Source organism: Mesocricetus auratus, unplaced genomic scaffold (genome assembly GCF_017639785.1).
Source record: "Mesocricetus auratus isolate SY011 unplaced genomic scaffold, BCM_Maur_2.0 Super-Scaffold_100013, whole genome shotgun sequence".
Taxonomy (NCBI): domain Eukaryota; kingdom Metazoa; phylum Chordata; class Mammalia; order Rodentia; family Cricetidae; genus Mesocricetus; species Mesocricetus auratus.
In genome coordinates, this window is record NW_024429196.1 from 65,004,924 (window position 1) to 65,149,102 (window position 144,179).

The 144,179-nt window shown below is 45.0% G+C and overlaps 1 long non-coding RNA gene across 1 annotated transcript; it reads right to left on the minus strand.

Annotated features, from left to right (window-relative positions):
- Positions 1-16,267: 16,267 nt before the first annotated feature.
- On the minus strand, positions 16,268-54,532 carry LOC110340221. The gene is made up of 5 exons (XR_005880907.1): positions 54,255-54,532; positions 31,015-31,152; positions 22,133-22,365; positions 17,058-17,174; positions 16,268-16,319 (listed from the first exon to the last, which is right to left on the minus strand). It is a non-coding gene; the product is annotated as an uncharacterized LOC110340221 (long non-coding RNA).
- Between the last annotated feature and the right edge of the window lie 89,647 nt (positions 54,533-144,179).

Below are 144,179 nucleotides of genomic sequence, written 5' to 3' on the forward strand. Positions count from 1 at the left end.
TGACTAAGGTCTCTTGTCTTTCCAGACCCGTCTTGTAGATTCTGTTACTTTGTCTACTCTAGTAAGTCTATATGGTATTTAGAAAAGGAGATATTTCATCATGGATTGTAGCATTTAATGTATTTATCTATGTCCAATAAGAGTGCACAAATTGTTTTTAAGCATGAGATTAAAAGTAAGTTGGAACTCTATAATCTATCTCCCCATAACATCTTGTGAAGTTTACTTTGGAGACCTTTGTCTTAAATGTGTTATCTACCTCTTTGGTGGTACTTGGCAGCAGGCCATGTTATAGAATTCCCTCCTGTATCTCTGTACACTTCCATCTACACAGGAAGGAGGAATCTCTGTAGAAGGAAAAGTGGGATGATCTAGAATTCCCATGTGTTTCTGGACTATAGAAGTACATATGATAATAGAATAGATCTCAGGAAGCCTAGATGGGGGCAGTTTTATAGCAGTGAGCTCATTATCAAAGCAAAGAAAGATTTGATCATCTGCACTAAGGGACAGCCAGGGGAAGCTAGTTAGAAAGAGCAGAGGACCTCTTGTTAGAGATGAGAGTAGGGCTTTAAATAGAAGTTAGTAGAAGCAGTATGCTACAACTTTCTCTGTGAAACTTCTGCCAATAGAATTTGAGGCTATAGGCAGAAATATACTCCCTCTTCCTGTGGAGATGCTTAGGCAGATGACCAAGACCTACTGTGAGTGAGTTGATATGACCACTTGATGGGAACCTCATTTCTGAGGGACTATGAAGAATCCAAGTTCAGCCTTAGCAGGGGAAAAGGTAAGTTAGGAAGCAAAACAGTTCAAGAACCCCATTCTCAAGTGTCCAGGACCAGAGCTTGTCTCTCACCTCGTAAGGGTGACAGGTGTGAGGTCCAGGGACAAAGCCCTAGGTTCTCTGATCTGAAGATATGAAAACTGTTCTCATGGGTAGAAGTACTATAATAGCACTGGCCCCAGGAAGACCAGTGTGTTTCCATGCTGGAAATTCTCAGTTCAGGGCTATTGTGTGGTCTGGACTTAGCAAGCAGTGAATTCCTAAGTGACCAGAACTGATTACTGGATAGATAGAAATATCCCTAGCAATTTTTAGAAGGGAAAATGTGGGAAAACAATCCTGGAAGCAATTCAGTATTTTGCAGCCAAGAAAATCATATTTATAACCATGGCTTTGTTTGGAGGAGCAAGCAAAAGTGACTGAGGAGCCCCTATTCAACACCCTGACTCTCCTGGTAAAGTTTAAAGACAACACAATGAAAGCATAATGGCATCTGGCCACTTCAGCAAACAGTCCACTGCATGATAACCTAAGTCACATCCTGCAATAGCTTCCATTTTTTAAACCCCATGAGAACATCCATCGAAATAATGATGGATCCCATATTTTTGGTATAAGGGCCTGACTAAGTATTCACACAGAGCTGTTGACACACACATTGTGTTCTTTTCCATTCAGAAATGTCACTGAAACACAAGCAAGCACTAAAAAAGAGGTTTAAGCTGACACGGATCTTGATGAATATATGCTCACATGCAATTGATATTAAGAAGAATTGAGAGCTACTGGGTCAGCATACGACAGATAACTATAAGAACTGAAAACTGAAGAGCAAAGAACTACAGGCAATGAGGCATCCAGGGAGAGTGGAACTAAGGAAGTCACAGAAAACAACTCCCCAGAAGGCATCCTGATAAAACCTAGATGTGAGGCTATAGGTCCCTCAGGAGTAGAGAAAACAGAAGTGGTTGAGCACTTAGTTCCCCAGGTTCTTTCCCTTACTTCCTGTAACCAAACAATGGTTCTTCCCATCACCTGTGGGGACAGGAAGTTGAACAATAGACTCTGCACTCCAGATACCTTGGGCAGAATGAGACTCTTCCTGCAAAATGGAAGGTTAGGTTGGACTGGTAGAAAAATTCTGGTAGGCTTTGCTGGGGTCCTTCAGGACTAGTGACTCAGCCAGCTGTGACCCCATCTACCTCAGGCTGCTTGCCTGAGCCTTGCAGAACCAATTAGTGATGAATTCAAGGTTTATCTTGTCCCCTTCTGTCTATCTGTAGATATGAAACCTGCTGTATGCAACCTGATGGGCACTGGTGTCCTACCTCACCAGACCCAGAGAAGCTGGTAAGCAATGTATAGTAGCCTAAGGAAGGAATGGCAGGAAGCTGAGTTCTGGTGTCAGAAATGCAGGAAGTGTTCATGTGTCTACCAAGCCACCAGCCTGCAGAGAGTGGGCTGGAGAACAAGTACTCTTATTCTTTTCCTCCCTTCTCCCACCAATTTCCATGTTTCCCCATTGACCAGGTCAACTGAAAGCCAGAGAGCAGGAAGACCACTAACGCAGTCAGTCTTCTTAAACATCATACCCCATGGTACAGAGCTAGCATGTGCTTGTCAGCTAGTTACCTGACAAAGGATTTATATCCAAGAGTATACAAGGTGCTTAAAAAGCTTAGCAATGATAGCAACAACAATCACAAAGCCACAAATAATTGAATATTAAAATGTCCATGGGATCTCAACAGACATATCTCAAATGAAGAAATGCAGACTGGCCAACAATTATGTTTTTAAATACTACATATCATGCTATCAGAGAAATGAAAATCAAAGCTGCCATCAAGTATCATTTCATTCCAGTTGGAGTTGTTGTTAGCAAAAGGTTAGAAAGTAAATGCTGGTGAAGATGAGGAAGAAGATGAAGTCTCAAATACTGCTGGCAGAAACGCAAGTTGGTCTAGGTCTAGTCATTATAGAAATCTCTGTGATCCAGCTTTCTCACTTCTGGTTACATATCCAAAGAAAAGAAATTTACACCAGGTACCTGGATGCCTATGAAATACCTTTTTACAATAGCTAAGCTATGGAACAACTTGACTGGCCAGGAACTGATGAATACGTAAGTAGTATAGTGTGTGTGTGTGTGTGTGTGTGTGTGTGTGTGTGTGTGTAAAATTGAGTATTACATAGCCATAAAGGATGAATTCCTTTGACACAATGGATGGAAGAGGAAAGCATGCTGTCACATAAAATAAGCCCAACTGTGAAACACAAATACCGCATCTTCTCTTTCATATGTAGAAACTTTTTAAAAGTCAAGGTAGAATAGTGATTTATAGATAGCTGGGGTGGATAGAAGGGGAAGAAGGATGAAGACAGGCTGGATTTGATGATGTGTGTTGTATGTATGTGCTGAAACATCCCATTGGACCCCATTAGTATGTGAAATTTGTACCCATTAATCAAAAATACAATAAAATGTAAAATAGAAATTTTAGAAACATAAAACCCTAGAATAAGAGTGATGGGAAGTCCTAAGACAGTGTCTATGCTATAAGCCCATGGAGACAAATTCAAATGGGAAGAAGAGAAACTTGAGAAACAGTTAGGTTAGGGAGGCGATGGAATGGAAATAACAGCTGGTACATTTAGGGAAGAATGCTGGCTTTGTTCACAGTTCAGGGAAGGATTGATAAGTATCCCTAAAAATAAGCAAATGGGAGACAGACAAGTTTAGCACCGAAGAGAATAAAAAAAGCTGTAGAGAAAGGAACTATGACTTTGATTAGCTACACACTTATTGTAGGACAAGGCTGTGAGCAGGAGTTACCCAGTCATAGTAGACAGAGTAATGAGAACATGCGAATGTTCCTTACATGGCAAAAGGGTTTGCAGATGCCACTAAGGATTCTTGGTTGACTTCAAGTTCATGAAGGACTTTGAGCCAGAACCACTCAGCTAAGATACCCCATGTTCCTGTCCCACAACAATGATTCAATAGCAAATGTCCATTTCTTCATGGCACTCACTTCTTCAGTTACTGGTGTTCAGGAACAGAGATGTCTGATACACAGTTAGCTCTGGGGGGCGGTGAGAGAAGGGAGTGTGTGCATATGTACCTTATAATGAATGTAAAGTCAGGAGATAAGAAATTATATTTCAGAAAAGAGAGTCAGAACATTGTGTAGGAAACTGAACATTGGAAAATAGAAATACAAACATATTTCCCAAGAGGCAGAAGGCATATTTGAAAGACTAGACAATGTTTTTCTTGAGGTCCAGGAACCAAGTGTGCAGAGATGAGTGTACAGAGTTGGACTGGCTCTTATTAATGACACTAGGAGATGAATTAGACATTTAAATCCTATCCACAAAGTGATTAGAAAATAAAACTATTAAAAAGCCATTTCCATGAACCTCCTAACACAGCCAAGTATCAGAGACCATCTTGCTTAGGTACAAGCAAAATTCTACCCCTTTGATTCAGCAAAAAGGATGTGAAAAGGGAAGGTTCTAAAATAAAGGCAGGCACTATGCTGGATCTCCTCTTAGGTCAGAGAGTCTGACAGCTTTTTAGAGCTAGACGATTCATCTAAACCAGGCAGTGAGGGCCACGAGACCTACAGCAGCATGGAAAGGAATCCAGAGTTGAATTAAAGAATAGGCTCATTATGCTGAAAAGAAAACTGGTCACAGAAAGGACGAGCTGTTAGGCCAAGTATTAGTCACTCTGGGGCTCTGGGAAAATGTTCATCCATCAGAAACAGACTAGCGTCTGTAAGCTATCTTCAGAAGTGCTCTATAGACATCCTTAGCTGCTTTTAACATACTGACTGGGAGAGTGACAGGCAGGTACTGAAAGGTCCTTATAGATTGTTTTCTATTCATCAGGTGGTGTCAATCTACTTCCTTGCAGACCACATTTCTAGAAGAAATCCACACTCCAATGACAACAGCTAACATTATTATTCTTACTATAAAATTCACTATAGCTTTGACATATTGTATTACAGTGGGCATGCAATTGTTGAAATTACAGTCCTGGCTGCTAAATACCCAGAAGTCTGTTTTGAACTGATGCCAGAGTCCCATGAGATGAATCACCAACACTTAAAGACTCTATCATGGGGAATGTATGAGTCTGGGACTGCCAAATGATGATGACTATGACAATGATGATGATGAAGATGATTATTATGATTATGACAGTTGTGATGCTGGTGATGATGACAATGGTGGTGATGATGATAGTAATAATGATGATGGTGATGGTGGTCATGATGATGGTGACACTGGTGGAGGTTATGATGATGCTTATAATGATGATAATGACAGTGATGATTGGTCATATTTGTAAATCTTGTGTCTTTCTAGAGAAGCAGTTCCTACTGTCTACCCCAATCTATGAAAAAATCATCTTAGCACAAAAAAGTAATAACAACATGAAAATCCTGAAGACTGATCACATCCAGTGGGTGGCCTCCTCATTCTCCATTGTCAGAAGATGTGCAGACGAGGAAGTGCCTTGAGACCACCCCTACAGAAGGTAGAGGAAAACTTCTGGTTGATATTTTTGGATTGCTTCACTAGCTCTTGGTTCTCTCTTACTACACTGAATGATCACACACATACACTTGCCTCATTGAACCCTGATTTCCCTATCCAAGTGTAAGGCAAAGTGTCCAGGTAACCTGTAGAGACTGGCAGTCTATCCAAATCCTCTGATCCTGCTTCCTTCCTCCCTGTGCCTTCCTCGTTCTCTCCTTCTCTTACTGTCCCCTCCTTGCTTTTTCTGGTTCCAGACAAAGAACATCACACCGTGTAAGTGCAGTCACAACAAATGGAAGCCCTTTTCTTGCAACTCAAGTTCAACCAGGTCTCCTGTGTCTCCAAGGATTGTTTTATTATTTATGTTTACCTATCTTAGCAAGCCATGCCCATGTTCACACATCCCAAAGAGAGGTTGATAATTGTACAATAGCTTCAACATGCATGTACATACATACACACACACACACACACACACAGAGAGAGAGACAGAGAGAGAGACAGAGAGAGTTTTCTCTTGCAAATATCCATCTGCATGTGAGTTTCGTTGGTAAATGCCAATTTCCTAGGTACAATCTAGATATTCGGATTTGCTAACTAGGCACAGACGGGTCGCCCCAGGTCTGAGTCGGTTATAGACTATGATGGTCATTGTAATTATTCTCAGTAGATATGTGTGCCATTCACCAACAATGGTGTATGATTTGGTCTCTCCATCTCTCTGCAACCCCATCTCCCACTCACACCTTTTATCAGAATAGCCAGGCATGGCTTGCTTAGCCAAACTCCACATCACCACCCCAACAGTCAAGATAAGAAGCCCAGATGTGCATGACATCTGCAGTGTGTGTCACATTTTTAGCATCTTCTGTATTTAGAGCTAGGAAAAAGAGACTCATTAGAGAGAGGAAGTCCACAATGAAATTAGGAAACATTTGATCAGACCATTATCCCTGCACAATGTAGGCAATGAGAGAAATGCTGGAGTTGGCTGCAAACCCCAAATGTGTGCTGCAGCCCCCATGGCTTGCTCATCACTCATTTCCCAAGTGCTGACCCCAGGGAGAGGAGTCTGACAGCAAACCACAGAGAAGCTGAACATCATTAGGACACACACGTCTCTTTTCCCTTGTGGCTTTATTCTGGTTTTTGAAGTCTATGGCAATTACAACATTTTAGGCCTTTGCCTACCTCAGCTCTTCTTTGTTGCCTTCATAGAAGCATTTGTGAGAACCCATGGATGAATAATAATCCCCCTCACAGCATCGATTTCTGGACAACAGGCCTCCTCTTGAGCTTCCTGCCACACAAAAGACAGAGGTTTGCTACCTGGAACCTACACCTAGGACTCCATGTCATTCTTGAACTCCAAGTCTATCTCTCTTTTTTCTTGTATCTCAGCTCCTTTATCCAGTAGAGGCAAAGGTCAGAAATAGATATGCTCCCTAACCAGATTGCAAATAATATGTGTTAAGTCCCAGGAGAGCATTTGGCTAAAAACAACAACAACAACAACAAACAATTTCCAGTTATGTCCTAAAATATGTGATCTCAATGACATAGAACTTGGTACCATACTAGACAAGCAGAAATGAAACACAAAATGATGGTGTCTAGAAACTGAATTTAAGAGTGAAAAGAATGTGTTTTGCAGACTTAAAAAAACTCCAGTCCTGACTTGGTCACTGGCTGTGAGCAATTCGGACACTTAATCTCACTTGTAACAGGTTTCAGAATGATTGTTTTACCCCCTCAAAAGGCTGTTGCAAAGGATAATATGAAGGTAACTATTAAAGCAACCTGGAAAATTAAAGCATTGTATAAAAGTAAAGTATGAGTTTTATTACTATCTGGTCCCGCAGAAAATTCACTGCCATTTGTGGGGTTAGAATTCATTCCCCATCTGGCATCAAATGCACACTCCTTCATCTGCTTAAATGGCATTAGAGACTTGCTGTTTCTGAAAAGACATGGAAAAACTATCTCTCAGTCCAGGTTTAAAACAACCTTTAGCACTGAGCACATGAACTTAAGAAACTAAAGTCCACTACACCAGCATTAATGGCTACAAGCTCAGCATCATCTGCACAAGGTAGGCACTCCTCACCATCAGCACTTAGCATCATTTGCACAGGTGGACACTCAGCGTCATCTGCACAGGTGGACACTCAGCACCATCTGCACAGGTGGACACTCCACATCATCTGCACAGGTGGACACTCAGCGTCATCTGCACAGGTGGACACTCAGCGTCATCTGCACAGGTGGACACTCAGCGTCATCTGCACAGGTGGACACTCAGCGTCATCTGCACAGGTGGACACTCAGCGTCATATGCACAGGTGGACACTCAGCGTCATCTGCACAGGTGGACACTCAGCGTCATATGCACAGGTGGACACTCAGCGTCATATGCACAGGTGGACACTCAGCGTCATATGCACAGGTGGACACTCAGTGTTATCTGCACAGGTGGACACTCAGCGTCATCTGCACAGGTGGACACTCAGCGCCATCTGCACAGGTGGACACTCAGTGTTATCTGCACAGGTGGACACTCAGCGTCATCTGCACAGGTGGACACTCAGCACCATCTGCACAGGTGGACACTCAGCGTCATCTGCACAGGTGGACACTCAGCACCATCTGCACAGGTGGACACTCAGCGTCATATGCACAGGTGGACACTCCGCATTCTCTGCACAGGTGGACACTCAGCGTCATCTGCACAGGTGGACACTCAGCGCCATCTGCACAGGTGGACACTCAGCGTCATCTGCACAGGTGGACACTCAGCGTCATCTGCACAGGTGGACACTCAGCACCATCTGCACAGGTGGACACTCCGCATTCTCTGCACAGGTGGACACTCCGCATCCTCTGCACATGCACAGGTGGACACTCAGCGTCATCTGCACAGGTGGACACTCAGTGTTATCTGAACAGGAGGTGGACACAGCACCCTCTGTTCACCGGTTGAATTAACTAAGGAAATGTCACGGGAAAATTCTGTTAAAAAAAAGAAAGTGGGGCCTAGAGAGGTGGCTTGTCAGTTAAGAGCACCAGATGCTTTCCCAGAGGACTGGCATTCAATTCCCAGCATCCACATGGTGGCTCACACACCTCTGCAACTCTAGTTCCAGGGAATCTGACACCCTCTTCTGGCCTGGGTAAGCACGGGGTATGCACATGTTGAAAAGACAAATGTGTAGATAAAACACTAACACGCATTAAAAATAAAGAAAAGGAAAGAAACCAAATGTAACCAGCAGATGCGGTATCATTGGATGCCCAGTGTGCTCATGCCTGTGGTTTTATACCCAACTGAGGAGTTGAGTCAGAATTCTTTTACCTACACATCAGTCACCTAAAGCCTTTCTTTATGGAGAGGTTTGGTGAACAAATGAAGAAAAGCAATAAAAGCGTCCTAACTAAACTCACCTAAGTCAGTACCAACAAGTTTATTCCCACCTCTCCACTCTCAACTGAAAGAAAAAATGCAGGGAGTATAAAGAAGCAGAAAGAAATGAGTAGCAATGGCAAAAGGCAACACAGCAACCAAATGGAGTAGCGGGGAAATTGAGAGTTGCTTATAAGAATGGCGAGCTTCAGGCTGGCAAGATTGCTCAGAAGGTAAAAGCATGTGCATAACTAACTACATGAGTTTGACTCCCAGAACCCAGGAAGAGAGATGAAACTCCATAGAGTTGTCCTTTGACCTCCACACAGCACGGCACACATGCACTAATATTCTATGTACACATACAATAATAATAAATAATATGTTTTAAATGAATGGTGAGTCTGAGATGAAAAAGAACCCATACATATCCATAATTTGGGAACATTATTATTTTAGGTTTCTTTGAGACTGATGTGGTAAAAAAAAGTTTTTCCTTTCATTTTTGCATTTGTCATGATGCCACTGAGAATAACTTTTGATGAACCACTCACTAGATTTTCTTTAAAAGGTAGAAAATGTTTATTTTTAGTATAATCAAATGTTAGATGGAGAGGTCTGCATACGGGGCAGCTAACTATGCTTCTTTGTGTTTAATTTCTGCCATTCTTTTAAGTCCATTTTGTGGGTATATTGGACAATTTTCCATTACTGTCACAAAAGACCTGAGTAAGTCAACTTAATAAGAGAAGCCATTGGTTTGTTGACCCACCTTTGTGGAAGTTTCAGTCCATCACCAACTGGCTTTGGGCTTGGAGCAAAAAACATCACAGTGGAGAAAAGCAACTCAGCTTATGCCTCAGATGCCAAAAAGAGAGGAAGAGAGCTGGGTGTGCTAGTCAGTCTCAAGGGGCACCGCCATGATTGAATCCTTCCTGAAAGGCCAGTTCTTAGATTCTGGTTCCACCCCTATAGTATCTGGGGAGCAAGCTTTTACCACATGGACTATCTGGGGGACATTTCATAGTAGCAAGTGCTACTATGGTAGCATTATCAGAGAAGTCTCTGTGAATTTATCTGCTCCTCCTCTGCCCAGCCTCAGGGTCATAAACTGGGAACCAATTCTTCTGCCTGCAGAGTATGCTAACCAAAGTATCAAATATACCCCCCACACATACACACACACACTTTCTCACCATCCTGGTGCTCCAAAAATCTACCTTATGTCACCTGCCTGACTATACTTCAGTCTGAGGAAGAGGAATTGGGAAAAGGAACACAAATGCTTGTGTAATATACATCCAGATATTTTCTTACAAAACATGTGTCCTCGTGCCCTGTCTCACATCTTGCTTTGCTCTCTGACAGCTATTACTCGTGTTGCCTCAGTCCAAACTTCCAATTTAACCCTTGATTACCCTGGAGAACTCCCTCGTGGAATAATATTAATGGAGAGGTGGGGGTAGGTTTTCAATGGGGTGACCACTCAGCATGCTCAGTTACCTACCCAACATGAGGGTACCTTTAACAGTTCTTACTTGGAAATATTTGGGTTTTTGATGAGATGTTTCCAATTTAAATCCAGATGTTTGAGATCCTGGATGAAGCCAAGAACTGGAAAAATAAATTATAGGAGAGCAAATGAGCCCTGGTTTTGATGTCTCTATTTAGACGCAATCTGACAGCACATGGAATTGAATATCAAAATTCTGGATCTAGGTCTAGATGTAGACACTGAAATTTTCTGTGGCTGGAAGAAGCTATTTATCCCTCTGAACTCATTTTCTCCACAAGCAAAAAGAGGTTTATATATTGCATTCTGAGAAACCAATAAGGTAAGTAGCTAGTCCTATTGTGGAAAAGCTCATATTTTGTTCGGCATACAAACAACAGAAAAAAAATGCAATTTCTACCAAGGAACTGTGTTGCTTTTATAACATGTCCAAATGTTATTTGATACTTCATTTGAAAATGGAATCTATAGAGCCAGGCATGGTGACTCACCCTTATCACCCTAGCACTCAGGAGGTAGATACTGGTGGATCAGAAGGTCAAGGCCAGCCTTAAGTACTTCAAGTCTTCAATGTAAACCTGAACTACATTTGACCCTGTCTCAAAAGAATTTTTTTTTGGTTGATAGCACATGGGAGCCTGAGGCAAGAAAAGTCTTGAGTTTAAGGTCAGCTTTGGAAATTCAGTAATACCCTGAATCTCATGGACAAACAGACAAGTGAGGTCTAGGCTGGGGATGCAACTCAGTAGTAACGTTCTTTCAAAGTCTAATTCCACTTCAGGCTTTCCTTAGTAAGTTGAGTCCAGTAAATACATGCAGAAGAAATAATCATGTTCATTTGACTCTACAACTGAGACATAAAGGAAAAACAGCGGCTTCCTCCTTGCTCTCCCAAATCACTCCACTGAATAAGCTAAGCTAGCTGCTATGTTGTGAGGGCACTCAAACAGGACTAGGGAGAAGCCTGCAACATGATGTTCTGGGTCCACCTGCCCATAGCTAGCTCAAAACTGAAGCTACCTGCAGAGCACCGTCCAGTAGTGAGCTATCCCTGAAGCAGAATCTTCACTACCAGTCAGACATGAAAATCTTTAACACTGATGGTCCCGGTATGTCTGCCACATCAGAAGAGACTTGGAGCCAGAAATCCCAGCTAAACATCACCTACACATGGTCCATGGCAATGGTAACTTAACAACTGCCTGTTGCGCGGACACAGTAAATTATAGTATCCAAGACAATACAGAATTGGGTTGATCCCTTACTCTTTTATAATAATCACTGATAATAATGAAATCAGTGTGTGTGTGTGTGTGTGTGTGTGTGTGTGTGTGTGTGTGTAAAGACCTCACATTTGAATAAAAAGAGTGGTGTTTCCTGATTTTTCACCATTGAAACCCTACTTAAAAACAACTCCAAAATTCCTTTAAAACCCCAGATCACTGAAGTTACCACATGTCACGTCTGCTGCGCGGCCTGTGTCCGAGAACGTGCGGAGGGTGTCGGGTATTGAAAACATAGAGACTCGTTCAATGATATAAAGAAAACTTTAAACAGGCTCCAAAAAGGTTCAAGAAAAACTTCCTAAGAAAAGCTCCCACCAGAGAAGCTTCTGCTCCCTCCTCTACCCTGGCTGGTTCTGCTCTGACACCAGAGGTGGATGTGTGTGGGTTTTTGAAGGTGCGGTTAGTCTTTGGACAAGGTCGAGGTCAGGGCGGTTTTTGTGGGAAGGCCTTTCCCAGGAACTTATTGTATCATTTTTAGTAAACATGTTTTTACTAAACATTGTCTTACAGCTGCCTACTCCCAGGCAGAAGGGGAAGTGGCCAGGAACTTATTGTATCGTTTTTAGTAAACATGTTTTTACTAAACATTGTCTTACAGCTGCCTACTCCCAGGCAGAAGGGGAAGTGGGTCTCTGCTCAAGGTCTGGTGTTCCCACAATTCACCCCTTTTTATTTTTAAATGAGGCACTCCTGGCTTAGGTCAAGTAGGTCACCCTCCCTTTCCCGTCTTTGGGGGACCTTGAACCCCTGTTTTAGGTGGGAGGGGTCTTCCCCACAGGTTGCCCGTCATCGGAGATACCCCAACCTTAAATCATCTGTAACCAACCTTCATGGCTATCGGGATTGCCATGGGCTAAGCTAAGCAATACTTGGTTACGGATCTCTTGTCTCTGGAACAAGGCACGTTTGAGCTTGGCATAAAGCCAGAATGCCTACCGCCACTGCCACCATTTCCAGGACCCCCATTGACATAGCGCCTCTCCATCACCATACCCATCACCAGATCTGGGCCATAACATTCTACCAGCCTTCATCTGTTACAAGGGTAACCCGCATGTGATTTACATTTACAATTTGATAAAGTTTCCAATCGTTTCAAGATCTGCTCAGGAAAGCATTTAGAAAGTGCACTTGCACAGATACATTAGGTATAATCATTGATGTTACACATGTAGCATTACGAAAAATATGAACAATAGTTGTCGCATTAGGACAAGTTGTATTTCTCCAGAAAAATACACTGGCCTAGTCGTGATTCCAGAAACAGGAACCATCAAGTGACCATGTCCTGTTCAAATACTGAAAAGAGGCTTTTGCCACTCATCATAGTCCATACCAATGTCCAAATGCTTTAAATGGGTCCTTTTTTCTCTGTTAGCTTCATGATGAAAACTCATGGGTCCGGAAGGTTGATGTAGCAGGTCTGTTGAGAAACTGGAAATCTCGAACCGACTGTTTTCTTTCTTTTTTTGGGCTGTAGATTCGATGACATCAAGGGTCAGGAACACTGATTTAGGAGATCTCACTCAAACTGGCTTAGGTAGGCTCCCATGGTCTCAGGTCCAGTTTTTTTCTGCTCCATGTCGAAGCTTTTATTCTTTTCCTATAAGAAAACACAAACATGCCCTCGACCCCAAATTAGGGTCTTCTCCACTGTCTAGTGTATGGATGTCTCCATTTGACCTGAGCAATGATAGCTCAGGTTCCGTCATGCCAGAATCTGTCTGAAGCTCACTGGCATTTACATTATAAAATTTTTAAATGAGGAGTGTATTATTTGATGAGTCATGTGGGGACTGGGGGCATTATTCCCCCTTTTTTATTTTCTAAAAAAAAGGTTTTTTTTGAACTGTTGAAGCTGGACCATAACAGTAGAAGGATTTGTCTACCCTCCTTGGTTAACTATCTAGGTAAATTGGGATTACTACTTAGATTATTTGTAGATGCCCATTAAACAGGACATATCCATTAAATATTTCCCAAAAACTTCTGAAAATCACTCAAAGATTGTAAACTATACTGTGTCCAAATAACTTTTGAAAATTATTTGAAGTCTGTGAGCAGTCTTTCCCAATCTAACCTGCAGAGCTCTCACTAGCTGACAAGGCCTCATTTGCATCTTAAAATTTTTTTTTAAAACATTAACAGACTGGCTGGATGTTCCTTTTGGCTATATTTAAAGCAATCTAGGTAGCTTCTTAACTATTTTTGAAGGGATTTAAGTATCCTTTTAATCATATAAGCAGTTTACACTCACGCATTCACAATCACATTTCATACATACCGGTGTGGCCACACCATACATTCAGAACATACATGCATCTTTTAGTCATCCTTTTTCCCTAGGTCATGATTAGTCTGTTGTAATGAAGCTCCCTTAATTGATATCTATGTAAAAGAACAACTCCAGCCAATCCTTGAACTAAAAGGGTTAAAAAGTCCTGTATGTTTTTTATCATTCCTCCATTTGAGCTATAGTCATGGGGTACAGCGGTACCTACTCCTTGTAACTCTGTAGATGCAAGGTGGAGAGGCCAGGCTTTTGGCCAAAAGTTTTTAGAGATGACTCACAAAGTAGAATTTAAATGTAAACAAAATTTTTTATTCCATGTATCTTTGTCCTTTTTTTTTTCTTTACTTAATACCAGTACCTCTTTACTGTTACCAAAAAAATTTTTTTTGAGTCAGGGTTTCTCTGTATTGTTTGAGGCTGTCAGTCCAGCCTGGCCTCGAAGAATAGTACTGGACCGTCCCAAGAGTAGTCCGACCGTGCCTGGGGGCAATGGCCCATGCACCCCAGTAGGGAGGGCCTGGATCCCCATTTCTGGTGTTAGGATTGCCCGGGCGGAGGGAGCGAGGTCCAATCCTGCACTCCCGAGGTGGCTCTAAGGAGGTCTGAGATATGAAGGGGTTGCTCTGGGGGAGAAAATGAGTCCTGCCACTGCCCAGAGCAGGGGTCATTGCCCCGTACACATTGGTTTTGGGGCCCTGGGGCGGGGCCCTCCTCCCGTTTCCCTGATTATTATTAGCAGAAAGGAAATTTCCCTCCCTGTCAGTTTTAGAGTAGCAGTTATTGGCCCAATGATATCCCCTTCGACAACGGGGGCATAAACCAGGTCTCTTGAGACCCGTAGTACTATTTTGAGGGCGCTCTCTACGGAAGTGTCCCTCTCTACCACAGCTGAAACATGTTTTTCTCCCTCCCAGAGTAGGTCTTTCTTTCCCCACTTGGGGCCGAATGGCAGCAGCTAACACTTGGCCCTGGATGAAGTTCCCATCAATGTCCCTACAGATCCGGATATAGTCATTTAGACTTTTATTGCGATAGGGGCGAAGGGCTTCCTTACAATATTTATTTGCATTTTCAAATGCCATCTGCTTTATGACTGGCATCGCAGGCCCAATGCCCCCAAATATTCTTTCTGCTACCTGACTGAGACGGTCTACGAAGTCTTGAAAAGGTTCGGAAGGTCCTTGAAGGACTTTGGACAGATGATCCCCTCCTCCCTTGGAAGGCAATGCTTTCCAAGCCCCTTGGGCCGCTGCTGCCACTTGGGCATAGACTGCGATGTCATATTGCATTTGCTGCTGAATGGTGGCGTATTGACCACTTCCGGTAAGCATCTCCACATTTCTCTGGGGCTGTCCGGCCTGTGCATTTCTTTGGGCTGTCTGGCTGCATCTTTCCTGAAACTCACCTCTCCAAATCAAATAATCTCCCCCCGACAGAGCTGCTCTGCAAAGCTGCTGCCAATCGCCAGGTGTCAAATTAAGAGACGCAAAAGATTCCATTAAGGAAAGTGTAAAGGGAGCCTGTGCGCCATAATTTAAAGTTGCCTCTTTAAGTTGTTTTATATCCTTAAAATTTAAAGGGTTATGACGCCTAATGACCTGTCCAGAATTGTTCAGATCTGGAACTTCCATTACTGGGGCCACCACCGGGCAGCATTGGACCCCTCCTCTGGGTCTTCCCTCCAGGTCTGAGAAGGACTGGGTTATCTCATAGGAGGAGTCCCTTTTTTCAGAGTATGGGGAAGGGTTTCTCTCCCTGTCCTGTCTTTCCTTAATTAGAATCTTTTTTAGTTCTTTTTTAAGGGCCGTGATCTCAGCAAGTAATCGTTCCTTTTCAGACTGTGACGAGTCTGAGTCTGAGCTACTTCCATTTTCTAGGTCTGATAGAGAAGGATATAACCGATTCTGACCGGAGTCCTTCTTTTTGGGTCGTGCCCGGAGATGTCTACCCGTTTTTTTGTTGTTACTAAGAGACTCCTCCTCATCCTCACTAACAATGGAGCCTCTAGTTTCAATCACGGTCTCTTCATCATCACTCTCTGCCCCTGAACTCAAGGAGGCTTGAGTCTCAGTCTCTTGTAACTCTAAAAAAGCCTCTTTTGTGTCCTGAACTACCTGGCGGTGACGAACCTTATCTGTCAAAAGTGCTCCCCTCACTAATCTCCATAAGGAGAATGTCGTAGGGGGCAAGGACTCAGATCCCTCTTTTCGTAAAAGTCTATGAAGATCACGGCGAACCTCCTCCCAATCTGGAATATTTAAGCTTCCCCAGTAATGAACCATGGACTGGCTCGTTCGATCGATTTTAGAAAGCCTTCTAGGGTTTTAGACTTGACTGCAGTCCCATGTTCTTTAAGTAACTTTTTTAGTTGATACTGCAATGATTCTAGCTTCCCGGAACTATTCCCCATAGTTTCTTAACCCCGTCCACTTACCTCGCTTTCACGATCTCAGTGGGACCTCCAATTGTCACGTCTGCTGCGCGGCCTGTGTCCGAGAACGTGCGGAGGGTGTCGGGTATTGAAAACATAGAGACTCGTTCAATGATATAAAGAAAACTTTAAACAGGCTCCAAAAAGGTTCAAGAAAAACTTCCTAAGAAAAGCTCCCACCAGAGAAGCTTCTGCTCCCTCCTCTACCCTGGCTGGTTCTGCTCTGACACCAGAGGTGGATGTGTGTGGGTTTTTGAAGGTGCGGTTAGTCTTTGGACAAGGTCGAGGTCAGGGCGGTTTTTGTGGGAAGGCCTTTCCCAGGAACTTATTGTATCATTTTTAGTAAACATGTTTTTACTAAACATTGTCTTACAGCTGCCTACTCCCAGGCAGAAGGGGAAGTGGCCAGGAACTTATTGTATCGTTTTTAGTAAACATGTTTTTACTAAACATTGTCTTACAGCTGCCTACTCCCAGGCAGAAGGGGAAGTGGGTCTCTGCTCAAGGTCTGGTGTTCCCACAACCACAGAGACATATATGCTAACAATTTGAAATGCATGGTCTAAGCACAGATTCTTATAACTCCACACTGACAGCCACTAATAAACTTAACAATGCATCCGGGGTTACTTCTGGGTGCTTCCTGCATTAGCCCCCCTTTTATAAGCTCATCAATTCATTTTTATTTGTTTAGGAACTTATGTTTTAAAGGAAAGCAGCTGCATATTTATAATGAAGATAAAACACATCTTTCATGAGAATGACATAAAAGAAATTGCACGTAGGATATTACCTAATGCTCACACAACAGAGGCTGTGATGATTCCATACATCTGCTGAAAGTTACCAGCTACCTGAGTGGATCCCATTTAACCCCCACAACGGATGTTTTCCTGTTTTGAATGTGATGCTAAAAAACAAGCAAACAAAAAACTGTTAATGTGAGAAACTTCTAGAACTCAACCCCCTCTTTGGGTCGCCAAAGATAATACTCTTGCCGCATACAGAGTCTCCCTACTTCCCTTTCCTGCTAATGATGGAAAACGGCTTTGAGCAAGGACACAGAGGGAAGGCAAATTGGGGTGAAATTCTCACCAGCTGCATTTAGAAAGGTGCTCAGGAGAGGGGAGCATGAGAGCACTCTGGGGTATGAAGGAGAAGGTAGTTAGGAGTGTTTGTGTGCACACAAGTGTGTGTGTATGTGTATGTGTGTGTGCGCACGCATGTGTAATCCGAAGGGTGATTCAGGTCTCTTCCTGAGTGACTCTCCACCTTGTGAAAAATATTCTATTATTCTTTGGGAGTTTCATAGAATACATTTTGACCATGTTACTATCCACCTTGTTTCTCGGGACAGGGGGTCTCTCTCACTGACCCTGGAGTTCACTGATTGGAACACACTAGCTCTCCAGTCCTCAGCACTGGGGTTGCAGGTGCACACCGCTGTCACTTTCTGTGGTCCTGAGGGTCCCAAATCAGGTCCTCACACTCACTGACTGAGCCATTGCTCCAGCACAGGAAGGAGGGGTGTATTTGATTTCCTTTGACGCCACTGGGGAAGTGAGACATAGGGAGAAGCCATGTTCTTTTTTCTGACTTTTGAACTGTCCTTTTCTAGCATGCCGTTCTTAAATGTCTGAGTCCAGGTTCAGACAGCAAAAATGGTCTTCAAAGAGTCCAGATCTCCTAATTAAATCTGTCTCTTCAGTTTACCTGACTTCACCCTTATTCCTTCATTCATACAAGCACATAGCAACTATCATGCAGCTGAGTGGGAGCCTGGGGAAAGCACTTGGCTTGAAAGTGTGAAAACTGCTGTTCTCATCCTCAGCCGAAGAGTTCAAGACCTGACTTCAGTCTCCTCTCAGTCGAACTGCTGCAGGTTTGAAACAAGCAGGCTGATGGAGTTTCTAATGACTCAGACACAAAGCCAACATTGTTCTGAGCTAGCCCCGTGAAACCAGAGGAAAGGCTCAGGATGGAAATGAAAGCCATCTCTAATTGTACATTTTTGCCTAGGGTTGAGCCAAAGGCTTTGCTTTGCTTTCCCTCTGTCACTATTCCCTTGTATTAGGAATACAGCTTTTTCCATATGGATCTAGACAGCCTGTGCCAGAAAGCCTCTGTACCTCTTGAGGAGAGAAGGACATTCAAGCAAGATCCCAACATCAGGGGCAGAGAGCTGTGAGCAGGGCTCCTGGTGCTCCAGGCTGTGTTGCACTGTGGGTGTGCGGCGCAGTGTGTCTCTTCATACAAAGTGAAACACACCTTGGGGAATTCGTTAACCTTAGGAGACTTTGTTCTCAGCTGCTCACATTGTTAGAGCTGTTCCCATTGACTTCAAATAGTGAATAATACTGAAACAGGAAGTAGGACTCTCTCCCTTCTTCTTTCTAACTCTCTCTCCCCCACCCACTACATGGTGTGTGTGTGTGTGTGTGTGTGTAGCCCAGGATATCCTCAAACTCATGATGCTGTTATCAAAGTCGTTAGTGTCAGAGCCCAGGCCTGGCAGCCCTAACAAGCTATTCTGGGCCACCCATCCTCAACAGGCCAATTAAACAGACAACTAATAGTGAAGAACAGAGAAAGGAGATTTGAATAATGCGGCTACATTGGGGAGAAGAACAAATAAAGCATCCAATGATACTGACTCCTGACCACCAATTCTATCTTCAATGTCCTGAGATGAGGTTTAGGTTTAAATAAAGGGCAACAGCTCAACATCCCTGGTCAAGGGATGGTCCTGCCCCTCACTGACTCATCATTGTCTCAGCTCCAGTCACTCCTACAAAGAGGTCTGAAAAACTGACAAAGGGAAGGGTAAAGCAACTCTTTAGAATACCTTCATTTCTTTCTGGATGGTCACAATTCCACATTCCACACAATGGGACAGCATCAGGCAAGCATTTCTCTGGTTTCAGCTGCCCAAATCCCACTAGACTCCTCCCTGTGCTTTAACATCCTAAGATGTCACTCCTCCCTGGTTTTCTTCATTGGAGACCCTTGCTCAGATTCCTTTGCTGACTCTCTGCATTCAAGTTCAACCACCCCAGGACTTGGTTGAGGGTGATCATCTATGACTATGCTCTGCTACCTGTCTCTGGGGTGTCATCCAACCACCACCTGTATTTAATAATGCCAGAATTTGTATATATAATTCTCAGTTTTCATTGAGCTTGATACTTGCATATCCAGGTGCCTCCTAAGAGGAAAGCCACTTGGCTACCCGGGGACATAGCACAAATGATACATCCAAGAAACACCCTTGATTTGGTCCCCAAAGCTGCTCCTCCATCACTATTGCCCTCCTAAGAAAATGCTTCCTTTGCATACTCCAGTGCTACAGATAGGAAGTCAAATGAGTTAATCCTTCTCTTCTATCATTCATTTCTATCACTTTCCATCTCAGCCTCCAATACAACCCTACAGGTCACCATCATACCATATGATCTAATTGCCTGGGTTAACCTCCTACTAGTACCTCTGTGTATTATATGACTATATCAGGCTTTTTCTTTTGAGTCACCTACCAGCTCCCAAATCATGGCACAGAGAATTATGGTTAGTTTTTAATGCAAGGCCTAGCTTAGACACATTCTGGCTAGCTCTTTTAACTTGAATTAACTCATGTCTCTTTATCTTTTGCCTCGGGGATGTTTGCCTTCTTTCTATATACCTTACTTTCCCTGCTTCTTGTGTCTGCTGGCTGGCATCTCCCTGGCTTCTACCCTGGACATCTCCCCCACTTCTTCTCTCATTCCTCTTCTTTCTTTTCTCCTCAGTCTAGATTTCCCTTCCTATTTGTTCTCTCTCGGACAGTCCCACCTTTCCTTTCTCTGCCCAGCTATTGGCCATTCAGCCCTTTATTAGCTCAATCAGGTGCCTTAGGCAGGCAAGGTGAAATAAATGCAACATATCTTTCCTTGAGTAAACACACATATTTACATTGTTAAACAAATGCATCATGAACAAATGTAGCATACCTTCACACACATTTCACAACATATGATACTGTTTTCTTGGCAGTGAGAGTTATGTTTTAACTACAAGTTATTAAATTATAGTCCTGCTTTATCATTATCTCCCGCTACATTTTGGCTAAAAACCAAACTCCTTACCACATCCACAAGCTCCTAAACAATCTACCTTCCACCTGACTTCCAACTTCATTTTCCTTTTGTGACTCTTCCCATTCTCCACTTCTGCCACAATGTCTTCTTGTGAGTCAAGGGAAGTTATAACACCGCATACCCCACGCAGAGCAATGGAAACAGCTCTGTCCTAGGGAATGCGGGTCATGAACCTACTGAGAGACCACAGGAGGAATCCGGTGCAGATGCTGTGAAGGGGACACAGAGCCAGGACACAGACTCAGGCTCAGGCGAGCACCAATAAGTGAGTCATCAGGAGATGCTGTGGCAGCCATGAAGAGGCCCAGGGACCTGGGGTGGATCCAGGCTGCTACCAATGGCATCAGGCTTCTACCTATGGTGATATTAAAAGCATCAGTGGAGACGTGACCTCGTTTCTCAAAGACAAGCACTTAGGACATATCACTTGTTGTGCCAGTGAGTGAGATATAGCCTCTGTCTTCAGCCATTATTCAGCCTAATGACAGACAGACAGACAGACAGATAGAAAATTGCCAGCCCGTTTGAAAAGAGCTACCAGAAGAACACATGTGGGAAGAAGTGTGTCACAAGCCCATCAGTGAGCAATGTCTTCTAGGTGGTGTCACAAAGCAGAGAGGGCAGTCATAGGACTGTGTCTCTAACTGTCTCTGTCTTAGTCACTGTTCTGTTGCTATAAGGAGACACCATGGTCAAGGCAACCCATGAAAGAAAGCATCTGTTGGAGGCTTGCTTACAGTTTCAGGGGGTTCGTCTATTATCACCATGGTGGGGGACACGGTGGCACACGTGGCACTGGAGCAGTAGCTGAGAGTTCTACATCCTGATCCACAGGCAACAGACAGAGAGAAACACTGGGCCTGGATTAGCTTTTGACACTCAAAGCCCATTCCCAGGGACACACCACCTCCAACAAAACCATACCTGCTCCAACAAAGCTACACCTTCTTTATCCTTCTAATCCTTCTCAAACCCAGAGCCACTTGCAGGGCAGTGAAGGAGGCCGCCCTTGCTGGATAATTCACGTTCTGAATTTCAAAGTGGCATAGAAAACATGCATTCGCAAAGAGAAGAAAGAACTAAAACCCTAACCACTTACATTGTATTTTCAGAGTGTCATGCCAACATCATATACATATATATATGTATGTATATATGTGTATGTATATATATGTATATATATGATGAAATAAAGCCACAAATTGAGCAGTTGGGATGCCTTCATTATTATAGCATAAATGCCACCATTTGAATGTGGCAGGGAGCTAGGCACCGATCGACTAAGTACAGGAGATGCCATTATGCATTTCTACTTTCTCCCTCTGGTTCAAGAGACACATTTGACTCCTATTCCTTTCCCTTCTTCTGAAAACTTAGGAAGAAACTCCTCAATTTGGGGGGAATCAAAGCAGCACCCAAGAGGTAGATGTGGGCATTTGCCTAACTAATACCTGTCCCTTCTGCCCCATCCCAAAGCCCTTCGTGGGGCAAACTTTCCAACATGCAAGCAGTCACCCCTGCACAGCAAGCACTTGCTAATGTAAAGAGTGCAATTGGATTAGTTCTCTGGAGGCAGGAATCAATAGCCCAGAGTATGTGGAGCCGATTAGACATTGCTAATTAGAGCTCTCAGACATTAATCAAGCACCACGTATGGGGCTAATCAACCAGCATAGGAAGCAGAAAAAGTCAATAGCGTCCCAAGTCTCTCCTTGAATTTTCCAACCTGGTTCACCTTGAAATTCAGCCTAAAGATGGCAATCCCTGAAGTGTGTCTGCAGATAGTAGGTAGGCTGGGACACTGTGCTCCTGGGCCTTCTGAAACAAGAGGCACAGTGATGTCATCAGGCTCCTTCTTAAATCAGTACAGGCTCCAGCCTTGTCACTTTTCATTGATGGGGGCAGCAGGGCTATGGGGCAGCTACAAGCTGGTCCCAAAGAGGTTGGCCAATGTTCATAAGGCAGGAACTATAAATAAAAACAAATATTTGCTGATGAATATATAACTCATGAGTAGCACAGCATGTAATGTAAACAATTGCTCCAATACAAGAAAGTAATAAGTGTTAGGCTTGTGTTTACTAACATGAGTGGAGAATGAATCCAGAGTCAGTCACACAGTGCTTTATGAACTCTAGATGGTCTACTAGATTGCTCTGCCCACCTCCGTTTAGAGAGCTTCGGTGACTGCAAATCTAAGGTGTGACATTAAGTCCTTTAATATGACAAAATGTCTAAATTGGCCTTTAATAGATTCTGTTTCTAATACTGAGCAAATCCAGACACACTTGGAAATGAGTAGCATATAGCAAAACTACTTCCAAGACATCTGAGTGTTACCCTGAATGGAGTTATCTCTTGTCCAGCATGTTCTTTTTACCTCATCAGAACCTCCTTTTAAAAGATATTTTTGTTGAAAGTCACATTGTGTGTTTGTGTGTGTGTGTGTGTGTGTGTGTGTGTGTGTGTGTGCCAGCATTAAAATTTTGTTTCTTCCTGGGCAGTGGCGGTGCACACCTCTAATCCCAGCACTCAGGAGGTGGAGGCAGAGACTGGCAGATCTCTGTGGAATTGAGGTCAGCCTGGTCTACATAGCTAGTTTCAGGACAGCAAGGATAATACAAAGAAACCCGTCTCAAAAATAAATAAATAAACAAATAAATAAATAACTTCATTCCTTCAGAAATAGAAAGTCAGTTTGAAACAGACTCAGATGTCCAAAGATTCATAGTTAAGATTTGCACGCCGTAGGGACTGACGAGTTTTTAGGTTCTTAGAAAGCATGTTCTTCTAACCCCTCTCAGCGCTATCAGTTTTCAACTTAAGCAGGGAGAATGAAATAGAATCCCAGAGCTTAATTATGGGATACAGAGCGGTGCTGGGGGAAGGAAAAACACAGTATAGGAAAATTAAAACTGAAATCAAATTTCTGGAACCCCGGGTCACAACATATTGATGGTGTGTGCTAGGCAAATAAATAATGTCTCAGAGCCTCTGAGATGAAGACAGGCATGTCCAAGGTCATCATGTGATCTAAGACAATACACATGAACACCTAAGTGTGCTTGGAATTAGAAGACAATGGATGCTTGGCCAAGTCCCCTTGGCTTCTCCCATTGATGCTGGATATTGACTATTACATTACAGAAAGCAATAATTGTATTTTCCACATCTTTGTACCCTTAGTGCCTGGCACCATAGTGGTACATAGCTGACTTAAGAAATTGTTCTTGAGACAAAATGAATTGACTAAAGGACATGAAAAAAATTAATGGGGGAATGCAAGAATATGTCTTTCTCTCCTGCCTACAAGTCAACACCGAGCAAGATCTCCAGGGATGTAATATCTGGGAATTAGAGGAAATAGTTCAGAAGAGTCAAGATGTATCCTTCCAGTAATTTCCACCATTGAAAAGAATAGTTATAGGTGGAAATTATGTTTTATTTTATCTTTAAATTAAAATATAATTAATTCATTTCCTTCCTTTTCCTCTCTCAAACTCCTCCCATATCCTCTCCCTTCAACTCCTCCTTTCTCTTTTTCTTTGATTGTTATTGTTACATATTGTCTTGGTTAAGTTTCTATTGTGATACAGACCCTGACCTAAACAGCGTGGGGAGGAAAGGGTTTAATTTTACCTTACAGACCTCCATGAAGGGAAGTCGGGTTAAGAACTCAGCGAAGGGAACTGGAGGCAGAAACTAAAGAAGGGATGATGGAGGAATGCAGCCTCTTGGCTTGCTCTTCCTGGCTTGCTCAGTTTGCTCTCTTATACAACCCAAGACAACCTGCCCAGGCACCACCCACAGTAGGCCTACCCTTCCACATCAATCGCCAAACAAGAAAATATGCTATACATATTCCTACAGGTCATCAGATAGAGGCTCCTCTTCCCAGAAAACACTAGTTTGTCTCAATTTAACAAAACACACACACACACACACACACACACACACACGCACAAAGAGAGAGAGAGAGAGAGAGAGAGAGAGAGAGAGAGAGAGAGAGAGAGAGAGAGAGAGAGAGAGAGAGAGAACCTGCCAAATCTGTTTAATATTGTTTGAACATATATGACTTCAGGGCTGACCACTTGGTATTGGATAACCAATTAGAAAACTAATCCCTAGGGAAAACTAATTCTCCCTTTCTCAGCTGTAGTTCTTTGTCATGGGGTGGGGTCCCTTGAGAGACCCCCCACCCCCCCACCCCCCCCCACCCCTGTCTACGTTTTGTCTATTGGCACTGGTATTGTTCAAGTCTTGTTCAGGCAGTCAAATTGTTGCAACATCATGGGTGTTGCTTTCCTATCCTTTTTAGGAAACACAGCCCCACAGACGAGTCTTGTCCTCTGGCTCTTACTATCTTTCTGCCCCCTCTCTCATGATGTTCCCTTGAGCCTTAGTTACAGGAGTTGTGTTGTAGATGTATCCACCGAGGCAGGACACTCCTAATCAGTTATTCATCTACATTTTGGCCAGTTGCATTTGTCTGTAATGGTTTTTGTCTGCTGATGAAAGAGGAGTTACACTTTTCTGTAGGTATAAGGATAAATATTCAGAATGTGATTAGGAATTAGGCTGTTCTAGGAAAGCGGTGGTAATAGATTCTCTTCTAAGATTCATTACCTTACTAGTTGTTGACCAGATTTCCAGAACCAGCCGTAACTTCCCTACTGTAGAACAGCTGAAGTCCAATTAGAGAATTACTGGTTACTGCCTGCCAAGAGACAAGTGTCATTGCTACACTTTTAGGGATATCTTGCCGCGCTGGCCATTTTTGTGGTTCATAAACATCACAGCTGGATAGAAGAAGTGATTGCTTTCCTTCGTTGGCAACTGGCAAAGCACCTTCCAGGACCATGAAATCTAGTTTTCAAGGAGGAGGCTTTCAGGTCAGATCCAGCTTGAACCCTCTGAGTTCTATGTTGGAAGTGCATGGTGTCTTTACCATTAACCGCTGGTAGACAGCCAAGAGCAACAGCAATTGCCTATATTATTTGGGCAGTCTCTTGGACTACCCTTCCCAGCAACTGGAAAGGAGATTTCTCATGCCTGATGCCAAGGTTTTTGTTTGATGGTCTATGGCTCATGGTGAGGGGGATTGTCAGCCCAAGCAGCATAACTTTCTTTGAAAAAAAATGACAGAAAAATCAACAAATACACAGATAAATTACACATAATTTTAGATAAATACAAAATACTCTTTCCTAAAGGCTTTTCAAACATTTTGGTGTTATTTATCCTTGCTTCTTCCTTCTTCTTCTGTATTCTTCCCCCCAGTTAAAGTCCTTCTCCCCATCTTTCCCACTTAACCCTTCATATCATGTGTATCTTGATAGTCCCATCTCTAGGGCTTCTCTCACCGTGGTCCTTTTGGACTTTCCTGGTTTCGGTGGCTGGTCTTCTCTAATTTGGGGAATATTCACACGTATAAAATACAAGGTAAAACATGAAGCAGTGGCTCAGTTGGTCGAGTGCTTGTTTACTGTGCATGCATCCTGAGTTTGATTCCCTATACCACATGAACAGGGAGTGGTGGCAGACGCCTGTGATCTCAGCACTCAGAGGCTGATATCAGAGGATCAGAAGTTCAAGGTCATCCTCAACCACAGAGAAAGTCTGAAGTGAAAATGGGCTATATGAGAACTACCAAAATTTTTTCTAAATATGTGTGCATGTGTATATATGTATGTATGTATATACATATATGTATGTATATATATGTGTGTTTCTGTGTGCGCATATGCACATATACACATATAACAGATACCACAAATATTTCTTTTATGAACTGTATTGATGACTGGCCAAAATGGGTAGAATACAGAACCTAGTTATTGGAGACAGAACATGACTTAATAGGGTTTTAAGCAGGGGATAGTCGTAATATCCTCAAAGAAAGCATCATAGGAAATTCAGCAGTCAGATCCCTTCAGCTTGGACTATGAACACACCAGAACAGAGGAAACACTGTGTCCATGAAGAGCTTTAGCCAGAAGGGCCCACCAGTAGAGTCCGTACCAACCACCCGAAGCTGACCAGAGTCCAGCCCTAGACTGAAGGCCTGGAAATGCAACTAAAGGCATCTTTCTAATTAGACATCTTATCTCCATTCCCTCAAAAAAGGCAACATCTGTACAACATGATTGTTTTAAGTTGACAACTCATGTTTATGTTGTTGGGATGATAATAACATAATAGTCACGATAATTAACTTTGAAAAACCTAACAGAAGTTACAAATTAGTTGCCTTATTCTGTGTTGGTGATTTGTTCGCTCATGTCCAATGAAGCCCCAGTGATGGACTTTCTGCAGGTGGGCTGAGAAGGTTATCTCACCAAAGGGGCCTCTCTCCTTCTTCCTGTGTTCTGCATTCCTGCTGGTTTCAGTGAACTGTCTTCCTCACCCCCACCCCCACACCAATAGTCTTAATTTAGTAAATCAAGTCTTTATTCGTAACCTAAGACTACCACACTTGCATCCCTCCTTTGCATGCTTTCAAATTAGACCTTCGTCATTTGGAGCCAAATTCCCAATTTCAAAAGTATTGGGAGAATCCAGAGGAGCCAAGGTCTGGACACAGGGACATGGAGTGGACGGCATGCAGCCTCTTCACATGGAACACATCTGGAAAGAAAAGCCCTTGCTGCAGAGTTTGCTCAGTTTTTAGTAAACGGGTCTGGGCTCTGTGAGCCACTGTGTTCCAAGAAAAACAAAACCAGCGGAGCCTGGCAGGGAGAAGAGGATCGAGTGTTTCCTTCCAAATACGAGCCTCTGAATTTCATTTAGAGACCTTTATTCCTGAGCCACCCTTGTCCTGCCCTGATTCATTAGACTCCATCATCCGAGTCACTTCCTACGTACAACCCAAATTTCCTGTAATGAGGGGAAGCTGAGACACACACGCGCCACAGCTGCATTAAGTCTCCAGTTATTGAATTAGGTTGGCATAATTTTAAATATTAAGCAATCTTCCCAGCCCCTGGTTATTGTCACTCAATACGGAGACATATGTCATATTATCTGCCCGACATTGTTTCCCCTTGTCTGACAACGGCACCCCCCTTTCTTTTTGGATAATTATCCTCTGACAATGCAGGTAGCACTGAGTATCATCTTGGGGGAAAAACGGTTCCCAAGAAAGAGCATCGGAGACCCTATCCCGGGTTTTCTATGCAAACACAACAGGAGAGCAACCTCTTTAGTACATCATCACTCTCTGGCCTCGGGAAACTTGGAGCATTCTCTGCAGATCCCTCAACCAAAATGAACTGACCGCATCATCCTAAAAATCCTGGATCTAGGAAGTTTCAAATTCTTTAAGCCAGCCCTTGACCTTAGGTAATGTAAAGAGCCCTCCCTGAAACGTACACTATTCAAACTGCAGCTCCAACCATTATGAGACTGCCATTTGTCCATTCCATGTGTTGTTCAAGTTTTCTTCCCACAAACCTAAATCCCTACACAGACCACTCATTTGTTGGCTATAGATCCTCCTCATTCTATTTCACAACAGTGCTTTTCTCAGTTAGTTAACTGCTATTCCCTAGGCTCTGTGTCCTCAGAAAGTTCCAGAAATGTCTTGTCCTGGCACTAAGTACTAACTGGTTCCCTTGACCTCACAGTCTGCACACTGCCCCCTCCCTTTATACCCCTCACCCTGCTAATGTTTCCTTCCCTTTTACTGGGCTTCATATTAAGGACAATTATTAGATCCACAGCCTGGGAATTATTAGCTCTGGAGATATCTCAAAGTCTCGTGAAATTTACACATAAGTTTTACATGAATACTCATATTTACAAGCATTAGTCACCAATGCTATATAACAAGTTACTCCAGGTTTTAACACTTTAAAACAGTAAACATTTATTGTTTCACAATTTCTGTGGGTCAAAAATTCAGATGTGGCCCGGTTAGGTACCTCTCCCTCTTATAAGGCAATCAATGAGGAGCACAAATTCAAGATTGTGATGGGCATTTTTGTCAATGGGCAAGGCTATGGTAAAGGAAAATCCATTCTTAGCTCACAGTCATGGTTGCTGTCAGGGAGTGGTCTTTCATGGGTTGGGGCTCACAGAGCAGCAGAAGCAATACAGGGCCAGTGGGAGACACGCTGGCCTTGCTGTAATCTAGATGTGATATTTGATCACCAGGCTATAGTACAGATGAGGCACCAGCCACTCTGCCCAGATTATACTCAAGGTGAGAGGCTTACACGGGGCCTGAATGCCAAGAGACAGAAGCCACGGGGCCTCTGAGAGGTTTGCTCAACAGTGCACTCTAAAAGGAGATGTAGAGCATCTTATTTTAAGTCACCACCAATATTTGTACTCTCTCTTGATGTCTGCTTCAGTCAGCAGTTTTATCCAAAGTATTTTTTTCACAGAAAAAGTTGCCAGAGACTTCTGTGTAATACACTAGGATCAGCTTCATCTTTGGGACAGTCCTTATACCCCACGCCATTAAAAGTTTTGTAACAACAAAGATCCTGTTATCACCTCCCCCAATGGTGCCCCCCCACTATACATGGCCACATGATGAGAAGAAGAATGGCCCTTTAAAAAAACATTTTAAATGTTTTAAAATCAGCATGTGATAGATCATTAGGATTTATTTTCTAAGGCAAATTCTCATATAGCCCAAGATAGCCTTGAATGTGTTATGTAGCCAAGGTTGGTCTCATAAAATAAAACAAAGTTGTCCCATTGGGTAAAGAATGTGGCTAGCAGCCGGGCAGTGGTGGCGCACGCCTTTAATCCCAGCACTCGGGAGGCAGAGGCAGGCGGATCTCTGTGAGTTCCAGGCCAGGCTAGACCGACAGCCTCCAAAACAATACAGAGAAACCCTGTCTCGTAAAACCAAAAAAAAAAAAAAAAAAAAAAAAGAATGTGGCTAGCATTTTTCCATGAATCAACCACCCACACTGCCTGCTACACTGAAGAAATATTGGCCCATGATTGCCATTTGATCACACAGAATATCCCAAAGATATAAAAGGGTGAAATTTAGTATAGCTCACAGCTTATACTTCTTTTCTGTCTACAGGTGACACTGGCTTTTCTTTCCATTGTGAGTGTGATATATATAGTCAGTGTTCCTTCTTGCAGCCAGGCACCACTGCCTAGGACCCTCCCCCACAAGACACTGAGTTTCATCCAACATCATTTTTGCATCAACAATGCAAAGGTCAACATCTGTGAGAAAAGGCAAGCAACACCTTAGCATTCCTATAAAATTAGTTTTTTATTTCATAGACACATTTAAAGTGACTTAGGGACCCCTGGAAATACAGGGCATCCCTTGGAAGCCGCTATTACAGACTTCTACACACACACACACACACACACACACACACACACATATGTGTTTACATGGTGGTTTGATAGATTATGTACTTGGTTCTGCTTTTCAAGGTCTGCTGGGAAAAGAGGCCTCATAAAATGTTTGGAATTAATGAGCAGAAACAATCAGATATTTCCCAAACATCACTAATTCACAAGTTTTTCCAGAGAAGCACAATCACTCAAGCCTAAATGAATATTTTAAAAGACCTTTTCTCAATCTGGAAACAAGCGCATCTTTCCACAAATAGTAAAAAAACATAGTATTTTTTTAAAAAAATAATTTATTTAGCGTTTATTTTATGTACATTGGTGTGAAGATGTCAGGTACCCTGAAACTGGAGTTACAGACAGTTGCATACTGCCTGAAGGTGCTGGAAATTGAACCTGGGTCTTCTGGAAGAGCAGCCAGTGCTCTTAGCTACTGAGCCATCTCTCCAGTACCCATAGCATTATTCTTCAATTGCATATATAACTATAAGACTTTCTTAAATGGTTTTCATCAGGTGTGCTGCCTGAAGATCCCATCATTGAAGACTCATTTGTAAAGAGAGTGTAATAGTCCAAAATTTCCCTCCCCCTCACATACTTCTGATCTCATCCCATTGGTAAATTCCATTGACTGAAAATTCACTTGCTTGTATCTTTTAGATCTTTCTACCTACAGATTGCGAGTCACTTCTGTTGGGGATAATTAGAGAGAAGGAAGCTGGGGATTGAGTAAGAGGAGAGGGAGGTGAAGCAGATGGCAAGGAAGAAATACAGCTTTGGGCATGAAGTGCTGGGAGAAATAAAGGAGACAGCAGATGAAGAAATCTCTATGTTTAACGGTCCTGTGGGGTGAGGTGGGTGTGGAAGGAGCTAGCAAAGTGTTTCTCTGCGGGAAAAGGGATGGGCTTCAGCACTAGAAACTAAACATGTCTAACCAGCTGTGTTAAATAAAACTTTCTGCAAAATATTTCCATAAAAAAAAACAGAAAAACCTTGACGTGTTCTTACATCTTTGAGATCAGGGCAGGATGTTGTTCAGCATTTGAACAAACGGCACATGCCAGTATCCTTGAGCACACAGGCATCACACATTCAAGTGTGTGATCTCGTGGTGTGTGCATTTTCTTTGGTGAATCAAACAACTTGAAAGCACGGTGCAATCCTGGAGAATGTCATGAGAAGTCTCTACTGAGAAAGAAAGCATATGTGGACCTGAGAGTCTGACTTGCCCTACGGTCACTTTGCAGCTGATGTTTGCAGGGTACCTGCTGGTTCACTTGTTACCTTGTTCGTCAACACCGCCTTTGCACAGACAGTCGACTCAAGGCTTGAACGAAGCGGTCAAGGGTCTTTATCCATCCCACTACTGAGTCTTCTGTAGTCTCCGTCACAAGTTTGAGCTCTCCTTCTCTCAAACTTCATCTGAAGAAAAGGAAAGAATTCAAATTTAAGTAAGAAAGCAACATTCCCAGGCCTAAAGTTCTACCGGAATTTGAAATTTTTCTTTCAACTTTCAAAAAACCAAAAGAAAAACATTGAATGCCATTATTATATGCAAAAAGTCTCAGCGACACATGGTTGGCAACATCATAAAAGAGGGTGCCAAATAGCTATAGAATTTTAAAATATATTCTACCCTGTATAAGGAAAACCACTTCAAGACTGTTGTGTAGCCATTGGAATGGCTAACTTAAAATGATGACATCAAGTTTCTGGGTAGAAAATGGGGAGATTGGCAGTTTCACTGAAAATGGGAGAAGCTAACATTACACCACCAATTGGAATGCTGGCAATATCCACCGTGGTGGTTTAAATAGGCATGACCCCTATACACTCATCTGTCTGAATCCTTGGCTCACGGAGAATGGCACTATTAGGAGGTATGACCTTGCTGGAATAGGCGTGGCCTTGTTGGAAGAAGTATGCCACTGTGGAGACCAGCTTTGAGGTTTTATATACACTCAAGCCACACCCAGTGTGGCAGATTCCTTCTGCTGCTGCAGATCAAGATGTAGAACTCTCAGCTCCTTCTCCAGCTGCCTTGTCTCACCGTGATGATAATGGACTAAGCCTCTGACACTGTAAACCAATTTTTAAATGTTTTCCTTTGTAAGAATTACCATGGTTATGTTGTCTCCTGACACCAATAGAAACCCTAACTAATGTAGAAGGTGGTACCAGGGACCACGGTATTGCTGTGATAGGTCTGACCATACTTTTGTTTGGAGGAATATGGACTTTGGGAGTTTGGATTAGAAAAGCAGTTGAGCACTTTGAGTGGGATTTAGTGGGCCATATTAGAAGGAGCATGGAATACAGTGGAGCTGAGGGTGATTTGAACTGTGGGGACTGGCTCAAGACATTTTAGAGAAGAGTCTTAGTGTGTTGGTGAAGAATGTGGCTGCTTTTTGCCCTTGTCGGAAAAGTCTGCCAAAGGGAAGGGTTTTGGATTAATTTCATTGGCAAAGGAAATCTCAAAACAGCCTAGTATAGACTCTGTTGTGTTAACTCTCATGAAGATACATAATGAAAAGGAGCAAACTGAGAAAAGAAAAATACGGAATGTATAATTTGAGGAGAGAAAGGGGCACCAGGAAGTGAAATGGAGCTCTAAGTTCAAGATCTTGTCCTGGTGACCTCAGGACAAGACCCCACCCAGCTAAGCTTTCAACTTGTAAAAAGGAATTAAAAAACAGCTTAGGTCCAGGCTGCGGTTATGGTGTCTCTCCACAGCTATAGAAACCCTAACTAAGACATCCACTAAACACTGACTGTAACCATTATGTTCCTAGGTATATACTTTGTCTACATACATACAAAGGAACTCAAAAGGCTCCAAAAACAGACATCAGTGTAGAAGAGGGACTTGTTGGGAGAAACTGCTTCAATGGATTCAGGGATTTTTAAAAAAGGTAGTGGGTTGATGGGTGTGAAAATGACCAAAACTCTTTATAAACATGAATGGAGTTGTTGAAGAATCAAACAAAATAACAAAAGAAAATTCCTCTTAATTAAAAAAACCGTGGTTATAGTGGTAAATGTTCTATTATATGATTTTTCCTATAATAAAAAAGAACCTGAGACAAAATGAGAAGAATGTTCACAGAATCTCGCGACATGCAAATATTTCAGAGGAAGCAGAGAAAGCCAAATTCATTCTTTGAAAATTTTTGACACTTATTTAGTCATCTACTTATTTTATATGCATACATATGTGTGTAGGCACATACATGACAGATCATGCGTGTGGAGTTGAGAGGACAACTTGCAGGAGCTGGTTCTCTCCTGCTGTGTGCCGCTCCAGGGATCAAACTCAGGTCCTCAGGCTTGGTGGCAAGCACACCCACCTGCTAAGTCCTAGCAGTCCCAGTTTAACGGATCATTACTCTGCAACACAAAACAATCCACCCTCCCCATTCTAAAAAGATAAATAAACAAGTCCAGTAGATATGCTGCCAGCATCCACTTAGGCCAGGCACAGTACTTAACTTTGGAACTGTGCAGGCAGAATAGGCCAGCAGAGCTTTGAATTGGAAAGTGTCTAGAGAAATCACAGTTGACTGCTGTGGTGAGACAGTGTGCTTAGCACCATGAAGGGTCAAAGGTCAGGACATGAGAGTATCATGAAGCAAGATGACAGCTCCTTCTACAGTTTCTGTGACCATGTTTCCCTCCCTTGTTTCCAAAAGCCAGGTCAACTTACTGTCCTGTTTCCCACTGATCACTTGTCATCATCAGATGACAATAGAGAACATCCTCAATACAGAGAACTGCACTGATTTGGAGTACCCTATCATGCTGACTTCTGAGCAAAAATTATGCTCCTCGAAAGCATAGAACACCCAACAAGATAAGGAAAGAGGAAACCAAGCAGTGTAGCTATAAAGTGAGAATCTGAATCCTGAAACACAAGGAGCAGGAGGTATCTGGCTAAAGGCTCATCCATGGATAGTCTCAAAAATAACCAGTCCAAACCAACAAAACTGAGAATAACATTACCCGGATTTAACTTCTCTACTATGGAACCCAGAACATTTGGGGATAGAAGACAGTCGCTGTAGAAAACGGACATACAGTTTCAGAAACATCCTTGATGGCTCACTTTGCTCCAGCTAATGTTGGGAGGCAACAAAAACCACACCAAGCGTGCTGCTCTGACATGCCGAGTTCTTAAACCAAAGGAACCAGAAGGCTTGGGCTGGGTCTCTCCAGCCTTCCCTTGTTCTCCTCTCAGACATTCCTTTATCACATAAAAGACTTCCAACCGAAAAGACAAACCGCCTTCAGTCTCTTTACTGGGACTTCCTTGGTCAGAAAGGATTAAACTCCTATCATAGGAGCGTAGGCGTCATCATAAGCCATTGTGTGTTCTACTGCTAGTCAACTCCCTGAAAGAATCATTTACAAACCGCTTCCTTGGGGCCACTCAGCTCTCTAAAGAGTCACGCACTACCCCACAATTTGCCTCCATTCCCACACTTCTTTGCCATGAAGAAGGAATGTGAGTTCCTGAGTCTGACTGGATTATCAAGCGGCCAGCTTTCTGCTGTGTACCTTATACAGATTTCTTTTCTAACAATACATTGTGGGTTCATGACCTTCATAGGGCCTGTGCAAATTTCCTCGCCCTGCGTGAATGTACTGAAGGTCCTTCCACCAAGAAGATGTAACAGATGTACCCTTAACACGGATGTGGAACTTTTGCAATGCTGGATGCCCAGCCCCAAAGATGCTAGCAGCTCAGGCTGAAAGACACATCACAATGGGGACAAGGGAAGAAGGAGGGAGACACACACAGAAAGATTGTCTGCCATGGCTAGACTCCATCAGGATGCTGAGAGACCAAGGAAAGAGAAGCTGAGAGGACAGACAAAGAATGGTACTGAGTCCAAACCCAATGCTGCCTTCCTTTCTAATTACAGTTCTCCTCCCGGGAACATTCTAGAACCAGCAGGGATTGTTGTGGTTATTACTATTGCTTATTGCATGTTGATATCCAAGTATGTAAATTACACAACCAATCCTTTCACCTGCTGCATTCTAAATGAGTGTTTTCCAGAATAAGATAGCTGATAGTTTATCAATGAATTAAATGATATGCAGGCCTAAGGCTTTGTCATAAAATGCATCTGTTCCCCTCTCTCTGTCCCTCAGTGTAGGTGTTACAGGATGTGTAGCCATGCCTGGCTCTTTCTATAGGTGCTGGGGATTCGAACTTATGTCCTCATGGTTGCCCACCAACACTCTTACTCAATTCCTTTCTTTCAAACCCCCAAGACTAAACTCTTGACATTCTATGTTTTGATTTTCTACTTACATAAATAAGTAAATTCCCCTGAAGATGTGTAGAGTTGTGGTCCTGCCCTGACATTGACCCTCTCTCAGGAAAAGCATGGATGTTGGTCCCTCAAAAGCATTAAAAGGGCACTTTGCACGGGCTCCCGAGTTACACATTAACTCCACTCTGCTGTTCCGGAGGCTGCAGCCTCCAGACCCCTTCCCCAGCCCGGGCATTCATGCTTCCCTTAACCTCTTACAGCAGGATCTGTATGTATAATTCATGGTCTCTGTTGGTTTCCTTTCCAGGTCTCTCTGGGCTGGTGCTTAAACAAAATCTCTACCCACACTGAGTACATGTCAGTCCTTCCTCAATTAATAATTGATAGTAATGACAATAATGACGTGCAAATGTTTGGGTATTTATCTTTTGTCTTTCATCTGAAGGTCACTTCTTTCCTTGCTACAAGGGGTACTATGGAGACATAGATAAACTCAGGCAATCTGAAACATCACTGACTGATTTTATGTAATAGTTAACAACAGACAAACCTTGGAGACATAATATACTATATTTACCATCATAATTTAAACTGTCTCCCTAAGTGGTTACAACAGTATTTCCCTTAAGAGAACACTCTCCCCCTCTACCTACTCCAACTCGGAGCTCTTGTCAATGCTCAGTTGAAGCTAAGGTCACCATTAGGATGCAGGGGTGGGTAGTGGTTGCCTAGATGAGGTCTGTCTTCATACCAGCAAGATCTGCATTGTTTGGGAGCTTGTGGGAAACGCAGTCTCAGGTCACTTGAGTCAGAACCTGCCATTCATCCTGACTGCTAGACAAGCCCCAGTGTCTACTGTCAAACAAAACTCCAGGGCGAGTCTTAGGCATATTGTGTTGCTAATGGCCCCTGCATAGCCATGAGGATTACATAGCCTGAGGATTACACAGTAGCACCATAGCACCAAGAGGTTCTGAGCCTCCGTTAGTGGTTGGAAAGTAGATTCTGACCATGACGAGGTAGGGGTGGGTGTGTGCATGTGTGTGTACATGGGTGCATATTTCCATCTCCAAGCTCATCATTGCTGAGACTACAAATCTGTGCCACTCTGCCTGGCTTTTTACATCAATTCTGGGAACCAGGCTCAGGTCCACACGCTCGCAAGGCAAGCACTCTGCTGAATCTTTCCCACCATAGACTTGAACTTTGAAGTCTGTATTCCCAGTAGCTGGCAGCCTTCAGGCAAACAGGAAGGAGACAAAGCAAGTGTGGAAATCAGTTCACACGGGAAGAGAAAGAGACCAACTAAGTTTTCAATCATCACTGCACCTCCTTTCCCAGCTGTGCCTAAAACTACATCCATCGGCAGTGAGGCAGTTCAAACACCTGACATGCACTCCACTCCCTTTCTTAATGGGGAAACATCAACTTGAATTTCTGTTACTAGAAACCAGGCAAATCCTAAAGGAACAGAACACAACCCTGAAAGAGGACACCTCCAGCCCGAGCACCAGCATTGACCTCCTTGCCACCCCCAAGGCAGATCTGGGCTACACATTTTTTGAATAACAAAACATCTACTAGCGAAGGCTTTTTCAATATGCACTACCCCAGTGAGGAGAAACCCACGGGTCTCAGGGTCCTATATTGCCTAAGGTCTCCTTTCTGCTGCTGTGACCTCAGCTCCCCTATTCCTCTCAGGGATGAAAAGCCATCTCAGAAATGCAAGGCACACTGCTGTCCTTTGGAAAGAACAGGCAGCCTAGGAAAGGTTAATGCTCACATCACAAATGCCGGGCTTCTAAGTTGATTAATGGGTCTTCCTAGTTTGCCTGACTGTTTGCTCCTTTACCAGAGAGTTCAACAACTCCCTGGAATGTCCCTGTAATGAAGCTGCCTTGCCCAAATGCTGGAAGCATCTAGGTTTGTCCCCAAGCTCCTGGTTTAACAAAACACATCTGTGTCAAAGCTGCCATCAGAAGAATTTGGCTTGTTTTCTACTTCTGTGGGAAAAGCGGGATCGGGACAGTAGGGTATCTTTCCTACACGGTGTGTTTCAAATACAGAAGGCTTTACATGCTTGCTTCCTTCCATTGACCCAGCACCACTCTGCCAACGTGTCTCAAGGACTAGCTCATGAGTCTTACGGCTCTGCACTCATTCCTGGGGATGTGTATTCTACCCAGGGTCTCTCGTCCTTGTCTCTCCTCCTCTGGACTGCCTTAGCCCCACGTTAACTATTTCCCTAGGGTGGGAATGGATGAGCTTCATAAAGGTCCTTTTTAGCCCTGGAATTGTGCTGTCCTTTCAAGAGCGTAGCATCACTTTCAACTGGGCTGGAGTTGACCTTCACCAACTGTCAGAGAGCTCCATGAGATTAGGCCTCTCACATGGATGGAGAAGACGGGTCAGGAGGCTCATGAAGCTTCATGAGAGTCTCATGAAGTGCCTCCATCCATTAGAGTATCTAAGAGGCGAACAACCGACCAAGATGGAACTCTTCTATGGCATGGTTGCCCATCAGTTCCCTGGTAGTCAACTGCCTGTGAGTTACCCACTCTTCTTAAATAGCCCCCAACAAGCTCAGCGGATCACCAAGATGGACTTGGCAAGAATCCTCTCTTTGAGAAGAATGGACACTTCTCTCTGTCTCCCCAGAAAATGTCAGTTAATGGAGGACTACAGCCTTCAGAGAGGTAAATGTTAAAGGTAAAAGCTAAGAGGATGAGAGAGAAGATTTTTGAGGATGGGAAGGAATGTGGGGGCTTGATCCTGCCTCAGCAAGTTGATGGCTTTGGCCAGTGGTGCTGGCCTTCTGTTAAATGAAAAACAGAACGGGGGGTGGTCAGTGAGATTTGGGGGAATGAGTGTGAAAGTGGAGAGTCAGCAAAAAGTCACTGCACAAGGAGAGGGAGACATCTTGGCAACTCCAAACCCAAGCATCCTCCTACACAAGTTAGCTGAGCTAATGAAGCACTTCAGGTTTTGTTGTCGATGAAGGGACCAGACCCTCACCCTGCTTTAGCAGCCATGACAGGCTGCAGAAAAGACCCAGCAACATGTGTTGCTTGACCTTGCCCCTCCTCCCAGTCACTAGGAGGTCAGACACCCTCCATGTGGCAAAGAACCAATCAGAAGTTAGCTGGGGCTTTGGGTGTGCTTTACTGTGCTTTAGGGTGCTTTAGGGTAAAAATGGTGTAACAGTGAGGTGCAGAGCATAGCAACCGCCCTGGGAGGGCCTATGGGCCATAACAACCAGGTGACCAATCAACACAGGACAGGTTGCCCAAGCCCCGAAGCACACCAGTCCCAAGACTGTTGCATACCCCTAAACACTCCCATTGCTCTGCCCAATAAATTCCACACCTTGCTGCCCCTTGGGGTCCTTCTCATGCCAGCAGCTGTGTTTGACTGACAAGGGCCTGAGTTAACTCTTTGCTTTTGCATTGGTGGCACACACCTTTAATCCCAGTACTCAGGAGGCAGAGGCAGGTGGATCTCTGTGAGTTAGAGGCCAGCCTGGTCTACAGGGAAAGTGCCAGGATAGGTTCCAAAGCTACATAGAAACCCTGTCTCAAAAAATCAAAAAACCAAACAGAACAAAACAAAAAAAGGAATGAGTTTCTTGGTGATTTTGGGGTTCAGAATTTGGGCATAACATTCTAAAACTTTTTTCTTTGTCCATTTTTTTTTCTTTTAAGGCAGGATCTTGTGTAGAACAGATTGATCTCAAACTCACTATGTAACTTAGAATGACCTCGAACTTCTGATCCTCTTGCATCTACTTCCCAAGTGTTGGGATCACACTGACAGGCTATCTAAAACATGGTTTTGTATCTTGGTCATGAAGAGCTCCTGAAAGTATTAAATTGAAAAGTTAGATTTGTTTCTGAGGTATGCTTGAACAACTTAATTTTTCACTCAGATCACAACATGGGTGATGCTAAAAGTCAATGCTAAAAGAAAGATTGTCATATGCTCAATTGTGCTGTCACTCTGAGAAGTGGCTTTTGTTACTGATCAAAACTAGCTGTGCTGACTCCTCGAAGACAGAAGCATTATGCAATGGAAGACAGGGCTAGTAAACCAAAAGAGACAAGGTCTCTCAGTCATTAAACACTGTTAAAGTGAATTTGTTTCTCAAAGAAAATCACTGGCTTCACAGTGTAAGAGCTAGACGTAGGTAAGGAATACCATGGAGCTGAAATCAACATTTTCATAGACAGAAAATCTTCAGGAGGTTTTGCTGGCTGCCAGCATTCCTTGGTTTATGGCCACACAATGTTGACTTCTCTTCTGTGGCCAAGTGTCCCTATACCTCTTCTTTACAAGGACATATGTAGTCGACTTAAGAATCTAACCAGATAACTCAGGATAATCCCCCTGCTATGGTTTGCATAGTGTGTGTTCCCTAGCTCCAGTGTTGAAGTTTAATCCCTCCCCACTGTGAGGAATTAAGAAACTGGAAACTTTATCCAACCTTAGAAGGTGATTAAGATTAAGTAAAGTCACAGGGCTCTGTAGAGACCCCATGATTACATATTGGTTGCCTTAAAAGTAAAAGGAGAGTTATCAAGACCTATACGAATGTTCTCCATTTCCTGATATGTGCTTCCCCGAACCATGTCAGGACTCTGAAGCAAGAAGGTAGTTACTAGATGCAGACCCTTGAGCCTTCAGAATTGTTATATGAATATTAACCTCTTAATAAAGATTTTAAGCCTCAGGGTTTTTCTTTATTACAGTAACAAAAAAGTAGACTGATACATTCCATGCTCAAGATCCTTCATGTACTCACTTTCTCAAACCTTCTTTCTGCCTACAAGCATTTACAGACTCCTCAGATAGGATGAGGGTATCATTGGGTACCATTGCTGTAGTCAGTCACAACAGATGTGAGAGAGGAGCTATTGGAAGAAAGATTGTTAGTGTAGGGAAAATGTACTGCCATTAACTTCCAGGAAGCAACCAGTAAGGAAGAGCTTGCCCAATGTCACTTATTGGAAAAGCACACTCAGACAGTTAGCTGACTGGACTCATGTCACAGATCCAGCATCTTTAAAACTTTCATAGTTGAATGTATAAAGACAGTGTTGTTTGCAGGTTAAACTTCCCCACTTCTCCTCTCCCCCAGATCCACTTCCCAATGCCCCCATCTCACCACCCCCAGAAATGAAAAGGCCTTCCAGAGACAGCAACATTGCCAACAAGATGCAATAAGACGAAATACAAACCCTCTCATCAAGGCTGGGCAAGGCAACCCAACAGGAGAAAAAGGATCCCAAGAGCAGGCAAAAGAGTAAGAGACTCCCCCACTCCTGATGGGGGAAGTCCTGTGTATATGTAAATAAAGCACTGTTAGCCAATAGGGAAGCAAGATAAGTAGGACTTGGAGTCTAGGAGGATTCTGGGACTTGAACTGAGAAGAGCTCTTACTATGTGATATCCCAGGAGGAACGGACGTGACAGGAGCGTGTCCTTGTAAAGATAAGTCCTTATAAAATATATATTAGTAATTATGGGTTAATAATCAAGTCAGAGCTAGCCCATAAGAAACCAAGCAAATGGCCAACAGCTTCATACTTAATATAATGTCTTGTGTGTTATCTGGGGGCTGAAAGAAGCAACAGGAACCAGGTGGGAAGACTACACGTTATACACTCCCACTGTCAGGAGATCCCCCCAAACACTAAGCTGTAACAACAACAAATATAACATATAAGCAGGGGACCTAGTGCAGACCCATGAAGTCTCTAAAATGTCTGCTTCAGTCTCTAAGAACCTCCAACAATCCCTGCTTTGTTGATTCAGCAGGTACATCCTCTCCTAGCGTCTTCAATTCCTCTGGCTCCCATAATTCCTCTACCACTGTCTGTAGGTTCCCCAATCAAGACCTCCAACCTGGGTCTTCTCTCCATCTAATGTTTGACTGTGGGTCTCAGCATCTGTTTGCATCAGCTGCTGGAAGCCTCTTTGATGACAACTGTACTAGTCTAGCAGAACATTAGGAGTCATTTCACTGTCTTTTTTTTGGGGGGGGCAGTTGTGTTTAGTTCTACCCTAGATCTCTGGACTATACAGCCTCTTGTTCCTGGTCATCCAGGCAGGGTCAGGCATGGGCTTCCTCTCATGACACAGACCTCAAATTAGACTAGTCATTGGTTGGCCACTACCACAAGTTCTGTACCACCATTGCCCCAGCACATCCTGCAGACAGGGCAGGTTGTAGGTGTAAGGTTTTGTGACTGGATTGGTATCCCAGTCCCACCTCTAGAAGCCTTCCCTGGTTACAAAAGATGGACAGTTCAGGCTCCATATCCTCCATTACTATGAGTCTTTGCTGGGGTCACCCTTGGAGATTCCAGTAAGTTTCTACTGCACTAGGTTTCCACATTGCCCCCCACAAATGTCCTTCAATTCCAGTTGTCTCTCCCTCCATCCCTCAAAACCTGATCCCTTCTCACCCGCCCCCAGTCTACCCACAAAATCTATTCTATTTCCCCTTCCCAGAGAGACCCATGTGTCCCCCGCCATAGTGGCACCCCCACCAGCAATGGAAGAGTGTTCCCCTTGCTCCATATCCGTACCAGCATGAGCTGTCACTTGTATTATTGATCTTAGCCATTCTGACAGGCATGAGATGGAATCTCAAAGTAGTTTTGATTTGCATCTCCCTGTTGGCTAAGGATGTTGAACATTTCTTTAAGTGTTTTTCAGTTGTTTGAGATTCCTCTACTGAGAATTCTCTGTTCAGATCCCAGTTTTTTAATTGGATTGTTTTGTTTACTGATGTCTAGTTTCTTGAGTCCTTTTATATTTTGGATATTAGCCCTCTCTCAGATGAGACATCTACATATTTCAAGGCATGATTTCAAAGCTGACTTTCCCCAGTAAGAGAAGTAATAACTACATGGGGTTTGAATTCAGTGAAATCCCATTGGAGGGTCTGAATTGTTGCTATCATCACGTAAGGCGGCTCAGTCTCCATAGGTCTGCTCAAAGAGAAGCCTGCTTGGGTCTCCATGGTTCACAAGTGGAGACCTGGGTCCTATTGGATGCCAGTGAAAACATGTGACTTGGTCTCTCTGTTTATAGCTACACTAGGTACCCAGTCCTCAATTTCATGCATGGCACAGAAAGCAGGCATGTTTACAGTATCCTGTGAGTCTGGGTGATTATAATCATCCCCATTTTACAGACATGGGCTTGAGGCCCCTCGGAGCTCAGGACACTAATCAATCTCTTGTGGATGGTGGCTAGCACTGGGGTTTGAGCCATGACCTTCTGGTACTTCCCTTGCAAACTCCTAAGAAGGGTTCACAGTGTGTGTTCACTGAGATGTCTTCTAACTCCGATTTCCTCTATGCTTATACTTGCTAAAAGCTGGTTAATTCTAGCTCGGTAACAGTTTCCTTCTCCAGCCTTGCTTTTTCTGTGCTATTCCTGTACTCCAAAACATGCTCTGTGTTGTGATTTTGTATCTCTGTTTCTGTCTTTGTCTAGCTCTCTCCATGAGGAGGCTCTGCAGCATGGCTAAGGGGGTTTGGCTGTTCAGAGTCGGGGTCCCAGACAGTGAACATCAAAGGCAACTGGCCACAGTCACTAGACTCCCTAACTCTGTCTGTTGCCCCATGGGAAGATAAGCTTCATATGCAGGCAAGTTTGTGCTACAGGGTAGCTAGCTGGCTGGCCTGCAGCTGTTCCCTCCAACTCAAAGGAAAATCTGGACCAGGAGCCATGAGGGCTCTATGCCTTAGGCCACAGAGACCTGCAAAGGTTTGCTTCTGACTTCAGTCCCAAGTGAAGGTTGAGGCTTGAGGACATGACTGGCATGAAAAGCAGTGGTAAAATAACATGAGATGTACATCTTGGCGTAAGGCCATCCCACGTTTAGTACAAGTATTTAAAACTTTTTTTTTACTGGTGAATTATCCAACTCCATTATTTTCTTTCTGTGATAAAAGCATGCATTCATTATTAGGGGTCGGCAATCTTCTTCATTAAAAGGCCAGTTAGCTACCATGTTAGCTTTGTGGACCACACACAGTCACTATAAAATATTCCCTGTGTTTTACTTCTTTAAAAAAATAACCTTTTACAAAAAAAACCCAAAAAAAACTATTCTTAGTTCACAGGTGTTTGATGGACTGCACCCGGCCTTTGAATGTCCATCATTTTCCTACTCCTAAATGCAAATGAACACGAAGGCATTGCAGTTTTCATGATGCTCTTCCATCCCCCTTTTTATTTTTCTTTCTTTTTTTTTTCTGACTACCCTAAAATTACAGAACTGACTGAGACTGGTCTGCCCACAGCAGAACTCACAGGAAAGGGCCTTCACTGCTCAGTATTTCCCAGTGTGTGGAAAAGCAACAGCAGAAAACTGTCATTTTATTATTATTTGGGCAGAGTTTTGGGAAGCTTGTGTACTCATCTCTGCTTGCAGAGTGGGTGTGGCATCAGCATGGGCCCTGGCAGTAACCACAGGCCTCGTGTGTGCCTCTGGCCTGATACATCCCATTCAGAAGCTACACATTCTGAGGCTGCTTGGGAAGCTGAGGCTTTGGAAGTTTTTCCCCGTCTCATGGACCACAGCGGAGAAACTGTGGAGTGGAGAGAGCAACCCCGGGGCAGCCAAGCACTTCAGCAGCTGAGACACGCTGGGGCGACTTTAGGATGCCCAGATTCTCAAGTACGTGGTCACATGTTGAGATGACACCAAGCACCTCGTACACTGACCTGTCTTTGCTTAGTGGGGCACTGAGGCCCTGACCACTAATGCTGTGAGCCACCGAAAAGCCTCATTCAACCCTACCTCCTCTGTCCTCCCAGTGGGAGGAGGAGCCAGGCTGCACCCCCACCCCCACTGCCCCACCCCAACCCCGTTCAGGGATGTAGCAGGTGTCCGCTGGATTTGAAGGCTCAGACCCTGAAGCTAGCAGACCTGAGTTTGAGTCCTCGATGCAACATGAACCCGCATAGCAGTTACTTTGGGAAACTAAATCCCTCTGAACCATGCTGGCTCTACCATGAGGGCTCTGACTATAAGTGATCTCCAAGATCCTCCTGCCACCCACATCCTAGATCCCATGGAGGTATCATCTGACCCTCTACAGAAAACTTTATGTCCTAATTCCTAGAGAAAATAAGGAAATGTCCGCAAAGGTAAACATGCTCAAGTCCGCTGCTCTCCGCCCCTCCAATGGCTGGCATCCTTTTTCTTCTTTCTCAAGCAAAGTAGAAACAGAACAAAGAGAAGGAGTAGCCTATCCTTTCTTCCACCGCTGAGTCACCGCCCCTTGAAGCTCCAGTGTACCCTGTCCCTCCTCTCCCAGGATGCATCCCTTCAATCATGATGTCCTGCCCATGTCTTCACTGTCCCCTCCCCTGCCTTTTTTGTAAACTATCCCTCCCCTGCCACCCTACTGCACTCTCCCTCTAAGAGCCTGCTCCCTCACTGCTAATCTCCTGAAGTCTGGTGTCCTTCCCTTACTGTGGCAGCCGCCTGGGATAGCAAGCCCTGTCAGTCTGTCTGTACCCAGCTCTGCCAGCCTGTGTTGACAACGGGGCAAGAGGACACCATGCCTATCATTTCTGTCTTCTCATTGTCATTCACATGGGAAAACAGCATCAAGGAAACGGGGTTTGGCAAGCCACAACTTAGTTCTGCTTGGAAAGGCAGCTCCTACCTTGGTCTATTCCCCAAGAATCAGCCTTTTTAGTTTTCAACTAGCAAGGTCCTTTGCCTGTCTCAGACAAGGGGCCCTCTAGAAGGCCAGGCTTATTTCCTAGCTAATTTCTTCATTCTCTTCTTTAAAATAATAAAAAGGAGAAGGAGGCTTTGAAAAGCTGAGATTTTAAACCTCTCCAGAGGTCAAACAAATTACATTTTTACCACAAAGATGGTTAGGGCAGGAGAGGGGCAGATGATGAAATGGCTCGATGAGACCCTTCCTGTGATGTCTTTCTGGAAGCTGCAGTGGAGGGTAGCCCCTCTGGTGGGCAGATCGGATCGCAAATGGAGAAACAAGGCATGCCAGCAGGAGCCGCAGCGGCAGAGAAATTATTTCCTAATAAAACTACAAAGGGAAGGGCGATAACCGGGCTCGGCTGACAAGTATTGTTGTCTTGTATCAAAATCTCTTTATAAACCTGTTTGAAGAAAAGAGTCCTGCTTCTCTTTGAAGTCCCAGTTCAAAGCCATTGACTTGCAGGGTGGGGGAGGCCAGGGAAGAGAAGTCAGGAGGACTTGGCAAACTCTCCCTCTGTTCTCCGAGGATACTTTCTGTGAGCGTTCCCAATGAGTTCTAATTATTAGTAACCACGGAGCCCTACCTCTGTACTGGGCCCTCCTTGAATTCCATCTCATTTAACACTGACTTTTCTGCAGGCTGGTGCTGTGTCCTTGTATGTTATGCTAGAGATCATGGGAAAATGGAGGAGGGATACCATCCCATCCCGTGGGTGGGGAGAAAAGTTCTGACCTCACTCAGGGTGGCTCCCACTCAGTGTGGGATTCTCACAGCCTAGCTCCTGTTTCCCAGTGCCATTCTCTCTATCTGTCCCCAGCAACCATGTTCCACTTACGCATCCAGGCCCTCTTTCTAAAAACAGGCTCCTCTGGTCTCCGAATGAGCACGTCTCCAAGTGTAGTCTCTGGACTGGCAGCATGAGCATGGCCTGGGGATTTTCCGGAAAAGCATACATTTGAGCTCATCCCAAAACTGCTGCATCACAAACTCTGGAAGCAGGTCCTGGGATCTGCGGTAGCCTAAGCCCTAAGGAAAAATCAGAGATTCTACTACAGCAAAAGACCACAGCAATGGAGTCAGAAGGCAGCTGACCATGTAGAACAGGTGTTTACATCTCTGACCTTAGCCATACTCCCAGTGGAGGCTGCAAGGGCAGAAAGAGAGGATTTTCTTTGAGGCTAGATGTCTGCCCTCCCCTCTGCAGGGGGTCTCTTGGAGAACAAAATAGGCTCAATAAAAAGCCAGACCTTTCCATTTTTACAATGCAAGGTCATGGGCCTTCTGACCTTCTGGAACTGGCCCCATGGTCCCCCACAGGGTGGACACGAGATGAACACAAGGTGAGCTGTCTTGTCTCAAGAAGATCAAAGATGCCCTCATTGTCTTCTCTGGTTGGTGCATGACTGGTGTAAGCTGGTGGACACCCTGTCTGTGCTCGGCAGACACTTCTTCACTCCCTTCTCTGCCTGTGCTTGTCTCGTAGCAAAACTGGCTTTGCTTCCCCAACACAGGGGCAAGGGTTGGCAAATGACCATGCACTTCTTTTGCGTCATCACTCAAACCAGGAGGAAGCACTTGGCTAAGAGCAACTGTCCTCAGACTTCCTGGTGTTCCGGATTAGTACCCCCAAAGACCTTGTGTCAGGACACAGCGCAGGGACTCACTCCCCTAGTCCCAATTCGACAGCTTTTATCCCACTTGCAGTCGCCCTGTTTCCCTTTGCCTTTAGTGAGGCCTGACGTAGAACACGGGACTGACAAGGGACTCTCCTGCTGGTATTTTGTTTGATTTGTTTGGCTTTGCTTGGGAGAGGTCTCCCACAGCTTCTGCTGGCCTGGAACTCTGCATGCAGCTGAGGATGACCTTGAACTTGTGACCTTACTGTCTCCACCTCTAGAGTGCTAGGAATACAGGGCTGTGCCACCACACCTGGTTTTACGTAGTGTTGGGAATTGGATCCAGGACCTTCTATATACTGGGCAGGTGCTCTAGTGAATGACATCCCTGGTCCCCACTGTTAACTGCTTATTGTCTGCCTCCCATGTTTAGGAGAGCAGCCCCCAGAAGCCCTATCAGGGAAGTTTCGCCGCTTTTTCCGTCCTAGTCCGAACCAGCACAATGTAGGCACCTACTTCCTCCCAGAGTGCCCCCGCCCCTGCTCCACCCCACACCTGTCCCCACCCTCTCTAAGGGCATGCCTAAACCAACGTTTTCAGTGTCCTCTGAAACAAAACAGCTTCCAACATTGAAATCGGATTGCTGTATTGCTGTGCTGTGTTTACTCAACTTGTGGCATGAGAACACCGCCCCTGCTAAAGTCACCCAGCGCGACACCTTCAGTTATCTCACCGGGTTCCTCATGGACCCACTGCCAAGAAGCAGGAGTCACAGCTTTGGGGACAACAGGGAGATGTGACAAAGCAAAGGTGGGGCAAGACAGACCTCCTCTTCGGCAGAGAGTCCTTGAATTGCTGCTTCCCTTTACGCCATGTAAATGAGGGGCCTATGAGGTCACTGCGTGCTGCTGGATTATTATCTCTGACATTTTATTCATAATAATTATAGGGCCTTTCCACCTTCAAAGTGCTTTGCAAACAATAATTAATTAATTAACACTCGTCACACCCCGGTGAGGTAGCTCGGTATTATTAATTTATCTCTCCGGCATATTATTATCCCTCCTCCTCTCCCAGCTCTCTGGAAGGGCCCCCGAACTCCTGTGCCATGCTGCCAACCCTGGATGCTCCTCTCATCTCTCTTCATTCTTCCACTGTCCTCAGCAGCGATCTGCCCCCGGGGTGTGACAGCCCTGTAGACACCTCTTCCTGTTTTAGAACAAGTTCACCATCACCACCCACTCTGTCCTGTAATATGAGAGTAATTTCTGGCCCCAGAATCCCCCATGCCTATGTTAGCTCAACTTTCAAGCTCACCCTTTCAGCCTTCTCACTTCCTGTTCTGTCTCCCCCTACAGCTTGTTCTTTATTACTATTATTGTTATTGTTGTTCCAGCACAAACATGTCTCCAAGCCCCCTTCTTTACCTCCTCGGTGTTTTCTTCCTATCATTACGATTCTATCCCCTCCTCACTCACCATTCATTCTCCTTGTTATTTGGATTTTAATTATGCAAATTTGACATCTCTAAGGCATGCTTAAAAGAAGGGTATCACTGACTCCTCTCTCCCAGCTCTCCCTCCCCATTATCTCCTCTCCTTGTTCCCTGCCCCCACCCCTCCTGGATGGTGCAGCCCATAGCTGTATCTCTCTCTGTTCCTGCACTCACTGCATACCAGACCCTGAGTGCCCACAGTGTGCCAGGCTGCCAGACTCTACACTAAGCACGGAGATGGGGGCAAGGAGGATGACAAAGATGAGTCATGACACAGGTGTCATCTCCAAAGAAGACACCACAGTCCCTGCAAGAGAGGGCGGAAGGAGAACCTGGAGATGCTGCAAACCATAACTCTGCCTGGAGCAAGGAGGAGGGGAGGGTTGCAAGGTCTTCCCAGAAGATGCTCACGGATGGAAACTGGGGAAAGGCACCATGGGGAGGCAAAATATTCCACATCCAGCCTTGGGATGTCCCTGATTTCACGTTGAGCCATCCAAAGGCAGGTGCCCCATTGCCACTCACTGAAGGAGACTAAAAGGGAAGGGAAGAGATCAATGCCATGAGCATCCAAAGGGGTGGGGGAATTTTCATGACTAAGACACTGGGACATGGGAAGAGAGAGAGGAAGGGGAGGGAGGGAGAGAATCTCCAGGAAGGTTCATTCAGCTCTCTCCTCGAGAGCCCCACGGGAGCCAGCCTTGGACAGTGCTTTCCCTGGCTTTCACAGCTTCCCACACCCACATCCCTGGCCCTGCATTTCCCCTGCCTGCCTGCTCCTCTCTGGCATCTGCCAAATCAACCGCCTCTGTGCCGCAGAAGGCCTCAAACAGAAGGTGCTCCGGGCACGGGCACGGGATCTTAGTAGACTGGGGGAGTAATGGAAAATAGCAAACGATTTCTTCCCATCCCAAGTAAACTTGCCAGCCACATTTGCTGGTGCAAATTCAAATATGCCACTGGGTTGCATGGAGTAGCTAAAGAGTGGGGGAGGGGCTTCCTCTGACAGCAGTGAGGACAGTGCTCACGCCAAAGGCAGCAAGAAGGAAGCAACACAGCTGGGTGGATTGAAACAACAGAAATTTATACTCACGGTTCTTCAAAGTCCAAGATGAAGGTGACCGCATGGTTACTTCTCCTGTCAGTCTCTAGTGAGGATGGAAAATTGCTCTCATCTCTGCCTCCACCCTCACACGGCCTTCCCTGGACCCCTGTATCTTTACATGGCTACCTTTTTATGGGAACATACATGCTATCGAACCAAAGGTCCACTCTATTCCAGTGTGACCTCACAGACAGATCTTCCTTAAATTACAGTGGGGTTATGCGCCAATAAACCTATTATAAGTGAAGTACATTTAATGCAACTAACCCACCCAATGTCACGGTTTTGCAGAGTTACCTCAGACATGCCCCAAATAGGCACATCAGCCTGCAGCTGAGCAAAACCTACCATGAAGCCTATTTTATAGTGAAACTTTTTCTGTCTCATGAAATTGAATGAATGCAAACTGAAAGAGAAAAGTAACCATGTATAAGTACATTTCATAGCAGTGTAAAATGGGAAGATCGTTGTCCAAACATCTGTAACTATATTGATAATGTCCTTGTTCCATACAAGGTCACATTCTGGGGTAGTAGGATTTAGGATTTCAACTTATCCTTTGGAGGGTACTGTTTAACCTATGTGAGTTCGGGGTTCACCTGACTGAAACCATACCTAAACAGAAAGGTGTTTGGGACCCCAGCATATGAAGGACAGAAAAAAAAAAACACAAAGAAACAGCACAGAGCCAGCCAAGAGGGATGAAAATACCCTGGTTTCCCCAAGGATGACCCCAACGCAATACCCAGTCTTATCTGTTCTCATCCCATCTGTGGTTGCTTTTCTTGCCCCTTTTATAAAACTCCCCAGTTAAAAGCACTTTAAGGGGTGGGGGTGATTTTGGTTCACATTTTGAGGGAATATATTTATTATGGTTTTTGTCATTGGTTTGGTTTTTTGTTTTTGTTGTTGTTGTTTTATTTTTGTTTTTTTTTTTGGCATGCAAGCAAGAGCCAAAGGAAGGGACAAGAGGAGAAAGAGTAAAACAGAGGCAGAGAGATCCAGAGTGGGGTTATGCTGAAACTATAGCCCTGCTATGACCCCCCAAGGAAGGCCCTCCCCTCCGCTACAGCAAACAACTTCAATTCCTCCAGCTGGGCTCCACCTCTTCAAGACTCCACAGCTCCCAACACAATGCCACCAGTTAGATCCAAGTATTCAAACATATGCAGCCGGGAGGTGCATTTCACACTCAATCATAGCACACCACCTTTCACATGTCTGCTTCTAAAACAGCTCCAAATAACTTAATGGGAACAGTAGCAACTGGAATTGAGCACGTGCTTACTGTAGTTCACACTCTGTGCCAAGCACCTCGTGAATGACATTTCATTGAATCCCCACAACGTCTTTGTAAAGTAGATGTTCAATGCATGATCACTTGATCTAGTACCAGCACCCTTGATTAAGTGCTTCTGAACTATTAACTCATTTAATCCTGTTATAACCCAATGAGGTCATAGCATCATTACCCTATTTTATAGTTGCAGCAATGAAGGTTATAAATATGTGATAACAAGGCTTCCTACTCAGGGATGGATGCCCTCAAACCTTTTCCCACCCACAGAAGCCCTATTCTGCCTCCATAAAGAGCAATGGGTGACCCTAGCAAAGCTAGGCATTGTTTGTTGTTGGGAGCAAGAGTTGACAGAATACATAGAACATTTGGGGTCAGGGTGGGAAGGATTTTAAATTTGAAAATAAAGAAGGCTGCACAGAAAATACACTGAAAAGAGGGGACAGGAAAAATAATTGAAATAAAGATCTGTCTCTGATGCTCACCCCCCAACCCCAACCCAAGACTATAGAACTTGGGTGTCACTCCGTGGTGGATGACTTGCCTAACATATGCAAGGCTATGAGTTCTAACCTTGGCACCTCACAAAGACATGAGAGACTATGAGACAGGAGTAACAGTCCTCAAAACAACCAAAGTGCCATGCATGCAGAGGAAAGTGTGCCACAGATGGCAACGTGGCCAGGGGGTCTGGAATAAAGCTTCCCAGGGAGACGGACAGGAGCTTCTGAGATGGCAGAAGATTCCTGTCCTTGAGAGTCAACCCAGTGGGGTCTGCTCCCTGGCTCAGAGCAGTCTTCCACATGGCAGTGAGGACCTTGCTAGAACACCAACCTGATTATGTCACCCTTTCCCCTGTGACTCCCCTCACTTGCTTACTAGATAGCACAAAGGAGGCTAATTCCTTCCCCCACACTTTTCCCGACTGCGCTTCGATTCTTACCAGGCACTATTTGAGATGAACCTAAAAGTAACCATCCAAACCATCTTAAGACCACAGTTTCAGACTGGTGAGATGGCCTCTGCCACAAGCCTGACTGCTGAGTGCAGTTCCGGAAAACCACAGGAAAACAGACACAGTGAAAGACATTTCTAACCCCAGCACTACGATGGTGGAGATGAGAGAATTTGCCTGAAGCTCATGTATCACAGCAGAAACAAGAGAGGCTGATTCAACAAGGTGGAAAAAGATACTCAATTCTCAAACCCATGTACCACGGCACAAAGCACACACACACACACACACACACACACACACACACACACACACACACACATACCCCACAAACAATAAAGTAAATTTAAACTTAAGAAAGAGTACAGCTCAATGGTAGTGAGTCATGCATGCATGCTCCCATCTCCAAAATTCATTTGACCTTCTGAAACGGAAATTCTGTCTCATTCTCTGTTGCCCCGCCCCCAGTCGCTGAAGTTCAGTTTTACTTTCTGTCTGTCCTTACAAAATTGACTGTCCTGGACAGCTCTGAGCCCTTCCTTGTGTTTAATTGGATCACAGTTATGTCCAGGAGTATGGTATCAGAACTTGTCACTCCAGGGCACAGGAGGCATGACTTTTAATTAAACCATCTAAGGTCCTACTGGATTCCGCACCTTCTGGGACTGTAGAAACTCAAGCATAATCACCAACAAGGCTGCTTGCCTAGAGGATTACACGGTAGCCATCCTCTATTGAAAACTGCTGAAGAAGCCCTGTCCACCCTTTAGTCATCTTCAGCCCTTCCTGGTCCCCAAAGCTTGCACTATCACAGCCAACATGTGTCTCCCAGACCATCAGTTTGACATTCAGGAGACATGAGTGAGTCCAAGATCTCTGGTGTCTTGGACCTAGTGTCCCCAGGTCTCTTACACGCATACCTTCTCTGTCTTCTACATCCCTCACCTGCCTTCCTCCCTCTCCTCCTTCCTCACTCTCAAGCTCTTTCTCAGCCTCCTCCCCTGCACTCATCCCTCCTCCCCACTGCTGCCCTCAAAGGCCTCCTCTCTCCTCTCCACCTCTGGGACCCCAAACACCCCTTAGTCAAAGAGCTTAGAACTTTTACAAAAGCCTTTGACTTCAAGCGGCTTCTGTTTTCTGCCCGGAAACCATCCTGAGGCAAGGACGGGCAAAGGGCCAGTCTACCCGTTGATGTCAGCAAATTGCAAAGCAGTCACTCAGAGCATCCTCTGCCGTATTTATGGAGTTTCATGCTCTCCTCCTGACTAGACTAGACTAGACACAGGTGTAGAACGGTGTCATCTCCTCTATGGAATAGCCTTTCAGTGAACATGACGGACTACAAGAACTGAAGTGAGCCACGTTTTCATCTTCTCCCTTTTTGATGTGTACACAGAAGCATAAAAGACCCAGTCTTGAAGACAGTTAGGCGATATGGAAATGTATGTATTACTGCTAATAACCTCTATTTTATTGTTGGATTTCCCTGACTTAAATAGTATGTACAATTCAAGATTTTAGAATAGAAGAAAAGTGAATTTAATTTTAAAATTAAGGTTTACTGACTGGGAAAGAAGGAAGCAGCGTAGCCCTCTGGCTCCTCAAGGCAGCCTGCACTCACTGCTGTGGTGGTTTAGGGTTATTTCTCTCTCGAATGGTGTAGGTTGAAGATTTCTTATTCAAAATGTTTGGCATCAGAAATGTTCTGCATTTCAAAATTTTTAAACTTTTGGATATTTATGCAATATGATCTGAAAACTTGAAATGTCAAATACTCAGAAATTTGAAATATTCATTCATTTATTGAAGTGCTGGAGGCTGGACCTAGGGCTTGGGGGATGATAGATGTTCTTCCACAGGAGTGCGTCTCCCCATCTTTGTTACCTGGGGCAAGGGTAGAGATTGCAGGGGTGTGTGTGTGAGAGAGACTTTGTTTAAGGGTTTCGCTTATTTGATTTATTGTTTTTGAAACATGTTCTAGTTTGCTTCTGTTATTGTGAAAAAGAACTCTGCTATAAGCAAGCTGGGGAGGAAAGAGTTAATCTCATCTTATGCTTCCGGGTCACAAGCCGTCCCTGAGGAAAGTCAGTCAAGCCTTACCGACTTGCTCTGTGGCTCCTTACACAGTCCAGGCCCACCTGCCTAGGGACGGTGCCACCCACAGTGGGCTGGTCCCTCCCACATCAGCCATCAATGAAGAAACTCTCTCACAGACATGGCCCCTGATCTGATGAAGGCAATTCTTCATTTGAGGTTCCTTCTTCACAGTTAACTCTAGGTTTGTGCCAAGTTGACAGTAAAAGCCGACCATCTCAAGACAGACTCTCTCTGTCTAGTCTAGGTTGGCCTAGAACTTGTGACCCTGCTGCCTCTGCCTCCCCAGTGCTGGGGTTATATGTGTGTGTCCAGCCAAATTTGAAACATTTTTTTAAGTGCTAACAGGATGCTCAGAAAGTTTGAGGCTTCATAGTGTCTCGGGTTTGGGGGTTTCAGATTAGGGGTTTCAGTGGTATGTCACAGGTAGGACACAGTACCTACAGTGTGTTCCAGTGAAGTCTGGAAAAGAGGAGGAAGAGTCAATAGGACTTCACATCCAAGTTGGAAGCAAACCCCGGAACTCCAAAGGCTTCAGGTGACCTCAGAGCTGATGAAGAACAGAATGTGTGCTGTCCTGGGGCAGGGGTGGGGGTGAGGGGAGGAGGCAGCAGGGAGGGGCTGGGCAGTAATGGCTGCCTGGGATCCTTAGCTAGTTCCCATCAAGAGAGCCTCATCAAGCTGGGTCTAGGCAGAGAATAGCCTCCTGCAGCGGCACCGCATCCGGACAGCTCTCTCCAGCCAGCCATCTGCAGTGACCAGCCCCATTAACTGACCCTCAATTCATCCTCTCCCATTCACTTCAAAGGACACCCCATGAGGGAGAGACAAAAGGCTGTCAAGGGGAGTTGGGGGGGAAGGGAGGGAACTGGCTAAATAATTAGCCTCACAACTTTCAAAGTAGTCTATAATCATTAATTAATCCACCCACCTGCGGTCCGCGGGCAGATGGACGCTCATCTCCATCCTCGACACGCCCCTTGCTAACTGGAGCCTGGGGGCTGTGTGAATGTGTACAGGAACTGCATTGCCACCTGGGAGCAGGGGACCTAGACCGCAGGCTTTGGCTTTGAGATCTGCTGAGGATGAAAATCCATAACCGGGTAGAGGTGGCAGAAAGGGGTACAGGAGGTTTCGAAGACAGATCCCGCCCTATGGTGGGCGGGATAGGGGGTGGTACCAGGAGACGGGATTTAATTTCAAAAGCCTTAAAAAGGGGACAGCTCCGGGTCTGCAGAGGCTGCCCTCATGTGACTGTGTCTGAATGTCAGGCTGTCCTGCGCAGCCCTAAGGGAAGAAAGAACATCTTCCCTCCTCCAAGAACAGGAGGAGTGTTGCCTGGGTCCCAGCACTGGTGGAAAGAGGGTCTGAGGATGTGCAGGCAGATGTCTATGGCAGAGAGCCTGTCCTCACTAATGTAAGGCTTCCCAGGTCAGCCATGGGCCTTTAACAGGAAGCCCAGCCGATGCGAACTTGACTGCCTAGGGGACTGGAGTGGGAAGACGCTGGAAGGAAACCTGGGGACTGAGCCACGCATGCCCACAACTACTCTACCGCAGAGCTTCCGGCCCGCTTTCTATTTACTTCTCATTCCGGACCTCAGAGCGGGGTGTGGTTGTTCACACTTACAATCCCAAAGAAAATGGATTATTATAAGTCCAAGGCCAGCCTGGTCTACTTACCAAAAAATCCCAGGATCTTAGCAGGCTGCCCAGGCCAGCCATGCACCGGTGATCCCTGCGTCATTCAGCATTCCAAGCAGCTGTCTCACAGATCTTAAGTTTTGCAGACATGTCCAACCAATGATTCAAACGCATCCCAGATAGCTAAGTCTACAGTCCAACCCAAAATTGTGTGCTTAGCTAAAATGCTACAAGATCGGTGTTCTTGGTAACTGGATTGGGTGGGTTTTTTCAGCATGAACTTTGTCACAGTGTCAGAAGGGTCAGACAAGCTGGGGGAGGGGAGTGTTTCACTTACTGATAGGCAAGACTTCAGTGATGATAAAATCAGGGTGCATCTCAAGAATCTGTCCCCATGGTTGAGCTCACACTTCCCAGTTCTGTGTTCCCATCAAGCCTGGGGAAACCCTGTCAGCAGAGCGATGAACCAACAACATTACAATATGAATCAGTGATATTCATTCCAGCAAACTCACAGGAATACCTGTCCCTGGGGCACACGCAGCCCATAGACAATGTCTTAAAACCAGAAGAGAGTGAGTGAGTCATGCAGGCAAAACTCACAAGAGACTGATATGCAGCAGTGAGATGAATGATGGTGACGGCTATGGATGCTCACTGTTTCCCAGAGCACTTACGCATTGTGGGTATTTCTCTTTTCCTTGGCTCGTCTGTACCTAGGAGGGGGCTCTTTTCCTTGGCTCATCTGTACCTAGGAGGGGGCTCTTCTTCTCATCCTCATTTTTCAGGGGTAAGAACTGAACATGCAGTGGACCCCAGGTGTCATGTACACGGAAGAGCTGATTTTCAAACTCTGAGAAAACTGTTCCCAAGATAAGAAGTGCCAAGGCAGCCAGCAAAGCAGCAGCCCTGCCTGGCTGTCCATGTCCGTGCGAAGGCTCAGTGAGGAACTGGGCTTTCAGGCAGAGCTCCCTGGAGATGGGATTAAGACATGCCTTCCAAGAGTCTCTTTTGGATCCTGCAACCCTGGCCACAGATCAACAAACCTCCCAGGCAGTCCCCACTGGAGCATGTCTTCTGTGGTACTTGGGGTCAGCCTGCCTTGGATGGTTCTGTTTCCCCTTGCAGCAAAACATGAGGCCCCATCTCCAATGGAGTGGCACCGTGTGCTACTCTCCACCTCTGAGGGCATTTTCCAGATCCCTTCAGTTCTAATCAAGGCCCAACATGAAAAAGATAATCTGCGGTATCTACAGTAGGCAGACACATAGATAAACAGTAGAATGGAGGTTACCAGAGACAGGGTGAGAACGAAGTTGGGGATTTCCACTTGTGGGTGTATAGTTTCTGCTAGGGACAATGAGAGCTTGAGAGCTCATGGTTGTTGGGCCTAAGAAAGGCTTGGATGCTAGGCCCAGTGTAAGCTCCTGAGTCTGGCTAGAGTTCAGCAACTTGTCTCTAACCTGTAACCTCCACGTGGGGGTGATCCAGCCAGATCTGATGCAAGATTGCCCCCTGCCTAGCTACCTGCCTGCTTGGTGGAATACTATTGGCCCTTACTCCTCACATCACCTTACCCTATCCCAAGATTCCCATCCCCTATCTCAGTCCTATATAAGTTCCTGTGTGTTGGAATAAATCGAGATCCTGCTTCAACAGACTCCCGATTCAGTGTATGTGTTTTTCCCCGGTAACTAATGGGGGGAGGGTCTGAATCGTTGACACTCACCATCCCGCTCAGCCCCCAGGAAGAGGCCGGCTGGACAGGCCCTTCCCCTGCTCTACCTGCAGGGAGGACCCTGCACATGGTCACACAGCACTGTGGCTGGATGGAGAGCCACTGGATCATACACTTACAAAGAGTTAAAATGATAAACAGTGCCTGTCGCATATGCATTTTTACCACAATTTTTAAAAACATGTTACTACAGGAACAGACTTGAGATGCTCTGTGAAGTGAAACGAGCCAGTCACAGAAGGGCGGATTCTGTACGCTCCCTGCCCTCACTTGAGGGACAGAACTGACAGAATGATGAACGCTAAAAGGGAATTTATTAGACTGGCTTACACAAAATGGTCTGGGCATGCAACAATGGTTATCGTCATACTGGAGAGCCTAAGAAGCCCATAGCTGTTCAGTCCATAGGCCAGATAGCTAGACAATCCCAGAAGGACATTGAAGGCCTGGAAGTTTCTGGAGAGCTGCTGGTCTTCAGTCCAGCTTAGAAGGATGGAGAAGAATGAAAACAGCAGCAACCGAGCAGATGAACTCAACAAGAGAAGACAGGGTAGATGAACCTACAAGCATGACTGGAAGGCAGGCAGGCAAAAGTCAAACATTTTCCCCTGGGACTTCCTTTTATATGGAAGACCAGAGAAGCAGAGCAGCATCCCCTAGAGCCCAAGGGCCTTTCAGCTTTCACCCCCGAATATCTGACTCTGGGCTTTCATTACTAAGACCGATTAGAACTCGTGCTACAGACAGCCACCCACACTGAGATGGAACCTTTCACGTCATGCACCCTGATTAAGAAAATCCCTTATCAGTGTGTCCAGTGGTTCCTCTCTAGGTTATTTCCAGGGCCACAAGCCTATTTACAGGATGTATCCAGAACATTCTTAGAAAACAGAGCTGTGGTTGGATGAGCTAAGGGGAAGGGCTTAGGAAGCCATTGTTTTACAGGGTTCAATTGCTAAGTTGAAAGACTTCTAGACATGAACAGGGGTGATGGTTAGTGTCTCTCAAATGGGCACTTAGAATGGCTGAAATTCTAAATCTCATAGTTCCCATATTTATTTTTCTGCAATAAACAATCGTTTCCTTACATAAGGTGGGGGTATATTGTGCAGTGCATCCTCTAAGACTTTCCCTGTAACAGACTCCATTTGCAAGAGTGTGTATTTGTTTTGGTTGGGTAAGGTAGTACACACCTGTAATCCCAGCACTTGGAAGGCTGAGGCAGGAGGATAACCTTTCTGGTCTATAGAATAAGTCCCTTTCTCAACTAGAACAAAGCAAAAGCAGACAGTTTTCACCGATAGAGACACTGGCAGCTCCCCACTGCTCCCAAGACAAAGACCAGCATGGCCTTTTCAACCCCAGAAGACACCAGAGGCCACCTTCACAGCCCTCCTCCCAGAGATCCACTTCCAACCCCAGAAGATACCAGGGGCCACCTTCACAGCCCTCCTCCCAGAGATCCACTTCCAACCCCAGAAGACACCAGGGGCTACCTTCACAGCCCTCCTCCCAGAGATCCACTTCCAACCCCAGAAGACACCAGGGGCCACCTTCACAGCCCTCCTCCCAGAGATCCACTTCCAACCCCAGAAGACACCAGGGGCCACCTTCACAGCCCTCCTCCCAGAGATCCACTTCCAACCCCAGAAGACACCAGGGGCCACCTTCACAGCCCTCCTCCCAGAGATCCACTTCCAACCCCAGAAGACACCAGGGGCCACCTTCACAGCCCTCCTCCCAGAGATCCAGTCCATAAACAAACTGGCTAGCTGCATACTCCAGGGCACTGTTGACACACCCTTCGGAAACAGCTCCTGAAAAGGGTTCCCCTTGTTTCTTAAGCTGGCCTATCATGACCCTGGACAGAAAGGTCAGTCCCCAGAGGTCTGCTGCCTCCCCCAACTCCAGAAGTCAGCGCAGTGAGCAGAGGCTATGGTGGGTCTCTGTGTGACTCTGCCCTTGACAGCAACAGGAACCAGTGTGAGGCCTGATGGCTAGGCATGGAGACCTGCACTGAGTGCAGCTCGGAGCCTGTCCAGATGATGTCTTCAGACCGGTCTGATCTGACTTCCTGACAAGGGCCTGCACTCCCCTGCCTCCCTGTCTGTGGACTCCTTGGGCCCAGCCTCCTGTGGCAGCTGAGCTTCAGACAGGGCGGGTTTTATGACTGGAGCTGTCGGCTGCAGAGACATGTTTTAAAATTCATGACCTTTCCCATTAGGGTTCACAAAACAGATCAGACTTGGAGATGAAAGCTGAGTTGATTCTTTCGCCCGGTGTCTTCAGCTCCCCCGCCTTTGGGCTTCTTCCTCCCCCGTCTTTCTCCTCCACTGTCCTCTCAGATCTTTTGCATTTAGCCCTGTCTTTAATTCTAAGGCCAAATGAAAACTGCCCTGTCTCTAAACAGATGCCATGCGCAGCCTGACTCTCAAAGGTATCTCCCTTGGTCAGGTAGGGAGAGGCCAACCAGGGGACAGCTGTCCCAGAGAGATAGAGCCCAGTTCCGAGTTAAAAGGGAGGCAGGTGACAAGGGGCTGAGGAGTGGAAAGGCCCATTCTTGGGACGATCCTCCTAGGCTGGGGGAGACCAGGACACAGCAAGGACCATATTCAGGCCAAGCCATCCTGCAACGCACACCCCACCAGGAAAATTAAAGGGGATGCTTGCTTCCTGTCAAAGTATAAACAGCAGCAGAGTTTCCAGGGACTCTGTCCTCAGCTGCCCTTGCTTCTTTCCTCCTGGGCTTCTCTGAGGAGCCCAGTGAAAAGCCATGCCTAGCAGTCTGGGGCTTCTCTGAGGAGCCCAGTGAAAAGCCATGCCTAGCAGTCTGGTTTGCAGGAGGACTGGGAGGACTCGGCTCCACCTGCCCAGCTTACCACATCAGAAACCTGTGGGCTCTTGCAGCTGTAAGAAGGTAAGAGAAGAGAACTCTGCTGAACAGGAACATTTGACACCAAGGACTCGTCACAGCCACAGAGAGAGATAGTGTCCATTTCCAGCAGGAGTGATAGATAAACTTAGTGAGAACCTATCCACTAAGTTCTCTGTACATTTATCAGCTCAGGCGATCCACACCTAAGCCTTAGAAAGTAGATCTCATCAGCCACGGGGCCTGGTTTATGCAGTGAATCAACTCAACCACGGTACCCATGTACTTGGTCAAACACTTGCTTAGTTCCAGGTATGGAGTTCATTTGTGGGTGAGATTGACTTCGAAGCCTTTGAATCAAATAGATTGCCCTGCATGTGAGCAAGCCTCCTTCAGGCAGTTGAAATCCTCAAGGAAAAAGAACCAAATTCCCCCAGAGCCCTCGGGCCCCAGTGGAAACGGAAACTGGGCTCCAGATTTCTGTATTCGGGCTGCCACCTCAGCCCATTGCTGGGTGTCCAGCCTGTCCATCCCCCCTGCAGATCTCAGAATTTCCACCCTGGCGCCAATTCCTCAGAAAGCACCTCTCTCCTCTGCGTGTCACCCTGGAGAATTCTGACTAACACCCTTGCTGTGGTTTGAACATGTCCCCAGAGGTTCATGTGCTGGGTCTGTAGCCTGCACTGATGGAATCTGGAGGCAAGGGCTGGGAGGGCGTCGGTAAGACTGGATTCAGGTGTCATGAGAGTGGGGTCCCATGACGGTATGAATGACTTAAAGAGGAAGAAGAGAGGGTTCCTCTTAACCACATGAGTCAGCTTTTCCATTGCTCTGACACAAGATCTAACTAGCTTGTGTGGGGGAAAGTCTATCCTAACCCCCGGCTTTGACAAGTTCAGTCTAAGGTTATAGGACCTGACACTTTGGGCCTGTGGCAGTGCCACACCACTGTGGTGATTTGCTTTTTGTTTGTTTTTACTTTGGGGAGGCCTGCCACCCAGTTCCCAAATAAATACACAGGCACTTTCTTACTTACGAATGCCCAGCCTCAGCCTGTCTTGTTTCTAGCCAGATTTTTAAATTTAACTTAGTCCATTTCTCTTCTGCACTTTTTACCTTTGTTTATTCTATATGTCTTTCTTTTTCGTCTTACTCCGTGGCTGGCTGTGCCCCTGGCATCCTCCTCTCCTTCTCCTTTTCTTGCTCCTCCTCTTCTCTCTCCTTATTTATTCTCTCTGCCTGCCAGCCCCGCCTATCCTTTCTCCTGCCTAGCTATTGGCGGGTCAGCTCTATATTAGGGCAATCAGGTATTTTAGACAGGCAAAGTAACACAGCATCACAGAGTTCAACAAATGCAACATAAAAGAATGCAACACATCTTCACATTGCTAAACAAATGTTCCACAACATAAACAAATGTAACATGTATTACGCTAATATTTCATAACGCACCATGGTCTGAATGTCTGATGCAGGAGTTCTGTCATCAGATTATCCAGGAAGCTGTAAGGGAAATGGGAAGGAGGGTGGGGTCCTTTGTCCTTGGACACCCTCTTCAGTGACCTCCTTTCTTACAATGGGCTCCACCTCCTAGAGGTTACACCACTTCTAAATTCAGACACAAGCTCCCACCCGAGCCTATAGACCACAGACTTTGGGAACTTTCTAAACCATAGCACATGCAAACAACGCAGCAGCAAAGCAAGCTCCAGCAGATGTTGGGACCGTGCTGCTAGACACCCAAGCCTCTTGAACGACAGGAAATAATTTTTTTCTTCCTTATAAATAATTCTGTCTCAGGTATTCTGTTAAGTCAAAGTGATAAAGAGAATGCTCATAAACCCATTTTACAGATGAGGAAAGTAAGGCACAAGCGGTTTGTGGTCCTAGCCCGTATCTTGAGGCTAGTAGTGTCATGGGTAAAGTAGGAAGCATGCAGGCCTGGAACCAGACTGGGCCACTTGCTAAGACACACTGAAGTCATGACTTATCTCACAGGAACAAAGCTACCACTCCACCAGCAAGTCACAGGAGGGGAATGGTAAGAACCAGAGGTGTCTGTAGACATTTGAAACCAGTGCTGTCCATTATCTGGCTAGACTCCACTTTGATCTGCGACTTTAAGTGTGTGATTAAATCTCTATCTCCCTGATCTGTAAAGTACCACAGAAACTTCACAGGCTGCTGGTAGATTAAATAGGATAATTTCATGTGCAAAGAGTCTTTCCCGGGATAGGAGTGTGAAATCATATGGATCGTGTGATTAGACAACAGCTCCCCACTCTAATAGACTAAGCCCCCACTCACCTGACCTGCCAAAAATAGTCTCCTATAAATAGCTCCCTCTCAAATGAATTTCTGTTCCAAGTCTCTTACTGTGTACCAACTACCCACGTCCCTGCCTAGGGTTAGATCCCACTCACCTGTGTTTGCAGCCTGACAGCCTGGCTGTCTCTGTGACGGAGTGGATTCCTACCTGGAGCCAAGGACTACCTCCCATAGGGGCAGGCCCAGTTCCCAGGAGGGACCCACCTCTGTGAGAGCATCAAAGGTCTCACAGAAAGTTTTGTCCCCAGCCGGTGGCACTATTGAGAGGGATTAATCCATCTTTCAATTCATAGCAGAATGGGCCAGGAGGAGATGGCGTCTGGTTGGAGAAAGTAGGTTACACAAGTTTTGCTTTCAAAGGTGTGTCTTGCCGCCAAACCTCCCTGTGCCTGTTTCCTGGAGGTCATGATGTGAGCAGCTTTGCTCTAGCAGACAGTCACATTCTCTGCTATGACGCTTGGCCTTGTGTCAGCCCAAGCCACCATTGTCTGAAAGCATAAGCCAAGTAACTCTGCCTCTTCAGATGGGTGTTCTCTCACATCAGTGAGAGCAATTAACACAACCACTCAGGTGTGCTCCCTGAGCCTCTAACCACACCCTCTCGCTCATGTCTGCTGCATGGGGCTCGACCTTCACTGTGCCTTCACTGGACCCCACCAAGATATCACATCTGTGTGTGCCCAAGTCTGCTGGTGAACAGGACTCATGTGTCCTTCTCAGTGTCACCAGGAACATCTCTGGGACAGATCCTGCCAGACTGGAGGATCCTGGAGCCTCATTTAGAAGTTTTGTTCTTCCTGCTGGGCACATTCCATGTGCCAGGGCCCAGCATGTGGTCTCTACTGCCTCATCCAACCCTCCCAGGACCACTGTTGCTATTTTGTCAATAATTTTCCTCCCCATTTTATAGAGGATAAAACTGAGGGTTTACCTGCCAGCAAGTCCCCCCCCCCCCCACACACACCAAGAAGAAAGAAGAACCATGGAGGCTGAGGAGATGGCTTAGTGGGGAACATAATTGGTGCTCAAACATGAGGACTTGAGTTTGAACCCCAGCACTCATGTAAAAAGCCAGGAGAGGCAGCAAGTGCCTGCAATCCCAGCACTGGGGAGGCAGAGACAAGAGGATCCCTGGGGATCCCATGGCCAGTCAGTCTAGGTGAATCAGTGACTCTGGGTTCAGTGAGAGGCCTGTCTCAAAAAAAAATAAGATAAAGTAAGTGAGTAAGACACGATACCCTCATCCATTTTCTCTCAAAGGGAGAAAAGCAAAGAAAAAAACCAAAAGGAAGGAAGGAGGGAGGGAGGAGGGAGAAGGAAGAAAGGAGAGAAGGAGGGAGGAAGGGAGGGAAGGAGGAAGGTCTCCTGAAAACCCAACGATGCCAAGGAAGCCCTGAGGCCCTCAGCTCTGCTTCCTCTTCTGTTGAGAAGGGAAACAGTGTAGAACATCCTAGCAGCTACCTCAAGCAGATCCTCAGGGGCTCACTGCATTCATAGCACACTTTTCTCAGCTGACATGGGGACAATTGTTAGAAACAGAAATAAACAGAAGCACTCACCACTAGCAGTATCAGGTTTACATTTCGCATGGCACAAATTAGTGGTGTTGTTACTAAACACTAACTAAACATGGAAAGCTTCCATGAAATTCCTTGTTTGATAACATGAATATGTTGTCTTCAGCATGGAAATATCTGTCCTATTTTAAAGACTGAGAATCATCTGAGAGAGAGAGAGAGACAGAGAGAGACAGAGAGAGAGAGAGCACACAAACTGTACAGTAGAGATGCATACCTTTAATCCCAGCACTCTGAAGTCAGAGGAGGTGGATCTCTATGAGTTCAAGGCCAGCCTGGTCTACAGAGCAAGTTTCAGGACAGTCAGAGCTACACAGAGAAACTCTGTCTCAAAAAAAGAGATTGAAAATTATCTTAAAACTTAAGTATGAAGTCACTGGGCGGTGGCAGCTCACGCCTTTAATTCCAGCAGAGGCAGGTGAATGAATCTCTGTGAGTTCCAGACCAGCCTGATCTACAAGAGCTAGTTCCAGGACAGGCTCCAAAGCCACAGAGAAACCCTGTCTTGAAAAACCAAAAAAAAAAGTATGAAGTCTCCACAAAGTCTGAGAGGAAGTAGAAGCTGGTGGAAGAGGAAGCTGACCCAGCACCCATCGGCTGTGCCCAGTCTCTCCCCTTGCGCTCTCTGCAACGCTGGTTCATAGCAGGCTAGTCAAGTCTTAGGAGCATACATGGCAAAAGCTCCTCCCAAAATAAATGAGGACTCCACTCTGTGGAACTGACCACCTGGCTATCCAACTCAATTCACATTATGCCCTTGGATTTCCTATACTGGCCTTGGGCATCCTTGTCATAACCCTGTACCCGGCTTGAGGCTTGTTTGATTAGGAGGCCCAATCCCTGCTTCAGGATAGTCTCTGTGTTCCCTAACTCTTTCTCAATTTTCAATTTAAGTCATTTTCATAGAGTTATGTGTTTATTTGGGTCTTATAAATGCACAGTTTAAGTTCCCAGAGACTGTCTAATTCTAGAAGAGGGGAAACTTGCCTTCACTCTACAAATACTTATCTATCGAGAGCCTGCAGCAAATCACAGGAGTCTGTGCAGAAACAAAAGGACACATCAGTGAGATTCAAGTCAGGAATTTAATTTTCTCTGAATCACACACACACACACACACACACACACACACACACTGGTCACACTGGGCAGATCTCCCTCTGGGTCCTGCAGCAAGGGGGTTCCAGAGAAGAGGCAAACACTCTCTGGATCCATCTCTCTGCTGTAACTCCTACCAGCCCTAATACTGGCTTTGACATCCAGAGACTCAAACTATCAGTTTGTACCCATAGCCCGCATCACCTACAGAGCAGTTGACAAGGCTTTTGATTAGATAGAGCCCAACTCAGAGGCATCCTCAGACAAAGAATTATGGTACTGATGATGATAATGATGGTGATGTAGATGATGATGACAGAAATGAAATGAAAAACAGAGCAATAGCTCTTGGAGTTGGACTTCTTGCTCATCCATCCCATCCCCAGAGCCCAGCTGAGCCTCGCTGCCAGTCTGGAGCTGCAGCAGCAATTTGATGCCAGTTTCTCTGGGGGTGCCACACTCCCTGACGTGTGCCATCCCGCCTAATCTACTTTAGCTGTATCAAAATGAAAAATGAATAGGAAGTAGATCTTGCTGCTAAAACATATGTGTCAGAAAATCATTATGAGTATTAAATTACGGCAATAAAATGAACCAGAACTAATCCTGCAAATTAAGATCCAATAAATTCTTTTTCATGGGCACACCTTTTCTTTTTGAAAAAAAAAAAGCAAAATAAGATTGAGCCCAGCTGTATGAAAACTGGGTGTGCAGTTTTGACAGATGGAATCGGGAAGAAGTACAAAACAGGAAACCTCAGCAAGATAAACAGGTATGTGTTCCTGAGGGGTAGAGGCTGGTAGATGGTTACTGCCTCTATGCCAAATGCTATAATGATCAGGTTTTATACCACCATACCTATGTATTTTCCAAGTACATTTTATGTACACACATTTCCATCCCTCTCCCCCTTCCCCACCTCTTTCCCCTTAGCTGGGGTTCTGCCGACGTGAGAAACTAGTAAATTTCTGATAAGTTCTTATTGTGGAAAAGAGGACACTGTCGTTCAATTTCATCTGACACTATAAACAACCCTTTGGAGAGTTGCCTGCTTGCTGGAATAACAGGATAACCCCCACACACCCTGTGGGAGAGAAGGGTCTGTAATTAGTTCATTGTCCATGAATAGACACAAAGGAGGCAAAACCTCGGACTGGGCTCCCTTACAAGGGAGGATCTTGGGGCAGATGTTAATTAAGTGAGTAACTTCTACCATCTCCTGGGAACATCAAGGAGCACCGCTCCCCTTCCAAAGGGGACATTGAGGAAAGGGTGTACCCTGACCAAGGACATACAGAATGAGTCTCCAAAGAAGAAGAAGAGGAAGAAAGAAAACATGATTCATCTCCCTGCTGCCAGCCCTCCTGCCGCTGGCATTGGCAGAACATTCCAGAGCTGTTCTTCGACACTCACCAAACCAAACTATTTATAGCCACGCAATCATTATAAATAAATCTGTTTATACCATGGAGCCTTGGCCCTGCACGAGTTAAAACTGTCGGCTGGCAGCTATAAATAGCTGTTACACGCTCCAGTGTGACGACTGACGGATGCGTCCTCAAATTGTGACAAATAATGACAAGTTTGTTTGACAAACATTCTGCTGACATTCATCTGATTTTGAATAAGTGGTGCTGCTTTCTTAATTTGGTCCCTGAGGCCCGGGATCTGGGAGACTTCCTTTATTCTCAATCCCTCACCTCCTGCACAGGAACTGTCCTGCAGTCCATAGTTGTATTCTCCTCCTAATCAACTGGAAGGGATTGAGGCCATTTAAGGGGAGGCTTATTAAATCCACTGTGTCTCTCTTGGGACAGTTCTGCTGTAGGGGCTTTGCAAGAGTACGGGAGTTTTGTTAATGACATGAGAGTCAGAGGGAGAGAAGGGGAATGAGTGCCGGACTAGAGTGTTGCGCAGTACAAGATACAACAGGAAGAAGTAGAACTGGACCCAAAAATGTTGGGATCTCTGGCTTCAAGGAGGATCCGGGACATAGATGCTCCGGAAGCCACTTAGAAGGAAAGACCGGTATGTGAGCAGGGAGACTCACAGCCTGGTGCGCCTGCTGCATTGGAAAGGAGCCTGGCATCCTTCCTCTAGGTCAGCTGGTATTAACTAACACGCACCCTGAGTTACACAGGACCATCACATACATACAGGCTTTGTCTCCTGTCTAACTTAGCAAGGTCCTTATTCCGAAAGACCTAGGAGGAAAGACTGTGCCACAGAACTAACCCTCCACATCCCTGTCCCTGGTCCTCACAGTCATCAGGTGGCTTACTTCCTGTAAAGCTCTCAGAACCAGAGCTGCCTGTGGCCAGCTCTCTGTAAGTGCTGGCAGTTGTGGGAGCAACCTGTGCCATCTCCTGCTCTCTACCACTGCGTCAGTGTTGACTCTGCAAGGGACACTCGCCCTGTCCCTCAGTGACCTCAGTGGGCATGCCTTTTCTCTGTTTGTACTGACTCTGTTTATAGCATCTCATCGTCCTGTGTATGGTGTGTGTGTGGTGTGAGTGTGCGTTCTGTGTGTGTATTCTGTGTGTGTGGTGTGTGTGTATGTGTGTGTGTGGTGTGAGTATGTGTGTGTTCTGTGTGTGTGTATTCTGTGTGGTGTGTGTGTGTGAGTTCTCTGGGTGTGTATTCTGTGTGGTGTGTATGTGTATGTGTATGTGTGTGGTGTGTGTGTGGTATGTGTGTGTGTGTGTGCAGGTACATGTGCACAAGGGCACTAGGCCCTATCTCTTAAAGGTCTTCCACATCAACCCTGTTACAGCCAAGCTTCTAGCACATAAAACTTTGGGGGACATCCTCTAACCATATCTAAGCCACGGTAGTAACTTACACGGCAGGGCAGGCACCAGAGTCTTCTTCAGTTATGACCTAGTTCCCTTGCTTATCTCATTATCCTAACTCCACTTCTCCTATCCTGAAGTAACCCCCATATCCCATGGGACCCATCTGCCTAGATCACTGCAGACGCAATGCCCTGCCCAGCCAGGTCTCAAACAAGCAGCTCTACCCACTCATACAGGACAAATCTACGCTCTGCCTCACCATGGGCTCCTCACCCACCCCAGAGCGCGTGCCCTCTGATGACCTGGTCTTCTTCTGTGCCCTGACTCACTTTCTGGACTCCTTGTGAAGGCCTGTGGAAGCCATAGCTTCCACAAAGCTTGCAGGGCAGCTGCCTGCATCTCCCCTGCATCCCTGCCCCCCATCCCTGGCTCCTTCTTAGTACCAGCCTGTCTTAATCCTGCTTTGCAGTGATCTGTGAATTTGCTTATGCTTAATCCTCTTTCCCAGTGGTCAGGAGTATGTGCCCCTCCCTTAATCTTCTAGTACCATCTAGCTTGGAGTCTAGCTAAAGTGGGGTAATTACGAAACAATTTCCTGAAAACTGGAGGAAACAAACAAAAACAAAACAACCAAAAAAAAAAAAAAAAAAGGCAACAAAAGCCCGGACTGGAGAGATGGCTCAGCTGCTACACACATTCTGCTTTTGCAGAGGACCCAGATTTTGTTCCTAGCACCCACATGGCGTCTCACAGGGGTCTATAGGTCTATAACTCTAGTTCCAGGAGATCTGTCCCTAGGGTGTCTAAGGTCCCTTCCACGAGCTCATGACAGAACACAGAACAGGGCAGGCACATCCGAGCCCACGGAGAAGCAGATGCGAAGTGCTGACAAGCTAACCACCAAAGTGCAAACCCACAAATTAAAAACTCCTTAAAGAGCCAAATCCTTGCTTAAAAGTTGGGGGGGTGAGGGGGAGGACTTCGGGTCCCTTTGTGCATTTCCGTATTAGCACAGTCACACTTGGCCATGCAGATGTCAGTTCCAATAAACACCAGGGCTTTCCAGGGCCCAGCCTCTAATTGAAGGGATTGTTACTGTTGGTGAATGGCTGGGGAATTAATTAGTGGAGGGCAAACCAGTTCATAAATGCCTGCTTTGTAAGGGGTCCTCACATCCTGGGGACCTCGACTCCTGTGGCCGGCTCTATCCCAGGAACCTGTGCCAGAAAATGGTATTTATTATCCTGTTGGCCTCACCTGGAGATGGGCTTCCCCATAGGCACAGCCAGGTTTGTTTCTTCCAGGAGCATGGGGGGGGGGGTGCCCAGAAAGCATTATGGGAAAAACTCCCCCGGATCTTCTGGATCCTGCTCCCACAGCCTGATTTAGTTTATGAAGAAAGGCTTCATTTGCAAGTCAGAGATGGAGACGGGAGTGCAAGCTTCACCTCGCACAGCCCACGCCATTCCCAGTTTGTATGCAGGTTCAAACACGTGCTCACACGGGCACCGCAGTAGCACCATGTGCATGCACACAGCTGTTCGGATCTTTGTAAAGCAGTATGCAACTGGCTCCAAACCCCGCTCTGAGCTGGATGTGGCAAGCTGACTCTTCAGGTAAACTATTTCCTAAGGTTATAAGATGACAGGGAGGTGCTAGTCTCCCAATCACCCTCCCTCATGTAAACCACTCAGGGCTCAGAATAAACATAGTCAGCTCCTGGTTTTTGCCTTCTACACACAGTAGACTGCCATAGGTGCCACCTTGAAATCTCTCTTTAAAGCTGCTGCGGGATGGAAAGGACTCTATGCTGTTAAAGGTAGTAGAACTATAGATGGGTTTTTAGAATTGAAGTTTTTTTTCTTTGCATGGTTTACATGAGGTATATACATGTTCATGTTCTATAGTAAATTATGTTTTATAGCTCCCTCCTCTACTCCAATGGGTGAAGTTTTAAAAAAGCCACTTATTTTAATTTCATAAAAACCCTTCTGGAACAGTGGTTCTCAACCTTCCTAATGCTACGACCCTTTAATATAGTTCCTCATGATGTTATGACCCCTCACTGCCATAAAATTATTTTCCATGCTACTTCATAACTGTTATTTTCGGAGACAGAGTTTACCAAAGGGATCACAACCCACAGGCTGAGAACCACTCTAGAGTCTGGGTATGACTTTGGCTGTCTTGTCTGACCTTTGCGGTAGTACTCTGGTCTTGAAAGTTGCCCTGAGTCACAAAGGAATCTGTGACAGTCCCTGAACTGAGACCTCGTTCCACTGGCTTCTGGCTGACCTTAGGTGAGCAAAAGCGAAGGTGGGCTTATCCCCGGGAACGCCATTCTCCCTGTGGCTTTGTCCCTCCTGCTCCAGGGCTGTTCTCCCCGTGCTTACCACTCTCTGCTTTGCCTTGGGTTAGGGCCTGGTATCATTTATTTGCCCTGTAGAATGAATAGACTCAGTCATCCTCAACTCCAATGCTAGACGGTAATACTTATATTTTCATTCAGCTATCTTCAGTTTCGCAATGAAAGTTAAAGGCATCTCTGCAGTCTGACATCTGGGCTCCTTCATCTGTGAAAGGCTGGCCCCGGGACCAATCGCAGGGCCGTGGGCTAAATATCACCCAGGAAGAGATGATGAAATAACACCCCAGAGAAGCAGAGTCTTTGAAGGCCACTCACAGATCGATGGGCCAGTGCTTGAACTAGAAAGGCGTAGGATAGTCTCAGGCTCTTATTTCAGCTCAGGACTTTCTGAGCCACCTAATGCACGTACAGGAAAAATGGCCGTCCCTCACTCATGGGAAAGATGGACCACGCTGAGTGTGGAAGTGCACTCCTGTAAGTCCAGCACAGGAGATGAAGACAGAAGGGTTAAGAGTTCAAGCCCATCCTTGATGACAAAGTATGTTCAAGGCCAGCCTGGGCTACGTGAGACTCTGTCTCAAAAGGGAAAGAAAACAAAAGAGGGAAAAGAAAAAAAGTCTAAGACCCATCCTGGCAATGTTCTCTCCTCTGGGGAATTCTTGGCAAACAGGCTCAGCAGCGAGATGGAATGGGAAAGCAGCGTGCTCTGACTGTATGAACCTCCTCTGTGTCTTAGATTATGCCCCTGGAGAGCAAAGCAATGCAGAGAGAAATTTAGAAAGGGCAATTGCCTGTCACTGTTGTCTTTCTTTCCTCTCTGTGACCTGACCCACACCCCAATGCAGTTAAGTCCTGTCCCCACACACTGCCCGGGACACAGAGAGGGTCAAGTCCTCCAAGGTCCCACGAGGCCCCTCTGATGGTGATCTTCCAGGTGGAGGACAATATCTCAAAGCAGAATGGTGAGGTGATGGTGGTCCTCTGTCACGGGAGATAAAGAACTCAATTGACTCAGATTTGTGGTCGACCCGGGGTCCCCCTGCCAGGCCCAATGTGGACATATTGTAAACCCTCATGCCCAGGCTTTGTGCCTGCAGTTCTCCTGGCATGGGCCAGCCTGTATAAGGCTCTGTAGTTTTCATTTGGAGGTTTGCATTCACCTATGATTTGGTAAGTGGTTCTAATGTAGCAGGCTGCAAGCCAGGCTTTCATTATCAAAGAAGAGATACCATTCCTACTCTTGACAAGCTGATGTAACAGAAAGAGAGAGAGAGAGAGAGAGAGAGAGATGGAGGGAGGGAGAGAGATGGAGGGAGGGAGGGAGAGAGAAGGAGGGAGGGAGAGAGGGAGGCAGGGAGAGAGAGACGGAGGCAGGGAGGGAGGGTCAGAACTAGGGAGACTGAGGTAGAGGATGTTGAACTTGGAGCTAACCTGAGTGGATTTGAGGCTAGCCTTGGATATATAGCAAGATACCACCTCCAAAACCAACCAAACAAAATTACAGAAGAAAAGAAAAGGGAAGGAGGGAGGCAGGGAGGACAGAATGACCTTTATCTGAGTTCGTTTGCATGCAGATCACAGGGACGAGCCACGCCTTCAGAAATAAGATTGGCAGAGAAAATAAAGCACCAGAATGTCCTGTGCCCCAGCCGCACCCCAGGGCCAGATGTGTCTTGTCGCAGAGCTATGCACGAGGCTTTGGGAACCGTGTTTGTGGAGTGTGGGGCGCCAACCATCATTCTAGCTGTGCCACACCTTAGCTGAGTCATGGCGCAGATGTCACCCCACTTCTTTGTCTTCTGTTAGCTCACCTTCAAGGTCTCTTGTCACCCTAAGATTCTGCATCTGCTTTCTGCTTATGTGATGGGTCATGAGGGGTCAGATTTCGCCTGTGGTAAGTTCTCTGCACTAAGAAAACCCTGCTCCATGGCACCCAGAGCTGATGTGATGTGAAAAGATTCCACCCATACTCCCTCCTAAACCAATGGCAACAGCAAACAAAACAGGGGATGAAATAACAGCATAGCACATGATAGGACACATATACTGGCTGGTTTTCGTTGTTGTTGTTGGCGGTGGTGGTGGTTTTTCATCAACTTGACACAAGCTAGAGTCATCTGATAAGTCCTCAGCTGAGAAAATACCTCCATCACAATGGCCTGTAGGCAAGGCTGTAGGACATTTTCTTGACTAATAATTGATGCAGGAGGGCCTGGTCAGGCAGATCTGGGTGGTGTAAGAACGCAGGCTGAGCAAGCCATGGTACAGAAGCCAGGACAGCAGCATCCCTGCATGCTCTCTGCTTCAGTTCCTGCCTCCAGGCTCCTGCTTTGCTTGAGTTCCTACCTTGTCCACTCTTGAAGATGGGCTGTGATCAGGGTACATAAATCAAATAGACCCTCTCCTCCCCATGTTGCTTTTGGTCATAGCTGTTACCATAGCAACCAAAAGCAAATTAGGATGAAATGCATAGTGAATATAATTCTAAGAAAGCCCTGCCTGATTATATATAGCCTGGCATAATACAGGCATTTTGAAGGAACAGTTACTGGATGGATGGATGGATGGATGGATGGATGGATGGATGGATGGATGGATGGATGGACAGTGACAGTCTTCTGTATTAGTTACTTTCTTCTTACTGTGACTAAATGCGTAACAAGAAGCAGCTTAAGAAGGGTTTAGTTTGGGGCTGGAGAGATGGCTCAGCCGTTAAAGGCTAGGCTCACAACCAAAAATATAAGAAGGGTTTTGTTTGGCTCACAGTTCCAGAAGGAATACTATCCATGACGAAAGCATGACAGCCGGTGGCTCCATGCGGCAGGTGTGTGCAGCTGCCTATAAACCCCAAGGCCTGTCCTCAATGGCCCACTTCCTCTGAGGGGACACCAACTCCTGAAGGTACCACAACTTGCAAAACAGAGCCAACAGCTGGGGGCCAAGTGCTGAAAGATAGGAGCCTGTGAGGGACATTTTATATTCAAACCAAAATACCTCCTTACCCCGAATGCAGTAATATGTGATACGACACAATGTAATACAAGTAGGTGATGTGAGAAAAGGGTATATATTGTAAGTGTAATTTTCGCATGGTGCAATGTGGACATTTGGTAAATGGATGCTGAATAGGTGAATGGTGTGGTTGGAGAGATGGCTGTCCGTGATATCCAAGCAAGGATGAGGACTGAATTCAGGCTTCCAGAAACCACACAAAAAGCTAGGTGTGTCAGCACATCCCTGTGACCCTGGAGAGCAGAGATAGAGATCCCTGAGGTCTAGCTGAATCTGTGACTCCTGGCTCGTAATCATATGGTACTGAGGATTGACACCCAGTGTTGACCTCTGGCTTGCACATACACTTATGCATACATGAATATGTACAGAGAGAGATAGGGAAAGAGGGAGGGAGGGAACGAGAGAGGGAGGGAGGAAAAAATGAATGAATGAATAAATGACCAGGCATAGTAATACACACCTGCAATCACAGTACCTGGGAAGAGACAGGATCATGAGTTCCAGCCTTGCCTAAACTATATATTGAGACTGTCTCAGAAAAAAAAAGCATAGATGGGAGCTATAAAAGGATTTTAAGCTACATAAATACCTTCTATTTCATTCAGCCAGCTGTCAATGTGATGATTAAATTAAACTTCATTTAGCTCCCTCCACCCTCCTTAGGAAGTTAACATAGGTGAGACCAAGGCTCTCTCCCTTTCTTTCCCGCTTGTCAGTGAAGCAGGTCTTTGGCTGCAGGGGTACCTAATCAGTGCTGGTGACTCAATGAGGATGGCTTTCTGTCACCTGCCCCTCAGGCTGGCACGACCCTTTGAAGGGCTCATCATGTCCTGCTCATCAGCAAGTCTACCTTCTTTCTTTGTGCCTGATTACCATCATCCTGTTTCCTTTTTTAGGGATGAGAGGAACAAGTGGCCTCCAAACTTCATGTCGGATGTAAAAAAAAAAAAAAACTCCTTTGCAAGGACAGACAAAAATGATGACATTTGCACCTTTTTGCGGGGAGAGAGTACCATCAGCCTTATCTCAAAGAGTACAAAAGACAAGACAGAAATTCCACCATGACAGCAGGAAGACAGGCTGGTAACAGCGAACACTGTTTCTGTGTGGCTTAGAGTGTGATTTGCTTGGTAGACTCTGGCTTGGAGTCATATGTGCCCTGCTGTGTCCTTCTGATCTGAGCATCTCAGCATAGCCAGGCTACTGTGCAGATCATGTCCACCCTAAGAGTACTGATCTCTATCTTCCTATGAACAAGCATTGGGATGTAACACAGTTGTTTTGGCAGGCTGCAGTGTACTCCTTGCAACACTCACTATGGCAACCTATCATGCATGAGCTGAGTTCCTATGAGACAGAGGGATCTCAGGCTGAGGCAACACAGGACATTCCAGAAGCAGCTGGGCCAATCCACTCGATGACCATTCCTGGCTTAGGAGGAGAAAGCCTTTTTCTTTTGACCCTTGCAAATGACAAATGATAGATTCTCAGAGACCTGTCTTAGAAGAGGACAGTCCACTGTGTACACACTTCCCTCTCCAAAGTGCTCCCTCTCCCAAGTGCAAAGCTTTGTGGTATCTACTGGTTCACTCATGTGCATACTGAAGTATGTGTTGCAGGTCTAAAGCACACAACTGTGGAAAACTGTAAGTGCTCACAACTTTGACACTGTAGCCTAAGATCCATCCTCTCTCAACAGTACAGTCCATGTTCCCTCAGTGTGCTCTGCCAACAGACTTTCTTCAGTTAGTTACTCAGTTGTCAGAAGTCAAGCTCTGTGGTTGGTTTCCATGGATTTGTTTGATTGAATGAGTTAGAGCCTCTCTATATAGTCCTGGCTGGCCCAGAACTCACAGAGATCAACCTGCCTGTCTCTGGAGTTCTGGGATTAAAGATGTAAGCTACCATGCCAGGCTTTCATGGATTTCTTCAAAGCAAGTTATGTACTAGGTTCATCTCCTATGTCTGCTGTAACTCATTAATATAAACTTGGAGTTTTAAAACAATAAAAATTTGGGTTCTGGGCCTGGAGAGATGGCTCAGAGGTTAAGAGCACTGACTGTTCTTCCAGAAGACCTGGGTTCACTTCCCAGCACCCATATGGCAGTTCACACCTGTCTGTGACTCCAGTTCCAGGGGATCCAACACCCTCACACAAAAAGCAAAATACCAATTCATATAAAATAAAAATAATTAAAAAAATGTTTTCAACTAAAAAGCCATACAACTTTACTTTTAAAAAAATAGATTCTTCAAGCTCTGGTATCCTCAGGTCTGAAGTCTAGGTGTGGGCAGGGCTACATTCCCTCAGAAGGCTCTAGGGGAGAGTCCTTTATTGTCTTGCCCAAGATTAGGTAGCTCCAGGCATTCCTTGGCTTATGTTTGCCTCACTTTAACCCAGTTGTTCTCAACCTGTGGGTTGCAATACCTTTGAAGGTCAAATGACCCTTTCATGGGGGTTGCTTAAGATTATTGGAAAACACAGATATTTACACTATAATTCATAACTAGCAAAATTATAGTTATGAAGCATCAATGAAAATAATGTTTTGGTTGGGGGTCACCACAACACAAGGAACTGTATTAAAGGGTCACAGTATCGGGAAAGTTGAGAACTTCTGGTCTACCTCAGTCTTCTCTTCTCTATATACTCACCTATTCTGCATCTTCAGGGACATCTGTTGTTGAGTTTAGGACCCAGGTAATCTAGATCTTGTACTAGGAAATCTTTAAATTGACTACATCTCACAGATTCCTTTTCCTGCATAAGATTACATGCTCAGAAATTTGGAGAGTTTTGATGTAGCTATTGCTCCTGGGAAGCCATTGTTCAACACACCACATTCTCTTCTAATGCTGCAGCTCACCCCTAAATCAGGGTTGGATCAATGTATTATAGAGATATTAACTGCTGTATTGCACAGTCTTCTATCACTGTGACAAAATGCCCAATCAACTTATGAAGATGGAAGGTTTATTTGAGCCCACAGTTTCAGAGGTTTCAGCAATGGTAGGTTGGTTCCATTGCTTTGGGCTTGTGACAATACAGTAAATCATGGTAGGAACACATGTTGGAGGAAGCTGCTCACCTCTTGGCAGCATAGGAGAGCGTGTCTGAAGTCCCACATCTCCCTTAAGAGCCCCCACTGACATCAGTTCCTCCCACTTCCCAGAGGTTCCTCTACTACCACATGATAGCACAGGCTGGTGCCCAAGCCTTTGACACAAGGGTCTTTGGAGGACACAAATTCAAACAACTCATTCCACCCACCATGTGTTGAGTGTTGTTTGTGGAACAACTTGATTTCTGGAAGTTCTCAGTCAAGTGAGTCAGAGACTACAACATCTAAATCATCAATTATACACCATGATTGATGCTATGAAAACCTGGAAAGACCTGTCACTCAAGAATCCTACAGCCCGCATGCCAGTTGCAATCAGTGTCATCTTTTTGTTCATGTGTCACAGAATTGGCTTAACCAGAAAATCGATGCTGATGGGAGAAGAGAGGTGGCACGGGGATGAAAGAGGGTTCTTCCCCAGAGAAGTTTCTGCAGAGCATGAACACGTCTGTCTGAACATTGGAAACAAGGAGAGACATTTAGTGCAAACCCCGCACTGGGTGCGTAATGCGTTTGACTCCGAGCAGAGAGCATCTCAGAGTCAGAAACTGCTCCCCCGTGGACAGGAGTGATGCCTTCCAGAAAAGCCGTCTCCAAATTTGTGCACAAATCAACAGCTTGGATGGAGGCCAAGAAGCAAGCTCACTCCTTCACTGCCGAGTTATTTAAGCATTTAATGCTTCGGGCATGAGAGGCTGTGTGTGAGCTGCCATGTGAAAGCTGTGTGTTGAGTGCGCTGGAGAAGAAATGAGCTGTCTCATACACACAGAAACAAGCCGAGCAAGGGCCTTTGACCATGGACCTTTGGCTAACCAGACCCTGGGTTTCCTAAGCAGGTAAATGCTGTGGTGGTCTGAATGAGAAATGTCCCCCACAGGCTCTTATAGCAGGACACTTGGTCCCAGTGAGTGGTGCTGTTTGGGGAAGTTATAGAACCTTTAGGTAGTGCAGGCTTGATGGAGGAAGTATATCCCTGGGGGTGGGTTTTCAGGGTTTAAAGCCTCTCTCCCTTCCCCTCCTCTCCCTCCCTCCCTCTTTCTCTCCCTTTCCCCCTCTCCCTCCCTCCCTCTTTCTCTTCCTCTCCCCCCTCTCCCTCTCTCTCCCTCCCTCTTTGTCTTTCTCTCCCTCTCCCCCTTCTCCCTCCCCCCTCCACTGCTGCTTCCTATGTGCAACTGAAATGTGATCAGCCAGCCTTCTGCTCCTGCTGCCATCTTCCTCACCATCATGGACTCTTTCCCTCTAGAGCTATAAGCAAAATAAACCTTCCTTCTGTTGTTCTTCCACATCAGGAAAGTAGCTAATACAGGATCTGAAGTTGTTTAGGCCTTACTCGGGATGCTAAGAGGCCAAGAAGAGAAATTAAACAAAACCTTATCAAATGATTCTAGAAGGTTCTATCTTGCAGCAGAAGTTCCTCTCTGTAGCTCCAGTCTTTAATGTTTTGGGGGGAAATCAAATTGTGGATAATGTTTACTCTTGAAGATTGGTGCACAGGCTCGCAGTCAGTGTGCAAGTGACCTGGAGTTTTGTAACTCAAAATAAAACCATTTTGTTTTGTGCAAAGACTCCTAGACTCTCTTCCTTAAAGGGAACATACAATTTTACAGTAAAAATGACTTTTCTAGTGTTTTTTAAATCATAGTTGTAACTTAATGGACTTCATAGATAAGTTATTCCAAGCCCTTGTCTTAAGAGCCCTGCCATTGCATTAAAAAAAATTAAACCCTGGATGAAAGTTTTAAGGAAACTGCTAAGGACCTACCAATAACCATCAATGTTCAAATACAGTTTCTAGAAAGCCATGCTTTAGTAGAAACTCCTGTAAACAAAATCGTGCCTGAGAAAAGTGGCTTCTGGGAAATATGGTGGTGCAGAATCCAGCATTTGCTTCCAGAGTGACTCTGTGCTGACTTCTATGTGGAGATGTCAATGTGGAATCCCAACTGTGATTAGAGTCAGTGTGGGGTGATGCCTCCAGGAACCTGAACCTAAGCTGCAGGATGTTACCAGGGTGATGGGAAGTTGACCTGGGCTTCCAGATCCTCTGAGCTCATCCTTCAGCACAGAGGAATGACTTCTGTCCACCTCATGTAGCTCTCAAAGAACCAATAGTGCCAGCCAGACACTGACTTACATGTAAGAATGCCTACCACAAAAATTAGTGCCAATTCACTTTTCCTTCCTCATTCAGGCTCCCAGAAAAAATTAACAGGCAACTCTGTCCTTTGAAGAGTAGAGAAATGCAAGTGGATAAACCTACCCAAACATTTCCTCTGGGAAGATGGTGGCATGGTAGATTGTTTACCATAGAGAATCTCCTCTTCCTTTTTCCAGACCTGCTTTGGCAATAAACATCATTTGAGGGCCTACTATGTGCCCAGCATGTTGTGCTAAACATCAGAGATGAAGAAAAGTTAACAAATCAGGATACAGTCTGCCCTCCATCCCCAAGGGTTCTAAAGCAACAGATTAAATAAACAATCCTGTATCAAAAGTAGTTGAGAGTTGGCTTAGCGGGAAAAGGCATTTGCTGCTAAGCCTGACAGCCTGAGTTTGATCTCCTGGGACCCACATGGTAGAAAAGGGAGAACCATTGGACTCAGACATCCATCCATACACACACACACACACACACACACACACACACACACACACACACACACACACACACATGCACACACACGCACACACGCGTGGGAATTAAAAATTAAAAGAATGAGAATTGGGAGCATGTGCCTTTCCTGAACATGTTCACACATTTCCTCATCCAGGTATTCCCTAAGCAGTACAGCATAATAATTATTTCCATGGCATTTACTTTATGTCAGGTATTGCAAGTGATCTAGAGCTTGTTTAAAGTATACACGAAGCTGTGCATAATAGGTTCTAGGCAAACACGGCATCATTTTAAGTAAGTGCCTGCAGATTTGGGTACCCACAGCAAGGAAGAGGGTGAGCCTCCTGGAGTCTGTCCCCTATGGCTGCTCAGCTGGAGTCCGTCCGTTCTCACCTCCCGCCAGCCATATGGGTTCCAGGGATCTAATTCAGGTCACCAGGCTTGGTAGCTAGCTCTTTTACCTGCTGAGCCGACTTCACAGTGTGGTGACAACACTGTAGAGGCACTCGCAAAGGATGGGACCTGAGAAGTGGCTCCTTGGTTAAAAGCACCAACTGCTCTTGCAGAGGACCCAAGTCTGGTCGGCAGTGCCTGCTCCATGGCTCACAGTAATTCCAGGCAATCTAGCACCCTCTCCCAGGCTCCCTCCATGGGCACATGTCTGCATACATGTGGGGCACACAAATTCATGCAGGCACACACAATTGAAAATACTATTTTTTAAAAAAGAAACACAAGTTAAACCATCAGAGACAAGTCTTGCAAGATGTTCCCCAGAGTAAATGACAGACAAGGAAGATGGAAATCAAGGTTAAAGTACAGCACACTAAGCTGCTGGTGGAGAAGCAAAAACCGTAGCTGCAAACATTGTGAGCATCTGAAACTCCTTTCCATTTTGGTCCTGATTAGACCAAGTTGATTCCTTGGTTTTCATTGGTTCTAAAACCATCTTCTGCACATGATGAGGATGCAGGGGGAAAAGAACCCTTATACACTGCTGATGTGGAAATCAGGGTAGAGGTTCCTCAGAGGGCCAAAAGTAGAATTACCATATGATCTGGTTGTACCCTCCTGAGTCCAGTCCAAGTCAGCTAACCATGAAGATGCTTACGTGGTTGTGTTGCTGTGGTAGCCATGTTATAGATTCAGCCTCAGTGTCCATTGTAGGGAGCAATTAAAGTTTCCATCAGTGAATGTGTATTTGACATGAGCTGGCTATGTCAAGGACCAGGACCTCTGACCCTTGGGAAACTGGGAACTCTTCCCACTTCCTTCCCCCAATCAGGCTCAGAAAGTGTTTATGAACAACTGGCCCAGTGTGTGCAAAAAACTAGCATTGGCAGCTTCCTGAGATAGAGCTAGAAAATATCATGTTAAGAACAATAAGCCAGACATAGAAAGGCATATACCACATGCTTACTCTAATATGTAGGACACATTTCTTTTTCCTTTAAGACATAAAAGTCAGAGGGAAGCTGTCTGGAAAGAGATCTGTAGAGGAGATAAGAGAGTGACAGAATTGAACAAGGATGCTGTGTACATGTATAGATGGGTCATGTGAAAATGGTATTTTGTAGTAAAGAATTACTTTAAAATGCAACTTTAAAAATAAACAGTAACCCAGCACTTGGGAGGCAGAGGCAGGCGGATCTCTGTGAGTTCGAGGCCAGCCTTGTCTACAGAGCAAGTGCCAGGATAGGCACCAAAGCTACACAGAGAAATACAGAGAAACCCTGTCTCGAAAAAACAAAAAAATAAAAAATAATTTAAAAAATAAATAAACAATGAAGTTGCCTTCCCACACCCGGCTCTTAAATGATCTTTAAATTCACCAGAAAAGCCAGTAGATCCCGAGCACCCAATTAGAGTCCTTGAAAGGGGAAAACAAATCTTCCCCTCCCAGTTGGAGCCTGTGTTACTCTCTACTCATGCCCCCGTTGGACGGTGGCTCTGAGGAATACTGACCGGAGGCCCCAGCCCTTCTGCCCACCTACACAAACCTGTCTCATCTGATCCCCGATGGAGCACTTACTCCGTTCCCACTTGGAGTGAGTACTCAGCCACAGCTCGTTTTGTTGCTGACCAACTCTGGTGAGTCTAAACGTCTTTCCTCTATGGCACCAAGCAGACTTGGCTCTCCAGGAGCTCCCATTCATCGGCATGCTCATTCCTCTCTCAGGCTGACAAGAAGAAACCACTGGGGAAAATGAACGCAGGCTGTCTTCCTGTCAGTGGCTATCCACTGCAGCCCAAAAGACGTTCCAAGAACTCAATAAAAGGTCAAAGGATCTACAAGGAAATGGGGAAAAAAACATGAATTGTTTCCTAACCAATGCTGCTTAGTACTTTTCCAGGGCATGACAGGTAATACAGGAAAATTCTTTGTAGGGCCTATTTGACGCTCATGGTCAGAGGGGACTGGCCTGGAACCAACCTACTATGTGTGGGTCTCTGCTGCCACAGGCTACCCTCACTGTGTCCTTCCCACCCCACCACACCCTGCTCCAGAAACAACAGGGCTTACAGGTCTCAGGAATGCTAACACAGCTGACTCTTATAGGAAAGAAACATACTGGGCAAGACAGGAATACAGTAGGACCAAAATGCAGGAAAGCCCAGTGGCAGGCCATTTGTATAGTGTGTACCAGTCACAAAGGGGAAAAAAAGGAAAGAAAGAAGAAAAATGTGACCCAAATGAGGACCTAGGAGCACAAGTACTGAATAAAAGTTTCTATTTCATGAACAGTAGAGACACTCTACATCTCTCTACATCTCAATAATGCCATACCTACACAGTTTTATTTCTACACACACACACACACACACACACACACAGACATGTGTGCATGCATGTATACACAGCAAGCATTTCTTAACCAAGTACAAATATGTTATCTAAAAATGTAAAGAATTGACAGGCCTGCCCATCGCTGCTCAACCCAGGCGGGCAGAAGGCACTCACAGACCCAACCATTGGGTGCTATTACCATGAGCATATGTGGTGGAGAAACAGGAAAGAGAGAGCAAACGGAACAGTTCATGTGCTGTGGAGAGAGGCAGAACTGAAGAAGCAAAGGTGTTAAGAACCAGGCTGATGTGGGCGGTCCTCACAGACACCTGGAACCATGGTGACATCCCAGCCCAGGCTGCTGCCTGGAACCATGTCTGGGTCCATGGTCCTATCCCAGACAAGGTCTGTGTTGATGCCTATGGCCCAAGTTGCCACCAAAGACCACACAGATACCATGGGTTTGGACCACCACCTGAGACCATGCTGGTGTCTAGGGTCCATGCTGCCACAGGAACCATACTGATCTGAGTGGCCTGTGCCACCATCCAGGGCCATGGTGATGTCCTAGCCCAGGCTGCTGCCAGGAACCATATCTGGGTCCATGGTCCTGATGCAGCTGGAGTCATGTTGATGTCTGTGGCCTATGTTACCATCATGCAAACCGTGTGTGTTGAAGTCTTTGCTGGCCCTCACAGGAAAGCTGCTTCCACCCCTCACCCTGGGGGAGAGCTGGCCCCAATAGTATTGGCTTGGACACAGAAGAACTGACTCCGCCCTTTGCTTGAGGGAGAAGCCCCAGTGGAGGCCCAAACTGATCAACTCAGCTACCACCCAGACCTACGTCCAGGGCTTTGAGTTGTCCCATCCCTATCTACCTATCTATGTTCTGCTGGAGCTTGTGAAGGGACTGGTTGTGTGGAACCATAGTTGCAGGATCTTCATGACTCAGGGCAACTGCATGGCCCCCAAGAGGAGTCTCAGTGAGGCTCCAGTATTGACGGTGAACCAAAAGCCAGAGGCCTTGAACCAGACCAACAACTCATTACAATGAACATTTGCAAGTAAAGCTGTTTGGATAAAATGGTGTGCTGCATGACACACTGTAGCTCACATGCCACTAAGATGAATGAAGAGTGATGGAGAGGTGGGAAAATGGAGGGACGAAGTGTTTTTGTAGTTTTAAGATTTTTATTTTTGTGGCGGGGGTGGTGGGTGCCACAGGGTGAAAGGCAAATATGGAGGGCCTGGGAAATGAGTGGGAATGGGATGCATGACGTGAAATTCCCAAAGAATCAATAAAACATGTTTAAAAATGTAAAGAATCCTTAAGCCTGGAAGTCTTGTTTGAACAAAACAATCAATTGTATTTCACCCACTAACTATTAAATTGGAACAATAAAGGGGAGTCCGAGGAATCTTTTGAAAACCCTTTCTTCCTTTGGCAATAACTTATAATTTAGTAAAAAAGTTGTCCAGGGCTGTAACTCAGTTGGTAGAGTACTTGCCTACCATGCATGAACTTTTAGATTCCAACCCCATTATTTTATAAACATGCATGTGACCCCAGCTCTTGGGAGGTAGAGGCAGGAGACTCAGAAGTTCTAGGGTACTGTGAGCTACTAAGCACATTGGAGGCATGGATACATAAGACCCTGTCCTGAAACAAAGCAAGAATAAAATATATGCCATGACATAATGCCTTCTTTGTAAGTCACCTTGAGGAGTCAGCTTCTCATGATTACTTGCACCTTTTCAAAGTTCCTAACCTGAAATGTTCTGCTTAATTTATCCACTCACACATTTACATTGAAACCTCTCAACCTGTTTCCATATGTCAAGCTGAGACCTTTACTAATCGGCTGAAGAGTGACCGTTTTGAACATTGTACGGTGGTACTATCTATCAGCCAACAGTTGTTTCTGCAGTTATTTGAATTTTTATTGCATTTTGGCTCTATGATTTTATAAAAATAAGTATGGAAATGAAAAATAAAATAAATGAAATCCTCGTGTATGTAACAAAATGCAGACAACACTAGAAATCAGGGGCCCAGTGTGGTTAGACACTTACTGGATTTAAACTGGTGAGGGAAAATTAATACTCATAAAGCTAAGGGACTCCCATGAAATGTTATAAACAGCTTAGGAAAGATCTGAGGGCAGAGGACAGTTGGAGAGCTGGTTGGGTTTTACAGCCTGTGAGAACAATCTTTCCTTTTGTGTTACTTTGTTCACACACTCATGTCAAGTGGAAATGCTCAGGGAGGACCTGCTTGTAAAATCAGTAAACTTGCAGAGGAAGTGAGTTCAGTACCCAGAACCCACCACAGATGGCTCACAACCTCCTGTAACTCCAGGTCCCACAGACCTGATGCCTAGCAGCCTCCACACTCACCTGCATGGGTGTGGTGCAGGCACACACACACACACACACACACACACACACACACACACACAAGCATAAATAAGACGAAGCACCCACAGATCAGTGAAGGAGGTGACAGGGTCTTGCTCTGGCCTCACACTTCTGATTTCAAAGTTCCACATAAAGAGGGCAAGGGCTATGGCATAGATAACTGATTCCAAACTGTGTGTGTGCTAAGGGATTGATTTCTATCTTGTGGCACTCCTGGAAGAAAGTAGAACCTGTAGGAATTGCATGTAATTGGAAGATTTATGTCATGGGGGGATGCATGCCCAGCATCAATGAGGCCAAACAGTCACCAAAACCTCCAAACAGAGAGCCCGAATCAACCTTTCATTTTTGAAAAGCTGCTATTTTGGGTGTTCTTAATTTTCCCCTAATAATAGATCTCGGAGTAGCAATTAAGGAAGGCCCTTGGGTGGCTTCCTGTTCCTCCTCTTCTCGTAGTTCCCTCAGGTCTCACTTCTCCAGCTCTACAGAAGAGTCTTGGTCCAGTCTTGCTGGTGGTTCCCAGCAAGGAACACTTTTGTCCCTAGGAGACATTTGACAATTTCTGTAGACATTTGTGTCGTGATTTAGGAAGGGGCTCCTACTAGCAGCTAGTAGAGATAAGCCAAGGATAATATTAACCCCCCTACCCAGGACAGCCCACCATACAATGAATCACAAGACCCAAAATGTTATTGAATCACATGACCCAAAATGTTAAGATCAGCAGTTCTGTTGAAGAAACCACTAGCCTTTAAACCCTACCTGTAATTCAGGAATTCAACTGCTATTTTAAAATTCACGAAATCCAGGTCAGCTCTCCAAACCCCTTGGACTGGGCATTTTCCTCCCCGGTTGACATGGGATGAGTGACTACATCCATGTGGATGGAAGAGCTGAATAATTCAGAAAGAGACTGAATAATCACTGTCATTTGCTGAGCGCTTCCAGCAAGCCAAGCACAGTTTGCAGAGCTTCTGTGTATATTAGCACATTTTATCCTGATAAGAGCCCTAGGCCGGTCCACTGTGTTCCCCATTTTACAGACAAGCAGTCTCGGGCTAAGAAAGGGTAAGGGATACAACCCAAGCCACAGAGGGCAGTCTAGAGAATCTGATCAAAGGGTAGAAGAGTCATGGTAGATTAACATAAAACTGGCAAAGCAGACGAGGTCCGCAGACAAGGGAGAGAAGATCTAGGTGGAAAGCCGGCTGGAGCAGATTTGATGGCTCAAGATGAGGACTGCAGCTTTTCCGTCCTGCTTCTTAATGCTGACTGCTATAGAAACTGCAGTTCTGAGTATGGGGCCTCCGATGGGGCCTCCGCCATCAGGGCCCACGACATGAGGCTCTGCTGGTTAATGCCCTCACACTGTGGCTCTGTCACAGCGAGGCTCCCCCCCCCCACACTCACACTTCTCACACTCTGCTAAGCCAGGCCTGGCTTTGTGCAAGAGCTGCAGACTTGTGGAGGGGCCAGAAAGCATGAGATATGTTTAAATCTGCCTCGGCAATATGCTGACCAGCCAGTTTGTTTATTAAGATCTTTATGTGGGGTGAAGTACCACTGAGCTTATGTCAGCTGGTTTATGGGGAGGCTCTGTTTTCAAGATCAGGCTTCTGTTTGTCTTCTGTGCTGTGCTGACAGGAGGACATTCTAGAGCATCCATCATGCCCCCAAACATCTCTATTAGAATCAGCAGCGAAGAGCCGCAGCTCCGAATGGAGTTCCGACTGTGGAAAGCCCTTGTCTGTCAATAGATTAAGCGGCTATTTTTATCCAAAGAGGAAGCTAGGGGGAGTATAAATGAGTTAAGGACAGCAGAAACTGGCCTCCCAAGTTATTTTTGCACAATTGCAAAAGGACATGGGGTAGGCTTTTGTGTTCTTGTTAGTGGCATGTGAGTTAAAAAAATATTTAGAGTGCTGTCATCTCAAGTCTGGGCACTCAGGGATAAATTTACTTTCCTCAATCCACATGTACTTGAATATGTCTCTGAATTAGAAAGGATGGATGCTGAGGAATCTGCCTCTGACTAAAAACCCAGGCTTCAAACCTTACTCAGATGGGACCGTAGAAGGAACTACTTTTATTGCCAATACCCACACAGAACAGTAAGGATGGTGACTGTAATAAGTAGTTGACATACCCACCACCCTACCAGTCCCTATACCTTTCTCAGTTAATCTTGATACAATCTACTTATGAAAAACCTTACTGGAGAATAGCATTTATACAGAAACTGACGCATTTTTAAAGACTTACCTCCTTGGGTTGTGCAAACTGGACACACTTAAGAAACCACCACTCTTAGGCATATACCCAAAAGATGCCCATTCATACAACAAGGATGTCTGTTCCCCTATGTTCATAGCAGCATCATTTGTAATAGCTAGATCCTGGAAGCAACCTAGATGCCCCTCAACTGAAGAGTGGATAAAGAAAATGTGGTACATTTACACAATGGAGTACTACTCAGCAGAAAAAAATGGAATCTTGAAATTTGCAGGCAAATGGACGGCACTAGAAGAAACCATCCTGGGTGAGGTAACCCAGTCACAAAAGACAAACATGGTATGTACTCACTCATATATGGATTTTAGACACGGATCAGAGGAGTGTCAGCCTACAATCCCAGGGCCAGTGAGTCTGGGAAACAGGGAGGTTCCCAAGAGATATGCATTATACCCCAGAGAAGTGGAAAGAGACAAGATCTACTGAGCAGATTGGGAACATGGGGGGAGAGGAGAGGGAGCCAGGAGAAAGAGAGGGGGATAAGAGGAGGGTAGAAGAAGACATGGGGAAGCAGGAAGCCTGAGTCCAGGTAAGAATAGAGGAGACCAGGATGAGAAATACCATAATAGTTAGAGTCATTATAGCTTTGAGGAGAGACCTGACACTAGTGAAATTCTCAGAAATGTACAAGGATAACACCAACTGGAAAACTAAGTAATAACGGAGAGACTACATGAATAGCCCCTACCTGATGATAAGGTTGGTGACTACCTTATGTGACATCCTAGAACCTTCATCCTGTGACTGACAGAAGCAGAGACAGATACTCACAACTAAACACTGAACTGACCCCCCTGGAACCCAGTGACAGAGATGGAGGAGTGATGAGCAAAGGGGTCAAGACCATGCTGGTGAAACCCACAACGACAACTGACTGGACAAGGGGGAGCACTTGGACCCCAGACTGATGACTAAGAGGCCAACAGGGGACTGATCCAGACTCCATGAATGTAGTGTCAGTGAGGAAGCCTCAGAAATCTCTGGGACTTTGGGTAGTAGACCAGTGTTCACCATGGCATACAAATGAACTTAGGGAGCCCATTCCACATGGAGGGATGCTCTCTCAGCCTGGACACATGGGGAAGGGCCTAGGTCCTGCCATGAATGAAATGACAGACTCTGGATATCTCCCCAAGGAGGGCCTTACCCTCCCTGGGGAATGATATGGGGATTGGGCTGGGGGTGGGGGTGGGGGGTGGGGCTGGTGGAGGGAGAATGGGGGAGCCAGGATTGACATTTGAAGCATGCATGTTTCTAATTTTAAAAAATTCATAAAATTAAAAAAAGTGTTAAACTTCCATGACATAGCATGACAGAAAAAGAAAAGAAAAGAAAAGAAACCACCACTCAGAAGGAAGAATGGGTTGTGGGGGCCCAGTGATATGTGACAAGTGTCACAGAACCTTTAACTCGGGGCTACAGTCCTGGAAACTCAGCCACCACTAAATCCACCTGAAACCAGTATCTTCTGACTCGTCGTCTGAGAAGAAAGAAATGTGGGCAAGGAGTGGCAGAATGAGCTTATATTTATTAAAAGAAAATGAGAAAGAGTTCTAGAGTAGGAGGGGCTCCAAAGTATGAATACAGCCATGTTGCCCTGACAAGGAGTGTGTGTGTGTGTGTGTGTGTGTGTGTGTGTGTGTGTGTGTGTATGCTTGTCAGAGTGGATGTTAATGAATATTAGCAGGAATTGGATGGAGATTGAAGGTTATCTTTATTGGGACTGGTCATTTTTTGAGGCCATGAAAGGCCAAGCCAGTAAGAAGACTATGCACCCCATGTATATCTCCTTGGTTCAGAGTCACTGAAGTCTGTGCACCCTATGTATATCCCCTTGGCTCAAAGTAACTGGTTCATTCAGGAAAGGGCTCACATGTGATTTTTGACTAGATTACCCATCATGGGCCCTGCTCTTACTATATAAGGCAGTGGTTCTCAACCTTCCTAATGCTGAGACCCTGTAATACAGCTCCTCATGTTGTGGTAACCCCCTAACCATAAAATTATTTTTGTTGCTGCTTCTTTTTCTTCTGCTATGAACTATCATGTAATATCTGTGTTTTCTGATGGTCTTAGGTGACCCCTCTAAAGAGTCATTCAACACCCGCCCCCAGGGGTGGCAACCTACAGGTTAGGAAACGCTGGTCTAAGGGAGCTAATTCCTGTCTCGCAGTCACAATTCCATCCTCTCACCCCACATTAGGAAACCTCTACCTCAGCTATGACAACACAAATTTGTTTCAACCAGCTTTCACTTTGCATGCATGCTGGTGTGCGCTATGGATCCTGTCTGTTCAGGATTAGTGAGTAAGGTTCACCTGTGGTACTGTGCATAGCTGTATTATATATGCTGCAAATTTCTCATCCTTCTCACTATAGAACTTTCTATTACATGAATATGCTGCCATTTACTTCCCCATTTTAATGTGAATGGGTTTTATGCTTAGCTTAAGGTTAAAGTTTAAGGTTCAGGTCAAAGGTTAAGAACGCAGATAGGCAAGAAACAAAAAAATAACTTTCCTCAACCCATGACTCCTATGAAAAGCAGATCTGGATTACAACTCCTGCAGGCCTGACTCCAAAGCCCAGGCATTGGGCACCATGCTGTCTTGTCCCAGAAAAGCAAGGTTTGCAGGCGCTTCTCCCCCATTGAATGAAAAGGTCTTTTGTGTAAATAATTTGGGAGACTCATGGGAAGGGGACATTTGAACAGTGTGACATGAGTCCTCATCTTGCCATCTCTGTGGAATGATTGCCTTCAGGCATTTCTCTTGGTCTGTGATTCCATCTGGCACTTTTTCCATTCTCTGCTGCTTTGATTGGCTCTTCCAATAGGCCTGTCAGGATCTCCAGCACTGAGCAACAGAAGATGGAGAGGCGCACGGCACCTGGGACCTAGAGAGACTCCGAGAGCAGGGCATATGCTTAGAGCCGCAGCTGTAGCGAAGGTGAATGTGTCAATGGATTCACAAGTGACAGACTGGGATGCATGTTCCCAGTTATTTATGCATACACACACCCATGTTGTTAGCTTGGCTGTCTTCCCTGCCCACATTTCTTCCACCAATAGTCTATGATGCTATTACCAAATTCTTAGCATGACCATGCCCATGTCCAGAAAGTCAGAAGGCTGTATCCTCATTAGCACTCACCCTGTCTGAACACTTTCCAGAAGGAAAAGAAGAGGAAAGAATACTTTGAAAGAGCATTTACAGATGCAGAACCTTTAGTGGTTGATCTGTGGCTGACCATCTGCCCTCTTCAACTGAATGGAAATTCACTGTAGCAGGGATGCCAGCCCAGCACACAGAGAGCATGTTGTAGGCAGCCGTTTTGGCTCTCACAATCAGAAATGACCCAAGAGGCCACCTGTAGATGAGCTGGGGATCTTAAGGAAGATTTCAACCCAGCTTGTGTAGCATCAGCTTCAGGTGAAGCCTATGAGGCTAGCCAGTGGGTTCACAGATGACTGGGAAGCAAATGAAGTTTCCTGGAGTCTGTGAGCACAGCTTCATGACTGAAAGCACCAGCTCAGCCAAGGTGGGAGCCAGTTGTTTCATTTGCATGAACACTGTGGAGGTGCCCAGGCACCCTGCCAGAAGGATCCCTGTAGTCTGGGAAATCCTCAGCTCCCCTGAAGGGTGGGAGAGCCTGCTAGGAGGCCACTGCATTTGTCTGAAGCTGCCACTCAGAAGACCTCAGACTTTAGAGCAGAGAAATAGGAAGATTAGAAGCCCTTTCTAAACTTGTATTCCCAGGACGTTTTCCCAGAGACTTTGATACAACAAGTCTGGTTTAGAACAGCAATCTAATGATGCAGGCAGTCCCAGCATCATCCTTACAAAGATCCAATGTTATACATTAAATTCCAGCATTCTAGGAGCTGTGCAAAGACACCAGACTGTCGCAGTCAAGAGACTTCATGATGAACAGAGACGAGAGACAGGATGGGTGTCAAGGCCCTGCCTCTGCCTGTGTTTTACATTTGGGTCCACATCCCAGACCTTTAGAATAAAGCCTTTTCCATTGTGTAAACTTGTTCAAATTGTTTTCTCATCACTTGCAACCAAACATGCTTTCCAAGTTTGGAATTTGAGTGCTCAAGAGGCAAAGGCGCAGAGTTTGGGTTTCATTTCCCCAGATTCCTGTTTGCACACACACAAACAGTGAACCACAGAAGAGGCATCTTGGGCTGTGAGAAAGGGGAACTGATAGTCATGCACAGATTATTGCTCTCTTTAGGAGGTGGTTGGGGACATATATGCCACTGCAGCCCTGTTCTGTCTGGACAGACTGCATGACGTTTAGTTAGCCTAACTCTGCAGCTTTATCTTCTTGAGGTGGAGCAATTATTTGCAGGAAGATAGTTAAAGGGCTGCCATTCAATCCTTGCTTCTCTCTGGCTATGTATGTGTCTACTGAGGCAGGCATTGGTCTAAAGATCCCTGAGACATCATGGGCTACTGACTGCCAGGAATTTCCAGTTTCTCATCAGCAGCGCAGGTCCACACAGTCACCTAGGGCAGCCTTTAAGGATCTTGACTAAGGTAAACTGGATCCTTGACTTGCCACAGAGAAGGACTTTCAGGATGAGGCAGTATGAAGCCGTGCTGGATTTTATTTAAAAAGATTTTAATATAGATTTTAAGCCTGGATATAAAACAAAGAGAGGTACAGATTTCTCTAAAGAGAGTCCTGCTTCATTGTCTTTTGAAGCTTTTATCTTAACAGGTGCTAAGGAGGAGCCCCTGAGGTATTTCCTGGTGGAGGATAGGATGACCCATGATAAGGAAAAGCCCAGCTGGCAAAGCTTGCATGGGAAGCTACGATATTTTTACTGTAATCAAACATTTTTGTCTTGTTTGTGAGATTCCCAGAAAACATCTAGGAAAGAAAAAAGGCCATAGGGCCTAAGCATGGGCCATGGCCATTTTAATATTCCTCTTCATATAAAAGGAACACTGTCTTTGTATCGGTGGCCTTCCTGGCAAACGTTAATTACACTGGAATTCTTGATCCGTAGCTGGCAGGAGGCTTCTACCAGACATTGGAGTGAGTGGATCCTTTCCTTTGCTATGTCCCCTTAATTTCCTTTCCATCTGCCTCATTATCAATCTGTGCACAAGGGAACAGAGGTGAAGGGGGGACATCTGGGTCTGGCCAGCACCACCCTGGGGCATGGAGGTCCCTGTCAGCCTGCCCCCGAGGTAAGAGGTCTTTCCTCCTTTCTTAAACTCAAGGAATTCTCATGGAGATTTGAAGGTAAGGGTGGGTGTAGGAAGTAAGTCTGATGGGTGACATTTCTCCCTGTGGGCATGGCTCTTTATAACAGGGATAAGTCAGCAAAAAATGCCAGGCTTGACATTGGCTTTCAACCCTACCACATCCGTCCCCTGAGGCGACAAACATTAGATGGCCTGGCTGCTTTCAGAGAGGGAGGAGTTGGCAAGGAAGGATGATGGCATGGGGTGGGGGCTCCAGAAGGGGAGAGGGGAGACATAAGTTAAGTCTTCAAAGCCATTATCTTGATAAAATATACTGGGTGCCTTCCTGCATAACGGAAGTCCATATGTGTCATTAATTCACTGGCATCCTGTCTGTATCCCTGGGTTCCCAACTCTCTCCACCTTCTGTACAAGGCAAGTTCCAAATTTGAGCAGCTGTCATCCCTTGTGTATCCAAGCTCAGCAATGTACAGAGGCCAGCCAATCCAGCAATGGGATGATAGAGGTCAAGGGGCACTGCATGAGGCTCTGCATTAACTGAAGAGCCGACAAATTTATGAAAATCATGAATCAGTTATTCCATTACTCACAATGATTAGTAGCTAATTAACACCAGGATGGAGCCTGACCCTACTTTTCATCTCCACTAACTCTGAGTAACCATTTTCAGAACCAGCTCTAGGGTAGAAAATGGAATGCACATTGACATTGTGTTCAAGGCAGCCCAGTGAGACAAGGCTTGTAGAGAAGATGAAGTGAGTCTTCTGATAATGGCAGGACTTCCTCAGAGGGTGCATGCATATTTTAAACTTTATATTATGGAAAATGGAGAAATGGCGCAGTAGTTGACAGTGCTTCCTGCTCTCACAGAGCACTAGAGTTAGGTTTTTAGTACCCACATAGGACAGTCCACAACTGCCTGTAACTCCTGAGCATCCAACACCCTTTTATGGACTCTGCATGCACCTGCACTCACACATGCACCTGAACTCACACATGCATCTGAACTCACATGCACTGTACTCATATGCACTGTACTCACACATGCACTGCCCTCACACATGCATCTGAACTCACACATGCATCTGAACTCACACATGCATCTACACTCAAACATGCACTGCACTCACATGCACTGCACTCACATGTACTGCACTCACACATGCACCTGAACTCACACATGCATCTACACTCACACATGCATCTGAACTCACATGCACCTGTACTCACACATGAACTGCACTCACACATGCACTGCACTCACATGCACCTGTACTCACACATGAACTGCACTCACACATGCACTGCACTCACACATGCATCTACACTCAAACATGCACTGCACTCACATGCACTGCACTCACATGTACTGCACTCACACATGCACCTGAACTCACACATGCATCTACACTCACACATGCATCTGAACTCACATGCACCTGTACTCACACATGAACTGCACTCACACATGCACTGCACTCACATGCACTGCACTCACACATGCATCTGAACTCACATGCACCTGCACTCACATGCTCCTGCACTCATACATGCATCTGAACTCACATGCACCTGCACTCATACATGCATCTGAATTCACATGCACCTGCACTCACACATGCACCTGCACTCACGTGTACCTGAACTCACATGCACTGCACTCACACATGCATCTGCACTCACACATGCATCTGAACTCACACATATACTTGCATTCACATGCACTGCACTCACATGCACCTGCACTCACATGCACTGCACTCAACATACACATGTGCTCACACATGCACATGCACCTGCACTCACACATGCACGGCACTCACACATGCACTGAACTCACACATGCACCTGCACTCAACATACACATGTGCTCACACATGCACATGCACCTGCACTCACACATGGACATATCTACACACAGAGACACATACATCATTTAAAATAAATAAAATAAATCTTTTTATCTTGGAAACCATGGCTGCAGGGAATTCTTACAGTTGGTTATTGTCTTGGTGTTTTTTTTTAAAACACAAATTAGGTTTACTCACTCTAGAAATGCCACTCATCTTGACAGTTTTCAGTTCTTTTCTCAGTTCCCCAAAGTGATCAACTGGGCACTTGCCTTATTCAATCTATAACACAGACACAATGGACTTGACTGTCCACAGACTATGTACCCTATGTGGTCATCAGTTATGGTGCAGTGACTACCTCAGAGGTACAATATGTCTTTATGGAATTCAGGACTGCTTTCTTTAACAGATATATCCAAGTTTTTTTTGGTTTTTTTTTTGGTTTTTTTTTGTTTTTTTTTGGTTTTTACGAGACAGGGTTTCTCTGTATTGTTTAGGAGGCTATCGGTCCAGCCCGGCCTCGAACTCACAGAGATCTGCCTGCCTCTGCCTCCCGAGTGCTGGGATTAAAGGCGTGCGCCACCACCGCCTGGCTTCAAGTTTTTTTAAGGAGAAAATTTTTCTGTGGTGATTTATTTATTTTAATCTTAAGTGCATTGGTGTTCCACCTGCATTGGGTATTGGGTCTCCTGGAACTGAAGTTAGACGATAGTGAGCTGCCATGTGGGTGCTGGAAACTGAGCCCAGTCCCTGGAAGAACATCCAGTGCTCTTAACAACTGAGTCATCTCTCCAGCCCTTTAAAGAATGTACATGTTTGTTTGAAACAGGGTTTCTCTGTGTGTCCCTCGTTATCCTGGAACTTGCTCTGTAGACCAGGTTGGCCTCAAACTTATAAAGATCTGCCTGCCTCAGCCTCCCATGTGCTAGGATAAAGGCATGAACCACCACTGCCTGGCTTCAACTTTTTGATATTGGAGCATAATCATCTACAAAGAGAACTACACAGAGAACTACAAAAATAGAAAAAAATTACAAGAAGAATCTTATGTGTTAAGAAAGTTGGTGATTCACAGCTGTTTATGTCCCATGTAACCTATGGCTGCAGGGTGAACATGCCTCCCTGGAACCCACCACTAGAATTCCTCTTAGGAATTCTGCTTAGATACAAATCTGGACCCTGTGAATAATAGAGTTAATCCATATATATTCTCCCTCCCTCCCTCCCTGCCTCCCTCCCTCCCTCCCTCTCTCTCTCTCTCTCTTTCCTTTTCCCACCCACTTCCCTTTCTTTCTCACCATCCTCTCCACAGACCCTGTGAAGCATGTTACCCTCCCTTCTCTAGGGTCTATGAGCAGTGCACAGCTTCTATTATATCATAGGTCTTATTGAATTCCTTCCTCTGTGACTCACCTAGCTGACACACCCACATCTAACTCCTTCCCTGGCCAGGGCTTTCCTGGACAGCAGCTAGCTACATGGTTGAAATAAGCTGGACAATGTTCAAAGAAAAGCTACAAGGGTGTCCACCATGATGAAAAGGTCTGCTGTGAGAGGAGCACCTACCTGCTCACAGTGTTAGACACTTGTTTGACCGGATTTGGAACTGCCTGAGAGGCATACCTCTGGACTGGACTGTGAAAGTTATCTCTAAGGAAAGGATGCTGAGGAAGAGAGACCCAGCATGAATGTGGTGGTCCTAACCCCACGGGTGGGCTGCTTGGACTGAATAGAAAGGGAAAAAAACCAGAAAGTCATGTGAGTATCAGCATTGCCAGGTCCGTGCTTCCCAATCCACAGACTTGTGAGGAAGCAACCGTGTGGATCTGCTGCCACGGCCATGTTGCTCCTATGCTGTGCCTACCTAGCCAGGATGGACTGTGCCACAAGCCTTCCCTTCTTAACTTGTTCCTTGACAAGTACTGGTCAAAGTAGTGAGAAAAGCCACCAATATAGAAGCTTTGTTCATATCATTTGAAGGGTTTTGGTGCTATTTAGTTTTGTTTCTTCCAAGGATTACAATGTCATATACGTCCATAAAGACTGGTTGGCCTTGATATAGCAGTCACCGGTGATTATTGCCTAGGTAACCAATAGTTTGCATTGGGGTGATCTTGTCCTCCCAGGGAGTATGGCAGTTTTGATCATCATACCTTGACAAAGAGATGTTGTAGGAATCTCATGGAGAGGGGTCTAGAGATATGCTAAATGCCTTATAACAAAGGATCGTGTAGCTCACAGTGTCAGCAGTGCAAGACTGAAAAACTTTGGACGGGATCTGTTTACTCAATGTTATGTTGTAAAATATTCCATTCTAATGCCATCATTCATGTTTTATTTATTAGACTGAATAGTCATATAAAAGAAAAACTTCCTGCCCAACTATTTGGTTTCCCTGAGGTAGAATTCACATAGTAAATGTCAATAAACGCAATAAACACTTGATTCTTTTACTTACCAGTTTTCAAAATAATGACACAATGTTCTAGGTTCTTCTAGAAATAACTAACCAATGGGGTTCCTTTTCTTTTAAGAGGCACTAAACTTGGGATGTAAAGCACTAAATATGTCCCACTTGTTGCATTAGCTACTGATGCCTAAACTACCCTGTCTGGACAGTTTGAGCCTACCTGGTCAGTTCCTGAGTCTCAGTGATGTGCCCATGTATCCACCCAAGCCTTCTTTGAACAGTTCGCTTGTGTTCAGGACTGACCAGATTCTCTGTACTGACTGTCCTCAATAGGAACCAGCCACTTCCCCAAGGAGGTCCCTGCAAGTGGTATTTAGTGATTACCATTTCTGTCCTAAGGAGACTTACACATTTTAAAACATAAATACTCCTTAAAATGTTGTATTTTTTCTCTAAGAAGGGATTTTGTGAGTTATATTTTATACACAGGAAAACTGAGGCACTTGGCAGAGTGGCTTTGTCCCAACTCAAATGCAAAGCAAAATGGATAATTTTAAAAGAGAGCAATTAAAGTTTCGCTTTCTTAATCTGTAGACCTGGGTCGGGATAGATAGTCTCAAAAGCCCAATAAAGAGAGGCCAAAATAGACCAGAGCTGGAGAACAAAGAAGGCATGGAGATGCCAGAATTGGCGGGTGGTCCTCTGACCAAATGAGGGCCTTCCAGACTCCAGAATTGGCGGGTGGTCCTCTGACCAAGTGAGGGCCTCCCAGACTCCAGAATTGGCGGGTGGTCCTCTTCCAGACTCCTTCTTCTTTACTGATACAGCGCTTGTGGGTATGAGCCAACCTTGCCTGTGGGAAACCAGAGCCCAAGGGCAAAAATTTCTGCAGGGAAGAGTGTCTGCAAGGATGACAAGTCAAGAAAGAAACAAAGCCACCATCTTTGATAATAAAGATCAAAAGGTGGTGTGGTGGTTTACATCTTTATTCCCAGCAGTATGGGAGGCTGACTTGAGTTCGAGGCCAGCCTGGGTTACATATGAAGTTCCAGGCCAGACTAAATTACATAGTGAGAATTCTACCTACAAAATAGGAAGGGACAAGAAGAGAAGAGGAGGGGGAAAATCATATGTATAATATAGATTAACATTTTTATATGAGGCATGAATGATGATAGAGCCGAGGTTGGGCTGTTTTGTATTTCTCAATGACATCCTCTAATAATCTGACAATGCAGAACCCTTACTGTTGTTGTGGAGAGACAAAAATAATACAGTGGCCATTACACATCCCATCATCCCCATGACATCCAGTGAGCTGCCTTCGCCTGGTCTTGGGTTGAAATACACCAAGGCAGCTTATAGACAGAAGTGATAAGAGTCACATCACAGCGGGTGGCATGGCAGCAGGTGGATGGGTGGGCGGAGCAGCAAGCTGAGAGCTTACACCATGCACTGAGAGCATGAAGCAGAGGGAACAAATGGGGATGGCATGGGTTTCCAAACTCTTCAAACCCACTTCAGTGATACGCTTCCTCTAACAAGGCCACACCTCCCCAAATAGCGCCACTGACTGGGGACTACGTGTTCAAATACAGGAACCTATGGGGGACATTTTCATTCAAACCACCATAGACACCCAGCCAGTGATAACTGTTACAGCAACGAGACTAAGAAGACGCCCTCACAAATCCTCTTACCTAACTTCTTCTGGATCCTGGAATTCATTTCTTGGAATCTGCCCGCTTCTGTTTGTTTTCAACTCCTCTACATGCCCCAGAGTTTTCTCTCACTTGTCTGAACTATTCCGTGTCTCTGAGTTCTAGCTGCTTCATTCACCAGGAGCGGGATGTCCTCCTCAGCCTTTGCCTGACCCTGGCATGCAGCCACTCTGGCTTATTTAGAAAGTGTGTCCCACATCAAGGCACTGCACTAAAGGCAGGCTAAAGAAGGAAGTGTGGCAGCGGCTGTCCCTGGCGTGAAGCAAGAGAAGGGTGTGCTGGAGAAAATGCAAACGCCATGACGAAACCGTCAGTTTGGCTGTTGTATTGTCACCAGATGGAGGCAATCGTAAACAATGTTAGCCATGAAGATTATTCCCTGTGAGAGCGCCCCCCCACCTCCATTTCCCGCCAGTGGAATATCACTGACTAGAGAGAAAGCAAATGCTTCATGGCTCCTACCCTCAAGCTGCCAGGAGTCTCACAGAAAACATCAACAGTCTGATGAAGTGGTAGGGGAGGGATTTCAACTTCAAGGGAAGGGCTTACTGGTTGAGATGTCAATGGAACTTAACTTCATAGGGCCATATCTGGGCTTCAGACAGGGAAAGGAGAAGGAACAAACCTACAACAGGGTCGAGGCAGGACTCATGCTGTAACCGGGAGAACAAAGCCGCTCCTATGATAGAGCAGAGGCTGTGCCCTGCAGTGATGCACACTAGCAGTACACACCAGCTGCAGAGCAGACTAGCCAGGCAGAAGCCATTTCCAGGAGAGCCTGTGTCCTGGAGCTAACCCTGAAATGATGGAGTGGTCTTTTGTCCTTATGCCCTTACTGGCCTTTATAAATGCATTAACTGCTTTTTAATTTAAGTGTATTAACTACTTTTCTCTATTATACTGTGACTAAATACCAGACAAAAGGCAACTTAAAGGGCCTGGGTTCCTGGTTTGATAGGGGACACTCCATCATGACAGGAAACACATGGTTACTGAAGCAGCTTGGCCCGTGACAACAGGGGCAAGAGACTTTGCTCACATCTCAGTGAATCAGGAAACAGAAAACATGGGCCAGACACAGGACCAGTCAAGAACCCTCAAATCCCACCATAGGTTCCATGTGGTACAGATTCTACAACATTCCAAAACAGTGCCACCAGCAGGGACCAAGGTCTTAACACATGGGCCTACAAGGAACACTTTGCACTCAAACCAAAAAACTACAGTCTGTCCAATCTGAAGTCAGTATTCAGTGGCTTTTAGTGTATTGGCAGCACTATGTCTCCATCAGCACCTGCTTTGGAGTTTCTTCCTTATCTAGAGAGAACCCCTGCGTCACGTAGCCAGGATGTACCAATCCTCCTCTGGTTAGACAGAGTAGAGAGGAATAGAAATTGGGATTGGGTTGAGTTATTATTCTCACACCTACCACTGCCCAAGGTCCAGCGTGACACACACAGATGCACAAACATCCATCATCCACCCATTCATCTTCCTGATGAAAGTGTGGAGACCTACCTGCACCTCCAGGACCTCCTTCTCCACCAACTGCAGCCACTCAAATGCACCCGGCATGCACACCAGCCCACACACACACACACACACACACAGACACACACACACACACACACACACACGCCTTGCTTTCTCACCTTGGCGGGGAACACTTGAGGTAATGTAGCTGAGCTGGCCTTGGCCTGTGGCATGTTCACACGTCTGGGCTTTGTTCTCTGGAGGCTGGATTCAGCAGCTCTGCCCTCGGATTCCCCACCTCTGGACTTGTTCATTATTTCTTCCAACTAATTGCCTCCCCCTCTGAATCCTCATTCTTTACCTATCTACCCCACAAAACCATTTACTTTTCCTTCCTTAAGATGGATAAGGCCAACTCGGTGGGATTCTATGAAGTGCTTAATAGTGATGTAATTCTTTGACGTTCTTCTAGACTTGTACAAAAAAGACAGCATCGCCCTTATTCTAGAGATGGAAAGTAGAGGCTCCAAGAGCTTTTGTGATGTTTCAGAGCCTATCCCACTCTTAAATGGGAAAACTTACCTTATAGTGGAAGACTGTGACATTGCTATCAGCAATGGGGACTCTAAGCTTCATCATATAAGGAGTAATTGCTTGCAGGAGTAATAGGGCATGTCTGGAGGGTCAACCAAGTCCCAACCTCCCTGCAACTTTCTGCCTTGCCACCCTTAGTTTGGAACTTTCATCTTCACAATCAAAATTTATTCTCCAGATTCTAACCTTTTATCAGAAAGACAATAGCTTTTCCAGAAGTCTCATTCAGTAGGTAGCTTCATCCATTTTCCATTGCCCTAACAAACTATCAGAGATTTGGAACCTAGGGGTAATAGAAATTTGTTTGGATCTGAGGATCTGAAGACCAGGAAGTTCCAGGGCAGGACACTGGCATCTATCTGGTCAGCATCTGGGGAGGTCTGATCAGTATATTGTAACATGATAAAGGCATGACACAGTGAGACAAAGCCACCAATGTTATCATGAGGACTTCATTGAATCCTAATTATCTCCTAGAGGGTCTCCCTCCAAACACCATTAACATACAAATTTGGGGCTTAAATTTCTAACAAAAAAATGTGGACACATCCAGGCCATAGCAGAGGTGTCGCCTCTGACTCAATGGCACTTTACAAATTTGTCTCATTTCTGCTACAAACAAAATCCATGCCTGTTGCACAGCAGAGAAGGAGAATAGATGTTGGGAATGAGACCCACAGTGTTGAGTTGATATTTCTGATCTTGTCATTTTACCTCACCCCTAAACAAAATCCAGTTCCCCTGGCCTCTCCTGTACACTCTGCACTACATCTAAGCCTGGCCACCTCTCTCCTGATCACCAAGCTTGACTGGACTAAACCAGGGCCTCTGTTAGCTGTGGGCTGTGTCCAGTCCCAGAGAGAACTGCTAGGGACCCAGCCTGGCCTGACTGTAGCCATCGTGAGGCATTGAATCTGCCCTTGTGGAGCCCTGACCAGTTTTCCTCACATGACCCCAAGCCACCAACATAAAGAAGGGTCTAATGTCCTTGATATTACTTGGGATAAGCCAGGTACACTCTGACGTGGATAAGGTCCCTTTGTCCTGACAGCTGATAAGTATTTCCTTCTAAGTCACAGGAACCAGCTGCTCTTGCTCCACGCAGACCCCCACACACTTCTGCCGTAAGTCCCCAGCTCATTGTATCCTGTTGCCTCCCTTCGGTCTCCAGCTCCTTGGAGCCACTTCTGCCATGGACTGGGGCCAGAGAAGAGGTGGGTCATTTTATTAATTTTGCTCCTGGCGAAAGTCCCCACTTTGAGAAGAGTCAGAAAGCCCTGAGGATATGCAAGACAGCCTCCTGGCTTTCAGCTTCCCGGCACTAGCTGAGCTGTGGGTCTTTATGAAAAAGCATCCACTGTGCTCATTCCCAGATGTGCTACGAGCCCCCTTTGCAGAAACCAGACTCACAAGGACTCCAGCGTAAATGAGGTCTTAATCACTATTATGAGACGAGTGGGAAGACCTGAGAGGCACTAACAGGGACATGGGGACCAATGGAAGATTTAGGAGAAGGGAAGAAACAGAATTTCTTAGATGATTATAAGATACAAAGTAGTAGAAACATCCAAGTTCCCAGGGGTTTTATGGCAGACACATAGGCCTTACCCTCTGCTGCCTTTGGTTGGTGGACCCAAATGGCCTAGAAATCTTGGTTGCATGATAGAAAGTTTGGCTGAGAGACATTTTCCCAAAAGAAAAATGGTGTAGCAGGGTTCAGCAGCCCAACCCAGGAAGCCCTGCTCCTGAGGCTGGTTAGTGAGGGCTACATAGTGCTAACCCTTTCCATGTCCCTCTGTTGAGAAGAACAAAGAGTGCCTGGCCCCTCAACTCAACTGGGGCCAAGTTGCCTGAACTTTCTGGAGCCATCTTGGATTTTCAACAAATACCCTTCAAAATTGTGGCCCCCGGGGAAGGCTGTAATGCTATGGTACCGGGAAGGCCATGGGTGTCCAGAATTCTGGCTTCTAGACCTGGATTCTAGACTAGCCAGAACACTTCCTGCTCATCCATTGGCTGCCTCAGCTCGGAAATGAGGATTTAAATTAAGGGAGATTAAAAACCACTTCTGTCCCCAATTCTATGTGCTCAAGTGCAATAAAGCGTGTGGATCTCCCTTTCTGCATGAACTCTCTTAGAAAATACGAATCAAAGATGCTCGTGATAATGACAGTTGAGTGGTTACCACAAGCCCTTGCAAAGCACTTTAACCTGCTACCTCTTAATCCTCACAGCAATTCTATTATGGAATGATAACAACAGCATGAATCTACTAATGAATTAACAAGAGTATGGAGGGATGTGCAGCCAACCACTGCATTTCTGCTCAGGTAGTCCAGTCAGTTTAACAAGCCCACTGTCTCTCCTCCTCTGCCTCGTCCCTCCCGTTTTCCTCTGCTAAAACACTGCAATCCCTCACTTCCTACTCTCCAGGCATCCTTTGCCATCCTCCCACATCCGAGTCACCACAAGAAACACCACCTTTCATTCCAAGTATGTGTAGAGGCTACAGCCTCTCGTCACCTCCAGTGTGGTCACTCTAATCTTCGTCCGCACTGCACGCGGTCTGGACGGCTGCAAGAGCCTTCTGGCAAGACCCCTGCTCCACGCCTGCTGCTCCGCCCTCCCCATGTGCCCAGCATTCACTCTGCACGGGAGAAAGGCTCTGCCAATGTCGCACACATCATCCCTGCACTCAGAGCTTTTGAGTGGTCTCCCATCTCACTGTGGCTGAAATCCACAGTCTTTTACCTACAAGTCTCTCCGGGATGCCTTCCCCTCTCCACCCATCTGGTATTCCCGGGAGCCTCTGCCCTCCCCTCACACACTCTGGGCTCCTTCCTCACTGCCTCCTGGACTCTGCACCTTACTGCTCTGGCCAGGGAAAGCAGCATCTCCCCCATGCGTCTATAGCCTCTGGCTTGGTTTATCTTGGTTTGTTTTCCTCTTTGGTGGGTATCTATATCTGACATATATGATCTGATATCTTTATTTTTCATGCCTATTTACTCCTCCCAAAGTTAAGCTCTACAAGGACACTCTGGCTGCTGTGTTCACTGCTAAATCCTCAGGGCCCGGAACAGTGTCTGGTGGCATTCACATAACAACTGAACAGACAAAAGTAGTCTCCCTTATCTAAATCTAATTTCTTTTTTGAAATTTGTATTTAGTGAGTTTTGGCATAGCAAGAACCCATGATCTCTCCCATTAAAGGGGGTAAATAATGCCTTTTGTATGTCACCTCTGCTCTTTAATTACCTATAACACAACCCACTGTGGATTTCTGAATGACACAAGGCATTTAAGGCACCAATTACCTAATTATTTGACTCTTAATGAACTCATTAGTGAGTATGTCTGTGATAGTATGGGCTAAGGCTAAAGGGATTACATTCTCCTTCTACATCAAGGCGAATCACATAGCACAATATAAACAAACGATAAAGTGATTTGTTGAAGACAGATAGTGAATGCAATATAATTATCAAAATAAACTTTAAAAAAACCATTTATTTACTTCAGCATTACCCGTGAGAGATGGAAACTGCTGCTACTGTTACAATTAGGGTAGAGCGAAGTTGAACAGCGCTGGAGGGTGAAGAGACAATCCCAAGGCACACTGGCTTCCCAGGTGAGGAATTTTATGCTCATTAGCAGGTACTTCTCAGTTCTTGGCATTCAGAAATCTCGGATAGATGACTGTGAATCACCATCAGAAGCCATAAATGAGGCAATGGAATTAAAACAGCAAACATTCAAAATAGACATCTGTTTTAACCACATGACGATATAATTAATTACCCACACTGGGATAATTTTGACAGTGAGAGAAAAATAAACAAACACTATATAATTTTTAAGGGTACATTTGTAGATTGACAAATTGGTTTCACTAATGGTAGGTCTATAAAATCATTTAAGTCATAAATCATTGTCAAAGGTAAAGGCATTTCTCAAAATTAAAAGGCCAATATACATTAAAGCAAAAGTTTTTAAAGTTTATTAGATTGATATGTCTAGATAGTATCGAAACAGTATTAGGCAGAATATCATCCCTTCCCTGGTGCCTAATCACTTATTGCAATAATTATGTGATCATTTCCATGTCTGACAACATGTTGTTAGCATTTTATAAAAGAATATACATCTAAGCATATGGGTTATTTTCATAAAATTGCCTACACTCTTTTTCAGTGTTAAATTGTATATTTCATAAGTTTGAAGTTACTGAGACTCAGTGGACTCTTCTGACCATATGCATTTAATAAAACAACCACTCTTTTTTAGCCCCTAGCTGCACTGGGATTGATGTGAGGGCCTTGCACCTGTAGGGAACCTGCTCTGCCACTAAACTACAGCCTCAGCAACAAATTCTCTCTACAATGCTAAAAAACCACATGAACTGGAAACTAATCCTACAAAATAGAGTACATCTCTACTCTAAGTTTTCTTATTAGAATGTATTAATATCCTAATCCAAATCTTTTCAAGGGATTGTCCTTTTTCCGTTTCTTTTTCTAGTTGAACCCCAAACTTGTAATCCTCTTGTATCAGCCTCCAGAGAACTAGACATACACCACCAGGGCCTTTGCTTGCAGTCTGTCATTGGAAGAGACAGCTCTTATGGCTAAGAAATAAAAGCTATGGTTTATTCTGGAGCAAATACAAGCAACCATGAGCAGGAACAAACCTAATCTTCCAATGAGGAAGCAGTTTCATGGAGTTTTTATAGTAAGAGAACAACAACCAAAAAAAATAGTATAAATCAAGGAATTTTACAAATGGATTGGTAACAACGTCAGAAAGGTGGTTTCCAGCAAGAGGAGGAAATCTCTCCTATAGACCTCAAATACTACCTAATGATTTGGGGTTGGTGGAAACTCTTGTCTGCTAAGTTAATAGATTCCAAAAGGCTTTTATCCCTTAATCACAGGATGTTAGTGTTGACACAGGGCTGGGCAAGAAATAGCTATTTAGGGCTGAAGCTAGCCCAAGGTGAGGTGTAATTAGACCCGCAGCATTCCCACATCTCTGCCATGTCGCCTCTTTGCAGACACAGCCTCTTTCCAGGAATCCTCACTCACAATCCAGAGGGAGTTTCTATGGCAAATGATTTGCAAAACAGAGCTTATCAAGTAAGCTATCTGTTTATGATTTTTTAGAACAGTTTTGCCAAATTTAGATGCCAAAAACCAGAGGCATTCTCCATTTCATTCCATTCTAATTTAGAATTCATTTAATCACAGAAGAGGTGTGTCAGCAATAGATCAAGATACTGCAAAGCAACATTAATCCCAAATTTAAACGATACCATTTGTTTGACACTTCCTTTGGTTTCCTGTGTAGAAGTTCTCTTTTTTTTTTCTTTTCCCTTTTTAAAAATTAGCTTAGAAAGAACCAGTGTCACTGTGGCTTTTACAAACAAAATCTGTTTTTCCGCTGCTCCTCCCCGCTTCTTCCTTCCCGCCTCCCCAAGTTCTGTTTTCAACAATTACATTTCCCTAAAAGCTTCAAGAGCTGAAGTTCTTTGGCTCTCAATACAGCTAATCCTTGCTTAAGGATTACCAGCTGATTCGAACAAAATGCAAACATTTAAAGAATGCATTTATTAAAAAAATAAATAAAAAGTAAAAGGTCAATGTACACCGTGGTATGCTGTAGTTCATTTACAGAGTAGCCTTCCAGGGAGGGCCCAGCATTTGTGAAGCTTAAGAGCAGGCAGAAAAAGCTAAAAAATGCTTCTCCTGCCATGTGCAGCATGTTTTTAATTCAGTATCATCTCGATCACAAATATTTTATAGTTCAATTTCTCTGTGTATAAATAGAAATGTTTATGTCTGTCAACTGTGGCTTCTATGTGGTTAAGAGACTCTCACAGCTGATTCGGGTGCAATTATAAACTATGAACACTCCGCATCCAGTTCCAAATAGTTTCTGTTCCATGGATTCCTTAACTTCATGATAACACTCTCTCCTGCTTTGCTGCGCTTCCTCAAAATCTGCAACTGCCGCATCTCTGTCATACTTGTCATGAATTGTTCAGCTTCTGTCTTTCTTTGACAGAATGAACTTCCAAACCCTTTACTTTGAGCCCTAACTCGAATGGGGGGAAAAAAGATCAAAATATTGTTTCAACTAATTGGTTTTCTTGTGACGAAACTGATCTAAACAAGCATTGTTCAACCTTGTATGAAGTTCCATGGAATGGAGCCATTTGAACATACTAGCAACACGAGAAAAAAATATAAGCAAAATTAATGCAGAAGAATGATCATTTTTAATGAGAAAGGTATACTTTACAGCGTGGCATATAAGCATATTGGTACACGTAAAAAACTAATTTCTAAATAACTTTTCTTTAAAAGATTTTGTCTTCTGTGTTTACATATGGTCGGTATGTTCAGGCCCTACAACTCCCGCGCATGCCAAATGACGACAAACCTGTGGACAAGGTTCACACGCATCATCCACATGTTGAGAAATGGCTACATGGTGTTTGAGTTTCTATTAAACATGGCTCCTCTTGGGCAGTAGATCAGTACTCATCCCGAGTATACACACGGACTTTGGACTCCCATCCAACAATGTGAGATGCACTCTCACCCTGAACTCTTGGGGGAGGGTCTAGGCCCTGTCCGGGATGAAATGACAGACTATGGACACCCCCATGGAGGGGATATTGGAGGTTTGTGGGAGGCCATAGGAGAAGGGGAAGGAAATGGAGAGGGACCTGGAATTGACATGTGAAGCAACCTTGTTTCTAATTTAAATTTAAAAATACATGATAAAAAATAAATAAATCAATAAATATGGCTCCTTTGTTTTTAGCTGAAAGATTTTTGAAGAAAAAAAATCACCAGGGGGATGAGGATGAGGAGATGTATCTGTCACTAAAGCACTTGCCGTGTATGAACACGTACACATGCATACATGAACATGTTCACACACATGTACACCCACTCACAAAGTCAAAACAATGAGGGAAAATCTGCTATCTACATAAATAGGTAAGTACAGCTATCTTTTGTTATCTGGTTGCAGATAACATCTTGTACACTGTGGCTGTTCAAGCCCTACGCCATGCCCTGTAAATGTCCATTGTAACACTCCCTCACTGGTTCTGTTCCTCTTGAGAACCCTGACTAATACACTGGCCTTGGACAAATGAGACAGACTCTCCTCTGAGCCCTCTAGAAGCAATCAATTGAGTCAACACCTGTCTAACCTCTGGATGTCTGAAGAGACACATTGCTATAATTTTAAGGTGCTCACTCTATGTTGATTGTTATAGCATTTGTGGGACACCAATGTGAGTCCCTCTCTCCTCGGGGTGATCCTCACAAGTCCTCAAATCTGTTTTTTACTTCCATTGTAGAGAGTCATATCTCTCTGGCTTGGTAACTTGATCAGTGCAATTGTTAAAACTCTTAGACTCTCCTGGAAATGGCCTGACATTGGAACAATTTCAGTACTTTTTCTCTTTTGGTAACATAAAGAACTTTGGTACCCACTAGGGGGGTTAAGGTGATACAGATAGTTACGGTTGTCTTGGGAACAGGATTACTTTTGATATATCAGACCTTCTACGTGGACTGTTCATGAACTCCTAAAGTACCCCTATCCCAAATTCTACTTTTCCTTAAGAAATGAATGAATAAATAGCTTCATAAGATGTCCATGACTTTGTAAAACATCCAGGAACTTGTGTTTTCTGATCGTCTCCTGTAGGTAGAGATTTCAGGTACCCACAGCACTGACCACGTCCATTGGGGCATGGTCACAGGTAGGTGGGGGAAGGCAGGGATAAAGAGCAAGGCAGAAGGGGGTCACTGACTCTCTTGGGGTTCCAGTTGGGGTCGGATACCTGACCTCAGTTCTCGGCTTCTCATGTAAGTGATTTCTCCCTAATAAAATAATATACGACTCCACGCTGTGTATGGTAATCTCCTGCATCAGTCTCCAAATGCCTTTCTCTGCTTTAGACACATCTTACTGTTCCTCTGAAGCATTCCTCATAGAAACAGGAAATTGAGAGAGAACCCTCTGAAGACCTAAGAAGAAAGGATGGTAACCAGTGGGCAACAGTCTAATACTGAACTTGAACCTTAGGCGTCATTCCTAAGATGCCTTGGACCTCTTCTCTCCAGCTACCTTTCTGTCTCTTCGTGTTGCCCGGCTGCTCTCTTTCAAGGGTTCCCTTCTCTCTGTTCCTTAACAATACATGAACTCATTTGCTGGCCTTCTGAAATCTCATCATTTGCCCTTGGACATGCAATTTAACCTTTATGTGTAGCAGTTTCTTCATTTGGAAAATAAGTATGATAGTACTCAGCCATAAAGTGGAATGAAGTTAAAAAGAAAAGGAATGAAGCAGCAATACCAGTTATAGTCTCCATAGACCTCAGGAACATTAAGTTAAATGAGAGCCGTCCCACACAAAAGGTCACATATCAGATGCTTCTGTCTATATGGAATGTACAAAGTATGTAAATTCAGAGAAGCAGGAAGTAGATTGGAGAATACCAAAGGTGAGAGAGATGAGAAAGAAGGATTTCATCATGGCTTAATGAGTCAATAGGTTGGATTATGTTCCCCAGAAAAAGGTAAAAATTGTAGACCCAAACAGCTGAGAATGTAACCTCTACTAATGGTCAAAGATAGTCCCTAGTGCAGCAGGACAGGCATTTTAAGAAGTAGGAATCTGGGCACAAAGATGGACATAGAGATGACAGTGCACACACACAGGACAGTAGCTTTAAGATGAGCACATTGGAGATCCAGCTGAGAGACAGTGAGCACCAAGACTGCTGTCCATGCTGGAAACAAGACAGAAGCACATGGAGATTCCACTCAGTTACAGAGGAAGTCTAGTCCTACATCACCTGTGGTTCTCTCTGCCCACAGAACTGTGAGATGACAACCTCCTGTTACTCAAAATCTCTAGGTTTACAATGCTTTGCTACAGGAGCCCTAGGGACCTAATATGAAGGATGCACGGTTTCTTTGAGGTGATGAAAATACACTAGAACTAGAGATAGAGACACAGTGTTAGGACTGTATTGATTGCAATTGATGTGTCCATTCTAAGTGGCTAAATCCAAAGTAAATCTTGCCTCAGTAAACATGTGTGTGCTCAAGTGCACATGCACATATGCACACACACACACATACACACACACTAACATGTGCCAGAGTGAGTTGTTGAGAGCTTTCAGTGGTTCACCCCATAGGAACTTCGACGTAGACCCTGCAACGCAGAAACAGTGTAGTGAGTGGTATAATATTTTCCAGTCTCCCTACAAGCTTTGCACCTTTAGACATCAAATAAGGACAAGTAATTGTTTCCAAACCGTGTTCTTTTTATATAGAACCTTAAAGATCTCTCCTGCTAATTATTTGAATGTGACTATGAAACATTAGACATCAATTCAATTTCCCAGGAGTTTCCCATTCAGAAGATGAATTCTATCTCCCCATTCAGCTCTGAACCTGTTACCAAGTATTTAAAAAATTATATTGGGCTTAATTTGTAAAACCTTCCACTTTTTCTATCTTGGCCTGTAGAGAGTCTACCTATAATACCAAGCCCACTTTACTATTAGCAAGAGACAAGCATTTAGTTGTCTTTCTTCCAGTTAGTTGTCCAAGTGGAGTTCAGACACCTAGCCTGAGCCACCAGCTTCCAATCGCAGAGTCATTACCTTCCACACAGTTTGTTCCATTCACTAGGATGTCAAAATGGGTGGATGGACAATCTACTAAAGTGATTAAAGATCCAGAAACACTAAAGAGGATTTCAAAAACCCGCAGAAAAATTACTGCCTCACTTTGAGGGTGTCTTGCCTTCCCTATCGCACCTCCTGGAAGGATCTAATAGGAGGATGGAAAACTTTGTTCTTTATTGAAAAGCCAGCCTTTGAGAGATTCAGTGTTTGGTGAAGTAGGGAATTACCATGGGAGGAAAGGGAAGTGGGGGTGGAAATTATGCGAGGAACTAGAGCAATGGAAGGTAAAACTCAGGGAGACACATTAGACTGCAGTAGTCAATTTAAGTCAAGCGTGCCATAGATCTGGGGCCAGCATTTCTGATACTACATGCCTCACAGTTAACATGGTACAGCACGCGTTGATGAGCTGCATCTTCAGGAAGGCCCTCTCTCCAGTTATCACGATGTTGTTTTCTCACTGGGCACCCTCAGAAAGCGTGTGGGAAGTTGGTGCCAGCTCTCAGCTGGGAGTGTGAGCCCCAGCTCCAAGCACTGGGCCAGCCATCCCATCTCACACCACATACATATCTGTGTCTGACTTGATCTCATCCCCTCCAACATTCCCTCCGGAGTCTCCACGCTCCTCACTATCCATTTAGGAATCAGTTAACCCCACAGTCAAACGCTACCAGAGAAGCAATGGAAAATACTGATGTCCAAACAACAGCGAAAGTTCAAGAACTGTGTGCAACAGGGGAGTCCCATCACCACATTAACAGGCTGCTAGGAAAAGATATTCCCTCACTTTCATACGTCATCACTATTGTAAAAATGGAGGCTGCATTTATGAAGGTAAAATAATATATACATATATATATATATTCTCTGAGATAAGTCATGTGACAAAAACCTATGAGTCAAACTAATAAGGATGACAACAGGTAATGGCTAAAGTAATTATAACCAGCATTTCAAGTATACACAGGCCAAGCCTTATACTGAGTAGTTATCCATTTTAATTCTTCCAGCCACCCAACAGGGTAAATGTCATTATCCCCATTTTGCAGATGATGTAACTGAGACTCAGGGACTATTGCCAAGTTCATAGGCTATTAAGTGGAGCCAGCAGCCAGTCCTCTGCTTTAGGTTTATCTGATTCCAAAACCCACAGTCCTGATTATAGAGTTGCCTGCCCAAATGCAAGTTTTCCCATACCTGCTAGCCATTTTCCCTCAACAAAATAATATTCTTTTTGTTAAAGGAGGTAATTTTGTTCCAATGCTGTCTTTCAGTGTGACCAGGCCTGCTGTGTGCTGACATAGGCAGGAATCTCTTTGTGATAAAGGAGGTAAGCAAAGTGTGCTTGCTGGCTGGGATTTAAAAGAAAAACCCAAGAGTTATAAACAAGTAAATATGGTTATTGCAAAGACAAATAATAAAAACAGAGGCCCTGGATGTATTGGAAGGGATACCTGGGTGCCCTGCAGTCAAGATATAATTACCAAGGAGAGAAAACAGAGGTTTGGAAAGGATGGAGAAATCCAAGCCACACTCAGAAGTTTGTCTAAGGCAAAGGCAGATATGAGTAAAGGCTTCTTTTAGATAATTAAAACTGGGGTCTTCCAAGATATGAAGTTAGACAGCTGACAAATTATATATTTCTAATTTCTAATTTTTATACTGAGTGCCATAGGCTAGACAGCCTCCCAGGTATTAATGAAAAGGCCGCAGCAGGAGGCCCTAAAAATCACTGCAGTGTGCCAAAGCTAGCAAAACAAGCCCAGAAAAAAACAGGAGAAAAAAATAGCCAAGTAAATTCCTTTGATTGGTTGATTTTTAAGTTATGCTCAAACTGATGCTGCTTCCTTACTCTGTCATGTCTGTGTGTCTGTGCATGTCAGTATGTCCACATGTCTGTGCATGTCTGTGAGTCTCTCCATGTGGCAGGCTGGGAGGTATTCTAAGAATATTTTCCAGATGGGAGTCTCTGTCTTTGAAAGGTACCATATTATTCTTTGATCTGACATCGCCCCGATGTTGAGCTAAAGTCTAATGACTTCCCACACTTAGCAAGACTAGAGCAGTTCCGGTACTTAGACCAAAATGGATGTGCAGCCGGAGACAGAGGAACCCACTTCTGCTTGGGGAAGCTTGTTACACCCACTTCTAAGCCTGCAAAGAGCCAGGGTGTTAAACAGCCAGGGTGTAAAAGGCCAGCACTGCCTAAGTCCTGCTTCCTAATTCTGTCTTCTCCTCAGGCAGAACACAGGCTTTCTTCCAAACCTCTGCTTGGCCTCGCTGGTGGGGTATACATTAATATCGGCTCTGAAAGGAGCATTTTGGCCATGTGCATCAAAAATATCAATAATATCCTCTTCTGCAAACCGCACAGAAATATAGTATGCACAAAAGATTTATGCATGAAATGTTAATTACAGAATCATTTAAAACTGGGAGGAAAAAATACAGTGTCCAATTATGGGAGGATGTTTGGTAGATAATAATCCATCCATTTATATAAGGATATTTTTGTCATTAAAATGATTATGATATGCTAAAAGTAAAAAGGAGCTATGAATTCATTTACAGTATAAATTCCACCATAAAAATAGCACACACGGGCTGAAAGATGCCAAATATATTTATTTCTACATAGCTGAATCATGTTCATATATAAGATAATGAAGGAAATAATGTTTCTTTCTTAGGTATGTTTTTGTTTATTTTATCCAACTTTTCTATGATGGATGCTAGTGTCTTAGAGATACATAGAGTGATACAAGTGTCAAGAAGGAAGACCAGTCACAAATACTCCACAGCTACATGAGCTCAGCCAGGTACTCAACACCCTGAACTAAAGGTCCCTCTCCAGTGAAATGAAGGCCATTCTACTGATGAAAGGAGTCACTATTACAAAGGTATTGACCAGCAATAAATGCTTGGTAAATATTTTCCATTATTATTATTAAGCATTTATGGAGCACCTATTACATGCAAATATTAGTTCTGTTGATACAATGACTGACTCCTTGTTCTTAAAGAGGGGAAAATAGACATGTAAACAGATAATGACAATCCCAAGACTTCAGCTCTGTAGCAAAGGGAGATTTAGGGTACTGTCAGAGTGTAAAAGGAAGTCCCAGTTATGTCAAGACTAGAATTTTCACAACCACTGTCCACTCTCATTGGTACTAGAATCTCTCCAACAGTTTGAAACCCAAATGGCATATAACTTTTGCATATTTAAAGTGACTTGGTAGGAAGCAAATATTCGCAGATTAACTGTCCCCACAGGCAGGAGTTGGCAGAGGCCCACCCTCTTAAGACTGTGGAGCATTTTGAAGTCAGCACACGGCTGTCATCTGCACCAGCCCTATTCAGTCTCACAGGGCACCTCTGAGAAAGTGACTTCCATGAAAGCAGCCCACACTTCCTCAGCAGGATGGGGCGAGATAAGACACAAGCCCAGATATTTGAGAAGGGAGTTGAGTGTCACACTAGAGATGCTGCTGAAGAAACACCCCATCAGGAAGTGATCACATGCTACTGTCTGGACCTTGAATGTCCCTCGGAGGCCCAGGGGTGAAGGTTTGGTCACCAGCATAAGCTACAAAAATGAAATGATGGCATCTTTAAAAGGTGGGACCTAGCAGAGCTAGTCAAACCATTAGGAGGAAGTAGCTGAACAGGATGTTGGGACTTTAGCCCCTTCCTGTCTCTCCCTTTGGTTGCTAGTGGCAATAGCCATGGGATCTCACCAGTTATATGCTCTTACCAGGAGGCACTGCTCATCATAGGCCCAAAGGCAATGAGGCCAGACAGCCATACATGGAAACAGTCAAAGCTATGTGCCAAAACGAACTTTCCTCCCTTGAAATCGTAATGTCTCTGATATTTTTTCACTGTGATGGAAAACTTACTAACACATGTGCTCATTTATTCTATAATCTTTATTACACCCGTCAAGTATCATTAATGATGCAGAGACTTTCTGAGCAATACATTGTTAGAAAGTTTCTGTTGTGTCACTCCACCCAGCGATATAATCTTATGGGACCACAGTCATATCTGCAGGCCATTTTTATGTGACATATGAGTAAAAAAGGTTATAAGACGCAGAGGAAGGAAGAACTGGAGTAGACTCAAAAGGAGACTGTGAATCAGCCTAGCATGATTATCTACACAATAAATTTTGGGTCAAAAAATATTCTCTATAATCATCTCTATTTAATAAGTGAATTTTCCGCATTACAACAGAGGCAAAAAGGGGTTGACACACCAATAATTAAGCAGTCAATTGGGAAAGGTCAAACACGAACCCCTAGAAAGAAACCGTTTGCATTACCTGCTCTCAAGAGTTCATACTTTGTAACAAGAATCAAGGACAGAGACACACACTTCTTGTTGTTCCCAAGCCTCCTGGATCATGTACCTTTTTGTTGCCAAGCCTCCTGGATCATGCACCTTTTCGTACTTGCCAACTAGCCTTTGGCTTTCATCTCACAACCACTTTTGAATCTACCAGCCATCCACGAAGGCGACTTACTCTAATGAGAAATAACAATGTGGTCTGAAGAAAACAATACTGAACTCGAAATCAGTTACCCGGCATTGGTTATTGGTTAGTTGTAGGACTTAAGCGGCTTGAACTTCTTTTAGCTTAAACTTGATGGCTACGTCTTCAGACTGCTAAGTTAGATACAATGCATCATATCTTTTGAAACATCCAGTAAAGTGGTTAGGTTCATACATATTACAGCCTTCTGAATAAAAGAATGGATTTTTGGAGATGTCAGCTACATCCTCAGCATCATAGACGACTAATCAGGTTTCAAGCCTACTGACTACTTGGCAATGATGCTAGGCAGTTGGACCATTGCTGAAGTCACTGACTCTGATGGTTAACTTTCACTGTCAACTTGACTGAACTTGTAAATCAGTCACCTAGAAGACACACCTCTGGACATGTCTGTGAGAATATTTTCAGAAAGGTCTAACTGAGGAGGAAAGACCCACTCTGGATGTTGATGACATCATCCCAGGCACTGGGGTCCTGTACTGAGTAAAAAAGGCACAACAGGAGAAGCCTATCAAGAGCTGGCATTGATCTCTCTCTGCTGCCATCCTCCTTGATGGAAGCAGACAGCCTCCTGCTGCCATTTCTGCCTGCCAGGGTAGACTAACTGAGACTGGGCAAAATCAACCCTTCCTCCTTTGAGTTGCATCATGGCAGCCCTTTGGTCAGGGCAGTGAGAAGGACAATGGATACACCAACAGACACATTTTCCAATGAAATTAGAACCACCATAAAAGGAAGAGTTTTCTTTTTATGCAACTCACATGGCTTTGATCCAGCTGGATGGATTAATCTACTGTTTCAAACATCTAGGTTAATAATATACATCGTTGACATGAAGAAATGGAGAACTGCTGTAGGATAAAAGCCAAGCTTTCCTGGGCCCTACATTTTGGTGTAGCATCTACAATGCTGTGAATGGCTCTTGATCCACAGATTCTTCTGTTGCCAAAACGGGCCCTTCCTATACAATGACAGCCAAGCAAGACGCTCAGCAACTTCCCCAACCAGGGCCGGGTGCAGTGATGTCTGTCACGAGTGATGAAATATGATTAGCAAATTACAGCTCTGGCATTTTATTTTAAGGGCACATAAAGAAAATGAATGGATTGAGCTGTTTTGCATTTTTTCAGTTGAATCATTTAAAAACAAGTGGGTAATGGAGAAGGCGAGAATGATGGCTGGAAGAAAAGGCACAAATAACGTGCCACTTCACAGCCTAGCAGCGTGTAAGTCATCCTCGCCTCCTGTCCCCAACTGCTGTACGGTGTTGCTGTACACGGTTAAACAGCTGCCATGTATTTCTGGCATCTTTATTTTAGTGCTGGATAAATTGGCCTGGATTTTTTTTATTTCATATAGAAATGCAAAAAAATGACATGGGGGTCTCTTTATAGTTCACACTATGTTGTCGTGACTAATTAGGTCACCCACGGGACTTGAGTAAAGGTCTCCTCATCTTGCAGGTGAAGGATGTTTCCTGTCTTACGTCACATCTGCTTTACAATAAACTGCACTTTGGCAAAGCCCAGGGTCTGGGGGATCCTGTTAAGATCTTTCAAACACCTCATATAGGACACAGCATTGACGCCTTTTGTTTCTGTCTTCAAATCCTAGACTTAGAATCCTTTATGTCTCTCTCATGGAGTTGGCAGTGAAGCAAAATTCCACCAGCCCCTTATTCCTCCCTGATACCATTATAAAAGTAGAGGCACATTCCTGTGGAAATAAATTTGGTCCTGAAATGTGACTGCTGAAGCACATTTAAGACTACAGTATATCTACAATCTGAGGACTTGAAAGGCTTCCATGAGTTCGAAGCCAGCCTGCACTGCACAGTAAGTCTTAGCTCAGCCTGAACTACAGTGTGAGGCTTTGTCTCCAAAAACAGTGAGAGAGGTATGGCTGTCAGAGGAAGAAAGGGAGGGAAGAAGAGAGGGAGGCAAAGAGGGAGGAGGGGGGAGAAAGGGAGGAAGTCTTTTGTTTTTGTTTTTTTCTTTTTTTGGTCTTTTTCAAGACAGGGTTTCTCTGTATTGTTTTGGAGCCTGTCCTGGAACTCGCTCGGTAGACCAGGCTGACCTCGAACTCACAGAGATCCGCCTGCCTCTGCCTCCTGAGTGCTGGGATTAAAGGCATGCACCACCAATGCCCAGTGAGGCAGGGAGTCTTAAGCATACATTTTAAACAGTAAAGATATAGTACTCAAATTGACTATTCGAGAAGGGAGACAGTATTTGACTTGGATGTGAATTCAAGTTTTTCTATATATCAAACCTAAGATTCATGATGTCATTTATCTTTACAGAAATAAAGAATTTGTAAGTGGATTAAGAGATATTACTTTATGGCACAAGTGGATTAAAGAGCATGGTAATATCTGGTACATGATATTATGATAGAGGCTCAGTGTTAGTATTGCTCAAGTTGAATGCATAGCTAAAACTGAGTTCTCAGGCAGGGTGTTGAAGCCACGCCGACAGGTAACGTGGCAGCACTGATTAAAATGGTTTCTCCTTTCTGAATGTTTTTAAATGTACGTCTTGGATTGTTCAAACTTGTTTGAAATCTCTGACCTGTGGCTCAGTGAACAAACGTCTTGCTGTGAGGATCTATGCTTGGATTGCCAGAACCTATGCAAAACTGGACACAGTGGTGCACATCTGTAATCCCCACCCTCCTGGGGGAAGTGAGAGGTAGAGACAGGAGAACCTCTAGGAGCTTAGGAACCAGATAACCTGGTATAACCAAAAGTGAACAACGAGAAATCTGTCTCAAACAAAGGTAGAAGGCAAGAGACTGGCACCCAAGGTTATCTTCCGACCTCCAAGTGGGCACCATGACACATGTGCACCTGTACTCACACACAACTAGCACACATACACAGCACACACACATGCAAACACCATGTATATATACAGATATTAAAGGTTAAATTAAAACCCTTATGGAGGTGCTGCACACCATAATCCTAGCACTTGGGAGACAGAGGCAGGAGGATCAGACTGCTATGGAAGAAAAACCTTATTTGTTTAGGTTACCATGAGCTAGACTTTCTCTTCCTTATGCCCAATGCATTCCAAACTAACACAGTGTCTTAGCAGGATCAGGTTTATCCAAGACATTAGCACCTACACAGGAGAAGCTAAAGCCAGATTGCACATAGCCTAGAGGCCCGAGGCTCTTTTACCCCAAGTCATAGGCAGAAGTAAAGAAGACTTTCCGAAGATTATTCCAGAATGCACAGAGGCATGGGAGCTGGGCACCAGCTGAAGTTGAGAATTAAGCAGAATTTCTCTGAGATAAGCCTATCTTTTTTTAAACTAATATTTTATATCTCTCTGAGAAGTAACAAGGTTTCTTTGCAGTAGCAAAGTAGGTAACATTCCTTCTTGGACCATCATCCTCCTACTCTAGTCCCTCATAGACCATCATCCTCCTACTCTAGTCCCTCATAGACCATCACCCTCCCTACTCTAGTCCCTCATAGACCATCACCCTTCCTATTCTAGACCCTCCTGGACCATCCTCCCTACTCTAGTCCCTCCTGGATTATCAGCTTCCCACTCTATTCTCTACTAGATCATCATCCTCCCTACTCTAGTCCCTGCTGGACCATTACCCTCCCTATTCTAGTCCCTTCTGGATCATAATCTCCCCTACTCTATTCTCTACTAGACCATCATCCTCCCTACTCTAGTCCCTCCTGGACCATCCTCCCTACTCTATTCCCCATTGGACCATCAGCCTCTTACTCTAGTCTCTTCTGAACCATCAGTTTCCTACTCAATCCCAAGATGAGCCCCACTATTTTACTCTAAAGAAAACAATCTCTGAACATCAGGCAAAGCAACACTCAAATGTGAATGTCTAATCTGATCCAGATACAATTTTGAAATGACTAGCCTCATTCCAGGGTGTCCTATTTTCAAACACAGGCTTTGGTGTGGGGTTGCCTGCCTGTCGGTCTCAGCTGGGCCTCCACCAACCCTTTGCAGCCGCTCCTGAACCTCTGCTCTTTTTTCTCATCTGTAGAATATGGAGAGCCAGAGAACCCCTGAATAGAATAACTGCAGAGAGTAACTGAAGTATGTATCATTTACAGAAGTGAATGGCTTGTGTTTAAAACAAACAGAGCAGAGAACAGTAAGAGTTCAACAAATACTGTACCTTATTATGGGTACTTAAAAGCCAACCCCACCTTACACATAAATATTCATATAGTGTGTAAGGGTCAGAGTTTGTGTTAAAAAATAGGTGTGTAAGCATCGTGTTTCTTTGTGTTCTCAAATAAAATATGGAATGTTTCATTTTCATCACCCCAAATGTAAACATAGACAAGCCCCCAGTGAATAAATTTCCTTCAATATATTTTGAATCTACTTAAAATTTTTGAGGCAGGGGGTGAACTGGAGAAGTAGCTCAGTAGTTAAGAGCACTGACTGCTCTTACAGAGGACCTGGGTTCCAATCCCAGTACCCACAACCATCTGTAACTCCAAACATGCTTGCTAGTTGATGGTGTGTGGGCACATTAGCAACTGATATTCAAGACAGCAGATCTGGAAAGGTTTCAGAAGAAGTGCCTGTAGCTTCTCAGGTTTTCATGAAAATAAGACCAAGTGAGTCTGGGCTTGGTGGCACAGGCCTGTAATCCCAGGATGTGAAAGGCCAAGTCAGGAAGGCTGCTAGTTCAAGACTAGCATGGACTACAGATGAGATTTGGTCTAAAAATAAATAAACAAGTACAAAGAAAAGAAAGGGGAGAGTCTTTTTAGGGTTTCATCACACAAATGAGCCTGGCATAGAGTTTTTGTTGTTGTTTCTGTGAGTAGAGGCAGGGGCTGGCAAGATAGCTCAGCAGATAAAGTAGCATGACGCCAAGCTGATGGTCCAGAATCCATCCCCAGGACACACATGATGGGAGTAGAAAACAACTCCCAGAAGTTGCTGTCTCATTGCCACCTATGAGCTGTGTTACCATGTGTGCTTTTGTGTCTGTGCACACACACACACACAAATACACAAAAAATAAAATGTAATAATGTTTTTAAAGGTTCATTTTTATGTATGTGAATGTTTTGCCTGCATGCATGTATGTGCAATCGTGTACACACCTAGGACTGGCAGAGGCCAGGAGAGGACATCAGATTCCCTGGAACTGGAGTTACAGTTGATTGTGGGTGCTGGGATTCGAGCCATTGGCCAAACTAATATTAACCCTCTGGACAGTTATTAGGGAACTGGTGGGCAGGACAGAAAACATCAAGCTACAGTAAAGTACAACAAATTCTGCAAGTAAGGAAAGGATGGGAGGGAGAGCAAGGACCCAGGCATATTACTGACTAGCTCTCACAATTAAATTAATCCATTTTTATCATTCTATATTTTACCACAAAGCTCGTGGCTTATTACATCACAACTTGCTTCCCCAGTGACTACATGGTGTCCACCTTCTTTCTCTCCATGTCTTTGTTTGGATTTCCTGCCTGGCTCTATTCTGCTTGGTCATTGGCCAAATCAGCTTTATTTAATCAACCAATAAACATTCAGTGGAACGTCTTAGTTGGTTGGAAGTGTGCGTTCACAGGAAGTTATCAGACTCTGATCTCTTCCTAGTCCTTCTTCTTCGGTTCCTGGTCATGAATGAAATGACTCTGTAGACCCGTGACTTTCTGCCAAGATGTTCTGGCTCTCTGGAGCACCCAAAGCAACAAAGGCCAACCAACCATGAAAACCTGCAAAACTATGAACCAAAGTCCCCTTCTTTTTACATAGACTATTTCGAATATTTTGTTTTAGTAATAAGAAGCCATTTAACAAATAACCCTCTGTCCTAAGTTTTCAATTTGAATTTTTTTTAATTTGTAAGCCTATCTTTAGTACCTCTTAGCCATAAGGCTTCTACATATTTTACATATTGTTGCCCATCTAAAATTACTTGCATTGGCCAAGAAGGGTTGACCCTACACTTCTTTATTCCCCCACACTGAAAAGGACAGATCTTTCTCCATTCATCAAAGCTTGTTCCAAACAGCGACTCCTGTCCATCTTGTCTCTAACCACAGTGTTATCCAGGCTCCCCATCCTCCAGGATTTCGGGCTTCCAGAAGCCTGCTCTGTCTGCCAGCCTTCCCTACATCCTTGCATTTAGAATCCTGGATGCTTCCCTGACTCGATCTCTATCTCCCAAATTGCCTCCCCTACTGCAGCTGCCACACTACTTAGCTATGGTCAGAGTCAGGTCTAAGAGACCTGTCCCCTTTCTGGCATCCTGTTTCCCACATTAAGAAGTTGTCATCATCTCATTTCCCTTGTCAACACCACGGTGCATGAATCAGACATTGCCTTTTACTCTTTCATCTTGGCAGCACATAAGAATTAGCATCTAATGACACAGTGGCAAAAAGTTAATGGAAATTTAATTGAAAAAAAAAAGGAAAACCACCAAACCAACAGGAATTGGACCTAGTGGCCACAACAGGAGGCAAGTACTCCATCCACTGGGCTTTGGAGTTAAGTATAGCTTACTTGATTATAGATAGGTATCGCATCGGTAAACAGACAACTCCTGTATTTTTCCAGTATTACTTTGGTCAACAGAATGAAGAAAGGAAGTGGGTTCCAATTTAAATGTCAGAGCTATCTACTGTGAGGATTCTGAACAGAGGCTTTAATGAAAATAGGATTTAATTTCCTGTAAATATTTGAGTTCTTTAACCCTAATATATAGAAGCGATGAATATTTATATCAATGGAACTCATCTTCTTAGAATAGCTTCAGTTGGTCACAAACAAAGGAATTGTGGGAGAATTTATCTTTTAAGAATTTTATGGATTTTTCTAGAGGAAATATCATTACGTGAATGTTGTACCTTCTTTCATATTTTTCTCCAAAAGGTTAAGGTGTACAAAAAATGTTTCAAGTATACTTTTTAAAGTAATATTTTACTTGGTCTTTTAAATTTTCATGCATGTATAAAGTGTGTTTTAATCTGATCTAGCCCAACTCAAGTAGACTCTTTACATGGTTCCACATAGTGGCAGCCTGCAGGGATTTAAACTACTGGCCTATTGTGATGCCTTTTTATTTTTAAAATGAATTAAGCTTATCCAATATTTTATATCCAGATTAACCTAGTTTTCCTCCAATCTCTGGTACTTAAGGGAAGTAGGGTTCCCCGAGTAAAGTAGGAACACAGTGTGGTTGAGATCAGGGTAAGCCTTAGCCTCTAACCTCACTGGCTTCTTCATTTGGATGCTTTTTTTTTTTTAGACAGAGCCTCATTATGTAGCCCTTGATGGACTGTCACTTGCTGTGTAAACCAGACTGGCTTTGAACTCACAGAAATATAACTTCCTGGGAAGTGCTGAGACTAAAGCCCTGCATGCCATTTGCATTTCGAGCGTCTTGTTATTTTCCTACACCTTGTGACATGGCTGCATGCTACACAATGTGTGACCCTAATTTAACTAACCACCAAATCACTGAAATCCAGCAGAAGATTCACAGGAAGAAACACTGCACTGCAAAATGCCAGAAATATTACAACTCAAGCAAAAGACATGGCCGGCAGGAACCTTTTCTCTTATACAGGCAAGCTCCTACTAAGAATTACAAAAAAGAATGACCAAAAAATAAAAAACCCACCACTGAAGATTCATTTTCAAATATCAACAGAGCCAGGCTTGGTGACACAAGCTTTAATATTAGCATTCCGGAGGTAGAAGCAAATCTCTGTGAGTTCAAGGCCAGACTGGTTTACACAGGGTCAGTCAGAGCTACAAAATGAGACCCTGTCTGAAAATCATGATTAAAAAAAACAAAATAAAAGTGTCAACACATTTCCAAAGGCTCTCAAATTTTTGTTCTTTTTAAAATTATTTTTATTTTATATATATGAGCATTTGCCTGCCTCTGTGTATACCACACTCATGCAGTACCCCTGGAGGCCAGTAGAGGGCAATGAGTCCCCTGTAACTGGAGTTACAGATGGTTGTGGGTGGCTATGTGGGTGTTCTGAACTCAACCCAGGTCCTCTGCAAGAGCAGTCAGTGCTCTTACCTGCTGAGCCATCTCTCCTTAATCCACAGTCATTTATAAACATTCTTGCAATAAACATCTGGGATACTAGCTGGTGATGGTAGAAAACCACAGACATTGAAAGCATAAATAAACATCCACAATTCCCCTTCTCCAAGCTTAACAGTATTTAGAAGCCTCTGTTACTGAAGAAGTAAAAATGGCTTTATGAATAGCTAATAAATAAAAAATAGGTTTTTAAATGTTTTAACTTCATCTTTCATTAATTATATTGGAAGCTATACTAAAACTGAACTAATGGATTCAAGATCATTCTGGGATACAGAATGAGTCCAAGGCCAGCCTAGGCAACTTAGTGAGACTTTAAGCTAGCTCAGGGAAACCCTGTCTCAAAATGAGAAGAGAAAGGGTAGAGATAGACATAGGTAGCTCTGAGGTAGACACTTGCCGAGTGTGTACCAGGCCCTGGATTCAGTCTCCCCAACTGGAAGGGGAAGGTGCATTTCTAGCTCCTTGCACCTGGATCTCTTCTCTCTATCCTGATGGTTTTCAAGAGCTCAGCATCAGTGCTGCTATTCCCACCTTGATAAAGATAAACCCTTGCATTCCTGTATAGCCTATCCATTCAGCTTAGCAGTCAAGCGTCTACACAGACTGGGGCAAACAGATGTAGAATCCCCCCACTGCATCATCTGCTGAGTGACTCTGGAAAGCTGCTTAGTGTCTCTGAGCCTCTGTTTCTCTTTCTGAAAAACAGAAATCCATGTCCATCTACAGGTTAAAACCAAGCATGAGAAACACCCAGTACTGTGACTCGCCGCATGATTTTCATATCTGTGATGCTCATATCTGACAGACACGAAGCATCAGGAAGGAAGGATTTACTTTAGTCTGGTAGAATTTCCATCTGTCATGCACAGGTGGGTATGGCTGAGCAGCTCAGAGCGTGTGGTGGAGTCTGCTCCCATCACAGTGACAAGGAAGCAGGAACAGAAACCAGGAATAACTTCCCAAGACCTGCCCTGAGTGGTGTACTTCTGCCTGTTAGGCCACACCTCCAAAATTTTCCAGAATCTCCAAAAATAGTGTCACCAGGTGAGCACTAGTGTTCACAGCATGAGATCTTGGAGGACGTTTCAGATTCAAACAATGTATGTATAAGAGTCTGTTAAATGTGATGTCTGATCATTACCCCGATTCCTTTATTTGTATCTGACCAAACAGCTCTATAGTCTCTCTAAGCCACTCCTTTCTTGCCTTTGATCCTAATTTTTTCCCACCAGCTGTAAGTGGTCAACTATCTGTACTTCTCAGTTCAATTAAACGCCACTCACACCATGGGACTTTCTCTAATTCTGCCTAGAGAGAAGCTACTTCCTACTTTCCCATGCACGAGGAACACTTTACCTGCATCTGTCATGCGGAGACTGTGTTTTCTACCTTAAGCATAACAACCTTGACACACACAGAATCATTGACATGTATGTCATGTATGTCATACTCCTTCCTTGGGAAAGAGGGCCTTGAGGATGCAGATCATTCTCCATCCATGTGTGTCCTTCCTCAGGCACTGAGTGTTGAGTCTTGCCCTCAGTAACAATCAATGAACATGAGTTGAATTACTTAATTAACGTTTCTGTCCACTCAATATAAAATGTCTGCTTGAAGACAAAGGCCAGGCAATGAGAAGGCTCGCTGGGTAATCAATATTTCAACTTTTATGCATCCAATCAATGTCATATGTTACAGTAAATAAGGTGCTATCGTATTTAGCTGCACATGACTGTGAAATGTCCCCTCGGTCTGCCCTCCCCACCAAAAACTTGGTGATTTTGGGAAAGTCATTACCCATTTCAGGAATTAAGGGCCCCATCAGTAAAAATAAGGGATGGAGTTGTGCCTGAGGAGTCTCCTGGCTGTACAAGCCAGTGGCTCATACATGGCACTCTTGCTGCAAAGATATTAAGAACACACACACATACACACACACACACACACACATACACACAAGCCTACACAGAGCTTAGCATGTAAGGCCATGCATCTATTAATTAGTTTGATTTATCAATGCACAATTAGTACATGTACTAAAGCATTGTGTTGCATATTTTAGAAGTATACAGTTTTAAGCTGTATAATCCCATATAGAACTCGAAACACACAGATAAGAAATGCCAAGAGTCCACTGTCTCACACAGGGTACAAAACTAGAGAAGGTTTTCCTACCTGGGCCCAAGGCAGAGGTGCCCCAGCAAGAGGCACTGCTCACGAGGGCCACAGTGGCTCTCCGAGGGACATCTAGCTGGAAGGAATACTTTAGCTTCCTCTGTCCCTCACCGTTATTCTTATTGGCCAAGTGCAGGTATAAAATGTTCTGTAATGCTGTCTGTAGATGCTGCCTGTAAGCTTTATGCTAGGTGGTAGAAATCAGGGCCAGTGAGAAACGAGGCCAAGACAGACAGACAACAAGCCAATCAAATGGTTCTGGTTGGAGCTACCCTCAGAGGTGACTTTTCTGGTGTGGAATTTCTCTGGTTTGTGAGTCCTTTGAAGGTCCTTATACCAACCACCCCTAGCCATTGTACCTTGCTGTAAATACTGATGCTTTTGGGTCACCAACGGGCAGTCTCGTCAAAATGATTGGAACAAGAAGTGTTGCCCACAGGCTCATTGCTGAACGCTGATGTCTAGCTGTGGCCCTATTGTGGGAGGTTGTGAGACTTAAGTCAGGCAGACAGAAACTGGTCACTGCAGATATTGGTCATTGCAGGTAAGATTATGGGTAATGACCTGGCCTAGGTTCTAGCCCAAGTCACTCTGTGTCTCTGTGTCTCTGTCTCTGTGTCTTTGTCTCGATCTCTGTCTCTCTCTCTGTCTCTGTCTCTGTCTCTGTCTCTCTCTCTGCTTCTTAGAGTCTGCCTCAGCACCGGCAAATTTTACTCAGCAGTAGAAGTTTCCAGAACTTTTCTCTGAATGCTTCTTCGATATCTGATACAAATGCCCGTACTTAGTACTTTCCCAGTACTGTGCAGCACAGACCAGAGCACCAACCCATTTCCCTGAAAGGTCTTTGATCTCCTTGGTTTAAGTAATTAAGTCATGCATGAAGTTGACCTTAGCAACAGATCGTATTCCAGCGACCAGTGGGTGCTTCCCTGCTGATGGGCACTGTAAACTGTGGCTCCTTCTCTTCTGTTTCGCAAGGACATTCAATCATCAAAAGCAGGAGTCATGAAACACACGGTGAAATGGTGCCACAAGCATGCTTAACACACGTAAACACAGTTATATCTACTCCAAGACGATAAAGGGGAGGGGAGATTCACAAGGTGGAACCAAGGCTAGAGAGGAAGAGAGGGGGGCCATCTTTCCATTTATGGGGGGGCTGCTACCAGCCATTTCACTTGCTGAACAAATGTCACTCCTAGATAAAGCAGGTGAGAGATGTGAATCTGCTCTGCCCTGAATCCAGCTTCACTCTGGGTTAGTGGTTCTCAACCTGTCGGGTACGACCCCTTTTGGGGGAGGTCACATATCAGACATCCTGCATATCAGATATATGCATTACAATTCATAACAGTAGCAGAATTAGTTGTGAGGTAGCCATGAAGTTTTTATGTTTGGGGGTCACCACAACATGAGGTACTATATGAAGGGTTACAGCATTAGGAAGTTTGAGAACCACTGCTGGATTATTTCTCAGAACCCTTCAGTGAGACACTAATGTTTAAGGCATGGTACTATAAACACTAAATACTGCTTATTCAGTCTTAACTACACAGCTCCTTTCTATGTCCATCAACTGTTTGTTATGTGAGCTATGTGTGCTACATGAAAAGAGGAAGTTAAGACTTTGTAAGAGTGAATTTAAAAAAATAGATTTTCACCCGCATATCAGTGTTAAAAACTCTCCCTCTAAAGTAGGGCCAGTGTATACACACTGAGCCTGAAGATTTAACGGAGAGGTCAGCGTTATTGCAGAGATGGGCAAAGAGAGCTTCAGTCTTCTAAAGCAAGAGAGTGCAGCCTAAGAGGTCTAAATCATTATGGCTGCAAGACATCCCCTTATAGGCTATATAACCTCAAGGCTATCCCCAGAATACCCAGGTACCCCTCCCTTCAAGATTCACCATAGGAAGAAATAAGTTACATTTGTCTAGCATATCTTGAGGGAAAGATCGCCTCTGGTCACAGTGACCATGTTTTTTCTCAAAACACTTACTGTACTTTCAGTTTTCTCTTGAAGGAAACTCTGGCATATCTGAATTACCAACAGCAGGAGCTTGTGCTCTGGGGAGAGTATTAAGTAAAATAAGACTCATTTGAACACACTCACAGCAGCACCAAGAGTGTGGGTGTGATAACAGAGACAGCAACCGGGCAGGTAGCTCACACTGAGTGGATACACTGAACAAAGGCTAGCTTCGGTCTAAGGCAGGAAACAGTAGATGTCCTGTGATTCTGTCATGCGACTCAGACAAATACACAATTAAAAGCTTATAAATCGAGCTGGGCATGGTGGTGCACACTGCACACCTTTAATCCCACCCAGCACTGAGAGGCAGAAGCAGGCAAAGCTCTGAGTTCGAGGCTAGCCTGTTCTACAGAGCAAATTGCTGACAGTCAGGGCTACACAGAGAAACCCTGTCTCAAAAAATGAAAGCAACAAAAGCTTAAGAATTGAGCTATGGATGTAGATCTGGGGTTGGGTGCTGACTTATCGTTCACTGGGCCATGAGTATGATCCCTGGCATTGTGAAATAAATAAACAAATATTTGAGTTATTTCTAGGATTTTCTCATGACTGAGTCATAAATGATGGGGAACGATTAAATTTCTTTTCTTGCATCTGAGCTATGCCTCTAATAAAATGGCCCATGATGTCTGTTTCATTCTTCTCACCAAAGATACAGAAATAGGTCCAATTACTGGTGACATATTACCCAGTGCTAACAGCTTTAAATACTAGAAGATAGCCAAATTCTCAGTTAGAATAACTCCTTGTGGATCTGTTCATCTTGAAGATGTCCAAATTTCATATTGTCAGGATGCATACAACAGTATGGATTTCCCTTTAAATAACAACAACAAAAACCAAATGGCACTCTTTCTTAATCTGCTGTATCAGGAGAAGAATTTCCCCAACCTTCATTTGAGTTTAGAACGCCTAATCCAAGCTGCTTCAGTTTCCTGATCTCAACAGGGTAATATGCAAAATACACAAGAAGCACCAAGCAAGCCAGGAAAATCACGTGCCTGATTCCAGTTTGCAAAGCTGCCATTGGCAACAAACTACCCCCCCATCCACCCCAACCCCTACCCCCTCTGCTTTCCACAGCACTGCCTTCTCTAACGCATCAGGTCAACTCTGAGAAGGACCTCAAACCACAAAGGACCAAAACCCAAATATTTTTGCCCAAAGCTAATGTAACAAATTACACGCAAGATCTAAACTGCAAGGGCCTTTAAATTGGTGCGAGTCTACACAAACACACAGCATCCCATTTGCCAAGCTTTAAAATTAAATTAAATCTCAGTGGAGGACCCCTCTGGGACTTACAGAACCAGGGTTCTGGTCCCAGCAGGGCCACGAGATCCCCAGTCCTCCAGGAGAGTAATTTCCCTCATTGGGTTTCTGCTATCTGTCTATGCCCTGCATATATAACTGTGCACACGTACAGAGCATATACAGCTCCATGCAAGACAGATGTCTGTGCACGATCAGTGGCTCACCTGCGTGACTTCCAGCAAGTGCTTAGTTGCAGTCTGGGTCTGGGATGGTTCATTTTGACTGTCAACTTGACTGAATTGGAATTACTGAGGAGGTACACCTGTGGCCATGTCAGTGTGGATGTTTCCAGGAAGATTTAACCTAGGAGGGACTGGACTAGGTAGCACCATCCCATGACGAGAAAGAGGAAAGAGGATAAAGCCAGTCAAGCTCCAACGTTCATCTCTATGCTTCCTGCTCCACCCAGATGTGAGAAGTCCTGGCTACATGCTTCTCCCATAGAGCCACATACCACTGTGCTTCCCTGCCCTGGTGGACTAGATCTACTCAAACTGTGAGTCAAAAGCAACCCTTCCCGCCATGAGCTTCTTCTACCTAATACAGCTTTGCTGTGCCCTGTGTATGACTATGCAGTCTGTCCATAGCAAACATATGGGCACACAGAGCTAAGGCCAAGTTCTCTTTCTGCCAGAAGCAAGACTGCATCTAACCAGCAGGCTAGGCAATGTTGCACAAGGTGACACTACCCTGTTGGTCAGGAGGTTCATAAGTTCAAAAGGGGACATTCAAATGCCCAATAGGAGCCTGATTCCTAACTGGGAACACACCAGCTATCAGAGTTGAGGCTTTCCTATGGAAAGCCAGATGAGAGAAACATGTGGACACAGCTGCCTTGGAAGGAGTCACCGCCTTGATGAGCATCTGTGGTTAGACACCGGAGACCAAAAGACATATTGGATTGCGGCTGCCTCTGCCCACGGCTACATTACCTAGCATTCAACCCAATTCTCTATTTCCTGCTCCTTCGATTGCGGCTGCATCCCCAAGCAGGAGTTCAGATGAAACTGAAGAAGCCCGTTTAAAGCAAATAAGTGCAGTAGGGAAGCCAGCCATGTAACTTTGGAGCCAATTGGCCGCATCTGGCTTTGTTTTGCTTACACACTCAGCTGGACACCAGGCAGCAGTGGAAGTCACATTTTGAGAACTTGGAGAAATACAGATATTTTAAAGCCAGTGTGTTCTGTATCAGTTTCTCTTCTGACTTTCCTTATGTTTTGATTTCAAGTGGGGATCTTGGATACAACTTTTCAGCCCTGCCCATTAGTAGGGAGGTGAGTTACCATCAATGATTGATAGCTTGCTTTCATGGATGATATGGCTCCAAGCAGCCTCTTGAAAAAAACATGCTAGTAGATACTCCTCCAGTGCCTGAGAAAAGCAGCAAGATTCTGGCCACCAGGAGAAGGCTGTGACCAAATCCAGATTCAAGTGCAGAAGACCAGCAATGAGGTAACCCCAAAGCACACAGGCAAAAGGGCAAGCCACAAGCAGGCGTTCACACCAACTTTTGGAGCTATCAGCCAACCATTTGAAAACATTCGTGTAGATTCTGAATGCTTCTAAACAGAAGCAGATGAAGAAGGGGGAAAAAAGACAAAGTAAGAGTGAGATGTACTGTAAAAGGAGATTTTCCCATCTAGTCTGGGTCATACTGGACCCATTTTCTCTCCACCTACCAGGTCCCACAGCTATGAGACTTAATATATATTTATAATTGCCAGCCAGTGGCTTAGGCTTCTTACTGACTAGCTCTCTCTTAATTATTAGCCCATAACTATTAATCTACGTATCTTTACCTGACCTTATCTTACCGGAGAATGCCCGGGAATCCTACCTTCCCGGTGGCTACATGGCATCTCTCCTTTGTCTTCTTTTTCCTGTGTCTTTGTTTGGAATTCCCACCTAGCTAAATCCTGTCTGTCCATTGGCCAAAACAGCTTTATTCATCAACCAAGAAAAGCAACACATATTTGCAGTATGCCTAGTTCCCAGACATCAGCCATTACCAGGAAATCAGTGTTCAAGGTAGTACCGGACAATGAGTCATTCTACTCCTTCCTGTGCTTTTCTGATGGTCTACAATAAACAAATGGTTTCTGATAATCAAGAATAAGAAGTGTCCTTATTTGCTAAATAAGTACACTTGCTTCCTCACTCCTGATAGTTGAATGTTTGAACCATGGGTTTGGAGAGGAAAAAACATAATTGATTCCTGGGTTTCAGAAAGCAAGAGTTGAGATTTCAGAGGGTGATGGGTTTGTCTAGTTGCATTTGGTTCCTGAGTTCTAAAGCAATCACTGGGATAATGAAAGGCAGAGCAGCAAGAGATGCCTGATGGAACTGAAACCCTTTCATTTATCTCTGTTTATGTGTATATGTGTTTGCCTGCTTGTCTGTATGTATGAGTGATGGAAGAGGCCAGAAGAGGGAGGCAGAATCCCTACAATGGACTTACAGGTGGTTGTGAGCCCCTAACATGGATACTGGGAAATGAATTTGGGTCCTCTACATGAACAGTAAGTGATCTTAACCAAGGAGTCCTATCTCTCAACACCTTATATTGACAAATTTGCTTGTGTTTAGTTTTGTTTTTGTTGCTTTTGCTGCTGGTAGTTAGTTGATTTTTGCATGGGGTATTGAACCAAGGCCAGGGTTTCCCTCTGGCTAGGGAAGGGCTTTACTGATCTCCCCAGTCCTTTATTTGAGAGGTATATCTAAGTGGCCCAGGCTGGCCTTGAACTTGCTGTGTACCCAAAGTTGGCTTTAAACTCCTCGTTTAAAGTTCTGGGATTGCAGATATTCCCTCGAGACTAGAGGGGTAGGAACCCCCGTAACTGGAGTTACAGGTAGTTATGACCCATCCAATGCAATTTCTAGGAATTGAACTTGAGTCCTCTGCAAGAACAGAAAGTGCTCTCAACCACCAAGCCATCTCTCTGGCCTCTAAGATGCATTTTTAATGTAATCTGTGTCTTCCTAAATATTCTATCAGTGAAGTAAAGGTCTGAGAGACATAGGCAAAAACATGAGATGAATAACAAAGCATGGCTTTTTGATATCAATTACCAAGGCTTTGGGCAAATTAACTTAGAGAAAACAAAGTTCTGGCTAGACCCGGATGCTCTATGCCAAGAAACTAAAACCTGTCAAAAACTAGGATGTGATCATTTTATATATAGCACTGAAGACGGATATCTTAGCTGTCAAATGAACACAATTTGGTAACTATATCTCACGAAAAGATGTAACCAGAGAACCAGAATTGTTTTCGGTATAGAAGTGGAAAGTGAGATAGAACCTTCTGGAATCTTTCTTTTCCTTTTTAATACCTTCCAAATATATCTGGACATGAATCCTGCTTGGACTCATTTTATGTTCTCTGGATATTTCACAGATGTCAGTTAGGTTTGGAAGGACAGCTCAGAAACCTATTATGCAGCTTATGGAGACCCTCACAGTTCCTACAGCATTACATTCATTCACTCTTGGGACCTCCAGTCAGTGCTGCCAACATCTGTTCCAGTGGATGGCCACGTCACTCAGCACACAGCAACCCCAACTCAGTTTACGTGGAAGGAAAACGTCATCAAGGTCAGCGACTGTCTAGAAGTAAAAGAACTCAGCTCGTCTCAAAAGACAACTAAGACCTGACCAGTATACCTGCTCTTACTGTGCTGAAAGGTGGCACAAATGATACTTATGGGAAACGCTAGTTTATTACTGAGAGAAGGAGCTGAGAGTTCTACATCTGGATCTGTAGACAGCAGGAAGAGCTAGAGCCTCTAGGCCCAGCTTTGGCTACTGAAAGCCCAAAGCCAAGCCCCAGTGATCCACTCCCTCCAACAAGGCCACACCACCTATTCCTTTCCAGTAGTGCCACTCCCTGGTGACCAATATTCAAATCCATGAGCTCGTGGCATAGGGAGGGGAGCATTGTTAGTCAAACCACTACAAGCCCCATCAGAAAGGTGCTGCAGCTCCCATCTTCCAGATGAGAAACACCAGGGGAAAAGATGAGATCATTTTCCTAGATCGCTCAAGTAGAAAATAATGGAGTTGCATTTCCAAACTCATAATCATCCCTACTCTTTAAACCTCTGTAAAAATCCATCCAATATAACCAAAGGGAGTTTGGATAGAAGGCATTAAGAACTCAAAGGAACTTAAGGACTTGTTTGTCCTGTGCTGTGCTGTGTAAGTTAAGTTACCTTATCAAGGCCATTTCTCATACTACTATTTACAATTTCTTTAATGTAGAGACATATTACAGCAAACCATGTATCTTTTTTTCTTCTTACACAGTCTCCTGCTAACTTCTGGACATGAAATCTCCCCAGAACCTCATCAGCATTAAGGCCAACTCTGTGTCCTGTCCGCACAGGATCCACTAATCAAGGAAGCTCTCTTGGTATTCTCCCATCTTCCCCAAGTCCCTTAGACTTGTGTTGAGCTGGGCAACCACTGCTTTCGTCAGCAACCATGCCTCACCCTTCATAGCCTTTCTCACCAACGCCACATTCTGAGCTCTTGAATCCCACCAGGCCACTTTGAAAAAGGAAGATGTTTACCTTCACTGTCAGTCCAGTCAGATGTGGAATCTGCTAGGACACACCTCTGGGTGTGGGAGAAGGCTTTTCCAGAGAGGATCCATTGAGAAGGGAAGACCCAGCAGCACCATTCATGGGGTTGAGTACCAGGGTGAATAAAAGAAAGAAGCAGAAAAAGGCTAAAGAACCCTGGGATTCCTCCCTGCCCCTCCCCTCTCTCTCTGCTTCCTGATTGTAGTCATCATGTCACCACCTTGTGCTCCTAACACCGTTCCTTCCCTTCAACAATGGGCTGCATCCCCTCAAACCTTGAGCCCAAATTAACCCTTTCTTCCTTACGTTGCTTTTGCTGGGTAATCTGTCACAGCACCGAGGAAAGGTACTAATACAGTTCGGACCAGGGTACCACAAGCTCACATCAAGTCAACCAGCACTAGGCTGTGGCAGGAGCTTATTACTCTGTTGTTTGTTCTTATCCATCCTTCGAGTCCGGTCCCCAGTGTGACTGTAACAGAACCTTTACCTTGTTTTATGCTGGGCCAATGCCCATCTTCTTTACCAAGTTAACTAGAGACTGTCTAGCATCATCATCAGCTTGAGGCCCCCTCACCTACATGAGACCCCTCCCCTCCTCTTAGCCCTCCATCTTCCCTATCCTGCAACACTCCTCTCAGCACGCCTTTCTGAAGTCAGCCCTGGTGCTTCTTTCCTCCTTTGAAGCCTTCCTTATGTGTATCTTTCACTTGGGTCTCAAGTTCTACTGCCAAGTATATTTCATCTCCCCCTCAGACCTTCTTTTAATATCTTAAATTGTACAAGCCACAGTATGGACTATCTCTTTGCATGCACACATCCTGTCTATTCACAGCATTGGGTGTCCTCCAAGGTCCTGTCCTTTCCCATCTGCTCATCTCACTTTCTAGTGACTCCCTGGGATAGATTTCTCCTACTTGCACAACACCATGAAGGCTTCCACAGTCTTGCCCAAGCCCTAATCAGGGGCCGTTGACCTAACAGCTCTTTCCATTTCTCCTAATCATGCCAGATGCCCACTAGTTTTCAAGGCCACCCCCAGTTCCAAGGAAACCTTTTTCAGCTCAATAATTATCTTCATTTTCTAAGTTTCTTTGAAATAAATCTGTTACTTGTGTGCATGTGTGCAAGCATGTGGGGGGGCATTCATGTATGAAAATGCATATGTGAAAGTCAGAGGACAACTTATAGGAGTTGCCCACTATGTATGTCCCAGGGATGGAACTCAGGCCATCAGGCTTAACAGGAAATGCCTTTACCCATGGAGCCATCTCCCTGGCCCTGAGTTTGTACAAGAGTATTCATGTCTGTGAAAATAACTGAATGCATTCACATTTCCTGTTCCTCTAAAGACAGTGTCCTTCCTCAGGGCAACAACCACATCTTCATCCGCATGTTTCTCCAGCACAGTGCAGGGTACTGGGGATGCCTTTGTAATGTGCTTGCAGTCTGTACTTTAAGAATTAAAACACTGGGGCTGGAGAGATGGCCCAGTGGTTAAGAGTGCTGGATGCTTGGCTAGAAGACTGGAATTTTGTTCTCAGCACCCAAAACAGGCAGCTAACAACTGCCTGTGACTCCAGTTACAGGGGATCCAATGACTTCTAGTTTCTACAGGCACCAACACAAATGGCGTATATACACACACAGACAATTAATTATATTTTATAATAATAATAAACCCTGAAAAAGACAAGAGTTAATATAATTCAGGATTTGGGTTTTGAATGTGGCAAGCAATGATCATAGTTGCAAAAACAAAAAGGAAAAGGCAAACCTAAATCCTTGGAGGAACAGGTTTTGTAGTCTTATGAATCTCCTTTCACAGGTCACCGAAGTTGAAGACAGTGCAGACGGCTCCCAGCTTCACAGAGTTGTTTCAGTTCCTTATTTAAGAGCCAACAGAGAGCCTTGACAGAGGCTGTCTGAATCCTTGTTCAGCCCTCCCTTTGCTAAGTGCAAAATCACACGTGGCCAAGTAAAGCAGACCCGAGGAAAGCGACTATGTCCAGCCTCCTTTCAAGCCAGCACTTAAAACTGCTGCTAGCATTTAACACAGCGCCGTCTCACCTGTGTTCTCCAGCCAAGAACACTGGCCAGCTCAGCACCTTCTGAAACCTAAGTGGCTGGAATCCAAGGCAAACATGAAAGAACAGGTGAATCACAGCAGTGGGAACCCAGCAGCTGCCATTGTAATCCAGGGAGCTCCCCCACCACGCAACAGGGCAGGGGAGAACTTGCAGTGAGTTGGATTTGGGGCTGATTCAAGCGTCAGTCTTGTAACGTTAAGTCTCCAGTTATTGCTGATGATAAATTCTTCTCTTGCCTCTTGCTCTCCTGGATTAGAGAGCTAGGCTTCATGTCAGAAATGAGGTATCCCATTCCACACCACACACCCTTCAACACACGGCTTCCATGGAGATGACAACAAAAAGCCAACAACCTAACCCTACTACTCAGGAGACTGAGACAGCCTAGTCTATATTGTGAGTACCTGACCGGACAGGGTTATTTAGCGCGTAGTCTCTCAGAAACAAAAACAAAAACAAAACAAACAAAAAGGCTAATAACCCACACTCTCAGATTATTTTTTCCTTGTGAATTAAGCTCATAGGTGCAGAGAGCCATTTGGGATTCTATCTAGTGCTCATGACAGTTTCAATAGCATCATTTCAGAAGGAAGGAAACCTCAAGTAAAGAGGACATGTCAGACTCAGCATCAGATTTTGTTTCTTAGGTCCACCAACAGCAAACAGGGTTCATCCTTGGGGGTCCAGATGCTACTTGCATGTTGACAGAGTCCTCCTCATCCAGAACACTTTGACCTGGCCTCTCCTTAGTCCTGAGAGTTTAGAACTTCAACTTGTTCATTTATTCAGCAAATATGGAGGAAGCATTTAAGGTTCCAGTGTCTTTGTGAGTGCTGAGGTGTAGAAATCACTGAAGTGGGAGAAGTCTCTGCCCTCCAGCAGTCTGTTTTACCAAAACGAAAGAGCCAATTAAGGAGTGAACAGGCAGACTATCGATGCTGCTGTAATCTGATCTTGAGTGTTCCCTATAGGGCCACATGTACAAGGCTTGGTCCCTAGCCCGTATGCCACTGGGAGGCTGTGGGGCTTTAGAAGGTAGGGCTGAGTTGTAGGAAGTTTAGTCATTGGGGCATACCACTGAAGGGGTCATTGGGGCTTCTGTTTCTCTTCTCTCTTTTCTTGTCAACTACAAGAAGGTAAAATTTTCCTCTGTCTCATACTTCCACCATGATGTACAGCCTGTTCACCACAGGCCCCAAAACAACAAAACCAAGTGACCATGGACTGACAACTATGAACCAAAATACACCTTCCCTTTTTGTAAGTTAATTGTTAATTGCCTCAAGTGTTTTTGTTTTGTTTTTATAGTAACAGAAAGCTTGCTAACAGTGATAGGAACTGTGGTGGGGGGGTTAGACAAAGGAGAGTGGTGTGGATTGTTGACGAGTTTTCAGGGGAACCTTGCAAAAGAGATAATACTGCAGGGTGACATGATCAGAGGCCTACAGAATTGTGGAGAGCAGGAAAGAGGAGAGGGGTTGATATATTTGTCAAATAGCCACAAACAGTAGAAGAGCATGGGAAAGGTAGGGAGCAGAGGGGGTTTTTCCAGGAGAGGTGGGAAGCCACACCACAAGTAGCCTTGAGAACATTTTCCTGGATGGGGTGTATCAGCCAAGACCCTGTCAGGAGCCAGAGACACACCAGCTATTTCAACAATTTTAATGTTAAAAAAAATCTCCAACCTGGTAACTGAAAGGATAGAAAAAGAAAAGAAATCCAAGATATCTTTGAAGCAATCATGGTGGGAAACATTAGAGGTGGGGAGACAAGAAGAAGGTACTAGGTTATCGAAGTGAGCTCATGAGAGAATCCCACAGCTTTGAAGCCCAGAGAAGGAAATGGTTCCTGTGTCCCAGAAGAAGTGCCTCGAGGCTACTTCTACAGTGAGAGGAAGTTTGCAAAGAGAATGGAACCAATCACCACTACATTGGTAAGATGGCTTGGGTAGGGTACTGTTCACAGGAGCCGCAGGCCAAAGGGAAGTCCACAGAAAATGACACAGTAAGGAGCAGGACCCTGTTCCCCCCTCCTTCCAGCAGCCTTGCTGCTGAGCCCACCTTTTTCAGAGTCTGCAAGCCAAGGAGAAATGGGAGTTTCAGGTTTTCAGTATTCTAGTTCCAGCAACATAAAACCTTGTCTAGAAGCCTAGGTTTGGAGTTGAGAGACAGTAACGTCATAACTGACACTACCAGAACAAACCAAGAAGGCCCCAGAAGATTTTCACACAAGAGCATAATAAAGGCTGACTCACTCTTGACAGCTGTGAGCAGGGCAAGAGGTGGCTGGGTTTCTGGATTATAGGAATCCTGTTGATAATTGGTGTGTAGGCTATGGAAAAAACCCAGAAGGGTCAAGGTCACTCCCACACTTCAGCCAGAGTAAGGGAATGTGATGGAGAAGCCCACTTACGAAGGAACAGAGTGCCCAGGAGCAGCTCTAATTGCTGGGGAGCAATCCAAGTAGATACCCAACAGTCCAGGTCAGAATAGTGTATACTTGAGACCCACCCAACCATACAGAGACAGGATTAGATGAGGTCACCAGCACCGTGTCAACACAGCTCAGCATGGGAAATGGCTAGGAATAATATCTGGAGTCAGAAGGATGTGTATTTGCATTTCAGAGTCAAATCAGCCATTGCTGGGATTTGAATGGAAAATGCTCCCCCATAGGCTCATGTGTAATGACTCTTAGTCTCCAGCTGGTGGCACTATTGCAAAACCTTCAGGAGATGCAGCCTTGCTATAGGAGGTGCACCAGGAGGAGTGGACCTTGGGTACTTGTGGCGCATAGCTGCATTTCCTCCTGTTCCCACTCTGCTTCCTCAAGCTCCTCCCTCCATGCTTTCCCCACCACCATGGACTGTACCCTGTCTACCCTCTGGAAAAGTAAGCTGAATAAAACCTTGTTCCCTGAAGTTGCTTTTGTCAAAGTGACTATGCCGAACCTATGTGAGGAATGAATGCAATCATGGCGGGAAATCTCTTATGTCGGTGCCTGCCATGAACGTCTAGAAATAGAAACTTTTGTCATTCTCATACTATTATTAGCCAAAGTTAACCCAAGCCTAGGAACCAGAATCTAGACTCTAAAGGTTCAAACGTAGAGAAAACTAAATTGTGCTGAACTGCCAGTTTGTTCATTGCCGATACAGCTATGACATCTTACACAAAGGCACTTAGAAGCCGTGTCTCTGAACTTGTGTAGCTCTCCGTCTCTGGTGTTACGCAGCTATTCCCTCTAAATTGAGATGTTACTCCATGGACAGAGGAGGGAGTCTCACAAGACTTGGGTTCCCAAGGTCATTTTCTCAAGCTTATAAAGCACTAAGCAGTTGGTGGGGCAAGGGGAATTTTCAGAGGACTTGTAGGCAAGATGAACAGAGGACTCCCCTCTAGGAATGAATACACCTTTTGTGAGCTTCTCCCATGCTGCCAAGGGCTTTTCAGTAATGCAGCTGCCTGTATTCAGCCATGCTCCTGTAGTTAACCCTTCACTCAGATAGATTCACTGGCTCACCAAGTTAGACGTGAGTCGCATCGTTTCTTTGATCTGTCGTTGACGTCCTGTATGAAGTATACATGTTTATTCACTTCTCCCCAGAAAAATCTCACACCTTCCAACACACTTATTTTAAGTACTCAAGCACTTTCCTTTGGGACAACTGTAGATCTGTACCTGTAGGAAGCTCACCCCACAGCTCCCAAGCAGGAAAGCAGTGCAAGGTCAAGTTTGTCCTCTTTGATGAGCCAGATGAAGTCAATGAAAGTTGAAAGGGAAGTTGTAGTGAACATTGCAGTATGAAGAACTAAGACTCTAGCTTACTCTTGGCTAGGCATGGAGTAGGAGGAAATTTCAGGTGACAAGCATCACAGAAGAAATAGAGGAAAGGAGGGAGGGAGAGAGGGAGGGAGGGAGGGAGGGGAGGAAGCAAAAGAAGGAAGGAAGGAAGGAAGGAAGGAAGGAAGGAAGGAAGGAAGGAAGGAAGGAAGGAAGGCAGGTTTGTAAAAACAGATTCTAAGAAGACATCTCAATGTCAGGTCTCAAAGCCAGTACAAATCTCACTCTTGACCCAGCCTCCTACCCTAAACCTCTTCCTCCCAGGTGTCTGGCTTCCGTTTCCTTTACCCCAGCTTCAGATCCCTATGTAACTCAGCCATTTTGGCAGCTCCCATCTCTTGACCCAGGCAGCCTCTCTTGGTCAATGCCTCCTCTCATGGTCCTGTTTAGTCTGCCAGCCATGTCTAGCGTGGACTCTTCCCTGTCTGCTTTCCCCCTGATATCTACAATAAAAGGCCTCTCCATTCTTTAGTAGTCATGTGCTCTTCTTCTTCTTTTTTTTTTTTTTTCATGTTTTCATTCAATTAGCAAATCCTTTAAAATACCGAACTGAATCTTCATGCAAGCTCAAGAGAGCAACAGAAACCTTGCCTGGGGATGAACTCTTAGGACACGGGGTTGCCAGTCACATGTATACTAGGTAAGCCCTGGATGAGTCCAAAATAAGCACTGCACCGTGACACTCTGGGTCTCGAGGTCAGGTGCCACTCCCTGCAAGCCAGCCTGGGAACCATGTCCCTCCTCTGTTGAGAGTTGGCCTCCCGGTCTTCACATGGCAAGGCCTCTCCTTCCAAGAGCTCAGCTCCATGATTATGTAAGGTTCTCCCGTATTCCTGGGCCAAGAACTGAGTCAGCTGCCTGTTTGCATAGGTCAGTTCAGGAAACCAAACCACATGGCCCAGGAAATGCAGGGAGTGAGAGGAGCGGACGAACCTGCTGGGAGCTAGTTGTCCTCAAGGGCAGCCAGCACTCCCGCCTTCTGACCCAGGCTTCTCTGCAGCTCAGTGTGGGGGAGCTTCGGATGTAGGCTTTCCATGGCCACCTTGTTGGGGGTCAAAACTGTTCACTTGGCTCTTTGACAACCTTTTCCCACAAGTGCTCTCACCGTATCAAAACCCTCACTGTCTAAGGACTCCATTCCAAACAACTGTTCCTGGATGCCAAGAGGGAACCTTCCAGAACAGCTGTTCTCAGCCTGTCTGAGTCAATGCCTCCAGAGATGGGCCCAGGGAATTCAGACTATTTTTAAGTTCTTCAAGTGTTTGGGTCATGTGTTTTAGAACTCACCATTGTAGGTTCTCAGTTCTCTCCAGGAGACTAAAGCTGCCACAGACATGATGACCACTGTGAAGTCCGTCTTTTCTTCCCCTCTCTCCCCCAAGGTGAACAGGATAGACCATATCCTTAACTTTGGCCTCTAAACCTCAGTCTAACTGACTCTGGGTTGAACCTGATATAGCACTGTCAATATCTGTACCAAAGCCCAGCCCCAGAGAAAACCGCAACAAAGCCACAATTCTTAAAATGCTGGTGACAGACCCCAAGCCTTTTGGAAAAGACCTTGCTGCAAAAACGGGGTGTGGAAAGACGGAGAATGCCTTCCCACTTGGGAAGAAGCCCCTGCCGGATGGAACGCCTTATATTTTGTTTGGTCAGTCGTCTGCCATGGGCTGAGGAGATAGTTCAGTACAGTGCTTGCCTTTCGAGCACAAGTGATTGAGTTTGGTCCCTAGAAGCCATGTTTGGGGTGACAGAGAAGCCAGGCACCTGTAATCCAGTGCTGTCGAGGTGGAGACAGGAGGAGTCCTAGAGTCTTCCAGGCAGTGAGAGACCCTGGACTGTTCCTGAGGAATAACCATCCAGTGTGCACACACGTGCACCTGCACACACACAGAGGAAGCAACTTCTGGTTTGCTCGGCTGTTTGAATAGACTCATGGCCCCAGCAACACCTTCCTCAGGATGGGCAAACGTCCACTGAAACTAGGAGACCAATCGGCATGATGCCAGCCTTTACTTGTCTGCCACTGCTTGGTTTAAAATAACCTGACAGAGGTGACCTAGTCATCGTACCTGTTTAGAAAAACAATAGTGCCGATTCTTCTTGCTGGGCAGGGATCTCATCCCTAGGAATGGAGAGAGGGGGGGAGACAGAGACAGAGACAGAGATCAGGATGTGTGGAGAGCTAGCAAGCCTCCTCTCTTCCTCTGAGCCTCAGTTTCCCCGCCTGTCACACAAGGATAGCAAACTCGGACATCCGAACTCCATTCAGACTAAGTTGAGCAGAGCTTCAGCCCCCCCGCCCCCCCCCCCCCCGTCAACAATTCCCTTTTCCCTCGGCACTTGCTCCCCAGCCCCTCCCCCACCACTTTTATTCATTCCTGAAAGCTTCTATTATCAATCACTGCATGAGGTAAATTTCCAAATCAGCAGTCAGGGTTTTTAAGCCGCATGACTCCTATTACAGGCAAAAAGAAGCAGGTGACCAACACCAATGCAATCTCAAAACTCCAGGCCATGGCTGCCTCCTTCCTCCAGTTCATTCCCTCATTTTCATGGTTTGCATCAAGGGTGGGTTTTTTTTTAACAAAGCCTTTGCTGAGGAAGGGTCTGCCTTTCACAAGAGGGCCCAAGGGAATGAGGAAGAGAAAACAAGGAGCTCAAATAAGGAAAGGAAGCAGAATCCAAGCGTGAAATCCTTTGGCATTTTAGAGCGACAACACTAGGTAGCCATTTGTCTGGAAACTGCCTGGCTCTCTATCTCTCTTGCTTCCCCTCTCCTCAGTCTCTGCAGCTTCTCTGAGGGATGTCTCTTACTCACTGGGTAAGCCACCCCCCTTCCATCGTCTCTGACTCCTGTCCCCAGTGGAGGCACTAGCCTGCCCTTCTCCCTCTGGCCTCCCGATTTTTCATGTCACACATGGTTGGATTCTTTTCACTGGGCCTTCATCCAAGACACTTGGTACAATTGGGCCTCCCTGTCCTTTGCCGATCTGGAGAAACCGTACATATCCAATTTCAGGACTCTTAGAGTCTAGTCCCCTCTGGAATTTCAGCCAATTCAAGACATTTCCTCTCCCATGATGCCCTTGGTCACTAGTTGCTACATATTCACATATGGTTTCTGGATGTGTCACATGGACCCCTCCTATATCCACACAGAAATTAACAAATGATGTAAGAAGAAGGATTCTGCGCTGTAGAGATGTCTCGGTGGTAATGAGTGCATACTGCTCTTGCAGAGGGCTGGAGTTTGGTTCCCAGCATCCATGTCAGGCAACTCACAACCACCTGTAAGTCCATTCTGGAAGATCTGACACTCTTTTCTAGACTCTAGGGGCACTTGCACTCACGTGTACATACCTACACACACATTTAACTAAACATAATAAAATTATTTTTAAAGGAGATGTATCGGGAACAAATGAAGAATCAATTCACATTACCAGTTTCTCTCAGCTCCCCTATGTCTAGGTGGGAGAAGGGGATTTCTTTGCCTGCTCTTATCTAACTCAACCCCAAGCCTAGGAGGCCACAAGGAAGCAAAGATCTTGAAGTTTGGAGCACGAGGTGACAGTTAACATGACAGTGGCTGGAGAAGCAGGAAGAAGACAACTCAAGTGGTAAAAAGAAAGGTGGAAATATTTCCTACCAGGTTTTAGTGTCTTGGCTGTGGATTCAGTGGTGTTCCCGGTTTGTATTCATTTCTATTTGTAGGCATGAGTCCCTACTTCTCAGCCCCGAGTCCCTCTCTTTACCCTGAAGTTTCAAGCAGGAGGCTCAGAACCCAGCTCTGTGCACCTCCTAGGCACATATCTGAGCACTTAGCCTTCCCCCCTCCAGCGCGCCCGCCCTTTGGGGGCAGAGACACCTGTCTTATTCAGACCCCGTCCCCATGGTCACAGCCTCTGCCACAGCCGACGACACTCAGCTGATCTCCTCCCAGTCTCCTGCCTACGATGCCACCATTCTTCCCTGTCACCGCACGCACAGACATAAGCACTGTAGAAGAAACAGGCGCCCAAGTACAAGACCCCCAACTTGAGCCTCCGAGATGGTAAACAAGCTGCAGGGGACAGTGCAGGCTGGAAGAGGAGCCACCTGGACCCATGGGGAGACAGCAGAGAGCTTGCTGTGACTCCCTCCCCCACAGCTGAGCAGCCACCCCATTCTGAGGCAGCAAAGTGGAAAGTGGGGAGGGACCCCAGAGTTCTCCCATGTTCAAGTTCAAAAGGGACAAGATGGTCATGATGGAAGCCCTCAGCTTTGTACAAGGTTCTAGGAAGAGTTTCCTGGTTCCCAGGTAGACATTCTCCACAAGATAAATAAATGTGGGGTGGGATTGATGCTGGAAAATACTGAGTAGGAGAAATAAGTCAAGGAAACATAGGACAAGGCAAAGAAAACGTCAGAAACCAGTGAGGGTGCCCCTTCGGTTCAATGTAGTAATACCACAGCACAAAGCCACGAAGACAGCCTTTCACCTCCTGTCACAAAAAAGTTCATGTACCAAAAAGACTAGAAACAATTCTGTTTTTATCCAGCTGTATCAGTCGATACCCAGTATCCCGTGGTCTGGGCAGCAGCATACTCATGCTGAAAATTTAAAATATGAATGGGAATGTTTCAAGGGCCATGCACTGACTTTTCTACACCATTCTAGTTCTCGAAGATGAGAGCCTGGAGGCTGGCGATAGCCAGGATAAAGGCGTGGTATGATGGTTAATCCTGACTGTCAATGCAACTGAGTGAATAAACACCTCAGGCATTAAAGAGGTGCATCTCCAGGTGAGGTTGTGAGGTTACTTCTAGAGAGGAGTAACTGACGAGAAAAGATGCCCCTGGAAGTGGGTGAGGATGGGTGACACAGAAGAGGACAAAGCAGGAAGGCAGCTGAGCACCACCAGTCACCTCTCCCTGCTTCTGATCCCAGCTGAGCACCACCAGTCACCTCTCCCTGCTTCTGATCCCCTGAGATGTGAAGTCCCAGCCACCTATTTCTACCGCCACAGAGCCGCCCGCGGCCATGCCTTCCTCACTGCGGTGAGTTAGAGATCCTCAGACGGTGAGCCAGAATACAGCTTTGCTCTCTGAAGTTGCCTTGGCCAGGTATTTAGTACCGGATTTTCCTGGTACCTTTACAGGAGGGGGCAGGAGGCAGAGTAGATCACTGGAAAGAAAAGAGTGAGAACCTGACTGGGGCCTGTCTTCCAGAGCATCAGGATCAGGGAGGGGGATAGTGTATTGGGGGGCTGGAGAGGGGTAGTAACTCGCCAAGATCAAAGGACAAGGGGGAGCCCTTGGAGACTCAGGCCCCAAAGTGCAAACCTGTCATAGTAACTCAGGCAACACTGCAGAGAAAGGCTACACACACACACACACACACACACACACACACACACACACACACACACTCACTCACTCCTCATCATATCAACAGGCCATTTTTTTGTTGCTATTTGTTGTTATTTTGTTTTGCTTTGTTTGTTTGTTTGTTTGGTAGTTTTAGGGAAGGATCAGATGGTGTTCAAGGCGGGAACCAAGAGAACCTTCAGTGGCACTGGCTTTGCAGTTCATAGAGTTACTTAGAAAGAGACGGCCCGCAGCTTTCTGAGAGTCTCACCTGAAAGCCATGGTTGCTCAGCTCACTTAGCAGCTGTACACAGGCCAATGGGAACCAGTCAGGCTCTCCAGCCATATCAATTGACACTCAATTACCGGATAAATGCATGTTTTTCCAGGCAGGCAAAGAAAACAAACAAAACATAACTTTTCCCACTTCAACTTCCGCTTACCCTCCACTCCTGAAATCACAACCAAGACCAATAGCAAGGTTATCATTGTAAGCATGAAAATCAAAGGAGTCACAGACCTGAGTTCCAGCCAGTGAACATTAATTATCAACTTGACAGGAATGGTCACCTAGGAGACAAGCCTCTGGGCACACCTGTGAGGTGTCTGTGACTGCTTGTCTTCATTAGGTGGACTGAGGTGGGAGTGGGGGTCACCATTCCCTGGACTTGGGTCCTGGACTGCATACACAAGCAAGAGCTATCTGGGGTCCCAGTGTTCATTGTTCTCTGCTGTCTGGCTGTGGATGCAACTTGACCTCAAGCTCCTGCCCCTGAACCGTGAGCCAGATAGATGTTTCCCTCTTCAATTTGCTTTACTCGGGTATTTTAATCATAGTCACAGGAGAAGTAACTAGGACACCAAGTCTATTTCCCAATGCTATGACCTGGGGCACGTTCCTGGGACTCTAAACTCTAGTTTCCATGTCTGTCAAATAGAAGTTGCTATGAGAAACAATATAAGAGCTGAAACACATAGATGCCATGATGACTGTTGTCATGCCAATAGCAATAGTAAATAAGGACTCAAATGTACATAGAGTGCATTTCTCCTCACCTGAATGCTGGCTGTCTCTTGAATATGATTATTAGCAGACAACCTATCTTTAGTCTTATGCAAAAATGTTCTGCTCTGAATACACTGAACACT